At 48.2% G+C, this 121896-nt stretch overlaps 1 protein-coding gene across 1 annotated transcript; it reads right to left on the bottom strand.

Annotated features, from left to right (window-relative positions):
• Positions 1-2110: 2110 nt before the first annotated feature.
• On the bottom strand, positions 2111-111281 carry LOC140398864 (xenotropic and polytropic retrovirus receptor 1 homolog). The gene is made up of 14 exons (XM_072487806.1): positions 111212-111281; positions 95011-95112; positions 91183-91400; positions 89855-90004; positions 84626-84709; positions 35922-36003; positions 33232-33419; positions 32189-32368; positions 30270-30438; positions 28038-28232; positions 15553-15725; positions 11042-11178; positions 7885-8094; positions 2111-2525 (listed from the first exon to the last, which is right to left on the bottom strand). The coding sequence occupies exons 1-14, from the start codon at positions 111279-111281 to the stop codon at positions 2462-2464; spliced, it is 2022 nt and encodes a 673-aa protein (XP_072343907.1). The 3' UTR covers positions 2111-2461.
• Positions 111282-121896: the final 10615 nt, after the last annotated feature.

Here is a 121896-nt window from a genome sequence, read left to right as displayed (position 1 = left end):
CTGCCCTCCTACACACACAGCCAACACTACCGGGCAGCAGTTTACAATTCAGCTCCCATTGCCTGACCTCGCAGTCAAGCACTTGAACCTGTAAAATGAGACTTGAGGCCAAATAAGCATCGCATGCTCAGGCTTCCCAACATCAAACAATGCCAAACTGGGATTTTGACCACTTTGTTCTTTGAGTTTGAGACTTCAGCCTGGAATAGAACTGCTTCGATCAAACATCCAATAGAATATCAGAAACATTCCAAACATTTACCTTCCTCCCAATTGGGTTCAGATTCTGTTTACTGTCGTGCCTACTCTAGTCATGTGTTTCTGTAAGAGTGTCTGGTCACCCAGATTGTTAGCACTTCACAGCTTTTTCTTGAGCTGCGTAACCTCTAGTACTGCCTACTGGTTCTGTTGTGTCAAATTCTCTGACTCTAATATTTGCTTCTCTGCGGCAGTCTGAGCCCGTCACCTGCCTATAACAGTGTATTTGTGTGTGTGCGCGAGTGAGTGTGTGTGTGTGAGTGAGTGACTGTGTGTGTGTGTGTGTGCATGAGTGAGTGTGTGTGTGCGCGAGTGAGTGTGTGTGCGCAAGTGGTGACTATGTGTGTGCATGTGAGTGAGTGTGGGTGTGCACGAGTGAGTGACTGTGTGTGTGTGTACACAAGTGAGTGAGTGACTGTGTGTGTGTGCGAGTTACTATGTGTGTACGAGTGACTGTGTGCATGTGAGTGAGTGTGGGTGTGCACGAGTGTGTGACTGTGTGTGTACACAAGTGAGTGAGTGACTGTGTGTGTGAGTGACTGTGTGTGTGCACGAGTGAGTGAGTGACTGTGTGTGTAGTGCAAGTGAGTGGCTGTGTGTGTCTGAGTGTGAGTGATTGTGTGTGTGTGCACGAGTGAGTGACTGTGTGTGTGAGTGACTGTGTGTGGTGAGTGAGTGACTGTGTGTGTGCGCGAGTTAGTGACTGTGTGTGCGTGCTGAGTGAGTGACTGTGTGTACACGCGAGTTAGTGACTGTGTGTGTATGCACAAGTGAGTGTGTATGTATATTTGTGTGTATGTGCGAGTGAGTGACTGTGTTTGTGTGTATGTGCGAGTGAGTGAGTGACTGTGTGTGTGAGACAGAGAGAGAGAGAGAGAGAGACTGTGTGACTGAGTGACTGTGTGTATTATCCCGAACATGGACCGTCTCTCTGGCCTTTTCCTTTGCAGTTTTACTATCAAAATCATACGTAATTCTATTACTCGATTACGTTTTGTATAGTTAATTGTTCTGTCGATCGGGACCCTTTGATGCCGTTGACATTAATGGTCCAGATCGGCAATGTGGAAATACAGCGATGGTGTTAGTGCTCCAACATAATGACTGGACAAAGATTTACACTCAAAATTGCCCACTCCCAAAGAGGGAGAATGAATGGCTGGGGAGGAGGCAGGGGAACGGAGGGGGCAGGGGGAGTTGGGGAGGGGGCAAGGGGAGGAAGGGAGAGGTGGGGAGGAGGCAGGGGAGGGGGAGGTAGGGTGGGTGAGGGGGCAGGGGGAGGTAGGGTGGGTTAGGGGGCAGGGGAAGGTGGGTGTGGGGTGGGTTAGGGGGCAGGGGAAGGTGGGGGTGGGTTAGGGGGCAGGGGAAGGTGGAGGTGGGTTAGGGGGCAGGGGAAGATGGGGGTGGGTTAGGGGGCAGGGGAAGGTGGGGGTGGGTTAGGGGGCAGGGGAAGGTGGGGGTGGGTTAGGGGGCAGGGGAAGGTGGGGGTGGGTTAGGGGGCAGGGGAAGGTGGGGGTGGGTTAGGGGGCAGGGGAAGGTGGGGTGGGTTAGGGGGCAGGGGAAGGTGGGGGTGGGTTAGGGGGCAGGGGAAGGTGGAGGTGGTTAGGGGGCAGGGGAAGGTGGGGGTGGGTTAGGGGGCAGGGGAAGGTGGGGGTGGGTTAGGGGGCAGGGGAAGGTGGGGGTGGGTTAGGGGGCAGGGGAAGGTGGGGGTGGGTTAGAGGGCAGGGGAAGGTGAAGGTGGGTTAGGGGGCAGGGGAAGGTGGGGGTGGGTTAGGGGGCAGGGGAAGGTGGGGGTGGGTTAGGGGGCAGGGGAAGGTGGGGGTGGGTTAGGGGGCAGGGGAAGGTGGGGGTGGATGTGGTGTGTGAAGAGGCCGGATATTCTTCGCACAGAAAAGCACAATCAGAGAGTGAACCAGAGACAGATGCCTCAGACTAGAGCAAGTCTCTTACTGTTACACTCTGTGGGCAGACGTTGGGACCAAGGAGACAAACAGAACAAGGAGGAAACCTTTTACAAACGCAGGAACATTTGAAAGGCACTATCAAATTTTTTTTTAAGTACTTTGTTTTACCAAAGTGTGAAAATTTTCTGAAGCCAGTGGCTTCAGAACCTTTACGTCATTGAAAAGTTTACACCTCGGCCGGTTGGGGAGTGTGTGAAACCGCCCCCTGTCTTCTTTCGGCTATTAAAAGGAACCGTAGTTCAGCTCTTCGTAGCATCGCCCTCCTCCTCTTCGATGTGCACTTTCGTTTCCAGGTTCTTGGCTCTGAAAAACAAACAAGGTGCGTTTGTCTTCATTCGTTCTCTCGCGGGTGTGGGCTTCACTGGCCGGGCCAACATTTGTTTCCCATCCCTAATTGCCCTTGAGAAGGTGGTGGTGAGCTGCCTTCTTGAACCGCTGCAGTCCATGTGGTGTAGGTGCACCCACAGTGCTGTTAGGGAGGGAGTTCCAGGATTCTGCCCCAGCGACAGTGAAGGAACGGCTGCGGTGAGTGACTTGGAGGGGGAACCTCCAGGTGGTGGGGTTCCCAGATATCTGCTGCTCTTGTCCTTCTACATGGTAGAGGTCATGTGTTTGGAAGGTGCTAAGGAGCCTTGGTGAGTTACTACAGTGCACCTGTTAGATGGCACACACGGCTGTCACTGTGTCAGTGGTGGACGGAGGGAATGTTGAAGTTGGCGGATGGGATGCCGATTAGACTTTGTCCTGGACGGTGTCGAGTGTATTGAGTGTTGTTGGAGCTGCATTCATCCAGGCAAGCGGAAAGTATTTCAGCACACTCCATGGTGGAGTTAATGAATGCTTAAGATGAAATGTCTAAGTATTTACGATAAAGAAATACCTTCTCTTTAAGGGACTTGCTCTCATACAGCACTTGAGCACATCATTCCACAGCATCTCAAAGTGTTGCGCCATAGTGAATTTCCCTAAAGTGCGGTGACTGTTAAGAAGTTGCTCACAGTGAGTTGACACAAATAGGAATGAGGTGTATGGCCAGTTTAGCTGTCCTTCTGCCTTGGGATTGTCCACTTGAATATAAATACTGGGATAGAGGGGGGTAGAGTGGGGATGTTGAGATGTGAACAGGCCGGATTCTAGCCCAGTGCATACACTGACGTTGCTTCCAAGTCCCCGAACTCGGCATCCATCAGGGCTGTGGATGAACCTTCGGAACATGGACGCAGTGCACAGGGCCCCTCGCCGTGCCTGAATTGCCAGGCTGGTTACTGATGCCCACGTCACTGAGAGATGAAAAATGACAACTGTCTTGCCTGATTTATCAACATTGTGGTTTTAGAAGCCTGCGATGAACAGAAACTGAAACTCAGAAAGAATGTAAAGAAACCAAGGCATTTAATCTTTCGACGTTTAAAAAAATACTGGGCAGTATCTGATGAATTTACACGTTGGTCAATAAATATCAAAATGACAGGTGAGTCGGTAAGATCTCCCCGCTGTATTAAAATGTCCCAAGGTGCTGCGCTGGGGCGGCGGGGGGCTACATCCTCTGAAGTTTGGAAGAATATGAGGTGATCTCAATGAAGCAGATGTGGTTCTGAGAGGGTTTGACACAGTCGATGCCACGGAGATGCTTCCCCTGTGGAACTAGGAGGCGCCGTCTCACGTTAAAGCGCCACCCTGAGATGAGGATTACTGTCTTCAGTCAGAGGATCGTGCTGGGAATTCTCCACCTCAGGGGTCTCTGGGTGCACAGCCCTGGAATGTAATCGAGGCTGAGATCGATCGATGGATCTTTCGGAGTCTCCAGCAATTAGCCGACATGGGGACTGAGATGGGAAAAGGGAGCTGGGAGCGGCTGAGGTCAGAGCAGACTCGGGGGCAAGGTCTGCCTGCCCTGCTGCTTTTTCTTATGGTTTTGTGATGGTCACCAGGCAGGAGTGAAGAATATTCAGGGGAGTGAACTTTGCTTGCAGTTGGAGAGGTGGCAAGGTGGTTAGCACTGCTGCCTCACAGCGCCAGGGACCTGGGTTCAATTCAAGCCTTGGATGTCTGTGCGGAGTCTGCACTTTCTCCCCGTGTCTACGTGGATTTCCTCCGGGTGCTCCGGTTTCCTCCCCCAGATCAAACATGTGCAGGTTTGGTGGATTGGCCAGGTTAAATTGTCCCTTGATGTCCAAGGATGTGCAGATTAGGTGGGGATACTGGAGCTAGGGTGGCAGAGTGGGCCTAGGGTGCTCTTTCCGAGGGTCGGTGCAGGCCCGATGGGCCGAGTGGCCTCCTTCTGCACAGTGGGGATTCTATGGGGAGGTGGCTTTTGAGCCGTGGAGAGACGTGGCAAAACAATGGAAACGCCAGAGTGCAGGGAAACAATGCCAGAAATCTGCCATCATACCTGACTTCAAATCACTATTTGATGAGAGGAGAGGCAAACATTTTGGAGGAATGGTGCTCAAACTGGGACCCGTGGACCCCTGGGCGTCGAGCAAGCTTTTTCCAGAGAGTCTTCAAAGTAGTGGGGAATCAGGATTGACCACTACACAGAGTACGTCAGCAGCACAGAAACAATCATAAAAAGGCCACTGCGCATGCTGGCTCTCAACAAAAGCAATTTAGCAAGTGCCGCACCCCTGACCTTTCCCCATAGTCTGCAACTTTTTTCCCTTCAGGTGGTCACTTCCCTCCTGAAAGCATTGATAAAACAGTCTTCACATTCAACATTGATTGTCGAATAATTACCGGCGTTATAATTTAGATGGGGGTCGGGGGAGCGAAGGTTCCATGATTACTATTCCATTTGAAAAGGGGTCATTTCACAACAAGAAAATAGTTTGGGAAGTACTGTGAAGTCACTTTAAAATACTGATGCAAAATTATGAATAGGATTAACGAAGTGGGATGCATTTGCCAGATCAACAAAGCAACTTGCACACTAAGGTGCAGTCCCAGATTTCTGTCAATGGGTGGCAGCAGTTTGCAGGTTTGGGCGTTCGATGGACAATTACAAAGAGCAGCACTGCCACCTACTGTTCATGATGTGGAGATGCCGGCGTTGGACTGGGGTGAGCACAGTACGAAGTCTTACAACACCAGGTTAAAGTCCAACAGGTTTGTTTCGATGTCACTAGCTTTCGGAGCGCTGCTCCTTCCTCAGGTGAATGAAGAGGTCTGATCCAGAAACACATATATAGACAAATTCAAAGATGCCAAACAATGCTAGGAATGCGAGCATTAGCAGGTGATTAAATCTTTACAGATCCAGAGATGGGGTAATCCCAGGTTAAAGAGGTGTGAATTGTATCAAGCCAGGACAGTTGGTAGGATTTCGCAGGCCAGATGGTGGGGGATGAATGTAATGTGACATGAATCCCAGGTCCCGGTTGAGGCCGCACTCATGTGTGCGGAACTTGGCTATAAGTTTCTGCTCGGCGATTCTGCGTTGTCGCGGGTCCTGAAGGCCGCCTTGGAGAACGCTTACCCGGAGATCAGAGGCTGAATGCCCTTGACTGCTGAAGTGTTCCCCGACTGGAAGGGAACATTCCTGCCTGGTGATTGTTGCGCGATGTCCGTTCATTCGTTGTTGCAGCGTCTGCATGGTCTCGCCAATGTACCACGCTTCGGGACATCCTTTCCTGCAGCGTATGAGGTAGACAACGTTGGCCGAGTCGCACGAGTATGTACCGCATACCTGGTGGGTGGTGTTCTCACGTGTAATAGTGGTATCCATGTCAATGATCTGGCACGTCTTGCAGAGATTGCCATGGCAGGGTTGTGTGGTGTCGTGGTCACTGTTCTGAAGACTGGGTAGTTTGCTGCAAACAATGGTTCGTTTGAGGTTGCGCGGTTGTTTGAAGGCAAGTAGTGGGGGTGTGGGGATGACCTTGGCAAGATGTTCATCGTCATTGATGACGTGTTGAAATCTGTGAAGAAGATGACGTATTTTCTCCGCTCCGGGGAAATACTGGGCAACAATCACCAGGCAGGAATGTTCCCTTCCAGTCGGGGAACGCTTCAGCAGTCAAGGGCATTCAGCCTCTGATCTCTGGGTAAGCGTTCTCCAAGGCGGCCTTCAGGACCCGCGACAACGCAGAATCGCCGAGCAGAAACTTATAGCCAAGTTCCGCACACATGAGTGCGGCCTCAACCGGGACCTGGGATTCATGTCACATTACATTCATCCCCCACCATCTGGCCTGCAAAGTCCTACCAACTGTCCTGGCTTGATACAATTCACACCTCTTTAACCTGGGATTACCCCATCTCTGGATCTGTAAAGATTTAATCACCTGCTAATGCTCGCATTCCTAGCATTGTTTGACATCTTTGAATTTGTCTATATATGTGTTTCTGGAACAGACCTCTTCATTCACCTGAGGAAGGAGCAGCGCTCCGAAAGCTAGTGACATCGAAACAAACCTGTTGGACTTTAACCTGGTGTTGTAAGACTTCGTACTGTACCTACTGTTCACAAATGGCTCTGGCAAAAAACTTGCCTGGAAACTGGTGTTCAATTTCCCAATAAATCAGTCGTTCCCAAGAATGAGTTTTCCTCCCCTCTGCGCTTGAAGCAGCTGAATTAAGATAGGATAAGATTCCAGCTGTTTTTCCGGGGCCTTGCTTAGGTGGCCATTCTCTTCACTGGTGAATTTAGGCATGGAGTGTTGGAATAAGGTGGGGTGTGTAGCAGGCTTGGGTGAGGGGAGGGGGTTGGCGGCTGAAGGAAATTGCTCCAGAAGGGGGGGGGTCATTGGATGGTGACCGGGAGCAGGAACCTGAGCTGATGTTCCCCTTTTATCACTTGACCATAAGCTGGAGGACCAGAAGTAGGCCATTCAACCCATCGCGTCTGCTACGCCATTCAATGAGATTATGACTGATCTGACCTGATCTGATAATCCTTGACTCCACTTTCCCGCCTTATCCTCATGATCCTTGATTCCCCCGTCTTATCCCCATAACCCTTGATTCCGTCACTGATTAAAAATCTGTCTATTTCAGCCTTGAACATATCTAACGACCCAGCCCCTACTGCCCCTCTGCGGTAAAGAATTCCACAGATTCACTCCCCTCGGTGAGAAGAAATTCCTCCTCATCTCTGTCTTAAAAGGACAACCCCCTCACTCTGAGATTATGCGCTCTGGTCCCAGACTCTCCCACAAGAGAGACCTCTCAGCAGCTACCCTGTCAAATCCCCCAGAGAATTCTACATGCCTCAGTAAGGTCATCTCTGATTGTTCTAAACTCCATAGAGAACCAAAGTCTTGGCTATTATCAACTGGGTGTGGGGAAAGGGGATATTGTTTTTTTATGTCTCCATTTTACACGAGGAAGCAGCCCCAACTTTCGAGTTGTGAGGGAAGATGCAAACTTGGTGAAAGTTTTACAATTATTCGAGTTTTGTTTAAAAATAGACCTTGCCCGGCGTCCCCTGGTTTACAAAGCAGTGTATGATTATGATCTCTCTCTCTCTGTCTCACAGATATCTGTGCTCCTCAAATTCCCGCCTCTTGCACATCCTGGATTTTATTTGCTCCAGTAACGGTGGCCGTGTCCCTTTGTGACACTCCTCAAAACCTACGACTCTGACTCAGCATTTGGGTCACCCATCGTAATATTCCCTCCCGCTGATTGATAACGGGCCGCTTCGAAGGCGCGACATACTGACCTCGACCGCTTGAAGGAAAAGTTGGTTTTCCGCTTGTCGCCTTTGACCTTCCCGCGATTCCTGACCCCCTCTTGCTGGTCCATCATCAGCAGCAGAGACGCCTGTTTGACCCCGGTTGCGGGTGCTATGGAGATGTCTCTGACCGCGCGGAACTGGCCGCAGTTGTTCAAGTGCTCGTTTTCCAATCGGAAGAAGTTCCAGACAAATCGCCTGCGGAGGGAGGTTTGTAAAGTGACCAAAAAAAAAATGTAAATCGGCAACCAGGCTCTGCACAAACCCAGCAACGAGCCGCAGGACACACGGGCCACACTTCATCTGCACTTTACGAATTGCTCCTCCACTGCTAACTCTTGCCACTCCTGCCTCCAAATCATTGTTGGTTGCTTATCGTGTCCCCATTATTCCCGGCCAGAATGGAGATAGTTTAATCATTCCAATGTCAACCAGGCCTCGAGCACTCACCGCTCTTCATGACTGGGATTCATTTTAAGTAGAGAATTGGTGTATTTGTAACTATCGCAATGTAACTTTCCGAAGAAATCACCTGACTCCGGCTGCAGCTCTGCTCATGAGCTCCGGATGCTGTAGTTTGTACCAATTCTGTTTTTAATTTGTGGAATAGCTAAGCGGCCTCTGCTACAGAGTGGACTGTGCTCTGACCCCTACCCTGCCTCCTACCCATTGACTGACTCTCTGCCAACTGTCACAAGAATACGAACAGGAGGTGCTGGAAATACTCAGCAGGTCAGGCATCGTCTGTGGAGAGAGAAACACAGAGCTTTTTTAAAAGTAAATTTAGTGCACCCAATTAATTTTTTCACAATTAAGGGGCAGTTTAGCGTGGCCAAACCACCTAGCCTGCGCATCTTTGGGTTGTGGGGGCGAAACCCACGCAGACACGGGGAGAATGTGCAAACTCCACACGGACAGTGACCCAGAGCCGGGATCAAACCTGGGACCTCGGCGCCGTGAGGCTGCAGGGCTAACCACTGCACCACCGTGCCGCCAGAAACACAGAGCTAACGTTTCAGGCTGGTGACCTCTCATCACAGCTCAGAGGTCACAAGGCTGAAGCTTTGTAATAATAAGAATAATCATTATTGTCACAATTAGGCTTACATTAACACAACAATGAGGTTACTGTGAAATGCCCCTAGTCGCCACACTCCGGCGCCTGTTTGGGGACACAGAGGGAGAATTCAGAATGTCCAATTCACCTAACAAGCACGTCTTTCGGGACTTGTGGGAGGAAACCGGAGCACCCGGAGGAAACCCGCGCAGACACGGGGAGAACGTGCAGACTCCGCGCAGACAGTGACCCAAGCCGGGAATCAAACCTGGGACCCTGGCGCTCCCGGATTTCCTGATCAGCAGCAATAACCATCAGATTGCCAACAAAATCGGGAATTCCTCCGTTCTCCCCCCCCCCCGGCCCCCTGCTCCCAAACATGATACCCCTGCACATTTCTACCGGGGTTGAACAAGCTCAAATTCCGCAGAAATGCGCAGCACACACTCACAGTGTCCCTCAGGGAACTCTGTCAGAGCTGAGTAGAGTTGGGGGATTTCTTGATGGCTGTGGGGCAAGTTTAAACGACCGGTTTGAATGTTAGTCAATATGAGTCGTAAGTAGGTAGGTAGGTGGGTAGGGGGTGGGTGTACGAGGTGGTGGGTGGGTAGGTAAGTGGGTAGGGGTGTAGTCGGGTGAGGTGGGTGAGTGGATGGTCAGGTAGCCAGGTTGTTGTGGGGTTAGTGAAGTTGGGTCATGGGGTAGTTGCATCAGGCGGGTAGTTGGGTGATCTGGGAGTATTTGGGTTGGGATGGTTAATTGGGTCTGGTTGGGCCAAAGGGAGGTGGGGGGGGTAGTCAGTTTGGGAGGGTAGTTGGCCGAGATTGAGGTTTAGTGAGGAAGGTCAGAGGGGTGATGGGGGGGGGGGCCTGCTGTGAGTAACCATTCAGCGAAGTACCACGGAACTGACCCAAGTCCCCGACTCTAACTCAAAGTTGGGGACATTTGTGCAGCGTCCTGCGGGGCGGATCGAATGACCATCAGAAATCGAAACTTCCCCAATGCGTGTCAGGACGTCTACAGGGTCCCGATCTCAGACATAGATCCGGTCATGATCTGGAGCCCGGAAGCTTTGGCCCGTTAACTCTGTGTCAGATGCTGCTGACGACCTTCAACTTTTTTTATTTTTATTTCAGATTCCCAGAGTCTGCAGGTTTTGCACCAGCCCCATCCCTTTTCCTTCAAGGTTCTGGGCGCTGAGGCCCCCTCCTGGCTCGGCCGGTAATTGCACTTGCTGAGAGTCAGCACTGAGTCAGGTCAGAGGGCTGATGTGACCATTGCCGCGTTCCACAGTGCAGAGCTCCCTCGCTACTGCACTGATGCAGTGGCCTCAATGTCTGGCCCAAAGTCCCTGGGGGCAGAACATCAACCTACATCATCCTGACTCAGAGAGGGGAGGATATCACACGGTGAGCTTCAACGGTGAAAACCCAAATATTATCCTGCATCTCAGTGCCCTCTGAGACCGCCACATCAAAACAGAGACTCAATGCACAGTCTCTCACTTGACCGCAATCTGCCCAGGACCTAGAACCCCCCCCTTCAGTAATCCCTTCAATTTCTCCTTACTCCCTTTAAGAACCACAAAATTTGACGTGAACTCCCCATTATTTCTTCATTTTCGCCTCCTGCTGTATTTTGTAAACCTTGCCACTGCCCTGCGCAACGGAACTCGGACCTTCTCCCAGGTTTCTCACAGAGTGGGAAAAGAAAACAATTAAACATGAGCAGGAGCTTCCTGAGCAGCATGCTGGCACAGTGGTTAGCACTGCAACCGCACAGCACCAGGGACCCAGGTTCAATTCCAGCTTTGGGTGACTCTGTGGAGTTTGCACTCTCTCCCCGTGTCTGCGTGGGTTTCCTCCGGGTGCTCCGGTTTCCTCCCACAGTCCAAAGGTGTGTAGGTTAGGTGGATTGGCCGTGCTAAATTGCCCCTTAGTGTCCAAAAAGGTTATTTGGGATAGGACGGGGGTGTAAGTAGGGTGCTGCTTTGGAGGGCCGGTGCAGACTCGATGGGCTGAATGGCCTCCTTCTGCACTGTAGGGATTCTATGATTCTCGCTTCCTGTTGAGTTGCATCATCGCTCACCTGAAGACCTCCAAGGGAGCCAAGGTTGTTGAGATGATTTGTGCCATGGTGGATTGCTTATTCTGAACGAATAAGATATTGAGGGCCCAGGCAACACGCAGTATCACATCCTGAAATATGGCACAGTAATAGTAGACCTAAGGGTAGAGAGAGAGTGTCAAGGTCAGGACCAATCGTCAACGAGGAAATGACTGATAACAACACAGGTTCTATAAAAATGAAGGGCATTTGTTCCCATTTGATCATCCTTCCAGTTTGCCAACCTCATTATATTGCACGAAGATAAAAGCAAATTAGTGCGGATGCTGGAATCTGAAACAGAAACAGAAAGTTCTGGACGTCGCAGCCTGTCTGACAGCATCTGAGGAGAGAGAAGGGAGCTAATGTTTCGAGTCTGGATGACCTGAAGCTTTTGTCAAAGCTTTGACCAAGAGTTATCCAGACTCGAAACGTTCGCTCCCTTCTCTCTCCACAGATGCTGTCAGACAGGCTGTGATGCCCAGCACTTTCTGTTTTTATGTGTCATTATATTGCACATTCGGACTAGTGGGTCCCATGCTGGTATTTATGTCCGCCTCCTCCCACCCAGCTTCAGCCCATGCCAGCAATGTATCCTTCCATCCTCTCCTCTCTCATGTACTTACCTAGCTTCCCCTGGTACGACAGCATGGCGGTGATCGTTCTGCATTATAAGCCAGGGGTCTGGACGAATATATTTGGAGACATGGTGGGGGGGGGGGGGGGGGGGTGGAGAGGGTATTATCCAGCCTTGCCATTGGCTGAAATCGTTACAGGCGGGCCCGGAACATCAGGAGAGCGGATGAATGTTCCTGCCCCGCCCACGATGATGTCCGCCGGTGTTGGGACCTGAAAGCCCCGCCCACGGTTTCAAGCCTCACCATGACAGCTGACAAATTTAAATTCTGTTAGTTAAAACTAAAATAAAAAAACCCGCAATAAACATCTACGGTGACCATGAAAATTCTTGGTTTGTCATACGACCAGGAAAGCACGACAGCGCCCAGACTTCCTCAGGAAACTAAGGAAATTTGGCATGTCCACGCTGACTCTTACCAACTTTTACAGATGCACCATAGAAAGCATCCTATCTGGCTGCATCACAGCCTGGTATGGCAACTGCTCGGCCCAGGACCGCAAGAAACATCAGAGAGTCGTGAACACCGCCCAATCCATCACATGAACCTGCCTCCCATCCATTGACTCCATCTACACCTCCCGCTGCCTGGGGAAAGCGGGCAGTATAATCAAAGACCCCTCCCACCCGGCTTACTCACTCTTCCGACTTCTTCCATCGGGCAGGAGATACAGAAGTCTGAGAACACGCACAAACAGACTCAAAAACAGCTTCTTCCCCACTGTCACCAGACTCCTAAACGACCCTCTTATGAACTGATCTGATCTCTTTACTGATCTTCTCTACTGAGTAGCGCTACACTCCTGGATGCTTCACCTGATGCCTGTGTCTATGTATTTACATTGTGTATTTTATGTTTGCCCTATTAAGTATTTTCTTTTCATGTATGGAATGATCTGTCTGAACTGTACGCAGGCTTGGAGGGGTCATAATATGTCAGTAATCAATTAACTGCTGCTTCACCTTGGCAAAAGCTTTCTCCTGCGGCAATCCCCACACCCATTCTTGGTGCTTGTTCAGCAATTCGTGCAGTGGGCCAAGGATGGTCGTTAGGCCAGGAATGAATTTCCCATAGTAGTTTATGAGACCTAAGAACGACCGTACCACTGTCGCGTTTTCCGCAGTGGGGGCTTGGCTAATCGCCCACATCTTCTCCTCTACCGGGTGTAGTCCATCCCGATCCACACCCCACCCCAAGTATGTAACTTCCTTGGCATAGAAAACACATTTGACCCCTCTTAAAGCGGGCACCCATCTCAAAGAAACGGCGGAGGACTTCCTCCAGGTTACTCAGGTGCTCCCTTCCTGTGGGTCCGTTGACCAGGGCATCGCCCAAGTAGACCGCCACACGCGGAAACCCTCTCAGTATGTTTTCTATAACGCACTGAAAAAGTACGCAAGCCACACTCCGAGCGACAGTCTCATGTATTCAGACAGGCCCCCGTGGGTAGTAATGGTTACGTAACACCTGCAATCAGCGTCCAGCCCCAGCTGGAGATAGGCTTGGCTCACGTTGAGCTTGGGGAACGAATGACCCACCAGTTAACTTCGCATATAGGTCTTGTTGACGGTCAATTTCTAATCCACGCGTAGTTGCGCAGTTTTGTCAGGTTTTATAGATCACCAGCGCCACTCAATCAGCAAACCGTACCGGTCTGATGATCCAGAGACCTTCTAATTGGCTGAGTTCATCCTCAACTTTCTCCAGCAGCCTATAGGGAACTGGGCAGGCCTGAAAATAGTTAGACTGGGCCTCAGGGTCTACATATAGTTTTCCCAGACCTACCTGGGTACTTCCCCAAGACTTTGTAATGTCCACCGGTGCCCATCCAGAACATCTGTTGCCAGCCCAACCAGAGGGGTTGCAGCCAGTCACGGCCCAGCAGACTCGGTCCAGGGTCTGGCACTGCTATTAATGGAAGCCTAATGGATTGTTGCCCATAGGTTACCGGGGTCATTGTCGTGCCTGCTGTAGGCTGGGGGTCCCCCCCGTGTAGGTCCCTCGATGTCCCACAAACCCAACTGTTGAACTCCAGCCCTGATTCTCTCGAAGGTCTGCCTCCCAATTACTGACATTTCGAACCCCACATGTCCAACTCCCTCTCTAACTTGTGGCCACTCGACTTGGCGGTAATCCCGATGTGGGCAACTCATGGTGTGGCAATGCAATTCAATTGCACACACTCCTCCTCATCAGGTTGCTCTCCATCAATTGCAGCGAGGTGTCCTGCCTGCTTGTAGCGGCCCTTGACCAATGGCCTGGACCCGGCGGTGTTCAGGGCAGAGCGAGGGTCCGGCAGTCCCAGTCCCAGGGAGGGCTGCGCGCCTGAATGGGAGGGGGGGTGGAGAGGGGCATCCTACGCTGTTGACCTCTATCCCCGGCAACCCCTGGAGTTCCTGGGCCCCCTTTTCTGTGCTCTGCTGTGAGAGGGAGAGGGAGATCACGGTAGCATTGTGGATAGCACAATTGCTTCACAGCTCCAGGGTCCTAGGTTCGATTCCGGCTTGGGTCGCTGTCTGTGCGGAGTCTGGACGTTCTCCCCGTATATGCGTGGGTTTCCTCCGGGTGCTCCGGTTTCCTCCCACAGTCCAAAGATGTGCAGGTTAGGTGGATTGGCCATGATAAATTGCCCTTCGTGTCCAAAATTGCCCTTAGTGTTGGGTGGGGTTACTGGGTTATGGGGATAGGGTGTAGGTGTTGACCTTGGGTAGGATGCTCTTTCCAAGAGCCGGTGCAGACTCGATGGGCCGAATGGCCTCCTTCTGCACTGTAAATTCTATGATAATCAACAACCTTTTTTAGATCCAGCAATGGACAGCTCGGCCTGCAATTTCCAGTGGGTCGCCATATTGCCTACTCCGCATAAAAGGCAGTCCCACAGCACCTCGGATAGGGATGGTCATTAGTGGCAAACTCTGCCAATTTCCACAATCCCACCAAAAACTTGGTAACGGACTCCCCTACCTGAGCCGGCTTTTAAAGTCCTGAGTTAACTACCCTCCCCCCTCAGCGGAGTAGCTCGTGTTCCACGAGGCTCATGGTGGATTAATCAGGTCATCCCTGTGCGCCTCGTGGGGGGGGGGGGGGGGGGGGGGGGGGGGGGGGGAGATGCAGAAGTCTGAGAACACGCACGAACAGACTCAAAAACAGCTTCTTCCCCACTGTTACCAGACTCCTAAATGACCCTCTTATGGACTGACCTCATTAATACTACACCCTGTATGCTTCATCCGATGCCGGTGCTTACGTAGTTACATTGTATACCTTGTGTTGCCCTATTATGTATTTTCTTTTCTTCCCATGTACTTAATGATCTGTTGAGCTGCTCGCAGAAAAATACTTTTCACTGTACCTCGGTACACGTGACAATAAACAAATCCAATCCAATCCAATTGGCAAATGTAAGCGGCTGAATTTACGGTGAAAGAAATTGACACAAGTGTGGCAAAAGTATGGCAACTGGAAATGAGGTTATCGTAGGCCGGATGTTCACCCTGATGTGAGATTTGTAACTTGTTATCGGTAAATACAACGGGTGATTTATAAACAAGAATCCCACAATTACAAAATTGTTACGGTGCAGAAGGGGGCCATTCGTCCCATCCCGCCTGCACCAGCTCTCCGAATGAGCATCGTGACTTAGTGCCGTTCCCCTGCCTTTTCCCCAATCCCTGCGCATTGCTTCTATTCGAATGCCCCCTTCACACTTCACATTTTCTGGCAGAGCCCTGCTGCCAGCGTGAAAAGGCTTTTTCTCGCGTCACATTGTTCTGTGAGATGTGACATTCAGCTTTCCAGCGGACTCCACTGTTAATTGGTGACTGTGAATGTGTTTTGAGTTTGACCTGCACTTACTTTATTTTGATACACTGTCTCCTCTCTCAGGTATTTATGCTCTTTGGAATTCTTGTCTAACAGCCCCCAGTCCATCTTCAGGTCCCAGCCGATGGTGAAAATGGTGCTGACACAGGACGTCACAGCCCACAGGTAAAAGTAAACCTTCACGCCAATCGTCAGCTGCGGCCGTTCTGTGGTAGACAGAGAGAGAGAGAGCACATCGCAGGTGCTCGAGTGTTACAATTCATTCAGCTTCACCGGGGCAACATGTCACATTAACCACTCGAGTCTCCCTAACATTAGGGTGATCGAATCTTGAGGGGTGTGGGCCGGAGGGGGTGGGGGGGGAGGATTGTGAATGAACATTGGAACTCTACAACATGGTGTAACTGTGGTGATGAAAGCGTGATTAAACGTTTCCAGTTTTTTTCATGGCATATTTTTTGGTCAGAACACCATTGACGAGAGAAAAATGTTCGAGGTCTTATCTCAACATTCTTAATAGACCTGGCTTCATGTTTACCAGGCAACCTGAGAGACACGCTGCACCGCACTAACACTAGTTGCTGACAGTTAGATGATGGTCAGTGAGTTGGTGATGGGGTGAGGTGGTGGATGCTGGGTTGGGGCAATTAGTGGACCTCGGGGACAGTAATGTGAAGCAGGGCAGGCACAGGTTTCTGTATCGCTCTGATCTGAGCCACGCTGAGTGAGATGTCAAGGGGAGAATTGATGTTTTTCCCCTAGTGGACAGGAAGGGAATGGAAAATGAAGAAGTGGGGAATGTCCTCGATAGCTGAAGACACGGCTGCCAATCCAGGAGTGATTGGAACTGGCGATGCACAGGTTGTAAAGTTATTTTTCAAATGCTCCCCCATCCCTCCAGTGCATTTGTAACACATCATTCTCATTGTGACACATCATAGATTCAATGGGCCGTGTGGCCTAATTCTGCTCCTATGTCTTATGGTCTTATCATCCTCATTGTAACTCATCATCATCCTCATTGTAACACATCATCATCATCCCCATTGTAACACATCATCCTCATTGTAACACATCATCATCCTTATTGTAACACATCATCCTCATTGTAACACACCATCATCCCCATTGTAACACATCATCCTCACTGTAACACATCATCCTCATTGTAACACATCATCATGCTTATTGTAACACATCATCCTTATTGTAACACATCATCATCCTCATTGTAACACATCATCCTCACTGTAACACATCATCCTCATTGTAACACATCATCATGCTTATTGTAACACATCATCCTTATTGTAACACATCATCATCCTCATTGTAACACATCATCCTCACTGTAACACATCATCATCCTTATTGTAACACATCATCCTCATTGTAACACATCATCATGCTTATTGTAACACATCCTCATCCTCATTGTAACACATCATCCTCATTGTAACACATCATCCTCATTGTAACACATCATCCTCATTGTAACACATCATCCCCATTGTAACACAGCATCCTCATTGTAACATATCATCATCCTCACTGTAACACATCATCCTCATTGTAACACATCATCATCCCCATTGTAACACATCATCCTCACTGTAACACATCATCCTCATTGTAACACATCATCATGCTTATTGTAACACATCATCCTTATTGTAACACATCACCATCCTCATTGTAACACATCATCCTCACTGTAACACACCATCATCCTCATTGTAACACATCATCATCCTCATTGTAACACATCATCCTCATTTAACACATCATCCTCATTGTAACACATCATCATCCTCATTGTAACACATCATCATCCCCATTGTAACACATCATCATCCTTATTGTAACACATCATCCTTATTGTAACACATCATCCTCATTGTAATACATCATCCTCACTGTAATACATCATCATCCTCATTTAACACATCATCCTCATTTAACACATCATCCTCATTGTAACACATCATCATCCTCATTGTAACACATCATCCTCATTTAACACATCATCCTCATTGTAACACATCATCATCCTTATTGTAACACATCATCCTTATTGTAACACATCATCCTCATTGTAATACATCATCCTCACTGTAATACATCATCATCCTCATTGTAACACATCATCATGCTTATTGAAACACATCCTCATCCTCATTGTAACACATCATCATGCTTATTGTAACACATCCTCATCCTCATTGTAACACATCATCCCCATTGTAACATATCATCATCATCCTTATTGTAACACATCATCCTCATTGTAACATATCATCATCATTGTAACACATCATCATGCTTATTGTAACACATCCTCATCCTCATTGTAACACATCATCCTCATTGTAACATATCATCATCATTGTAACACACCATCATCCTTATTGTAACACATCATCCTCATTGTAACATATCATCATCATCCTTATTGTAACACATCATCCTCATTGTAACATATCATCATCATTGTAACACATCATCATGCTTATTGTAACACATCCTCATCCTCATTGTAACACATCATCCCCATTGTAACACACCATCATCCTTATTGTAACACATCATCCTCATTGTAACACACCATCATCCTTATTGTAACACACCATCATCCTTATTGTAACACATCATCCTCATTTAACACATCATCCTCATTTAACACATCATCCTCATTGTAACACATCATCATCCCCATTGTAACACATCATCCCCATTGTAACACATCATCATTCTCATTCTAACACATCATCATCCTCATTGTAACACATCCTCATTGTAACACATCATCCTCATTGTAACACATCATTCTCATTCTACCACATCCTCATCCTCATTGTAACACATCATCATCCTTATTGAACACATCATCCTCATTGTAACACATCATCATCCTCATTGTAACACACCATCATCCTCATTGTAACACATCATCATCCTCATTGTAACACACCATCATCCTCATTGTAACACATCATCATCCTCATTGTAACACATCATCCTCATTGCAACACATCATCATCCTCATTGTAACACATCATCCTCACTGTAACACATCATCATCCTCATTGTAACACGTCATCATTCTTATTGTAACACTTCATCATTCTCATTGTAACACATCATCATCCTCATTGTAACACATCATCATCCTCATTGTAACACATCATCATCCTCATTGTAACACATCATCATCCTCATTGTAACACATCATCATCCCCATTGTAACACACCATCATCCTCATTGTAACACATCATCATCCTTATTGTAACACATCATCATCCTTATTGTAACACATCATTCTCATTGTAACACATCATCCCCATTGTAACACATCATCCTCATTGGAACACATCATCCTCATTGGAACACATCATCATCCTCATTGTAACACATCATCATCATCCTCATTGTGACACATCATCCTCACTGTAACACATCATTCTCATTGTAACACATCATCTTCATTGTAACACATCATCATAGAACATAGAACATTGAAAAATACAGCACAGAACAGGCACTTCGGCCCACGATGCTGTGCCGAACCTTTGTCCTAGATTAATCACAGACTATCATAGAATTTACCGTGCAGAAGGAGGCGACTCGGCCCATCGAGTCTGCACCGGCTCCTGGAAAGAGCACCCTCCCCAAGGTCAACACCTCCACCCCATCCCCACAACCCAGTAACCCCACCCAACACTAAGGGCAATTTTGGACACCAAGGGCAATCCACTACGGCCAATCCACCTAACCTGCACATCTTTGGACTCTGGGAGGAAACCGGAGCACCCGGAGAAAACCCAGGTGACATACGGGGAGGACGTGCAGACTCCGCACAGACAGTGACCCAAGCCGGAATTGAACCCGGAGCTGTGAAGCAATTGTGCTATCCACAATTGTGCTACCGTGCTGCCCTTAAGAACAAATTAATCTACACTCCGTCACTCTACCATAATCCATGTACCTATCCAATAGCCACTTGAAGGTCCCTAATGTTTCTGACTCAACTACTTCCACAGGCAGCGCATTCCATGCCCCCACTACTCTGTGGGTAAAGAACCTACCTCTGACATCCCCCCTATATCTTCCACCATTCACCTTAAATTTATGTCCCCTTGTAATGGTTTGTTCCACCCGGGGAAAAAGTCTCTGACTGTCTACTCTATCTATTCCCCTGATCATCTTATAAACCTCTATCAAGTTGCCCCTCATCCTTCTCCGTTCTAAAGAGAAAAGGCCTGGCACCCTCAACCTTTCCTCGTAAGACCTACTCTCCATTCCAGGCAACATCCTGGTAAATCTTCTTTGCACCTTTTCCAAAGCTTCCACATCCTTCCTAAAATGAGGCGACCAGAACTGTACACAGTACTCCAACTGTGGCCTTACCAAGGTTTTGTACAGCTGCATCATCACCTAACGGCTCTTAAATTCAATTCCTCTGCTAATGAGCGCTAGCACACCATAGGCCTTCTTCACAGCTCTATCCACTTGAGTGGCAAATTTCAAAGATCGATGAACACCCCAAGATCTCTCTGCTCCTCCACATTGCCAAGAACTCTACCGTTAACCCTGTATTCCGCATTTATATTTGTCCTTCCAAAATGGACAACCTCACACTTTTCAGGGTTAAACTCCATCTGCCACTTCTCAGCCCAGCTCTGCATCCTATCTATGTCTCTTTGCAGCCGACAACAGCCCTCCTCACTATCCACAACTCCACCAATCTTCGTATCGTCTGCAAATTTACTGACCCACCCTTCAACTCCCTCATCCAAGTCATTAATGAAAATCACAAACAGCAGAGGACACAGAACTGATCCCTGCGGTACGCCACTGGTAACTGGGATCCAGGCTGAATATTTGCCATCCACCACCACTCTCTGACTTCTATCGGTTAGCCAGTTCGTTATCCAACTGGCCAAATTTCCCACTATCCCATGCCTCCTTACTTTCTGCAGAAGCCTACCATGGGGAACCTTATAAAATGCCTTACTAAAATCCATGTACAGTATATCCACTGCTTTACCTTCATCGACATGCTTGGTCACCTTCTCAAAGAATTCAATAAGACTTGTAAGGCAAGACCTACCCCTCACAAATCCGTGCTGACTATCCCTAATCAAGCAGTGTCTTTCCAGATACTCAGAAATCCTATCCCTCAGTACCCTTTCCATTACTTTGCCTACCACCGAAGTAAGAGTAACTGGCCTGTAATTCCCAGGGTTATCCCTATTCCCTTTTTTGAACAGGGGCACGACATTCGCCACTCTCCAATCCCCTGGTACCACCCCTGTTGTCAGTGAGGATGAAAAGATCATTGCCAACGGCTCTGCAATTTCATCTCTTGCTTCCCATAGAATCCTTGGATATATCCCGTCAGGCCCGGGGGACTTGTCTATCCTCAAGTTTTTCAAAATGCCCAACACATCTTCCTTCCTGACAAGTATCTCCTTGAGCTTACCAGTCTGTTTCACGCTGTCCTCTCCAAAAATATGGCCCCTCTCATTTGTAAATATTGAAGAAAAGGACTCGTTCAAGACCTCTCTTGTCTCTTCAGACTCAATACACAATCTCCCGCTACTGTCCTTGATCGCACCTACCCTCGCTCTAGTCATTCTCATATTTCTCACATATGTGTAAAAGGCCTTGGGGTTTTCCTTGATCCTACCTGCCAAAGATTGTTCATGCCCTCTCTTAGCTCTCCTAATCCCTTTCTTCAGTTCCCTCCTGCCTATCTTGTATCCCTCCAGGGCCCTGTCTGAACCGTGTTTCCTCAGCCTTACATAAGTCTCCTTCTTCCTCTTAACAAGACATTCAACCTCTCTTGTCAACCATGGTTCCCTCACTCGACCATCTCTTCCCTGCCTGACAGGGACACACATATCAAGGACACGTGGGACCTGTTCCTTGAACAAGTTCCACATTTCACTTGTGTCCTTCCCTGACAGCCTATGTTCCCAACTTATGCACTTCAATTCTTGTCTGACAGCATCGTATTTACCCTTCCCCCAATTGTAAACCTTGCTCTGTTGCACGCAGCTATCCCTCTCCATTACTAAAGTGAAAGTCACAGAATTGTGGTCACTACCTCCAAAATGCTCCCCCACTAACAAATCTATCACTTGCCCTGGTTCATTACCAAGTACCAAATCTAATATGGCCTCCCCTCTGGTCGGACAATCTACATACTGTGTTAGTAAAGCCCCCTGGACACACTGCACAAACACCACCCCATCCAAACCATTTGATCAAAAGAGTTTCCACTCAATGTTTGGGAAGTTGAAGTCACCCACCCATGACTACTACCCTGTGACTTCTGCACCTTTCCAAAATCTGTTTCCCAATCTGTTCCGCCACATCTCTGCTGCTATTGGGGGGCCTATAGAAAACTCCCAACAAGGTGACCGCTCCTTTCCTATTTCTGACTTCAACCCATACTACCTCAGTAGGCAGATCCTCCTCGAACTGCCTTTCTGCAGCTGTTATACTATCTCTAATTAACAATGCCACCCCGCCCACCTCTTTTACCACCCTCCCTAATCTTATTGAAACATCTCTAACCAGGAACCTCCAACAACCATTTCTGCCCCTCTTCTATCCAAGTTTCCGTGATGGCCACCACATCGTAGTCCCAAGTACCGATCCATTCCTTATGTTCACCCACCTTATTCCTGATGCTTCTTGCGTTGAAGTATACACACTTCAACCCATCTCCGTGCCTGCAAGTACTCTCCTTTGTCAGTGTTCCCTTCCCCACTGCCTCACTACACGCTTTGGCATCCTGAATATCGGCTACCTTAGTTGCTGGACTACAAATCCAGTTCCCATTCATTGTAATAAACTATCATCCTCATTGTATAACATTATCATCCTTATTGTAATGCCCCATCCTCATTGTAATACAATCATCCATCTCATTGTAACACATCATCATCCTCATTGTAACACATCATCCTCATTGTAACACATCATCATCCTCATTGTAACACATCATCCTCATTTAACACATCATCCTCATTGTAACACATCATCATCCTCATTGTAACACATCATCATCTCCATTGTAACACATCATCATCCTTATTGTAACACATCATCCTTATTGTAACACATCATCCTCATTGTAATACATCATCCTCACTGTAATACATCATCATCCTCATTTAACACATCATCCTCATTTAACACATCATCCTCATTGTAACACATCATCATCCTCATTGTAACACATCATCCTCATTTAACACATCATCCTCATTGTAACACATCATCATCCTTATTGTAACACATCATCCTCATTGTAATACATCATCCTCACTGTAATACATCATCATCCTCATTGTAACACATCATCATGCTTATTGTAACACATCCTCATCCTCATTGTAACACATCATCATGCTTATTGTAACACATCCTCATCCTCATTGTAACACATCATCCCCATTGTAACATATCATCATCATCCTTATTGTAACACATCATCCTCATTGTAACATAGCATCATCATTGTAACACATCATCATGCTTATTGTAACACATCCTCATCCTCATTGTAACACATCATCCTCATTGTAACATATCATCATCATTGTAACACACCATCATCCTTATTGTAACACATCAACCTCATTGTAACATATCATCATCATCCTTATTGTAACACATCATCCTAATTGTAACATATCATCATCATAGTAACACATCATCATGCTTATTGTAACACATCCTCATCCTCATTGTAACACATCATCCCCATTGTAACACACCATCATCCGCATTGTAACACATCATCCTCACTGTAACACATCATCATCCTCATTGTAACACATCATCATTCTTATTGTAACACTTCATCATTCTCATTGTAACACATCATCATCCTCATTGTAACACATCATCATCCTCATTGTAACACATCATCATCCTCATTGTAACACATCCTCATCCTCATTGTAACACATCATCCCCATTGTAACACATCATCATCCTCATTGTAACACATCATCATCCTCATTGTAACACATGATCCTCATTGTAACACATCATCATCCCCATTGTAACACATCATCATCCTCATTGTAACACATCATCCTCATTGTAACACATCATCCTCATTGTAACACATCATCCTCATTGTAACACACCATCATCCTCATTGTAACACATCATCATCCTCATTGTAACACATCATCCTCATTGTAACACATCATCCTCATTGTAACACATCATCATCCCCATTGTACCACATCATCATCTTCATTGTAACACATCATCCTCATTGTAACACATCATTCTCATTGTAACACATCATCGTCATTGTAACACATCATCCTCATTGTAACACATCATCATCCTCATTGTAACACATCATCATCCTCATTGTAACACATCATCCTCATTGTAACACATCATCCTCATTGTAACACATCATCATCCTCATTGTAACACATCCTCATCCTCATTGTAACACACCATCTTCCTCATTGTAACACATCATCCTCATTGTAACACATCATCATCCTCATTGTAACACATCATCATCCTCATTGTAACAAATCATTATCCTCATTGTAATACATTATCCTCTTTGGAACACATCCTCATTATAACACATCATCCTCATTGTAACACATCCTCATCCTCATTGTAATACACTATCATCCTCATTGTATAACATAATCATCCTTATTGTATTGCATCTTCCTCATTGTAACACAACATCATCCTCATTGTAACACACCACCATCCTCATTGTAACACACCATCATCCTCATTGTAGCACATCATCCTCATTCTAACAGATCATCATCCTCGTTGTAACACATCATCCTCATTGCAACACACCATCATCCTCACTGTAACACATCATCATCCTCATTGTAACACACCATCATCCTCATTGTAACACATCATCATCCTCATTGTAACACATCCTCATCCTCATTGTAACACATCATCCCCATTGTAACACATCATCATCCCCATTGTAACACATCATCCACATTGTAACACATCATCATCCTCATTGTAACACATCATCATCGTCATTGTAACACATCCTCATCCTCATTGTAACACATCATCCCCATCGTAACACATCATCATCCTCATTGTAACACATCATCATCCTCATTGTAACACATGATCCTCATTGTAACACATCATCATCCCCATTGTAACACATCATCATCCTCATTGTAACACATCATCCTCATTGTAACACATCATTCTCATTGTAACACATCATCCTCATTGTAACACATCATCCTCATTGTAACACACCATCATCCTCATTGTAACACATCATCATCCTCATTGTAACACATCATCCTCATTGTAACACATCATCCTCATTGTAACACATCATCATCCTCATTGTAACACATCATCCTCATTGTAACACATCATCATCCCCATTGTAACACATCATCATCTTCATTGTAACACATCATCCTCATTGTAACACATCATTCTCATTGTAACACATCATCCTCATTGTAACACATCATCCTCATTGTAACTCATCATCCTCATTGTAACACATCATCATCCTCATTGTAACACATCATCCTCATTGTAACACATCATCCTCATTGTAACACATCATCCTCATTGTAACACATCATCATCCTCATTGTAACACATCATCCTCATTGTAACACATCATCATCCCATTGTAACACATCATCATCCTCATTGTAACACATCCTCATCCTCATTGTAACACATCATCATCCCCAGTGTAACACATCCTCATCCTCATTGTAACACATCATCCCCATTGTAACACACCATCATCCTCATTGTAACACATCATCATCCTCATTGTAACACATCATCCTCATTGTAGCACATCATCATCCTCATTGTAACACATCATCCTCACTGTAACACATCATCCCCATTGTAACACATCATCATCCCCATTGTAACACATCATCATCCTCATTGTAACACATCCTCATCCTCATTGTAACACATCCTCATCCTCATTGTAACACATCATCCTCATTGTAATACATCATCATCATCATTGTAACACATCATCCTCACTGTAACACATCATCCCCATTGTAACACATCATCATCCCCCTTGTAACACACCATCATCCTCATTGTAACACATCCTCATCCTCATTGTAACACATACTATTCCTCATTGTAACACATCATCCTCACTGTAACACATCATCACCATTGTAACACACCATCATCCTCATTGTAACACATCCTCATCCTCATTGTAACAAATCATCATCATCATTGTAACACATCATCCTCACTTTAACACATCATCACCATTGTAACACACCATCATCCTCATTGTAACACATCATCCTCATTGTAACACACCATCATCCCCATTGTAACACATCATCATCCCATTGTAACACATCATCCTCATTGTAACACATCATCATCCCCATTGTAACACATCATCCTCATTTAACACATCATCATCATCATTGTAACACATCATCCTCACTGTAACACATCATCCCCATTGTAACACACCATCATCCTCATTGTAACACATCCTCAACCTCATTGTAACACATCATCCCCATTGTAACACATCATCCTCCCCATTGTAACACATCATCATCCCCATTGTAACACATCCTCATCCTCATTGTAACACATCATCCCCATTGTAACACATCATCATCCCCATTGTAACACATCATCCTCATTGTAACACATCCTCATCTTCATTGTAACACATCATCATCCTCATTGTAACACATCATCCTCACTGTAACACATCATCCCCATTGTAACACAACATCATCCTCATTGTAACACATCATCCTCATTGTAACACATCATCATCCTCATTGTCACACATCATCATCCTCATTGTAACACATCATCCTCATTGTAACACATCATCATCCTCATTGTAACACATCATCATCACTGTAACACATCATCCCCATTGTAACACATCATCATCCCCATTGTAACACATCATCATCCTCATTGTAACACATCCTCATCCTCATTGTAACACATCCTCATCCTCATTGTAACACATCATCCTCATTGTAACACATCATCATCCTCATTGTAACACATCGTCCTGATTGTAACACATCATCCTCATTGTAACACATCCTCATCCTCATTGTAACACATCATCCTCACTGTAAATCATCATCCCCATTGTAACACATCATCATCCCCATTGTAACACATCCTCATCCTCATTGTAACACATCCTCATCCTCATTGTAACACATCCTCCCCATTGTAACACACCATCATCCTCATTGTAACACATCCTCATCCTCATTGTAACACATCATCCTCATTGTAACACATCATCATCCTCATTGTAACACATCATCCCCATTGTAACACATCATCCCCATTGTAACACATCATCATCCCCATTGTAACACATCATCCTCATTGTAACACATCATCATCCCCATTGTAACACATCCTCATCCTCATTGTAACACATCATCTTCCTCATTGTAACACATCATCCTCATTGTAACACATCATCCTCCTCATTGTAACACATCATCCTCATTGTAACACATCATCCTCATTGTAACACATCATCCTCACTGTAACACATCATCATCCCCATTGTAACACATCCTCATTGTAACACATCATCATCCTCATTGTAACACATCATCATCCTCATTGTAACACATCATCCTCATTGTAACACATACTCATCCTCATTGTAACACATCATCCCCATTGTAACACATCCTCATTGTAAATCATAAATTCTCTGACTTTGTGCTTTGTGTTGGTTATCCTCTCAATGGAGACCGCTAGCTCTTGTTATAATCAGGGTGGTCTAGTGACTGACCACCCACATTATAGTTTTGAAATGCATTGATTTGAGATTGGCTTCAGAAAGGGTACAGTCTCCGGATTCAAAGGGATTTTTATTATTTTTAAAAAATATATGTGTGTGGTTTCAGAATCAGAGGGTGCAGAAACTCTCTGATGTTAGAGAACCATTGCACGAGCTATGCCTGTGTAGAGTTTACTGTTCGCTAGACCTGAACTGGGCAGCCTTGTAGCGCAATAGGTGCCATCTGCGCCTCTGAGACAGGAGCTCCAGGTTGGTGTCCCCAGGACCTGATGGCCAAGGAAGGTGGGTTCAGAATGTGGCCAAACAGGTTGTGTGTCAACCTGCAAAATCCTTCCAACAGGGCAATGGCTGGTGGTAAGAGCGAGAGAGACTCCTGGTCAACCATGCTTAATGTGGAGTGGCACCCCTCAAGCCAAAAGCCTTTGGCGACAGACGAGTGACTTGGTCCTGGAATGACTAGCTATGGAAACAGACACAAGTCTGCCTCATTGGGCCATTAAGTACGAGAAGAGAACGAAAAGAAATCTGAGCTGACAGCGTCTCCCATATTCTGATGGTTCACTCAGTCAGCTGATCGAAGATGCAGTGAAAACTCTTTCTCTGTGTAACCGGGTTTCTCTGGGTAGGTAGACGAGAGATTTAACTTGCCTTTTTCGGTTGTGTACAGAGCTGCAAAGGTCACCATGATGAAAACCGTGGAGTATTTTCCTGCATTTGCCAAATGTGGGAATGCATTCCTGCTGTCCCTGTATCGACGGAGACATTGAGCGAATCGGATCCAGGGCGGGATACACTGGATGATGCAGGCCACTCCATAGGAGTAACCATTACCTCCAAATTTTTCTGTGGCAGGCAAAAGGCATAAATGTTAGAATAAAGTGAATGAAATGTCACACAGAGGGTTCATAGTCAATAAATAAATTTGAATACATGAGTGAAGAAGGGGCTCAATACGCTTGAGTAATGACTGAAAGCTAATTGTCTTTACTAATGTACATCAGAAGACATAAGATGCTTAACTGAACTAAACTTTTTCTCTCCTCTTCTGAAGGTTCAAGAACTTTCTGAGTTGGGGCCCAATATTTATTTGTGTATAAAACAGAGGACTGGGAAATTTGGTTTTGCGATGGGAGGAAACCTTTAGGCAGGAGATAATCACGGTGCCATATAAATTCAGAGAAAGAGATCATGAAGCACCATTTGACACTCTTATGAAGAAGTGGACAAATTTCCGTTGTGGGGTGAGACATATGGTTGTTGGGATTCTTGACAATTACTTAATTTTTTTTCAGGGAATGAGGGAAAACCGGCTCCCCGATGCGGACCCACCATAGGGAGGGTTTTTTTGCATCTGTGGGACCCAAGACGTTACTTGCCCCAAAGAGGTGGAGACTGGTTTGCATCGTCAAAGACCAACGCATGGGCCATTTTACGGTGCTGGTGGCATTTTGCTGACACTGTCTCTGCTGGTGGTGCTGCTGAGGATTCGGGGCTGCTGGTGCTGTCACTGAGCCAGCCCCACGGACAACCTGCTCGCCAGGCCCACAGGAGGCCAATTAGGAGGCTGCCTGCGGTAAACTTGCCGACCCTGTCTCGCTGCTGGCAAGTGTGAGCTTGCGCCCGATGTCGGGAATCCCATTCACATTGCAACATTCAGCCCAGTGTCACCCAGAGACCGCTGAAACACAGCTTATAGCCTGAGCAACACTGAGGTCTTGGCTGATAAGTTGCAGGTAATATTTGTACCCGTAAATTTCAGGAAGTGACCATTTAAAATTTTTTAAATTTAGTGTACCCAATTCTTTTTTTCCAATTAAGGGGCAATTTAGTGTGGCCGATCCATCTAGCCTGCACATCTTTGGGTTGTGGGGGCGAAACCCACGCAGACACAGGAAGAATGTGCAAACTCCACATGGACAGTGACCCGGGTCCTCAGCGCCGTGAGGCAGCAGTGCTAACAACTGCGCCACCGTGCAACCCTGGAAGTGACCGTTTCCAACAGGAAATGATCCTATTACCTTTGCCTTGGTCTTCAGAAGGGGCACCATTGCTTGAGACCCTACCATCAAGATCTCTGGGTCATCACTGACTCGAATCTTAACCGAGATTGCCATATCATCACCGTGGCGACAATGGCAGGGCAGAGGCTGTAAACCATGCAGTGACGCGGGTCGCCTCCTGACCCCCTCAGAGCCCCACCATAATCCACTAGGCCCAGGCTGGGAGTGTCACGGCACACTGACCACCCCACTGGGTGGGAGCACTTACAACAACACACAAAAAACTCAACACCATTCAGGATGTAGAATTCTGCTTGGTCAGCGCTCTTGCTATCAGACTCTGGATCCAATCACTTTGCCAAAGTGCACGATCATCATCCCCAAGTGGTCAAAGATTCCTCACCTGTTTCCAGAGAAGTAAAGTCAAGGGAATGTCATTGTCTCCAAATGTGTACCTACACCACATGGACTGCAGTGCCTCAAGAAGGGAGCTCACCACCACCTTCTCAAGGGCAATTAGGGATGGGCCATAAATGTTGACATGGCCAACGGCATCCACATCCCGTGAAAGAATAAAAACAATTCTCCGATTCAAGCACCATCGTGGCTTGTACCTGTATCAGCTGGTTCCCCGATTCGAGAAAATGGTTTACCACCACCCTCTCAAGGAAAACCAGGAATGGGCAATGAATGCCCGCGTTGCCAGTTTCGTCGGCCCAGTGAGCAAATAGAAAATGTGCAGACCAAAACCCACCAGGCAGTGCGCAATGCCAATCATTTCACTTCTACCTACTTCTAGTATTTGACGCACACAGAGCTTTGTTCCGCCGCACGGTTATATTATCGCTGGCGATAAGTTATTTTGAAAATTGTGTTGCACCTGCTGGGGGGCTGAGGAGGCCCTGGTTGTTTTCCCAGTTCACTTCAAAGGCGTAGAAGCAGATCATGGACCAGAGGTCGAGGAAGACGGTTCCCATGCTGTTGAGTTGATCCGCCAGCCAGAATTCAGCAAAGCTGACCTTGTGGAAGGGAGCAGTCACCGACCGACACTGTTCAGAGGGAATCGAAGACAGCGAATTAGCCGTGTCACCGAACCTTGCAGTGCAGAAACATCGGCCCACTTTGCCTAGGGTAACTCTTTCAAAGGTTTTATCAAATGAGGCGCTCACTGCCTCGCTCGCTCTTTCCCCTATTAAGTATTTAACCTATTTCTCTTTGAAAGTTTGGATCGGGTCTGGCTCCGCCTCCCTTTCAGCCAGTTTGCTTCCTGATCCATAACAACTCGCAGCATTAAAAGAAATGTATATTTTATAGAATTTACAGTGCAGAAGGAGGTCATTCGGCCCATCGAGTCTGCACCGGCTCTTGGAAAGAGCACCCTACCCAAGGTCAACACCTCCACCCTATCCCCATAACCCTGTAACTCCACCCAACACTAAGGGCAATTTTGGACACTAAGGGCAAGTTAGCACGGCCAATCCACCTAACCTGCACATCTTCGGACTGTGGGAGGAAACCGGAGCACCCGGAGGAAACCCACGCACACACGGAGAGGATGTGCAGACTCCGCACAGACAGTGACCCAAGCCGGGAATCGAACCTGGGACCCTGGAGCTGTGAAGCAATTGTGCTATCCACTGTGCTACCGTGCTGCCCACCATGGTATTCTCAACTCCTCCTCGGATCTTTTGCAAGTTAACATGAAAGTGCGCCATCTAGTGATTAGAGTCCAGGGCACACCCAGGACTGATGTTACTCATCTGGAGTAGCAGAAACTAGGGCCCAAAATGGTCAGTTAAAGTCTCACATTCGCTGCATTTGCCTCTAGACCTGACACCTTCAACATGACCATTCCATTGCTCAGCAATCTCCATTAGCATGATGATATTGAAAGTAAGAGTTTCCAATTGGTACAGTCCGTTCCCTTTATAAATCCGTTGATTGCTGAAAGGGTTTTGTTTATGGTGGGGAAGTTGGGGCAGGGCGGGGGGCTATTCCATCCTGAGAGGCCATGCCATTCCCTGGTACGAATGGCAACAGGCATACGTCTACTAACCCTCTGCAGCTGCTATGGGCACCACACATGGTCAATGGGCAAGTATCGTGCCAGGAATTTCTCTTAACCTCCAGTGAGAGAGAGGGGGTTGGGAGGGGGGGGGGGTGGATTGTAACCTCCACATGGCCATTGAGCCGGCTGCATGGATTCTCACTATTCCCTAATGATTAGGTTATCAGGGAGTTTGCGAACCCTGAGTCACAACAACGGGACCCCCCCCCCATTCAAAGGGATCCACAGCTGGAAAATGGGACCTTTATCCCCATCCGAGTACTGTTCCTCCTGCCGAATCACAGAAGCGTTACCGCACAGGGAAAGGCCATTCGGCCCATCGCATCTGCGTCGGCTCTCGGAATGAGGAACTCACCTCGTTCCATTCCCCGGCCTCCTCTCCGTTAACCCTGCGCATTTGTTCTTTCCAGATAAATCCCTTTTGAATGTTTCATTTGAACCTGCCACCACCACACTCTCAGGCAGCGGATTCCAAACCCTAACCACCCACTGTGTGAAAAAATATTTACCCTGTCACCTTTTTGTTTATTTTCCACTCACGGCTTAAAATCTCCTGGCTACAAGCCTTTCGCAAGCGGGAACAGTTTCTCCCTATCTTCTCTGCCCAGACCTCTCAGGATTTTAAATATCTCTCGCAAATCTCCTCTCAGCCTTCTTTTCTTTGGGATAACCAGAGACGATAAAAGGCGCTACGTAAATGCAAGTTCTTTCTTCCTCGGCCGAGTACTTACCAGGACCTTCAGTAGCCAGACCCGGGACTTGTAGTAGAAGGTCTTTGTGGGGTTCAGAAGCAGCAACAAAAAGAATCCGTACAGGGCCAAGGGATTGACTGGCATTGGGGTGTGGATGTAAGTACTGAAGAGGCAAGCGAGGAGGCTTAAACACCAGAGGACCCCAAGGAAACCTGCCAACTGGAAGAGAAAGATGCCCGTGAGAAACTCTCAAATGTTTGGACCTGTCCCGTACAGGATCGGCTGACACATTGCCCACACTGTCATAAATCATGAAAAAAGTGTCCACTTTTACATTCTTTCTTGGGCATGGGTGGCAAGGCCAGCATTTGGTGCCCATCCTGAGAAGGAGGTGGTGGCTGGCCGGATGTGAATGCATGGCCTGTCTGGCTACTTCAGAGGCATTCAGGATCAACCACAATGATACGGGCCTCGAGTCTCAAGCAAGCCAGACCAAACATGGTTGGCAGATTTCCCTGCCTAAAGGGGAATTTTAAGAGATCGAACATCTTCAGGGTCTCAGTTACTGTGGGCAGCTTCTTATTTACATATTTTTAAACACTGAATTGAAATTCTCAAACAGCCACGGTGGAATTTAGAAACATGGAACTAAGTGCAGAAGGAGGCCATTCGGCCCATCGAGTCTGCACCGACCCTCTGAAAGAGCACCCTACCTATGCCCACTTCCCCGCCCTATCCCTGTAACCCCCACCTAACCTGCACATCTTTGGACACCAAAGGGCAATTTATCGTAGCCAATCCAGCTAACTTGCACATCTGTGGACTGTGGAAGGAAACCGGAGCACCCGGAGGAAATGTACTCTCATATTCTCTGGACAGCTTTAGTTCAGTGACACAATGACTTCACCACAGTATCCCTGCATGCAGAATATGGCATTGGGCCCTCAACAGTGATTAAAACCGGGGCCCGGTGGAATACTGGTGTCTGACCTCATTCCAATTACCCAGTGTTAGGTTACCTTCTTCTACCAACCCCACTATTTGGCAGCACTGTCGTTTTGGAAAGAGGTCGGTGGACTCACCTCAAAGAATTGATGGTGGGAAAGGTGGTTCCTGGGGTCAAGTTCAAAGATCAGAGTGTGGTTCACCCCAGACTTTCTCCAGCCATAGGTGTTAATCCCCAACAGGAAGACAAACTCAATCACGATGAAGCCTCCTCGATAGGCCCTCAGTAGGGGCCACACACTGGCTTCCTGGGACACATAGATACCTGGGGAAAAATCAGATCTAGTGAGGAACATGTTCTGGCCATGGGTAGGTGGATGTGAGGCAATAGGTTTGTCATTTGATCAATGGCCTGTAATCAAAACTGTATTTGGACAGCGAGTTTAACTAGAGCAGTATATAAAGGCACTGGAGGAAGTTCAATATTTACAATTCGCCCGGATTTATCTTGAGATGCTGGATTCTCCCAAAATGGGGCGATGTCCCCAGGCCGACGTAAAAATGCTGGCGTTTCTCTCCCAAGTTTCCAATAAACAAGAACAGTCGATTCACTCACCTTCAGAGGGCTAGCTGGGACCCAGGGTGATTCATGCAGCTGGCTGCAGGTACGGGCCCCTGCTCTTCCGTGCTCGGACCGCGGAGGCAGCTGCAGAACGTAGCGCCCCCCCCCGCCAGTGCCCGATAATTCCCCCCCCCCTCCTCCTCTCACCAGGGCGGCCGTGGACTGAGTCCACAGCTGCCATGCGAGCATCCTGACCGTCCATAGCATGTTAGTTCCACGCCGTCAGGAACTCGGCCAGTCGGGAGTGGAGGATGGCTGGGTGGGCCTCTGGCAAGGCACCCCAGCCGCGCGGAGTACTACGCGCACAGGTCGATTTTCGGGGCCCAGAGAAATGCCAGACCGGCGCTGGGCCCGATTTGGGCGCCAAATTGGATTCTCCGCCCTCGCGCTGAACGGGATTTCGGCGCGGGTCTGCGGAGAATCCAGGAAAATGTCAGGAGTTTGTGATAGAATTCTAAAACGCATGATTTCTTTTCTCCCATGTTAATTGGTCCATTCAAACGTCAATCTTTGTCACACCTCCTGTGATTGGCTGCTGCTGCGGGTTAGGATGTGCCCAGGATTCCGAAGGCCCGGATTAGGGGGCTGAGCATTCAGGACTGAAATGAGGAGGAATGTGAATCCAGTTCAGGGGTTTCGGATGCTCGATTGTTCAATATATTCAAGGCCGGGATAAATAGGTAATGCATGGAGCAGGAGGGAAAGTGGAATTGGCGGAGAAGATCAGCCTGGACTTGATGACCAAGGAAGGCATATTCATAACCTGGACCAACAGGTTGCAAAGTTCTTTCAACTAATGGCAGGGAGTAAGAACAGGAGAGATTCCTTGTCCTCCATGTGTTGGGAGCCTCTACCATCACTAACCAATAATCCAGACTACAACATGCATGTCAAAGTGTATTTTGCCAGAGCAATTCAGACTCCTTGGAAGGGGTGAATGAGGGTTGGTTGAAATTGGCTGGACGGCTAGTGTGGATCAAAAATTGGTGCTAACAGCGCGGGTCTCGATTCCCATTTCTGCTGAGGCGGATTCGGGACCTGCCTCCTTGCCCTACCCACAGTGGAATTTGTGGGCCCGTGTGTGGGGCCTGCCTTCCTGCAGAGAACTGAAGAGGATGTCATAGAATTTACAGTGCAGAAGGAGGCCATTCGGCCCATCGGCTCTTGGAAAGAGCATCCCACCCAAGGTCAACACCTCCACCCTATCCCCATAAAGCAGCAACCCCACCCAACACTAAGGGCAATTTTGGACACTAAGGGCAATTGAGCACGGCCAATCCACCTGACCTGCACATCTTTAGACTGTGGGAGGAAACCGGAGCACCCGGAGGAAACCCACGCACACACGGGGAGGATGTGCAGACTCCGCACAGACAGTGACCCAGCCGGACTCGTACCTGGGACCCTGGAGATGTTAAGAAATTGTGCTACCCACAATGCTACTGTGCTGTCCTAAAGTTAGGATCTGTGGCAAGAGAGAGTTTGATAGGTCATCGAGGGCTGGATAAATGTTGAACATCAGGCTGCTTGACTGACAGTCAAGAATCATCCAATTAGATAACGGGGATGTCTCTTAATTACTGATTGGCTGTGGTATGTGGGGACATGTTGGGCAAGGTGGACAGGGGCAGTAGCTCCACATTATGTCTCCGGCAATGTACATCCAACTCGAGTTGACAACGTTACCAATAAGCCTTTGCAGTGCCTGTGCTTCCTTACATGTTTAATTACAGTCTGAAAAAGTGACAAGGCACAAGCCCCGTGAAATATGTAAGACATCCCATGCCACTTTTCTTATGAATAATTCATTCCCTGAAAGTGTTACCTCAGGGAACTTCAGACAGGGGTAAAAATCGAACGTCCTCCCTTTCTAAACTGATAAGGTCGAGCCGCAGCAAGTAACACAATCTGTGCCCTGGTCCTGTAGATCTTGGGAGAGTGAGGCTACATGGGAGGCTGTAAAGTAGGACTGCAAGTGTCTCACGCTGCAGTCTGGGGGGTAGGCCGCACTCGACTCATTACCGTCTTGTCAGTGGATGTCGCGCTGACCTGGGTTACTGGAGCTGCTTGTCTGCTGCTGTCACCCGACCTGCACAAGTCGTTGAATTATTCATGCCAACCTGTCAGTAGTGATGTTTACAAATAACTTGAGAATACACAATGAGACATCCGCCTCTTCCCAATTGGCCGGGTCCCCAAGCTTACCTTTGATAATTATCAGCACCATAAGAGCCAAGATGATTCCACACTGCAGGCCCACCCGAAAGGTGATCCACACTGGAGCAGTCTGAGGGGGGTCACAGGATATAACAATTTAATGTTGGTGATTAGCAGTCAGGAAAACCTTGAAACCAGTCATCGTACCCTCAAAGCATCTCCATTAAACACATACACACGCACACACACGCACATGAACTAGGAGTAGGCCATCTCACACCTCGGGCCTGCTCCGCCATTCAACAAGATCATGGCTGGTCTTTTTGTGGACTCAGCTCCACTTACCCGCCCGCTCATCGTAACCCTCAACTCCTTTACCTTTGCCAAAAATACATTGAACGAGGTCGCCTCAACTGCTTCACTGGGCAGGGAATTCCACAGATTCACAACCCTTTGGGTGAAGAAGTTCCTCCTCAACTCGGTCCTAAATCTGCTCCCCCTTATTTTGAGGCTATGCCCCCTAGTTCTAGTTTCACCCGCCTGTGGAAACAACCTCCCTGCTTCTATCCTGTCTATTCCTATCATAATTGTATATGTTTCTATAAGACCCCCCTCATTCTTCTAAATTCCAATGAGTATAGTCCCAGTCTGCTCAGTCTCTCCTTATAAGTTGATGCTCTGAACTCCGGAATCAACCTAGTGAACATCCTCTGCACACCCTCCAGTGCCAGTACATCCTTTCTCATGTAAGGACACACACACACACACACACATACCAATCTCACACTGGCAAACACACTGTCAGGAAACTGAATCATTATAATACTTTTCTGTTGGTTTTATCACTGCAATTTTTCTCATGTACTGGAGAACAGGTTTGAGGGGGTGTATTTGTTGCAATTGGATTATGAGACAGTGGCTAGGATTTTCCAAGTCTCCTACGCCATGTTTTCCCACAGCAGCGACACCTTGCCGTTGGCTGCTGGCGGGATCTTTCGATCATGCCAAAGTCTATGGTGCTTTGTATGTCTCACCCACCTTGCCACCAGGGAACCTGCTGTAGGGGTTTGCCTTCAGTGGGGCCAAAACATCCCCCCAGCAGGAAAACCCAGGAAATCCCACCCAGAGTGACTGCAACGGTCTAAGCCAAGAATAAGAAGTGGTTATGATACGTTAATGCACCAAGAGGAAATGCAATCAGAATTTACATAAGGCAATAAAAGAAATGGTTTTGAAGTGGGTTTCTTTATTTCAAAGGAGGACATGAAAAAGTTGTAAACGTTGTGAGTGAGACAAAGATAGGGTAAGTTTACATTTTAAAATATAGGAGCTTGTGGTAAACCACTGTAGTATATAATATGTGTATTGTGGTAAATGGCTACTGTATTACATGTAATGTGGTAAACCACTGCCCGATGGCTCCGCCTCCCCTCGGGCTCAGTATAAAGGTGGCTGGTCTCCGCCTCTGACCCAGTTCGGGATCAGAGGCCAGGAGGCTTTCTGTTTAGTTTTATTAAAGCCTCAGTTACGTTCACCACTCGTCTTGTGTTCATTGATGGCACATCAGAGCTGAAGCAAAGAAAGGAGCTTGATCAGTTCTGGGAGAAAAGGCACTTGTGAGTGACTGATTGAAACACTAGAGGATAAAGAGCTCGAAGGGAAGGAACCCATTTAAGAAAACTCTGAAGCCTGTGTGAGGGAGTAGCTGGCCGGATCTCCCAGAAGATATAGTAAATAAGGTCAAAACCATTTTCTGTCAGCCTCAGAGGACATCCTAAGAGCAATCTATAGATTTTAAAAACTGTAAAGATTGTTGCCAAGCGGAAAAGGGAAGATTAGCTCTGAATGCAGTTTAAATTAAGATCTTTCTGGAATGGTATTAAAGTACTGTTATCTGTGTGGAGCCTTCTTGTGTTTAAGTGTATTTTTTTCTTATTTTAAAGAAAGTTTACTTATTATAAAAACATCACAATTGGTCAGAGAAATCATTTCCTGATTTCAGAAAACCTCCTCATAATACACAAATTGCAAAACCCGTTTTGGCAGCTGTTTCAAATTTCCCTGGGGCAGCTTGGGATTTACCATCAGCCATGTCTCAACAAAATTGGGGGTTCTTTGCAGGATATTAAAAGAATAATTCCTTGATTGGCTTGGAATTGCTGCATTTAAAGGCAACGAGAGTGAGGAAAATTCTGAACCAGGGTAACTTGAGATTTTGAAGTGGAAGTCTGCAAAATAGCTTTGACAATTGCTGAGACCTTTCTGGAACTAGATCATACAACCTTGGGTGGCTTAAAAAAGGTAACTAAAGTTAAGTTAACAGAATTGGCAGCAAAGTTACAAATAGGATTATCTGCAAGGTTAATAAAATCAATCAAGTGAAGGGATGACACAGCATTTGAAATAGAGAGGGATAGCAGAGAGACCAAGTTTCCCAATGAGAAAGTCGCTTGAAGTGGCTAAAATTCAGTTGCAAATTAAAAATTCTGAATTGGACGGTATAAAGGGGAAAGACAAGAAAGAGAAAGGGAGGAAAAGGAAAGAGAATAAGTGTTTCATAGGGAATAGGCAGAAAGGCAGGAGAGAGAAAAGGCAAGAGAATGAGACCAAAGAAGACATGAAAGGGAATTGGATATGGAGAGCTTAGAAAAGGAGGAAGAAGAAAAAGGAAAGAGCAAGAGAAAGAATTCCAGCTTAAAAAGCTGGCAGTTAAAAAAAAAGACTCCAGAAGATCAAGAGGAAAGACTTATTTCCAGACAGGAAACCCATGGGGAGATGTTTAAATTCATACAAACTCTTCCAAAGTTTGAGGAAAGAGATTTTGAAGCATTCTTTATCTCATTTGAGAAAACAGATAAACACATGAAATAGCCAAAAGAAATTTGAACATTACTATTATAGAGCAGGCGATTATCTGGGCAATATGATACAGTGAAGAAAGCTATTCTAAATCCATATGAGTTGGTTCCAGAGGTAAGCAAGCAGAAATTTTGAAATGTAAGAAAATAGCCTGGACATACTTATATTGAATTTAAAAGAATCAAACAAAGTAATTTTGACTGGTGGATAAGGGTACTAAAAATAGAGGTAACCTTTGAAGCTCTCAGAGAAGTAAATCTTTTGGAAGAACTTAAAAATTAAAGAATCAATGTAGAGGAACAATGGGCGAAATTCTCCCCAAACGGCGCGATGTCCGCCGACTGGTGCCCAAAACGGCGCCAATCAGACGGGCATCGCGCCGCTCCAAAGGTGCAGAATGCTCCGCATCTTTGGGGGCCGAGCCCCAACATTGAGGGGCTAGGAGGGATTTCCGCCCCGCCAGCTGGCGGAAACGGCCTTTGTTGCCCCGCCAGCTGGCGCGGAAATGACATATCGGGGCGGCGCATGCGTGGGAGCGTCAGCGGCCACTGAAAGTTTCCCACGCATGCGCAGTGGAGGGAGTCTCTTCCGCCTCCGCCATGGTGGAGACCGTGGCGGAGGCGGAAGGGAAAGAGTGCCCCCACGGCACAGGCCCACCTGCGGATCGGTGGGCCCCGATCGCGGGCCAGGCCACCGTAAGGGCACCCCCGGGGTCAGATCGCCCCGCGCCCCCCCCCCCAGGACCCCGGAGCCCGCCCATGCCACCTTGTCCCGCCGGTAAATAGGTACTTTAATTTACGCCGGCGGGACAGGCAATTTATCGGCGGGACTTCGGCCCATCCGGGCCAGAGAATCGAGCGGGGGAGCCCGCCAACCGGCGCGGCGCGATTCCCGCCCCCGCCCAATCTCCGGTGCCGGAGACTTCGGCAACCGGCGGGGGCGGGATTCACGGCAGCCTCCGGCGATTCTCCGACCCGGCGGGGGGTCGGAGAATGACGCCCAATAGGTTAAGACTGCCAGACAGTCAGCAGAAATAGCTGGTCCATAGATCAAAACCGTTTTTTCAACACCCTTTTAAATTGGAGTACGATAGAAAATGGGGAGGTGAGAGGAAGGCATTTAGACAAGGAAGAGATGGAGCTGCTGAAGATTCTCAGGAAATGTTACCTTCAGACTAGGGAGGAAGATGCCGAGAGTAGAAGTGATGTAAAGGAGTGTAAATGTTTGGATTGTAATAAGGTTGGGCACACAAAATCAAGGTGCTGGAGGCTACATAGTAAAACTATGGAGACTAAGAAAGGTGCTGCAAGTTAAAGGCTTTAGGATAAGACAAACCGATAGGTTGTGTTCAAGTAGAAAAGAGAGAGTGTCAGCTGAAGGGTGAAAATGTGGTTTCAGTCTACTCAAAGGAATGTTGAACAGGCAGGTTGAAGAAATGTTTGAAGATTTCTGATGGAATCTTACCAGAATTTGGCAAAGTGTCCGGCTCAGACAGAAAACTGGCTTGGAATGCTTCAGTAGCGCAGACCAATTTTCTCATGGAATGTTGAGTCTCTTCGCCAAAGAAAAGTCATGATGTGGCGATGCCGGCGTTGGACTGGGGTGGGCACAGTAAGAAGTCTTACAACACCAGGTTAAAGTCCAACAGGTTTGTTTCAAATCACTAGCTTTCGGAAGGAGGAAGGAGCAGCGCTCCGACAGCTAGTGATTTGAAACAAACCTGTTGGACTTTAACCTGGTGTTGTAAGACTTCTTACGAAAGAAAAAAGTGAGCGTGCTTTATGCCATCACTCTGGCGGGGCAGGGCCTCATAGAGCTGGCAATCGGCTCTAAATAGAAAGATGGCACCCCAACCAGCGCTGCAGCCAAGTGGCCCCCAGTCTACGTCACGGAGGTCTCGGGGCTCTCCTCCCCCCCCAACCCACCCCACTCCAACATTCAGCGCCGACAACCAACCCTTCACCCGACATTCATCGTCGGCAACCTCCCCTCCTAGCATTCATTGCCGGCAAACACCCCCTCCCCTCTCAATCTCCGCTATCCCCCCCCCCCCCCGCACACCACATATCAATGCACAACCTGTGCCAGGGGGCAGTGGCAGGCCTCCCCCCCTCACCCCCCCCCCCCCCCCAGGGGGGCAGGGGGGGGGGCTATACTTACCTCTGTGCTCTGGATGGATTCTCTCCAGGCTTCATGCCTGGCCCAACCTGTTGTAAAACCTCGCTGACATGAATATTTAGCGAGGGGAGATAATGTGGCAGGGGGAGGGGGTGCTGATAATATTAAAATGAATTCAAATTTATTAGTACGAGGTTCACGCCCTTTGTGGGCACGATTCCCGTGACGTCACCGGCGAGTAGTGGGGAAAATCAGGAAACACGATCTCACCAGCGAGAATCGAGTTTCCCGATTCTCACGCGATTTTCCACTCTCACCGCTGATCCCGTGGGCAACGAGTGTGGGCTAAAGATTCCGCCGTTTATCTGTGAGGGAAAAGTCCTTTTATGTGTACAAGGTGGAAGTGGAAGAGATATCAAAATTACAAGAGATATGGGGTTAGTCAGTCCTTAATGTTCTGGAATAATGATATTGTTGTTCAGAGGGAAGATTGCAGGAAAATGAGCGAGTAAGAGGAATGCATGGAGAAACATAAAATATTTCATTGTGTAAGATGAGTTTTAAAAGTAGCTTGAAAACCCCGATTATAGGAACAGTGAAGAAATTGCCTATTTCAGGGGTTTAATTTAACTTTGAAAATAATATAGCTGGGTCCCAGATGTTGGAAATGCCTACAGTAGTTGAACAGCCTGTGGAAATGCAATCAACAGAAGCCTTGCAGGAAGAACGTCCTGGATTGTTTCCAGAATGTGCGGAACACGATCACAGACTCATACGTTGAGCCAGAAGGAGGAGTTTAGAAGACGGCGCAAAGGGATGAAGGGCAAATAGCTGAGGTTATCTTTGATAAGACTGTTCCATAGGATCACTACAGTGCAGAAGGAGGCCATTCGGCCCATCAGGTCTGCATCGACCCTACCGAGGCCCACACCCCTGCCCTATCCCTGTAACCCTGTAACCCCACCTAACGTACACATCTTTGGACACTATGGGGCAACCTAAGCACGGCCAATCCATCTAACCCGCACATCTTTGGACTGTGGGAGGAAACCGGAGCACCCGGAGGAAACCCACGCAAACATGGGGAGAACACGCAAACTCCACACAGACAGTCACCCAAGGCCGGAAGAGAACCAGGGTCCCTGGCACTGTGAGGCAGCAGTGCTAACCACTGTGCCGCCGTGCCAGGAGGAGAGAATTGAGAAGAATGAAACTGAAGTATTCAGCTCAGGGAAAATGGTAGCGTGACAGCAAAAAGATCTGAAAAAAAGTTATCCCAGGCAACATACTAAGAAACAGAGGCAGTGTATTCCAGAATTCCTGTAATCCTTAAGGATTTTTTAAAAAAATGTTAATGGGAAATGGGCACCACTGGCTGGGCCAACATTTATTGCCTATCCCTAATTGCCCTGCTGGGCCATTTAATAGTTAGCACATTGCTTTGGGTCTGGAGTCATTTGTAGGCCAGACCAGGTAAGGAGGCAGATTTCCTTCCCTAAAGAAAAAAACAGATGGGGTTTTACAATGACTGACAATAGTTTCATGGTCACCATTAGACTTTTAATACCAGAATTTTATTGAATTCAAATTTCAACATCTGCCATGGTGAGATTACGAATCTGGGTCCCCAGACCATTACTGGTCACTGCATTATTAGTCCAGTTATAATTCCACTACTGCATTGCCTCCCCCTCAGGATAACGTATTAATGAGTGAGTGAAGACCTTCTCATATTCTGGCAAATGAGAAATTAGCAGAAATACATCAGGTAGCAATACCATCTGGATACAGAAAAGACATTATTGAGTTGAGTTGCAGTAATTGGAGTTCACCTATTGTGTCGGTACCAAAACTGGATGGAAACAAAAGGGTGTGAAAGCGAATTTACACCCCATTTCACATTTGGTAGACTGCATTGAAAAAATGGGGCAATCAACGTTCATTACAAAGACTAACTTGTTGAACATTTATTGGCAAATGTCTCCATCGGAAATGGGCGGACGAGGTTCAGCTTTTGTAACACTAGATGGACTTTATCAGTTCAAAGCCATGCCGTTTGGTATGAAAAATGCCCCAGCCACTTTCCAGAGACTGACGAATAAGGTTATTACTGGACCGAGTCACTATGCTGTGGACATTGACGATTTGGTGGTATTCAGTGAAACATGGAAGGAGCACTTCCAACATTAGGGAGAACTATTTGATCGTCTACAACCTCTCATTCCTGCCTACCCTCATAACCTTTCACCCCCTTGTTAATCTAGAATCCATCAAGCTCTGCCGTAAAAATATTTCAAACATTCTGCTTCCACTGCCTTTTGTGGAAGAGAGTTCCAGAGACTCACGGCCCTCAGAGAAAGGGTTCGCCTCTGAAATGAGCGACCCCTTATTGTTAAACAGTGACCCCGAGCCCCAATGCAAAAGGTCACTGCAAGGTAAAATTACTGGAGCGATCTGAAGATAGCGGTTCTGAAATGGAGTGGCGCTTGAACAGAGTGGCTTAATTGGGAATTTGGAGATGGCGGAATGTTCTGGTAAATCTTGGTCAGTGTAATCTGTAGAAACTGAAGCCTAGTTTAGAAGCTTGACTTAAACTTTAGAAATTCCAGTTGAAAGAACTTGCCTGCCAGTGGCAGTTAACCATCAATCAGTTCTAATAATAGGTGCCCATCACCAGGTTTAGGGCAGTTGAGTCATCACTAGGACCGTGGGAATAGTTATAAATAGTCTGAATAGAGCGGTGGGCAGAGCAGTTCTGAAACCCTATCCCCATAAGACATAGGAGGAAAAGTAGCCCACTCGGCCCATCCAGTCCGCTCCTCTATTTAATGAGATCAAGATGTGGAGATGCCGGCGTTGGACTGGGGGGAGCACAGTTAGAAGTCTTACAACACCAGGTTAAAGTCCAACAGGTTTGCTTTCGAATCTCCTTTACCTGAAGAAGGTAAAAAGAGTGATTCGAAACAAACCTGTTGGACTTTAACCTGGTGTTGTAAGACTTCTCACTGCAATGAGATTATGGTTGATCTGATATAATCCTGAACTACATTTTCATGCTTTATCCTCATAACCCTTGATTCCCTTACGGATTACAAATCTCAGCCTTGATCATACTTAATGACCCAGCCTCCACAGCTCTCTGCGGTAAGAATTCCACCGATTCACTCCCCTCTGAGAGAAGAAATTCCTCCCCATCTCTGTTTTAAATGGGTGACTCCATCCTCTGAGATTGTGCCCTCTGGCCCTAGACTCTATCAAAAAGGGAAACAACCTCTCAGCATCTACCCTGTCAAACCCCCTGAGAATCCGATATGTCTCAATGGGGTCACCTCTCATTCTTCGAAACTCAATGAGTACAGGCCCAACCTACGCAACCTCTCCTCATAGGAAAATCCCTCCATTCCTGGGATCAACCTCGTGAACCCTCTCTGCACTGCCTCCAATGCCAGTATATCTTTCCTTAGATAAAGGGGACCAAACTGTTCACAGTATTCCAGGTGTGGTCTAACTACTGCCTTGTATAATTTTAGCAGGACCTCCCTGTTTTTATACTCCATTCCCTTTGAAATAATGACATGAACACTGCTCCCAGCCAGTTCCGATGTAGGCAATCCCAACGGTGATGTGTTGGGTGCTCTGGATCCGTGGAACACATAGAGGCCACCAACACTTAAAATAGTGCAACACGAGACTTCCGGGTGCGGCGATGACCAGCTGAGTCGCACGTTTCGGCAGCTCCCGGTGGAACGGCAATTTTAACGGCTAAAAGTACTGTGCGGTGAACCAGAAGGGAATCCCCCCTGGATACGGATGAAAAAAGGAGAGGAAGGTGGCCGGATTGCGGTGGATCCTTTAGAGCAGCGGCAAGGAAGGCAAGCAAAAACCAAGATGGCGTCGGAAGGTGGCAGTTTAATATGGGGCCCTGAACAACACGGGTTTTTGAAACGCTGCGTGGAAGAACTCAAAAAGGAATTGAAGAAGGAGCTGTTGGCCCCGATATTACAGGCGATCGAAGGGCTAAAGGAGGAGCAAAAGACCCAGGAGCGGGAGCTTCGGGTCGTGAAGGCAAAGGCTGCCGAGAATGAGGACGACATACAGGGCCTGGTGGTGAAGACGGAGATGCACGAGGCACACCATAAACGATGTGTGGAAAGGCTGGAGGCACTGGAGAACAACGCGAGGAGGAACAACCTAAGGATTCTTGGTCTTCCTGAAGGTGCGGAGGGAGCGGACGTCGGGGCATATGTGAGCATGATGCTGCACTCGTTAATGGGAGCGGAGGCCCCGGCGGGTCCGCTGGAGGTGGAGGGAGCATACCGAGTGATGGCGCGAGGACCGAGAGCAGGAGAAATTCCTAGAGCCATAGTGGTGAGATTCCTCCGTTTTAAGGACAGAGAGATGGTCCTTAGATGGGCAAAGAAAACTCGGAGCAGTAAGTGGGAGAACGCGGTGATCCGCGTATACCAAGACTGGAGTGCGGAGGTGGCGAGAAGGAGGGCAAGCTTTAATCGGGCCAAGGCGGTGCTTCACAAAAAGAAGATAAAATTCGGAATGCTGCAGCTGGCAAGACTGTGGGTCACATATCAAGGGAGGCACCACTACTTTGAGACGGCGGATGAGGCGTGGACTTTTATCGTGGAAGAAAAATTGGAATGAGCGGGTTATTAAAAAAAGAACGTTTGAAACAAAGTGGTGGGGCGAGTATGGGGGGGCGAAGAGGGGGGTAAAAAGGGGGGAAAGAGGAGTTTTATGTTATTAATCCTGCAATGTGGTAACTTTTCTCTCTTCCACAGGAGGTGGTGGGGGGAGGAAAGGAGGTGGAAGAGATGGGGCATTGGCCATTGGGGGCGGGGCCAAGGGGGAAGCGCGGGCTCGGTTCCCGCGCTATGATAATCATGGCGGGAATAGGGAAGCAGGAAGGAGGGGCCGTCGCACGGTGCGAGCCGAGGTCACGGGGGGAAGCAGAGGTCGGCCAGAGTTTGCTGACTTCTGGGAGCAACATGGGGGGTGTAACTACGCTAGTGGGGGATCTAGCGGGGGGGGGTGGGAGGGGGGAATTATTGGGCTGCTGCTGCTGGGGAGAGGGGGGAGCTGGTATGGGGTGGGATGGGCGGGGGGGCACCGCCTGGGGGGGGACACAGCTGCGTGGGAACCGGGTGAGGAGCTGGAAAAAGGGGATGGCTAATTGACAAGGGGGGGGTAAAAAGCCCCCCAACCCGGCTGATCACGTGGAACATGAGAGGGCTGAACGGGCCGATAAAGAGGGCACGGGTACTCGCACACCTTAAGAAACTTAAGGCAGACGTGGTTGTGTTACAGGAAACGCACTTGAAACTGATAGACAAGGTGAGACTACGCAAAGGTTGGGTGGGGCAGGTGTTCCATTCGGGGTTAGGTGCGAAAAACAGGGGGGTGGCTATATTAGTGGGGAAGCGGGTAATGTTTGAGGCAAAGACTATAGTGGCGGATAGCGGGGGCAGATACGTGATGGTGAGTGGCAAACTACAGGGGGAGACGGTGGTTTTGGTAAACGTATATGCCCCGAACTGGGATGATGCCAATTTTATGAGGCGTATGCTAGGACGCATCCCGGACCTAGAGGTGGGAAAGTTGGTAATGGGGGGAGATTTCAATATGGTGTTGGAACCAGGGCTGGACAGGTCGAGGTCCAGGACTGGAAGGAGGCCGGCAGCAGCCAAGGTGCTTAAAGATTTTATGGAGCAGATGGGAGGAGTAGACCCGTGGAGATTTAGCAGACCTAGGAGTAAGGAGTTTTCGTTTTTCTCCTATGTCCACAAAGTCTATTCGCGAATCGACTTTTTTGTTTTGGGAAGGGCGTTGATCCCGAAGGTGAGGGGAACGGAGTATACGGCTATAGCCATTTCGGATCACGCTCCACATTGGGTGGACTTGGAGATAGGGGAGGAAACAGAAGGGCGCCCACCCTGGAGAATGGACATGGGACTAATGGCAGATGAGGGGGTGTGTCTAAGGGTGAGGGGGTGCATTGAAAAGTACTTGGAACTCAATGATAATGGGGAGGTCTAGGTGGGAGTGGTCTGGGAGGCGCTGAAGGCAGTGGTTAGAGGGGAGCTGATATCAATAAGGGCACATAAAGGAAAGCAGGAGAGTAGGGAACGGGAGCGGTTGCTGCAAGAACTTCTGAGGGTGGACAGGCAATATGCAGAGGCACTGGAGGAGGGACTGTAAAGGGAAAGGCAAAGGCTACACGTAGAATTTGACTTGCTGACAACGGGTACTGCAGAGGCACAGTGGAGGAAGGCACAGGGTGTACAGTACGAATATGGGGAGAAGGCGAGCAGGTTGCTGGCCCACCAATTGAGGAAAAGGGGAGCAGCGAGGGAAATAGGGGGAGTGAGGGATGAGGAAGGAGAGATGGAGCGGGGAGCGGAGAGAGTGAATGGAGTGTTCAAGGCATTTTATAAAAAATTATACGAAGCTCAACCCCCGGATGAGAGGGAGAGAATGATGGGCTTTATGGACCGGCTGGAATTTCCCAAGGTGGAGGAGCAGGAAAGGGTGGGACTGGGAGCACAGATTGAAATAGAGGAAGTAGTGAAAGGAATTAGGAGCATGCAGGTGGGGAAGGCTCCGGGACCGGATGGATTCCCAGTTGAATTTTACAGGAAATATGTGGACTTGCTCGCCCCACTACTGATGAGGACCTTTAATGAGGCAAAGGAAAGGGGACAGCTGCCCCCGACTATGTCTGAGGCAACGATATCGCTTCTCCTAAAGAAGGAAAAGGACCCGCATTGACCTATTTCCCTCCTAAATGTAGACGCTAAGATTCTGGCCAAGGTAATGGCAATGAGGATAGAGGATTGTGTCCCGAGGGTGGTCCATGAGGACCAAACTGGGTTTGTGAAGGGGAGACAGCTGAATACGAATATACGGAGGCTGCTAGGGGTAATGATGATGCCCCCACCAGAGGGGGAAGCGGAGATAGTGGTGGCGATGGATGCCGTTACTTGGGGATCCAGATAGCCAAGAATTGGGGTACATTTAACGCGATTGGTGGAACAAATGGAGGAGGACTTCAAGAGATGGGACATGGTATCCCTGTCACTGGCAGGGAGGGTGCAGGCGGTTAAAATGGTAGTCCTCCCGAGATTCCTCTTTGTGTTTCAGTGCCTCCCGGTGGTGATCACGAAGGCTTTTTTCAAAAGGATCGAAAAGAGTATCATGAGTTTTGTGTGGGCCGGGAAGACCCCGAGAGTGAGGAAGGGATTCTTACAGCGTAGTAGGGATAGGGGGGGCTGGCACTACCGAGCCTAAGTGAGTACTACTGGGCCGCCAATATCTCAATGGTGAGTAAGTGGATGGGAGAAGAGGAGGGAGCGGCGTGGAAGAGATTGGAGAGGGCGTCCTGTAGGGGGACTAGCCTACAAGCTATGGTGACGGCCCCATTGCTGTTCTCACCGAAGAAATACACCACAAGCCCGGTGGTGGTGGCGACTTTGAAAATTTGGGGACAGTGGAGACGGCATAGGGGGAAGACGGGAGCCTTGGTGGGGTCCCCGATAAGAAATACCCATAGGTTTGCCCCGGGGAGAATGGATGGGGGATTTGGAATATGGCAAAGAGCAGGAGTAATGCAACTGAAAGATCTGTTTGTAGATGGGAAGTTCGCAAGTCTGGGAGCGCTGACCAAGAAATATGGGTTGCCCCAAGGGAATGCATTCCGGTATATGCAACTGAGGGCTTTTGCGAGGCAGCAGGTGAGGGAATTCCCGCAGCTCCCGACGCATGAGGTGCAGGACAGAGTAATCTCAAAGACATGGGTGGGGGACGGTAAGGTGTCAGATATATATAGGGAAATGAGGGACGAGGGGGAGATAATGGTAGATGAGCTGAAAGGGAAATGGGAAGAAGAGCTGGGGGAGGAGATTGAGGAGGGGCTGTGGGCGGATGCCCTAAGTAGGGTAAACTCATCGTCCTCGTGTGCCAGGCTAAGCCTGATTCAATTTAAGGTGTTACACAGGGCGCATATGACTGGAGCACGGCTCAGTAAATTTTATGGGGTAGAGGTTAGGTGTGCGAGATGCTCGAGAAGCCCAGCGAATCACACCCACCTGTTCTGGTCATGTCCGGCACTACAGGGGTTCTGGGTGGGGGTGACAAAGGTGCTTTCGAAAGTAGTGGGGGTCCAGGTCGAACCAAGCTGGGGGTTGGCTATATTTGGGGTTGCACAAGAGCCGGGAGTGCAGGAGGCGAGAGAGGCCGATGTTTTGGCCTTTGCGTCCCTAGTAGCCCGGCGCAGGATACTGTTGATGTGGAAGGAAGCCAAGCCCCCGGGGTTGGAGACCTGGATAAATGACATGGCAGGGTTTATAAAGCTGGAACGGATTAAGTTCGTCCTAAGGGGATCGGCTCAAGGGTTCACCAGGCGGTGGCAACCGTTCGTCGAATACCTCACAGAAAGATAGGGGGAATGGAAAAGAAGAAGGCAGCAGCAGCAGCCCGGGGGGGGGGGGGGGGGGGAACCAGAAGGAGTCTCAGGGTTATTAATATATATGTATAATATGTATAGGTCGTTGCTATAAATAATTGCATATTGGACTGTTAAATCATATTTTTGGAGAGTGTTTATCTGAGACAAGGCAGTTGCCATTTAGTTTTAGTTTTCGTTTTTGTTATATATTATTTATTCTTTGTTTATAAAACAGGTCATTGTTATTTATACTGTTATATTACTGTGTAAAGGATACACAATGTACTGTCATGGTTGACCAAAAATTTTCAATAAAATATTTTTTAAAAAAAATAGTGCAACACTATTTTATTAAGTTAGAAACTGTTGAACATACTTTCACTGTGGGTCAACACGATGTTAGATTAAACTAAAGACCTATGCCTGTCCTAACCAGTCTATGCACTCAGCACATGGTGAAGATCTGTGCTGTAAGCTGTAAGCTCTGTCCTTCTGAGAGGCTGCATCCCGAATAAGCGGGAACTCTGATGCCCTCTGTCTATATAGTGACTGTGCTCTAACTGGTGATTGGCTGCGGTGTTGTGTGTGTTGATTGGTCTTGCTGTGTGTCCATCAGTGTGTGTGTGTGCACCGTGATATACTGGTGTATATTATGACAAACGGTACAGTCCCAATTTCTCCAGAACGGATGCCAGTGCCCCACGGGCCAAAAACCACTTCACCCACACCAATTTTCCAGCCATGTATTCATCTCTCCAATTTTATGTACACTACGCCAATTTTCACCCGGCTCAGGAAATAATCCAGAGATTATAACCTTGGAGGTTCTGTTGCTCAATTGAGTGCCGACCTCCTCAAACTCTATGCAGAACCTCGTTCCTTGTTCTACCTTTGTCCTTGGTGCCTACATGGAACCACGGCAATGGGGTAGCATTTGAACAGAGTGGCTTAATTTGCAGACAGTGGGAAATTCGGTTAAGTATTAGTAAGCGGAAAGCTGAAGCCTAGTTTGGCAGCTTGGACTTGGAACTTTAGAAATTCTAGTGAACAGAACTTGCCTGCCAGTGGCAGTTGAAGTATTTGTTTTTGAATAGGTGCTGATCAATGCTTCTTAATTGCTGATCATGCAGCCTGAACGGAGCGGTTCTGAAACAGAGTGACATTTGGACACAGAGGCATCATTGCGAATTTGGAGAAGAGGGGGAAGAACCTAATATATAAAATCAATATATATAAATGAATGGGTAGAGGGAATCCTGAAGGGGGAGGGCAAACAGGTAGAGGTCGTTGTACATATTGGTACTAACGACATAGGCAGGAAGGGGCATGAGGTCCTGCAGCAGGAGTTCAGGGAGCTAGGCAGAAAGTTAAAAGACAGGACCTCGAGGGTTGTAATCTCGGGATTACTCCCTGTGCCACGTGCCAGTGAGGCTAGAAATAGGAAGATAGAGCAGACAAACACGTGGCTAAACAGCTGGTGTAGGAGGGAGGGTTTCTGTTATCTGGACCACTGGGAGCTCTTCCGGGGCAGGTGTGACCTGTATAAGATGGACGGGTTGCATCTAAACCGGAGAGGCATAAATATCCTGGCCGCGAGATTTGCTAGTGTCACACGGGAGGGTTTAAACTAGTATGGCAGGGGGGTGGGCACGGGAGCAATAGGTCAGAAGGTGAGAGCGTTGAGGGAGAACTAGGGAATAGGGACAGTGTGGCTCTGAGGCAGAGCAGACGGGGAGAAGTTGCTGAACACAGCGGGTCTGGTGGCCTGAAGTGCATATGTTTTAATGCAAGGAGCATTACGGGTAAGGCAGATGAACTTAGAGCTTGGATTACTACTTGGAACTATGATGTTGTTGCCATTACAGAGACCTGGTTGAGGGAAGGGCAGGATTGGCAGCTAAACGTTCCAGGATTTAGATGTTTCAGGCGGGATAGAGGGGGATGTAAAAGGGGAGGCGGAGTTGCGCTACTTGTTCAGGAGAGTATCACAGCTATACAGCGAGAGGACACCTCAGAGGGCAGTGAGGCTATATGGGTAGAGATCAGGAATAAGAAGGGTGCAGTCACAATGTTGGGGGTATACTACAGGCCTCCCAACAGCCAGCGGGAGATAGAGGAGCAGATAGGTAGACAGATTTTGGAAAAGAGTAAAAACAACAGGGTTGTGGTGATGGGAGACTTCAACTTCCCCAATATTGACTGGGACTCACTTAGTGCCAGGGGCTTAGACGGGGCAGAGTTTGTAAGGAGCATCCAGGAGGGCTTCTTAAAACAATATGTAAACAGTCCAACTAGGGAAGAGGCGGTACTGGACCTGGTATTGGGGAATGAGCCCGGCCAGGTGGTAGATGTTTCAGTAGGGGAGCATTTCGGTAACAGTGACCACAATTCAGTAAGTTTTAAAGTACTGGTGGACAAGGATAAGAGTGGTCCGAGGATGAATGTGCTAAATTGGGGGAAGGCTAATTATAACAATATTAGGCGGGAACTGAAGAACATAGATTGGGGGCGGATGTTTGAGGGCAAATCAACATCTGACATGTGGGAGGCTTTCAAGTGTCAGTTGATAGGAATACAGGACAGGCATGTTCCTGTGAGGAAGAAAGATAAATACGGCAATTTTCGGGAACCTTGGATGACGAATGATATTGTAGGCCTCGTCAAAAAGAAAAAGGAGGCATTTGTCAGGGCTAAAAGGCTGGGAACAGACGAAGCCTGTGTGGCATATAAGGAAAGTAGGAAGGAACTTAAGCAGGGAGTCAGGAGGGCTAGAAGGGGTCATGAAAAGTCATTGGCAAATAGGGTTAAGGAAAATCCCAAGGCTTTTTACACTTACATAAAAAGCAAGAGGGTAGCCAGGGAAAGGGTTGGCCCACTGAAGGATAGGCAAGGGAATCTATGTGTGGAGCCAGAGGAAATGGGCGAGGTACTAAATGAATACTTTGCATCAGTATTCACCAAAGAGAAGGAATTGGTAGATGTTGAGTCTGGAGAAGGGGGTGTAGATAGCCTGGGTCACATTGTGATCCAAAAAGACGAGGTGTTGGGTGTCTTAAAAAATATTAAGGTAGATAAGTCCCCAGGGCCGGATGGGATCTACCCCAGAATACTGAAGGAGGCTGGAGAGGAAATTGCTGAGGCCTTGACAGAAATCTTTGGATCCTCGCTGTCTTCAGGGGATGTCCCGGAGGACTGGAGAATAGCCAATGTTGTTCCTCTGTTTAAGAAGGGTGGCAGGGATAATCCCGGGAACTACAGGCCGGTGAGCCTTACTTCAGTGGTAGGGAAATTACTGGAGAGAATTCTTCGAGACAGGATCTACTCCCATTTGGAAGCAAATGGACGTATTAGTGAGAGGCAGCACGGTTTTGTGAAGGGGAGGTCGTGTCTCACTAACTTGATAGAGTTTTTCGAGGAGGTCACTAAGATGATTGATGCAGGTAGGGCAGTAGATGTTGTCTATATGGACTTCAGTAAGGCCTTTGACAAGGTCCCTCATGGTAGACTAGTACAAAAGGTGAAGTCACACGGGATCAGGGGTGAACTGGCAAGGTGGATACAGAACTGGCTAGGCCATAGAAGGCAGAGGGTAGCAATGGAGGGATGCTTTTCTAATTGGAGGGCTGTGACCAGTGGTGTTCCACAGGGATCAGTGCTGGGACCTTTGCTCTTTGTAGTATATATAAATGATTTGGAGGAAAATGTAACTGGTCTGATTAGTAAGTTTGCAGACGACACAAAGGTTGGTGGAATTGCGGATAGCGATGAGGACTGTCTGAGGATACAGCAGGATTTAGATTGTCTGGAGACTTGGGCGGAGAGATGGCAGATGGAGTTTAACCTGGACAAATGTGAGGTAATGCATTTTGGAAGGGCTAATGCAGGTAGGGAATATACAGTGAATGGTAGAACCCTCAAGAGTATTGAAAGTCAAAGAGATCTAGGAGTACAGGTCCACAGATCACTGAAAGGGGCTACACAGGTGGAGAAGGTAGTCAAGAAGGCATACGGCATGCTTGCCTTCATTGGCCGGGGCATTGAGTATAAGAATTGGCAAGTCATGTTGCAGCTGTATAGAACCTTAGTTAGGCCACACTTGGAGTATAGTGTTCAATTCTGGTCGCCACACTACCAGAAGGATGTGGAGGCTTTAGAGAGGGTGCAGAAGAGATTTACCACAATGTTGCCTGGTATGGAGGGCATAAGCTATGAGGAGCGATTGAATAAACTCGGTTTGTTCTCACTGAAACGAAGGAGGTTGAGGGGCGACCTGATAGAGGTATACAAAATTATGAGGGGCATAGACAGAGTGGATAGTCAGAGGCTTTTCCCCAGGGTAGAGGGGTCAATTACTAGGGGGCATAGGTTTAAGGTGAGAGGGGCAAAGTTTAGAGTAGATGTACGAGGCAAGTTTTTTACGCAGAGGGTAGTGGGTGCCTGGAACTCACTACCGGAGGAGGTAGTGGAGGCAGGGACGATAGGGACATTTAAGGGGCATCTTGACAAATATATGAATAGGATGGGAATAGAAGGATACGGACCCAGGAAGTGTAGAAGATTGTAGTTTAGTCGGGCAGTATGGTCGGCACGGGCTTGGAGGGCCGAAGGGCCTGTTCCTGTGCTGTACATTTCTTTGTTCTTTGTTGTTGTTTTGTTGAATGAGGAATATGGATAATAAGAGTTAGGTTTCAGTTACAGGAGCTGTGAAGGAGCAGTGGGGCGGAGCGGCGAAGTGGGGCAGCGAGGTGGTGCAGAGTGCTCCCTATACTAAGAAGAGTTGACGCCAATTCCTGAAATGTGAGTTGAGCAGAAGGAAGAGAGCTGACTGGTAGGTAGTGGGTAAGTTGTTTTCAATTTTAAAAATTGTTTTCCATTAAATACTAACAGGACTAGATGGGATAATAATAGTAAGGGGTTTCAACTTTTCCAATATTAACTGGGATAGTCAAAGTGTGAAAGACTTAGAGGGGGCGGAATTCTTAAAACGCAGCCAGGAGAATTTTAATGCCAGTACATAGGAAGTCCTACAAGGGAGGGGGTGGTGCTGGACCTAGTTTTAGGGAATGAAGCCGGGCAAGTGATAGAAGTTTCAGTGGGGGAGCATTTTGGTGACACTGATCATAACTCAGTAGGATTTAAGGTAGTCATGGGAATGCAAAGATGAACTAGAAATAAAGGTTCTGAATTGGGGAAAGATGAATTTTAATAGGATAAGACAGGATCTGGCCAAAGTCAACTGGGAGCAGCTAATGGTAGGAAAATCTACTTCAGAGCAGTGGGATTCATTCAAAAAGGAAGTAGAGAGAATACAGGGCCGACATGTTCCCAGAAAGGTGAAGGGTGTGAGCAACAGGTCCAGAGAAACCTGGATGTCAGGGAATATCCAGGGTTGGATGAGGAAAAATAGGGATGCTTATAGCAGATACTGAGGGCTCAAACAGCAGAAGCCCTAGAGGAATGCAGAAAGTGTAGGGGTATACTTTAAAAAGAAATCAGGACAGCCAAGATGGGGCATGGAAAAACACTGGCAGGGTAAAATAAAGGAAAATCCAAAGGTATTTTCTAAGTACATAAATGGCAAGAGAATGACCAGGGAAAAACTAGGGCTCATTATTGTGAGTAGTTTTGGGCCCCATACCTAAGGAAGGATGTGCTGGCCTTGGAAAGGGTCCAGAGGAGGTTCACAAAAGGATCCCTGGAATGAAGAACTTGTCGTATGAGGAACGTTTGAGGACTCTGGGTCTGTACTTGTTGGAGTTTAGAAGGCTGAGAGGGGATCTTATTGAAACTTACAAGATACTGCGAGGCCTGGATAGAGTGGACGTGGAGAGGATGTTTCCACTTGTAGGAAAAACTAGAACCAGAGGACACCATCTCAGATTAAAGGGACGATTCTTTAAAGGAGAGATGAGGAGGAATTTCTTCAGCCAGAGGGTGGTGAATCTGTGGAACTCTTTGCCACGGAAGGCTGTAGAGGCCAAATCACTGAGTGTCTTTAAAACAGAGATAGATAGGTTCTTGATTAATAAGGGGATCAGGGGTTATGGGGAGAAGGCAGGAGAATGGGGATGAGAAAATATAAGCCATGATTGAATGGCGGAGCAGACTCGATGGGCCAAGTGGCCTAATTCTGCTCCTATGTCTTATGGTCTTATTAGGGACCAATGTGACAATTTGTGTGGAGCTGGGAGATGTAGGTGAGGTTTTAAATGAGTACTTTGCATCTGTGTTCACTATGGAGAAGGACAATGTAGGTATGGAAATCAGGGAGGGGGATTGTGATGTACTCGAACAAATTAACATTGAGAGGGAGGAGGTATTAACCGTTTTGGCGGGTTTGAATGTGCATGAATACCCAGGCACAGGTGAGACATATCCCAGGCTGCTGTGGGAGGCAAGGAACAAAATTGCAGAGGCTCTGACAATAATTTTCAAATCTTCTACAGGAGAGGTGCCAGAGGACTGGAGGACAGCTAATGTAGTACCATTATTCAAGAAGGGTGGTAGGGATAAATCAGGAAATTACAAGTCAGTGGGTCTAACTTCAGGGCAGGGAAACTATTGGAAAAAAAATCTGAGGGACATAACTACTCTCCACTTGGTGAGACAAGGATTAATCAAGGATAGTTAGCACAACTTTGTCAAAGGAAGATCATATTTTACAAATTTGATTGAATTTTTCGAGGAGGTGGCTAGGTTTATAGATGGGGGTAGCGCTGTTGATGTAGTAATTCAGTAAGGCTTTTGACAGGGAGACTGGTCAAGAAGGTAAGAGCCCATTGGATCCAGGGCAATATGGCAAATTCCATCCAAAATTGGCTTGATGACAAAACAATTAGTGGTGTGGTAAATAGTGAGGAGGAAAGCCTTAGATTACAGGATGGTATAGACGGGCAGAACAGTGGCAAATGGAACTTAACCCTGAAACCTGTGAGCTGATGCATTCTGGGAGGACTAACAAGGTAAGGGAATATACAATGAATATTGAAATGAAAAAATGAAATGAAAATTGCTTATTGTCACAAGTAGGCTTCAAATGAAGTTACTGTGAAAAGCCCCTAGTCGCCACATTCTGGCACCTGTTCGGGGAGGCTGGTACGGGAATTGAACCATGCTGCTGGCCTGCCATGGTCTGCTTTAAAAGCCAGCGATTTAGCCCTGTGCTAAACCAGCCCCTCTGGAATGTTGGATCCTAGAATGTACAAAAGATCAGAGGGACCTTTGGTGCGCATTTCCATAGATCCCTGAAGACAGCAGGGCAGGTAGATAAGGCGGTTAAGAAGGCCGATGGGATACTTGCCTTTATTAGCCGAGGCATAGAATCAGGGCGGTTATGATGGAACTGTATAAAAAGCTGGTTAGGCCACAGCTAGAGTATTGTGCTCAGTTCTGGTTGCCACACTATAGGAAGGAAGTTATTGCTCTAGATACGGTGCTGAGGAAATTCGCCAGGATGTTGTCTGGGTTGGGGCGTTTCAGCTATCAGGAGAGGCTGGTTAAACTGGGGTTGTTTTTCTTGGAGCAGAGAAGCCTGAGGGGGGAACTGACTGAGGGGCATACAATTATGAGGGACATAGATAGGAAGGAACTTTTCCCCTCAGGAGAGGGATTAATAACCAGGGGGAAGAGATTTGAGGTAAGGAGCAGGAGACTTAGAGGGGATGAGAGGAAAAACATTTTCACCCAGAGGGTGGTGGGAGTCTGGAACTCACGGCCTGAAAGGGTGGTAGAAGCGGGGACCCTCACAACATTTAAAAAGCATTTAGATCAACACTCGAAATGCCGTAGCACACAAGGCTACGGACCAAGTCCTGGAAAATGAGATTAGAGTAGATAAGTGCTTGATGGCCAAAGAACAAAGAACAATACTGCACAGGAACAGGCCCTACGGCCCTCCATGCTGCGCCGATCCCGTGTCCTATCTAGACGAACCGCCTGTATCCTTCTATACCCCGTCTGTTCAAGAGCCTATCCAGATAAGTCTTAAAGGTCGCTAACGTAGCTGCCTCAACCACCTCACTTGGCAGTGCATTCCAGGCCGCCACCACCCTCTGTGTAAAAAGCTTCCCCCGCACGGCTCCACTGAACCTTTCCCCCCTCACCTTGAACTTGCGCCCCCTTGTAATTGTCATTTCCGCCCTGGGAAAAAACCTTCAACTGTTCACCCTATCTATACCCCTAATAATTTTATAAACTTCTATAAACGCGCCCCTCCGTCTCTCTAGGGAGAACAATCCCAGTTTATTCAATCTCTCCTCATAGCTAATACACTCCATACCAGGCAACATCCTGGTAAACCTTGTCTGTATTCTCTCCAAAGCCTCGACATCCTTCTGGTAGTGTGGTGACCAGAGTTGGACACAGTATTCCAAATGTGGCCTAACCAACGTTCGATATAATTGTAACATAATTTTTGAGCTTTTATACTCAATACCCCATCCTATGAAGGCAAGCATGCCATATGCTTTCTTTACCACCATTTCCACCTGTGCTGCCACTTTTAAGGATCTGTGGACCTGCACCCCCAGATCTCTCTGTGCCTCTGTGCTCCTGATGATTCTGCCATTTATTTTACAGCTCTCACCTGAATTGCATCTACCAAAATGCATCACCTCGCATTTGTCCGGGTTAAATTCCATCTGCCATTTCTCTGCCCCATTTTGCAGCCTTGTTGTATTCTCTGACAATCTTCATCACTATCCGCAACTCCTGCAATCTTAGTATCATCCGCAAACTTGCTAATCAGACCCGCTACATTTTCTTCCAAGTCATTTATATATATTACAAAGGGCAGAGGTCCCAGAACTGATCCCTGCGGAACACCACTTGTTACAGGCCTCCATTCGTAAAAGCACCCTTCCACTGCTGCCTTCTGTCTGCTACGACCAAGCCAGTTCTGGATCCATCCAGCTAGTTCACCCCTGATCTCATGTGATCTAATCCTTTACACCAGCCTGCCATGAGGGACCTTATCAAATGCTTCACTAAAGTCCAAGTAGACAACATCCACAGACCTTCCCTCGTCAATCATTTTTGTCACCTCCTCAAAAACTTCAATCAAATTAATGAGACATGCCCTCCCTCATACAAAACCATGCTGTCTGTTGCAAATAAGGCCATTCACTTCCAAATGTGCATAGATCCTGGGTGGAATTCTCTGATAATGTCCCCACGCCCGGGAGAAAATGGACGCGAATCACTCTGGACTTTCCTGGAGAAAGTCCCGAGTGATTCTCCGTTTTGAAGGGGGCCAACAGGGCCACGGAGTAGTCCAAGCAGCTCCGGCTGCCGATACGGGGCCTTGCACATCCGGCCGCGGGTCCGCGCATGCGCGCGCTGGTGGCCCGCACAACATGGCGGACCCAGACAGCGGGCCGACCCCGACAATATTGGCCCCCCCCACCTGAGATCCGCGTCGACCGCGCACGCGCGATTGCCGGCGATTCTCTGGTCGCCGGAGAATCGCGGGAAGACGTCAGACCCCCCATTCCCCGCCCCCGCGCCGAGCACGATTGCGGCACGGAGGCTCGGAGATTCCCAGCCCCTATCTCTGAGAATCTTTTCCAACAATTTCACTATCACTGACGACGAGCTCACTACCCGGATTATCCTTGCAGACCTTCTTAAATAACGGTACAATATTGGCTATCCACCAATCCTCTGGGATCTCACCTGTGGGCAATGAGGACACAAAGATTTCTGTCAGAGGCCCAGCGATTTTATCTCTTGTCTCCCTCAGTATTCTGGGATAGATGCCATCTGGCCCTGGGGATTTGTCTATATTAATGCTTTTTAACACACCGAACACTTCCTCCCTCGTAATAACAACCTGTTCTAAAGTGTTTACACATCCCTCTGAGACACCACCAATCAACATGTCCCTCTCCTTTGTGAATACCGATGCAAAATACTCATTAAGGATCTCACCTACCTCCTCTGGTTCTATACATAATTTCCCTCCTTTGTACTTGAGTGGGCCAACTCTTTTTGTTCCTAATATACATATAAAATGCCTTGGGATTCTCCTTAATCCTGTCTGCAAGGACACTTGCAACCCTTTTTGCCCTCCTAGCTCCCTGCTTGAGCTCTTTTCTACTTTCCATCTATTCCTCAAGTGCTTTATCTGTTTTTAGTTGCCTGTACCTCACGTATGTATCTTTTTTATTTTTGACAATATTCTCAATTTCCCTGGTCATCCATGGTTCGCCTGAATCCTGCCTTTCCTGTCCTTCCTTTTTACCGGCACATGCCTGTCCTGCACTCCCATCAACTGCTCCTTAAAAGACTCCCACACGCCAAATGTGGATTTACCCTCAAACAGCCTCTTCCAAACACCAGCCTCCAAATCCGGCCTAATCTGGTTGTAGTTAGCCTTCCCCCTATTTAGCACCTTAATCCTAGGACAACATTCATCCTTTTCCATGAGTATCCGAAAACGTACGGAATTTTGGTCACTGTTCGCCACTTCCTCTCCCACTGCAACTTTGATGACCTGGCCGGGCTCGTTCCCTAGTACTAGGTCCAATATAGCCCCCTCTCTAGTCGGACTATCCACATATTGTTCCAAAAAACCTACTTGGACAAACTTAACAAATTCCTCACCATGCAGAGCTCTAGCCCTAAGGGATTTCCAGTCAATATGAGGAAAATTAAAGTCTCCCATTACAACAACCCTATTATTTCTACATCTATCCAGAATCTGCTTACATATCTGGTCTTCAACTTCCCGCGGGCTGTTGGGAGGCCTGTAGTACACCCCCACCATAGTGACTGCCACATTCCTGTTTCTGAGCTCTACCCAAAATGCGGATACGATGGGCTGACGAGCCTCTTTACGTGCTGGAAAACTCTATGACTTTCTATAGATTTAAAAGTCTATAAGGATTGTCACCAAGCTCAGAGTGTGGTTTAAGTTAAGGTTTAAGGAATTGTGTTAAAGTACTGTTAACTGTGTGAAGCTATTCTTGTATCTAAGTATATTTTTTTCTTATTTTCCTTATTTAAAAATAAAACATTTACTTTAATATAAAATCATCACAATTGGCCAGAGACATCATTCCCTGATTTCAGAAAATCTCCTCTGGGAGCGGGAGAGAGAGAGAGGGAGCCGGAGCGCAGCGAGTGCAGCTTGGGATTCAGGTAGGTGTTTAAACTGCCCCCAGGTTCCAGCGGCCTCCATTTCCGGGAGCGGGAGAGAGAGAGGGAGCCGGAGCGCAGCGAGTGCATCTTGGGATTCAGGTAGGTGTTTAAACTTGCCCCCAGGTTCCAGCGGCCTTCATTTCCGGGAACGGGAGAGAGAGAGGGAGCCGGAGTGCAGCTTGGGAATCAGGTCGGTGCTTAAGTGTTTGATTTTTACCTCTATTTAAGTTGGGCGGTTGCTAAACCAGAGACACTACACTTGTAGTGTCTCCCACCCTTTCACCTCCTCTCACCTAAGGGGGTGAGTGAATATCAGGTAAGCTCTCTCTTTTCTTTTTCTTTTATCTGCAAGTTATATCTTCAGATTTTCGGCGGGCGCAGTGGCCAGGGGTCTGTCGGGAAGGTAAGTTTACCCTTTAAAAACTTACCTGAGGAGGTCGTGGATAGCACGTTCAGTGAGTTGGTCACACCGCAGATTAGGATTGGTGAGGGATCAGGGAATGGGTGACCAAAATGCAGAGAAAGAGCAGGAAGGCAGTGCAGGTGTCCCCTGCGGTCATCTCCCTCCAAAACAGGTATACCGTTTTGGATACTGTTGGGGGAGATGACTCACCAGGGGAAGGCAGTAGTCACCAGGCTCTTGGCACCATGGGTGGCTCTGCTGCACAGAAGGGCGGGAAAAAGACTGGCAGGGCTATAGTCATAGGGGATTCAATCGTAAGGGGAGTAGACAGGCGTTTCTGTGGTTGAAAACGAGACTCCCGAATGGTATGTTGCCTCCCGGGTGCACGGGTCAGGGATGTCTCAGATCGGCTGCAGGACATACTGAAGGGGAGGGTGAACAGCCAGTTGTCGTGGTGCATATAGGCACCAACGATATAGGTAAAAAAACGGGATGAGGTCCTACAATCAGAATTTAGGGAGTTAGGAGATAAGTTAAAAAGTAGGACCTCAAAGGTAGCAATCTCAGGATTGCTACCAGTGCCATGAGACAGTCAGAGCAGAAATTCAAGAATAGTCTGAATGAATAAGTGGCTTGAGAGATGGTGCAGGAGGGAGGGGTTCAGATTTTTGGGACATTGGAACCGGTTCTGGGGGCGGTGGGACCATTACAAATCAGATGGTCTACACCTGGGCAGGACTGGACCCAATGTCCTTTTGCTAACACTGTTGGGGAGGTTTTAAACTAATGTGGCAGGGGGATGGGAACCAGATTAGGAAGTTAGAGGTCAGTAAAGAGGCAGCAACTAAAGCCAGTAAGGTACTAGATAATAAACTCAATGTGACTAAGGAGAAGAGTAGACAGGGAAGAGATGATGAACGCAAAGGGACAGGTGGTCTGAGGTGCATTTGTTTCAATGTGAGAAGTGTAGCAGGTAAGGCAGATGAACTTAGGGCTTGGATTAGTACCTGGGAATATGATGTTATTGGTATTACGGAGACTTGGTTGAGGGAAGGGCAAGACTGGCAACTGAATATCCCAGGGTATAGATGCTTCAGGAGGGATAGAGAGGGAGGTAAAAGGGCTGGAGGAGTTGCATTACTGGTCAGAGATGATATCACAGCTATGATTAAGGAGGGCACGATGGAGGATTCGAGCACTGAGGCAATGTGGGTAGAGCTAAGAAATAGGAAGGGTGCACTAACATTGTTGGGACTTTATTACAGACCTCCCAAAAGCGAGCGTGAAGTAGAGGTACAAATATGTAGACAGCTTATAGAAAAATGTAGGAGCAATAGGGTGGTCGTGATGGGAGATTTTAACTTCCCCAACATTGAATGGGACTCATGTAGTGTTGGAGGCGTAGATGGAGCAGAATTTGTAATGAGCATCCAGGAGAGTTTTTTAGAGCAGTATGTAAATAGTTCGACTCGGGAAGGGGCCATACTGAACCTGGTATTGGGGAATGATCCCAGCCAGGTGGTTGAAGTTTCAGTCGGTGATTACTTTGGGAATAGCGATTACAATTCCGTATGTTTTAGAATACTCATGGACAAAGACGAGAGTGTCCTAAAGAAAGGGTGCTATATTGGGGAAAGGCCAAGTATAACAAAATTCGGCAGGAGCTAGGGAATGTGGATTGGGAGCAGCTCTTTAAGGGTAAATCCACATTTGAAATGTGGGAGTCTTTTAAGGAAAGGTTGATTAGAGTGCAGGACAGACATGTCCCTGTGAAAATGAGGGATAGAAATGGCAAGATTAGGGAACCATGGATGACGGGTGGAATTGTGAGACTAGCTAAGATGAAAAAGGAAGCATACATAAGCTCTAGGCGACTTAAATCTGATGAAGCTTTGGAGGAATATCGGGAAAGTAGGACGAATCTCAAACGCGCAATAAAGAGGGCTAAAAGGGGTCATGAAATAACTTTGGCTAACAGGGTTAAGGAAAATCCCAAAGCCTTTTATTCGAATATAAGGAGCAAGAGGATAACTAGAGAAAGGATTGGCCCACTCAAAGATCAAAGAGGGAATTTATGCATGGAGTCAGAGGAAATGGGTGAGATTCTTAATGAGTACTTTGCATCGGTATTCACCAAGGAGAGGGACATGACGGATGTTGAGGCTAAGGATGGATATTTAAATACTGTAGGTCAAGTCGGCATAAGGAAGGGGGAAGTTTTGGGTATTCTAAAAGGCATTAAGGTGGACAAGTCCCCAGGTCCGGATGGGATCTATCCCAGGTTTCTGAGGGAAGCTAGATGGATAAAGAACTGGCTGGGCAACAGGAGACAGAGTAGTAGCGGAAGGGAGTTTCTCAAAATGGAGAAAGGTGACTAGTGGTGTTCCACAGGGATCCGTGCTCAGACCACTGTTGTTTGTGATATACATAAATGATCTGGACGAAGGTATAGGTGGTCTGATTAGCAAGTTTGCAGATGATACTAAGATTGGTGGAGTTGCAGATAGTGAGGAGGACTGTCAGAGAATACAGCAAAATATAAATAGATTGGCGTGTTGGGCAGAGAAATGGCAGATGGAGTTCAATCCAGGCAAATGCGAGGTGATGCATTTTGGAAGATCTAATTCAAGAGCGGACTGTACGGTCAATGGAAGAGTCCTGGGGAAAAATGATATATAGAGAGATTTGGGAGTTCAGGTCCATTGTACTCTGAAGGTGGCAATGCAGGTCGATAGAGTGGTCAAGAAGGCATACAGCTTGCCTTCATCGGACGGGGTATTGAGTACAAGAGTCGGCAGGTCATGTTACAGTTGTATAGGATTTTGGTTAGGCCACATTTGGAATACTGCGTGCAGTTCTGGTCACCATATTACCAGAAGGATGTGGATGCTTTAGAGAGGGTGCAGAGGAGGTTCACCAGGATGTTGCCTGGTATGGAGGGTGCTAGCTATGAAGAAAGGTTGAGTAGATTAGGATTGTTTTCGTTGGAAAGACGGAGGTTGACGGGGGACCTGATTGAGGTCTACAAGATTATGAGAGGTATGGACAGGGTGGATAGCAACAAGCTTTTTCCAAGAGTGGGGGTGTCAATTACAAGGGGTCACGATTTCAAGGTGAGAGGGGGAATGTTTAAGGGAGATGTGCGTGGAAAGTTTTTTACGCAGAGGGTGGTGGGTGCCTGGAACGCTTTGCCAGCGGAGGTGGTAGGGGCGGGCACAATAGCATCATTTAAGATGCATCTAGACAGATATATGAACGGGCGGGGAACAGAGGGAAGTAGATCCTTGGAAAATAGGTGACAGGTTTAAATAAAGGATCTGGATCGGCGCAGGCTGGGAGGGCCGAAGGGCCTGTTCCTGTAAAATTTCTTTGTTCTTTGTTCTATATACAGATTGCAAAGATCGTTTTGGCAGCAGTTTTAAGATTCCCTTTGGGTATTGGACACTTTGGCCTTTGCCATCAAGCATGTCTTAAGAAAATACATACTCCAATATTACACTGACACACACACACACACACTCCAGTATCATCCTGACACACACACACTCTAATATCACACTGACACACACACTCCAATAGAACACAGAACATTACAGCGCAGTACAGGCCCTTCGGCCCTCGATGTTGCGCCGACCTGTGAAACCACTCTAAAGCCCATCTACACTATTCCCTTATCGTCCATATGTCTATCCAATGACCATTTGAATGCCCTTCGTGTTGGCGAGTCCACTACTGTTGCAGGCAGGGCATTCCACGCCCTTACTACTCTCTGAGTAAAGAACCTACCCCTGACATCTGTCTTATATCTATCTCCCCTCGATTTAAAGCTATGTCCCCTCGTGCTAGACATCATCATCTGAGGAAAAACGCTCTCACTGTCCACCCTATCCAATCCTCTGATCATCTTGTATGCCTCAATTAAGTCACCTCTTAACCTTCTTCTCTCTAACTAAAACAGCCTCACGTCCCTCAGCATTTCCTCATACGATCTTCCCTCCATACCAGGCAACATTCTGGTAAATCTCCTCTGCATCCTTTCCAATGCTTCCACATCCTTCCTATCATGCGGCGACCAGAATTGAACGCACTCCAAATGCGGCCGCACCAGAGTTTTGTACAGCTGCAACATGACATCATGACTCCGAAACTCAATCCCTCTACCAATAAAAGCTAACACACCGTATGCCTTCTTAACAACCCTCTCAACCTGGGTGGCAACTTTCAGGGATCTATGTACATGGACACCGAGATCTCTCTGCTCATCCACATGGCCAAGAATCTTACCATTAGCCCAGTACTCTGTCTTCCTGTTATTCCTTCCAAAATGAATCACCTCACACTTTTCTGCATGAAACTCCATTTGCCACCTCTCAGCCCAGCGCTGCAGCTCATCTATGTCCATCTGTAACTTGTAACATCCTTCCGCACTGTCCACAACTCCACCGACTTTCGTGTCATCTGCAAATTTATTCACCCATCCTTCTACGCCCTCCTCCAGATCATTTATAAAAATGACAAACAGCAGTGGCCCCAAAACAGATCCTTGTGGTACACCACTAGTAACTGGACTCCAGTCTGAACACTTCCCATCAACCACTACTCTTTGTCTTCTTCCAGCTAGCCAATTTCTGATCCAAACTGTTAAATCTCCCTGAATTCCATGCCTCCGTATTTTCTGCAGTAGCCTACTGTGGGGAACTTTATCAAATGCTTTACTGAAATCCATATACACCACATCAACATTTACCCTCATCCACCTGTTTGGTCACCTTCTCAAAAAACTCAATAAGGTTTGTGAGTCACGACCGACCCTTCACAAAACCGTGTTGACTATCTCTAATTAAATTATTCCTTTCCAGATGATTATACACCCTATCTCTTATAAACCTTTCCAAGACTTAGCCCACAACAGAAGTAAGGCTCACTGGTCTATAGTTACCGGGGTTGTCTCTACTTCCCTTCTTGAACAAGGGGACAACATTTTCTATCCTCCAGTCTTCTGGCACTATTCCCGGAGACAAAGATGACTTAAAGATCAAAGCCAAAGGCTCAGCAATCTCCTCCCTAGCTTCCCAGAGAATCCCAGGATAAATCCCATCCAGCCCAGGGGACTTATCTATTTTCACCCTTTCCAGAATTGTTAACACCTCCTCCTTATGAACCTCAAGCCCTTCTAGTCTAGTAGCCTGAATGTCAGTATTCTCCTCGACTACATTGTCTTTTTCCTGTGTGAATACGAACAAAAAATATTCATTTAGCACCTCTCCTATCTCCTCGGACTCCACGCACAACTTCCCACTACTGTCCTTGACTGGCCCTACTCTTACCCTAGTCATTCTTTTATTCGTGACATATTTATAGAAAGCTTTAGGGTTATCCTTGATCCTACCTGCCAAAGACTTCTCATGTCCCCTCCTGGCTTTTCTTAGCTCTCTCTTTAGGTGCTTCCGAGCTAACTTGTAACTCTCGAGCGCCCTAACTGAACCTTCATGTCTCATCTTTACATAAGCCTCCTTCTTCCTCTTGACAAGTGTTTTGACTGCTTTAGTAAACCACGGTTCCCTTGCTCGACCACTTCCTCCCTGCCTGACAGGTACATACTTATCAAGGACACGCAATAGCTGTTCCTTGAACAAGCTCCACTTTTCCATTGTGCCCATCCGCTGCAGTTTTCCTCTCCATCAGATGCATCCTAAGTCTTGCCTCATCGCATCATAATTGCCTTTCCCCCAGATATAACTCTTGCCCTGCGGTATATACCTATCCCTTTCCATCATTGAAGTAAACGTAAGCGAATTGTGGTCACTATCACCAAAATGCTCACCTACCTCCAAATCTAACACCTGTCCTGGTTCATTACCCAGTACCAAATCCAATATGGCTTCGCCTCTTGTTGGCCTATCTACATACTGTGTCAGGAAACCCTCCTGCACACATTGGACAAAAACAGACCCATCTAAAGTACTCGAACTATAGCGTTTAAAGTCCCCCATAACAACTACCCTGTTGCTTTCGCTCCTATCCAGAATCATCTTTGCAAAATCACACTGACACAGACACACAACCCAATATCATCCTGACAGACACACATACTCCAATATCACACTGACACACACACACACTCCAATATCATCCTGACACACACACACACTCCGATATCACCCTGACACACACACGCTCCAATATCATCCTGACACACACTCCAATATCACACCAACACATACACACACACTCCAATGTCACGCTGACACACACACAGACTCCTATATCACACTGGCACACACACACACACTCCAATATCCTCCTGACACACACACACACTCCAATATCACACCGACGCACACACACTCCAATATCACACCGACACACACACACACTCCAATATCATCCTGACACACACACACACATACTCCAATATCACACTGACACACACACACTCCAATGTCACCCTGACACACACACACACTCCAATATCACACTGACACACACACACACACTCCAATATCATCCTGACACACACACATACTCCAATATCACACTGACACACACACACACTCCAATATCACACCAACACACACGCACTCCAATATGTTCACACACACACACACATACTCCAATATCACACTGACACATGCACACATACTCCAATATCACACTGACACACACACACTCCAATATCACACTGACACACACACACACTCCAATATCACATGACACACACACACACACCAATATCACACTGACACACACACACACTCCAATATCACACTGACACACACACACACTCCAATATCACATGACACACACACACACCAATATAACACTGACACACACACACACTCCAATATCATCCTGAAACACACACATACTCCAATATCACACCGACACACACACACTCCAATATCAGACTGACACACACACACTCCAATATCACACTGACACACACACACACACTCCAAAATCACACTGACACACACACACACTCCAATATCATCCTGACATACACAAACACACTCCAATATCACACCGACACACACACGCATACTCCAATATCAATTTGACACACAGACACACTCCAATATCACACTGACACACACTCCAATATCACACTGACACACATACACCAATATCACACTGACACACACACACTCCAATATCACACTGACACACACTCCAATATCACACTGACACACATACACCAATATCACACTGACACACATACACACACTCCAATATCACACTGACACACACACACACTCCAATATCACACTGACACAGACTCCAATATCACACTGACACACATACACCAATATCACACTGACACACATACTCCAATATCACACTGACACACATACTCTCCAATATCACCCTGACACACACACACATACTCCAATATCACACTGACACACACACACTCCAATATCACACTGACACACACTCCAATATCACACTGACACACATACACCAATATCACACTGACACACATACACACACTCCAATATCACACTGACACACACACACACTCCAATATCACACTGACACAGACTCCAATATCACACTGACACACATACACCAATATCACACTGACACACATACTCCAATATCACACTGACACACATACTCTCCAATATCACCCTGACACACACACACATACTCCAATATCACACTGACACACACACACTCCAATATCACCCTGACACACACACACTCCAATATCACCCTGACACACACATACTCCAGTATCACACTGACATACACACACACTCCAATATCACACTGACACACACACATACTCCAATATCACACTGACACACATAATCCAGTATCACACTGACACACACACACACTCCAATATCACACTGACATACACTCACACTCCAATATCACACTGACACACACACACACATTCAAATATCACACTGACACACACACACACACTCCAATATCACACTGACACACACACTCTAATATCACACTGACACACACACACACACTCCAATATGACGCTGACCACTTGGCGGGGGCGAGGTTGAGTAGGTTCTTTGGGGTAGAGGACAGATGTGGAAGGTGCTCAGGGAGCCCGGCGAACCATGTCCATATGTTTTGGTCATGCCCGGCATTGGAGGGGTTCTGGAGAGGAGTGGCGGGAGCAATATCTCAGGTGGTGAAAGTCCGGGTCACGCCAAGCTGGGGGCTAGCAATATTTGGAGTAGTGGACGAACCGGGAGTGCAGGAGGCAAAAGAGGCCGGCATTCTGGCCTTTGTGTCCCTAGTAGCCCAGCGAAGGATCTTGCTAATGTGGAAGGAGGCGAAGCCCCCCAGCCTGGAGGCCTGGATAAATGATATGGCTGGGTTTATAAAGTTGGAGAGGATTAAGTTTGCCTTGAGAGGGTCTGCGCAGGGGTTTTACAGGCGGTGGCAACCGTTCCTAGACTATCTCGCAGAGCGTTAGAGGAAGGTCGGTCAGCAGCAGCAGCAACCCTGGGGGGGGGGGGGGGGGGACACGTCTTGGGAGGGGGGTGGGGAGAGGGGGGACTGCCTGGGAGGGTGGATGAGCAATAGATAGCATGAAGGGTTGGGGAAACTGGCACGTACGGGTGAGGGCCAGTGTACAAAGCCGTGTAAATATATCATTTTGTCATGTATATATCTTGCTCTGCGCGATTTCTCATTTTTTTTTGTTACGGGGGGGGGGGGTTATTGTTTGTAAGGGAGAAAAATTGTGTTAAAAAAACTTTAATAAATATATATTTTTTAAAACAATATGACACTGACACACACACATACTCCAATATCACACTGACACACACACATATACTCCAATATCACACTGACACACACACACACTCCAATATCACATTCCAATATCACACTGATACACATACTCCAATATCACACTGACACACACACACATACTCCAATATCACACTGACCCACACGGACACTCCAAATCATCCCGACACACACACTCCAATATCACCCTGACACACACACACATACTCCAATATCACACCGACAAACACTCCAATATCACATCAACACACACACTCCAATATCGCACTGACACACACTCCAATATCACACCGACACACACACACACACAAATATCACACTGACATACATGCACACTCCAATATCACACCGACATACACGCACACTCCAATGTCACACCGGTACACACTCCAATATCACACTGACACACACACTCCAATATCACCCTGACACACACATATACTCCAATATCACACTGACACACACACACTCCAATATCACACCGACACACACACATACTCCAATATCACACCGATACACACTCCAATATCACACTGACACACACACTCCAATATCACCCTGACACACACACATACTCCAATACCACACTGACACACACACACTCCAATATCACACCGACACACACACATACTCCAATATCACACTGACACACACACACTCCAATATCACACCGACACACACACATAATCCAATATCACACCGACACACACACGTACTCCAATATCACCCTGACACACACACACACACACTCCAATATCACACCGACACACACACTCCAATATCACACTGACACACACACATACACCAATATCACACCGACACACACACACACACTCCAATATCACACTGACACACACTCCAATATCATCCTGACACACACACACTCCAATATCACACTGACACACACACACTCCAATATCACCCTGACATACACACACATACTCCAATATCACAGTGACACACACACACTCCAATATAACCCTGACATACACACACACACTCCAATATCACACTGACACTCACACACTCCAATATCACCCTGACACACACACACATACTCCAATATCACAGTGACACACACACACTCCAATATTATACCGACACACACACTCCAATATCACCCTGACACACACACATACTCCAATATCACACCGACACACACATACTCCAATATCACCCTGACACACACACACATACTCCAATATCACATCGAGACACACACACACTCCAATATCACACCGACATACACACATGCTCCAATATTGCACCGACATACACACACACTCCAATATCATACCGACACACACACTCCAATATCACCCTGACACACACACATACTCCAATATCACACCGAGACACACACACACTCCAATATCACACCGACATACACACATGCTCCAATATCGCACCGACACACACACACACTCCAATATCACACCGACACACACACACACACTCAAATATCACACTGACATACATGCACACTCCAATATCACACCGACACACACACATACTCCAATATCACACCAACACACACACTCCAATATCACACTGACACACATACACACACCAATATCACACCGACATACACGCACACTCCAATGTCACACCGATACACACTCCAATATCACACTGACACACACACTCCAATATCACCCTGACACACACACATACTCCAATATCACACTGACACACACACACTCCAATATCACACCGACACACACACATACTCCAATATCACACAGACACACACACTCCAATATCACCCTGACACACACACATACTCCAATATCACACTGACACACACACACTCCAATATCACACCGACGCACACACATACTCCAATATCACACTGACACACACACTCCAATATCACACCGACACACACACATACTCCATTATCACACCGACACACACACGTACTCCAATATCACCCTGACACACACACATACTCCAATATCACAGTGACACACACACACTCCAATATCGCACTGACACACACACACTCAAATTTCACACTGACATACATACACACTCCAATATCACACCGACACACACATACGCCAATATCACACCAACACACATACACCAATATCACACCAACACACACACATACTCCAATATCACACCGATACACGCTACAATATCACACTGACACACACACTCCAATATCACACTGACACACACACACATTCCAATATCACACATACACACTCCAATATCACACTTGCACACACACATACTTGAATATCACACTGGCACTCACACACATTCCAATATCACACCGACAGAGACACACACACTCCAAGTCATCCTGACAGACACACACACTCCAATATCACACCGACACACACACACACACTCCAATATCACACCGACACACACACATACTCCAATATCACACCGATACACACTCCAATATCACACTGACACACACACTCCAATATCACACTGACACACACACACATTCCAATATCACACATACACACTCCAATATCACACTGACACACACACATACTCCAATATCACACTGACACTCACACACACTCCAATATCACACCGACACACACACACATACTCCAATATCACACTGACACACACACACACACTTCAATATCACCCTGACACACACACATACTCCAATATCACTCTGACACACACTCCAATATCACACTGAAACACACACATACTCCAATATCACCCTGACACACACACACACTCCAATATCACACCGACACACACACACATACTCCAATATCACACTGACACACACACACACACTTCAATATCACCCTGACACACTCACATACTCCAATATCACTCTGACACACACTCCAATATCACACTGAAACACACACATACTCCAATATCACCCTGACACACACACATACTCCAATATCACACCGACACACACACTCCAATATCACACTGACACACACACATACTCCAATATCACTGACACTCACACACACTCCAATATCACACCGACACACACACCCATACTCCAATATCACACTGACACACACACACACACTCCAATATCACCCTGACACACACATACTCCAATATCACTCTGAGACACACTCCAATATCACACTGACACGCACACATACTCCAATATCACACTGACACTCACACACATTCCAATATCACACCGACAGAGACACACACACTCCAAGTCAATCTGACACACACACATACGTACTCCAATATCACACCGACACACACACACTCCAATATCACACCGACACACACACATTCTCCAATATCACCGTGACACACACACACTCCAATATCACACCGACACACACACACTCCAATATCACACTGACACACACACACACACACTCCAATATCACCCTGACACACACATACTCCAATATCACTCTGAGACACACTCCAATATCACACTGACACGCACACATACTCCAATATCACACTGACACTCACACACATTCCAATATCACACCGACAGAGACACACACACTCCAAGTCAATCTGACACACACACACACGTACTCCAATATCACACCGACACACACACACTCCAATATCACACCGACACACACACATTCTCCAATATCACCGTGACACACACATACACCAATATCACACCGACACACACACACTCCAATATGACACCGACACACACACACTCCAATATCACACCGACACACACACACACTCCAATATCACACTGACATACACACATACTCCAATGTCACCCTGACACACACACAATCTCCAAAAACACACTGACACACACACACACACTCCAATGTCACCCTGACACACACACATACTCCAATATCACACTGACACACACACGCATACTCCAATGTCACCCTGACACACACACATTCTCCAATATCACACTGACACACACACACACACTCCAATGTCACCCTGACACACACACATACTCCAATATCACTCTGACACACAAACTTACTCCAATATCACACCGACACACACACACACACTCCAATATCACACCGACACAAACACACACTCCAATGTCACCCTGACACACACACATACTCCAATATCACACCGAGACACACACACACACTCCAATATCACACCGACACAAACACACACTCCAATGTCACCCTGACACACACACATTCTCCAATATCACCCTGACACACACATACACCAATATCACACTGACACACACACACTCCAATATCACACCGACACACACATACTCCAATCTCACTCTGACACACACACTTACTCCAATATCACACCGATACACACACACTCCAATATCACACCGACACAAACACACACTCCAATGTCACCCTGACACACACACATTCTCCAATATCACCCTGACACACACATACACCAATATCACACTGACACACACACACTCCAATATCACACCGACACACACACATACTCCAATATCACACCGACACACACACTCCAATATCACCCTGACACACACACACATACTCCAATATCACACTGACAGACACACTCCAATATCACACTGACACACACACACACTCCAATATCACACTGACACGCACACATACTCCAATATCACACTGACACTCACACACATTCCAATATCACACCGACAGAGACACACACACTCCAAGTCAATCTGACACACACACACACGTACTCCAATATCACACCGACACACACACACTCCAATATCACACCGACACACACACATTCTCCAATATCACCGTGACACACACATACACCAATATCACACCGACACACACACACTCCAATATCACACTGACACACACACTCCAATATCACACTGACACACACACACATTCCAATATCACACATACACACTCCAATATCACACTGACACACACACATACTCCAATATCACACTGACACTCACACACACTCCAATATCACACCGACACACACACACATACTCCAATATCACACTGACACACACACACACACTTCAATATCACCCTGACACACTCACATACTCCAATATCACTCTGACACACACTCCAATATCACACTGAAACACACACATACTCCAATATCACCCTGACACACACACATACTCCAATATCACACCGACACACACACACTCCAATATCACACTGACACACACACATACTCCAATATCACTGACACTCACACACACTCCAATATCACACCGACACACACACCCATACTCCAATATCACACTGACACACACACACACACACTCCAATATCACCCTGACACACACATACTCCAATATCACTCTGAGACACACTCCAATATCACACTGACACGCACACATACTCCAATATCACACTGACACTCACACACATTCCAATATCACACCGACAGAGACACACACACTCCAAGTCAATCTGACACACACACACACACGTACTCCAATATCACACTGACACACACACACTCCAATATCACACCGACACACACACATTCTCCAATATCACCGTGACACACACACACTCCAATATCACACCGACACACACACACTCCAATATCACACTGACACACACACACACACTCCAATATCACCCTGACACACACATACTCCAATATCACTCTGAGACACACTCCAATATCACACTGACACGCACACATACTCCAATATCACACTGACACTCACACACATTCCAATATCACACCGACAGAGACACACACACTCCAAGTCAATCTGACACACACACACACGTACTCCAATATCACACCGACACACACACACTCCAATATCACACCGACACACACACATTCTCCAATATCACCGTGACACACACATACACCAATATCACACCGACACACACACACTCCAATATGACACCGACACACACACACTCCAATATCACACCGACACACACACACACTCCAATATCACACTGACATACACACATACTCCAATGTCACCCTGACACACACACAATCTCCAAAAACACACTGACACACACACACACACTCCAATGTCGCCCTGACACACACACATACTCCAATATCACACTGACACACACACGCATACTCCAATGTCACCCTGACACACACATTCTCCAATATCACACTGACACACACACACACACTCCAATGTCACCCTGACACACACACATACTCCAATATCACTCTGACACACAAACTTACTCCAATATCACACCGACACACACACACACACTCCAATATCACACCGACACAAACACACACTCCAATGTCACCCTGACACACACACATACTCCAATATCACACCGAGACACACACACACACTCCAATATCACACCGACACAAACACACACTCCAATGTCACCCTGACACACACACATTCTCCAATATCACCCTGACACACACATACACCAATATCACACTGACACGCACACACTCCAATATCACACCGACACACACATACTCCAATCTCACTCTGACACACACACTTACTCCAATATCACACCGATACACACACACTCCAATATCACACCGACACAAACACACACTCCAATGTCACCCTGACACACACACATTCTCCAATATCACCCTGTCACACACATACACCAATATCGCACTGACACACTCCCACTTCAATATCACACCGACACACACACATACTCCAATATCACTCTGACACACACACTTACTCCAATATCACACCGACACACACACACACACTCCAATATCACACCGACACAAACACACACTCCAATGTCACCCTGACACACACACATTCTCCAATATCACCCTGACACACACATACACCAATATCACACTGACACACACACACTCCAATATCACACCGACACACACACATACTCCAATATCACACCGACACACACACTCCAATATCACCCTGACACACACACACATACTCCAATATCACACTGACAGACACACACACTTCAATATCACACTGACACACACACACACTCCAATATCACACCGACACACACACATACTACAATATCACACCGACACACACACGTACTCCAATATCGCACCGACACACACACTCCAATATCACCCTGACACACACACACGTACTCCAATATCACACCGACACACACACTCCAATATCACACTGACAGAGACACACACACACTCCAATATCACACCGACACACACACATTCTCCAATATCACCCTGACACACACACACTCCAATATCACGCTGACACACACAAAAACTCCAATATCACACCGACACACACACACACATACTCCAACATCACACTGACACAGACACACACACACACACACAATCCAATATCACACCGACACACACACATTCTCCAATATCACCCTGACACACACATACACCAATATCACACTGACACACACACACTCCAATATCATACCGACACACACACATGCTCCAATATCGCACCGACACACACACATGCTCCAATATCACACCGACACACACACATACTCCAATATCGCACCGACACACACACACACTCCAATGTCACCCTGACATACGCACACTCCAATATCACACCGACACACACACACACTCCAATATCACACCGACACACACACACTCCAATATCACACCGACACACACACTCCAATATCACCCTGACACACACACACATACTCCAATATCACACTGACACACACACACTCCACTATCACACCGACACACACACACACTCCAATATCACACTGACACACACACATACTCCAATATCACTGACACTCACACACACTCCAATATCACACCGACACACACACCCATACTCCAATATCACACTGACACACACACACACACACTCCAATATCACCCTGACACACACATACTCCAATATCACTCTGAGACACACTCCAATATCACACTGACACGCACACATACTCCAATATCACACTGACACTCACACACATTCCAATATCACACCGACAGAGACACACACACTCCAAGTCAATCTGACACACACACATACGTACTCCAATATCACACCGACACACACACACTCCAATATCACACCGACACACACACATTCTCCAATATCACCGTGACACACACACACTCCAATATCACACCGACACACACACACTCCAATATCACACTGACACACACACACACACACTCCAATATCACCCTGACACACACATACTCCAATATCACTCTGAGACACACTCCAATATCACACTGACACGCACACATACTCCAATATCACACTGACACTCACACACATTCCAATATCACACCGACAGAGACACACACACTCCAAGTCAATCTGACACACACACACACGTACTCCAATATCACACCGACACACACACACTCCAATATCACACCGACACACACACATTCTCCAATATCACCGTGACACACACATACACCAATATCACACCGACACACACACACTCCAATATGACACCGACACACACACACTCCAATATCACACCGACACACACACACACTCCAATATCACACTGACATACACACATACTCCAATGTCACCCTGACACACACACAATCTCCAAAAACACACTGACACACACACACACACTCCAATGTCACCCTGACACACACACATACTCCAATATCACACTGACACACACACGCATACTCCAATGTCACCCTGACACACACACATTCTCCAATATCACACTGACACACACACACACACTCCAATGTCACCCTGACACACACACATACTCCAATATCACTCTGACACACAAACTTACTCCAATATCACACCGACACACACACACACACTCCAATATCACACCGACACAAACACACACTCCAATGTCACCCTGACACACACACATACTCCAATATCACACCGAGACACACACACACACTCCAATATCACACCGACACAAACACACACTCCAATGTCACCCTGACACACACACATTCTCCAATATCACCCTGACACACACATACACCAATATCACACTGACACACACACACTCCAATATCACACCGACACACACATACTCCAATCTCACTCTGACACACACACTTACTCCAATATCACACCGATACACACACACTCCAATATCACACCGACACAAACACACACTCCAATGTCACCCTGACACACACACATTCTCCAATATCACCCTGACACACACATACACCAATATCACACTGACACACACACACTCCAATATCACACCGACACACACACATACTCCAATATCACACCGACACACACACTCCAATATCACCCTGACACACACACACATACTCCAATATCACACTGACAGACACACACTCCAATATCACACTGACACACACACACACTCCAATATCACACTGACACGCACACATACTCCAATATCACACTGACACTCACACACATTCCAATATCACACCGACAGAGACACACACACTCCAAGTCAATCTGACACACACACACACGTACTCCAATATCACACCGACACACACACACTCCAATATCACACCGACACACACACATTCTCCAATATCACCGTGACACACACATACACCAATATCACACCGACACACACACACTCCAATATCACACTGACACACACACTCCAATATCACACTGACACACACACACATTCCAATATCACACATACACACTCCAATATCACACTGACACACACACATACTCCAATATCACACTGACACTCACACACACTCCAATATCACACCGACACACACACACATACTCCAATATCACACTGACACACACACACACACTTCAATATCACCCTGACACACTCACATACTCCAATATCACTCTGACACACACTCCAATATCACACTGAAACACACACATACTCCAATATCACCCTGACACACACACATACTCCAATATCACACCGACACACACACACTCCAATATCACACTGACACACACACATACTCCAATATCACTGACACTCACACACACTCCAATATCACACCGACACACACACCCATACTCCAATATCACACTGACACACACACACACACACTCCAATATCACCCTGACACACACATACTCCAATATCACTCTGAGACACACTCCAATATCACACTGACACGCACACATACTCCAATATCACACTGACACTCACACACATTCCAATATCACACCGACAGAGACACACACACTCCAAGTCAATCTGACACACACACACACGTACTCCAATATCACACCGACACACACACACTCCAATATCACACCGACACACACACATTCTCCAATATCACCGTGACACACACACACTCCAATATCACACCGACACACACACACTCCAATATCACACTGACACACACACACACACACACTCCAATATCACCCTGACACACACATACTCCAATATCACTCTGAGACACACTCCAATATCACACTGACACGCACACATACTCCAATATCACACTGACACTCACACACATTCCAATATCACACCGACAGAGACACACACACTCCAAGTCAATCTGACACACACGTACTCCAATATCACACCGACACACACACACTCCAATATCACACCGACACACACACATTCTCCAATATCACCGTGACACACACATACACCAATATCACACCGACACACACACACTCCAATATGACACCGACACACACACACTCCAATATCACACCGACACACACACACACTCCAATATCACACTGACATACACACATACTCCAATGTCACCCTGACACACACACAATCTCCAAAAACACACTGACACACACACACACACTCCAATGTCGCCCTGACACACACACATACTCCAATATCACACTGACACACACACGCATACTCCAATGTCACCCTGACACACACATTCTCCAATATCACAATGACACACACACACACACTCCAATGTCACCCTGACACACACACATACTCCAATATCACTCTGACACACAAACTTACTCCAATATCACACCGACACACACACACACACTCCAATATCACACCGACACAAACACACACTCCAATGTCACCCTGACACACACACATACTCCAATATCACACCGAGACACACACACACACTCCAATATCACACCGACACAAACACACACTCCAATGTCACCCTGACACACACACATTCTCCAATATCACCCTGACACACACATACACCAATATCACACTGACACACACACACTCCAATATCACACCGACACACACATACTCCAATCTCACTCTGACACACACACTTACTCCAATATCACACCGATACACACACACTCCAATATCACACCGACACAAACACACACTCCAATGTCACCCTGACACACACACATTCTCCAATATCACCCTGACACACACATACACCAATATCGCACTGACACACTCCCACTTCAATATCACACCGACACACACACATACTCCAATATCACTCTGACACACACACTTACTCCAATATCACACCGACACACACACACACACTCCAATATCACACCGACACAAACACACACTCCAATGTCACCCTGACACACACACATTCTCCAATATCACCCTGACACACACATACACCAATATCACACTGACACACACACACTCCAATATCACACCGACACACACATACTCCAATATCACACCGACACACACACTCCAATATCACCCTGACACACACACACATACTCCAATATCACACTGACAGACACACACACTTCAATATCACACTGACACACACACACACTCCAATATCACACCGACACACACACATACTACAATATCACACCGACACACACACGTACTCCAATATCGCACCGACACACACACTCCAATATCACCCTGACACACACACACGTACTCCAATATCACACCGACACACACACTCCAATATCACACTGACAGAGACACACACACACTCCAATATCACACCGACACACACACATTCTCCAATATCACCCTGACACACACACACTCCAATATCACGCTGACACACACAAAAACTCCAATATCACACCGACACACACACACACATACTCCAACATCACACTGACACAGACACACACACACACACACAATCCAATATCACACCGACACACACACATTCTCCAATATCACCCTGACACACACATACACCAATATCACACTGACACACACACACTCCAATATCATACCGACACACACACATGCTCCAATATCGCACCGACACACACACATGCTCCAATATCACACCGACACACACACATACTCCAATATCGCACCGACACACACACACACTCCAATGTCACCCTGACATACGCACACTCCAATATCACACCGACACACACACACACTCCAATATCACACCGACACACACACACTCCAATATCACACCGACACACACACTCCAATATCACCCTGACACACACACACATACTCCAATATCACACTGACACACACACACTCCACTATCACACCGACACACACACACACTCCAATATCACACCGACACACACACACACTCCAATATCACACCGACACACACACTCCAACATCACACTGACACACACACACTCCAATATCACACCGACACACACACATACTCCAATATCGCACCGACACACACACTCCAATATCACCCTGACACACACACACATACTCCAATATCACACTGACACACACATACTCCAATATCACACTGACACACACACGTACTCCAATATCGCACCGACACACACACTCCAATATCACACCGACACACATACATGCTCCAATATCACACCGACACACACACATACTCCAATATCACACCGACACACACACTCCAATATCACCCTGACACACACACACACACACTCCAATATCACACTGACACACACACACTCCAATATCACACCGACACACACACGTACTCCAATATCACACCGACACACACGTACTCCAATATCACACCGACACACATACTCCAATATCACACTGACAGAGACACACACACACTCCAATATCACACCAACACACACACATTCTCCAATATCACCCTGACACACACACACTCCGATATCACCCTGACACACACAAAAACTCCAATATCACACCGAAACACACACACACACATACTCCAACATCACACTGACACAGACACACACACACAATCCAATATCACACCGATACACACACATTCTCCAATATCACCCTGACACACACATACACCAATATCACACTGACACACACACACTCCAATATCACCCTGATACACACACACACTCCAATGTCACACTGACACACACACACTCCAATATCATCCTGACACACACACACACTCCAATGTCACCCTGACACACACACACATACTCCAATATCACACTGACACACACACACTCCAATATCACACCGACACACACACGTACTCCAATATCACACCGACACACACGTACTCCAATATCACACCGACACACACACTCCAATATCACACCGACACACACACATTCTCCAATATCACCCTGACACACACACTCCAATATCACCCTGACACACACAAAAACTCCAATATCACACCGACACACACACATACTCCAACATCACACTGACACCGACACACAAACACACAATCCAATATCACACCGACACACACACATTCTCCAATATCACCCTGACACACACATACACCAATATCACACCGACACACACACATACTCCAATATCACACTGACACAGACACACACTCCAATATCACACCGACACACACACATGCTCCAATATCACACCTACACACACACGTACTCCAATATCACCCTGACACACACACACTCCAATATCACACCGACACACACACGTACTCCAATATCACCCTGACACACACACATGCTCCAATATCACACCGACACACACACGTACTCCAATATCACCCTGACACACACACATTCTCCAATATCCCCGTGACACACACATACACCAATATCGCACCGACACACACACACTCCAATATCACACTGACACACACACAAGCAAGTAACGTTTGCACCACACAAGTGACAGGGAATGGCAATCTCCAACAAGGGGGAATCTAACTATCGCCCCCTTGGCACTCAATGGCATTATCATCACTCAATCCTACACTATGAACATCCTTGGGTTACCATTGAGTAGAAACTCAACTGAACTAGCTATCTAAATACTGTGGCACGTCAGAGAGTGGGAATCCTGCAGCAAATAATTCAATGCCTGACCGCGCCCCCCCCTCCCCCACCCGCCCCCCCAAAAGCCTGTTCACCATCTACAAGGCACAAGTCAGGAGTGTAATGGAATACTCTCCACTTGCCTCGATGTGTACAGCTCCAACAACACTCCAGAAGTTTGACACCCTCCAGGAAATAGCAGCCCAGCTTGATTGCCATCCCTTCTACAAACATTCACTCCCTCCACCACCTGCGCACAGCGACAGCCGTGTGTACCATCTACAAGATGCACTGCAGAAACTCACTGAGACTCCTCAGGCAGCACCTCCCAAGCCCACAACCATCTAGAAGGCCAAGGGCAGCAGGTGCAAGGGAGCCCCACCACCTGCAAGTCCCTCTCCAAGTCACTCACCACCCTGACTTGAAATGAAAATCCCTTATTGTCACAAGTAGGCTTCAAATGAAGTTCCAGTGAAAAGCCCCTAGTCGCCACATTCCGCCGCCTGCTCGGGGAGGCTGGTACGGGAATTGAACCGTGCTGCTGGCCTGCCTTGGTCTGCTTTAAAAGCCAGCTCTTGAGCCCTGTGCTAAACCAGCCCTTGGAACTATATCACCGTTTCTTCACTGACGCTGGACCACAACCCTGGAGCATCCTCTGTACCAGCACTGTGGGTGGTACCTACACCGCATGAGCTGCAGCGATCCAAGAAGGCAGCTCACCCCCCCACCCTCTCGAGGGCAAATAGAGACGGGCAATGAATGCTGACCTTGCCAGCGAAGGCTACATCCCTTGCATGAATAAAAGAAAACTCCAATCTCACACTGACACACGTTCAAATCCCACACTCACAATGAACGTACTCCAATCACACAAGTGTCCCGCACACAGCCACTCATAACACATTCACGCCCACGCGCCTGACACACGTTATTTTCAAACACATTTACTCCAACTCAGCATTTCCTCGTGAGATAAACTTTGAGAGCTGACTGACCTGCGTTACTCCCAGGGGTGGGACGCGAAGTCGCTTCATCGCCCGTGCTCTGTCCCCTCCTTCCAGCTGGTTGGTGCACAGTGACTGAAAAAAACATGGGTGTTCAGTGATGTCGAAATAATAATGCAGACCTCTTCACCACGGCAGGAGGAATGGTCATTTCTACACCTGTTGAGTCTACTCCTGCTCTCTGGTGTCTCGCTAATTCTGTGTGGAGGCAGCAGTGATGCTCCTTTTCTTTTTAATCTGTTTATTCAAAATTTCCAACCAAACACTCCAGAAAGAAAGAAAGGAAAAGAAAATTGTACATAGGAAATCAAACAAAGCTACATTAACCCCATTTAACAAATAAATACAAAAGTGGGGGAAACGCCCCCCCCCCCCGCTTTAACAAAAACCTAAACCAAACCCACCCCCCCACCCCCGGTTTGCTGCTGTTTCGACCTCCACCTAGCACTCCGCGAGATAGTCTAGGAACGGTTGCCACCGCCTGGAGAACCCCTGCACAGACCCTCGCAGGGCAAACGTTATCCTCTCCAACTTAATGAACCCTGCCATGTCATTGATCCAAGCTGCCACGCTCGGGGGCTTTGCATCTCTCCACATTAGTAGGATCCTCCGCTGGGCTACCAGGGATCTAAAGGCCAGAACTCCGGCCTCTTTCGGCTCCTGCATTCCCGGCTCGTCCGATACCCCAAATAGTGCTGTCCCCCAGCTCGGCTTGACCCGGGTGTTCACAACTTTGGACATAGTCCTCGCAAAGCCCCTCCAGAACCCCTCCAGCGCCGGGCACGTCCAGAACATATGGGCGTGATTTGCTGGGCTCCACGAACATCTCACACATCTGTCCTCCACCCCAAAAGACCTACTCATCCTCGCCCCTGTCATTTGCGCCCTATGTACTACTTTGAACTGTATTAGACTGAGCCTGGCGCACATGAGGAGGAGGAATTGACCCTGCCCAGGGCATCAGCCCACAGACCCTCATCCAGCTCCTCCCCGAGCTCCTCCTCCCACTTGCCCTTCAACTCCTCCACCGAGGCCTCCTCCGCTTCCTGCAGCTCCTGATAACTCGCCGAGACCTTGCCTTCTCCAACCCATACACCCGAAATCACCCTGTCCTGAATCCTTTGTGCTGGAAATTTCTTCACCTGCCGTCTCACAAACGCCCTGACCTGCATATACCTGAAGGCATTTCCCGGGGGTAACCCAAATTTCTCCTCCAGCGCCCTCAGACTGGCAAAAGTCCCATCAATGAATAGGTCCCCCATCCTTTTAATTCCTGCCCGATGCCAACTTAAGAACCCCCCATCCATCCTGCCCGGCACAAACCTATGATTATCCCGTATCGAGGATCAAATTGTGGCCCCCACCTCACCCCATGTCACCTCCACTGTCCCCAGATCTTCAATGTCGCCGCCACCACCGGGCTCGTGGTGTACCGCGTCGGCGGTAGCGGCAACGGTACCGTCACCAGCACCCCCAAGCTAGTACCCACACAAGACGCCGCCTCTAGCCTCTTCCACGCCGCCCCCTCTCCCTCCACTCCATTACCCATTTACGGATCATGGCCACATTAGCTGCCCAGTAATAACCACACAGATTCGGCAGCGCCAGCCCGCCCCTGTCCCGACTGTGCTCCAGAAACACCCTCTTCACCCTCGGGGTCTTGCTCGCCCATACAAACCCCATAATATTCCTGCTTACCCGTTTGGAAAAAGCCTTGGGGATTAGAATGGGCAGGCATTGGAACACGAACAAGAACCTCGGGAGGACTGTCATCTTGACCGACTGCACCCTACCCACCAGGGAAAGTAGCAACACATCCCATCTCCTAAAGTCTTCCTCCGGCTGTTCCACCAACCGTGTCAAATTAAGCTTATGCAGGGCCTCCCAGCTCCTAGCTACCTGGATACCCAGGTATCGAAAGCTCCTCTCCGCCCTCTTCAACGGCAGCTCATCTAGCCCCCTTTCCTGGCCACCCGCATGGACTACAAAGAGCTCACTCTTCCCCATGTTGAGCTTGTGGCCCGAGAAGTCCCCAAACTCCCTAAGGATCCGCATGACCTCCACCATCCCTTCCACTGGATCTACAATATATAACAGGTCATCAGCATACAACGACACCCGGTGTTCCTCCCCTCCACGGACCAACCCCCTCCAGTTCCTAGACACCCTTAATGCCATGGCCAGCGGCTCAATTGCCAGCGCGAACAGCAAAGGGGACAGGGGACACCCCTGTCTCGTCCCCCGGTACAGTCTGAAACATTCCGATCTCCGCCGGTTCGTAGACACGCTCGCCACCGGGGCCCTGTATAACAACCCGACCCACCCTATGAACCCTCCCCCGAACCCAAACCTGCTAAGCACTTCCCATAGGTACTCCCACTCCACCCGATCAAAGGCCTTCTCCGCGTCCATAGCCGCCACCACTTCCGCCACCCCCTCCCCTCCGAGGGCATCACAATCACGTTCAGGAGCCTCCGCACATTCGCATTTAACTGCCTGCCCTTCACGAACCCCATCTGGTCCACATGTATCACTCCCGGGACACAATCCTCGTAGCGAGGACCTTCGCCAGCAACTTGGCATCTACGTTAAGGCTCGAGATCGGCCTATACGAACCGCACTGCACTGGGTCCTTGTCCCGCTTGAGAATCAGCGAGATCAGCGCCCGAGACATTGTCGGGGGCAGAGTCCCTTCCTCCCGCGCCTCATTGAAGGTTCTCACCAGCAACGGGCCCAACAGATCCACATACTTCCTGTAAAATTCAACCGGGAACCCATCCGGTCCCGGGGCCTTGCCCGCCTGCATGCTCCCCAATCCCTTAACCAGCTCCTCCAGCCCCATCGGGGCCCTCAGCCCAGCCACCTGCTCTTCCTCCACCCTCGGGAACCTCCGTTGATCTAAGAACCGCTGCATCCCCTCTCCCCTCTCCGGGGGCTCTGATTTGTACAGATCCCCATAGAAATCCCTAAATACCTCATTTATTTTAACCGCACTCCGCACCGTATTCCCCCCATCCCTGATTCCTCCAATCTCCCTCGCTGCCTCCCTCTTACATAGCTGATGTGCCAGCATCCGACTCGCCTTCTCCCCATACTCATACACTGCCCCCTGCGCTTTCCTCCTCTGTGCCTCTGCTTTCCCCGTGGACAATAAATCAAATTCCGTCTGGAGGTTCCGTCACTCCCTCAGCAGCCCCTCTTCGGGGGCCTCTGCATAGCTCCTATCCACCCTTACTATCTCCCCCACCAACCTCTCCCTCTCCATCCTCTCTCTCTTCTACCTGTGAGCCCTAATTGAAATTAGCTCTCCCCTAACCACTGCCTTCAGAGCCTCCCAAACCACACCCACCTGCACCTCCCCATTATCATTGGCCTCTATGTATCTCTGAATGCACCCCCGGACCCGCCCACAAACCTCCTCACCCGACAACAGTCCCACATCCAGGCGCCACAGCGGGCACTTGTCCCTCTCCTCCCCCAACTCCAGCTCCACCCAGTGCGGGGCGTGGTCCGAAATCGGTACAGCCGAATATTCCGTTCCCTCCACTCTTGGGATCAGTGCCCTACTCATCACAAAGACGTCTATCCGTGAATAGGCCTAAAGTACATGGGAGAAAAAAGAGAACTCTCTGGCCACCGGCCTGGCAAACCTCCACGGATCCACTCCCTCCATCTGGTCCATAAACCCCCCGAGCACTTGGCCACAGCTGGCCTCTTACCCGTCTTTGACCCGGATCGATCCAATGCTGGGTCCAGTACCATATTAAAGTCCCCCCCCCCAATTATCAAGCTCCCCGCTTCCAGATCCGGGATCCAACTCAACATGCGGTTCATAAACCCTGCATCGTCCCAATTCGGGGCATACACATTCACCAGTACCCCCCCCCCCCTCCCCCCCCCCCCCCGCCTCCCACCCCCCCGCCGACTAGCCATCCCCTTTCTTAGGCCAGCCACGTGCCCGCGCCCCCCGCACACTCCAGTCCCCCAGGCGGCGAACCCCCGCCCCGACTCTCCCTTTAACCTCCAGCTCCCCTTCGGTCAGTGCAGCAGCAACCCAGTGTGTGTCCGCCCCCCCCCCCGCCCCCCCAGCTAGACCACCGTCTAGCCTGCTTGCTCTCCCCATTGCACTCCCGTAAGTCAGCTGACTCCTGCTGACCCCGGCCGCTCCCACCTTTGCCAACGACCCCCCGTGTGGAATCCCCCTCCCATCCCCCCCTTCACCGATGTGAGCACCCCTCCAGCACCGCCCCTCCCCTCAGGCCCCACCCCCTCTTCAGCAGCGATGCTTCTTAACATGAGTTTGGACGGACCATCTCAATGAGTGCGAATGATTCGCACAACTGAAGTGCCGTTCTTTCACATTTCCTTGTGGACTATTTGTTTTTCTTCAGGAAAGTTGTCCCTTAATAAACATCCGCCCGCAAAGTGACGTGGCATCTGCCAACCCAGTAAACCATCAATCATAGAATCATAGAAGGAGGCCATTCAGCCCATAGGGTCTGCAGCAGCCCTTGGAAAGAGCACCCTGCTTAAGCCCACACCTCCACCCTATCCCCGCAACCAGAGGCAATTTAGCGTGGCCAATCCACCTAACCTGCACATCATTGGATTGCGGGAGGAAACCGGTGCACCCGGAGGAAACCCACGCAGACACGGGAGAAAGTGCAAACTCCACACAGTCACCCGAGGCTGGATTTAAACCTGAATCCCTGGAGCTGGGAGACAGCAGTGCTAACCACTGTGCCGCCCTAACCATCAATAAGGCTCTCCCTATGCCTGTGTATTGATGCCTCTGTAAATGTCACCCCCCCCCCGACTTTGCTCGTAATTTCACAGTCCAGTTCTGTTGAATAGAGCGCCTATATTGGGCCGTGCTGAATAGATTTAATGCCTCTTCTGACTCAGACACATGGGAGTAACTGTTGGGCGATTCCCTGTGGGTTGCAATTCAAGTGTGAAACGGTATGTTGGGGCGTACCCACATCTCCCAGAGACCCACACAGGGATGCGTAGTCTCCTGTGATAGCCTGCAGAAGCACTGAATCCTCCCTACAGGCTGGTCTGCCAATGTAACTTATTGTCCAGGCACTCCTGCTGGGAGGTGGGTGGCAGTTGGCAGTATAGCTCAGATCGGAGCATCGTGATGTTTCGCTGTTTCAGAACCCAATGAATGAGACAAAAGGAACCATTTTGCTATCCCTTCACCAAGCCCATGCTTACCTCCACCTCAGTTATCAGCTGGTCAATCTTTTTACTGGTATAAACTGGCGAGCCCTCCACCTGAGTGGCTTGCCATCCTGCCCCTTTTGTGGCATGAAACATCTTGTCATATTTCTTCAGGATTTTCGCGAATCCGGTGACGTTGAGGTTCTGGAACGGAACGAAACAGGGCTCAGTCCGGTCGTTCATCGCAATAAGGGGTGGGAGGAGAAGCAAAAGGAATATAATGTGCCAGAGGAAAAACGAGATGCTCACGTTGCACATTGTTGTTAATGCACAAATCAGCCAGATTATACAGAGAAAAGCGGTGAGTTACAAAGCTCCTGAACTTGTGGTCTATTTATTGTGGTCTATTGTCTCCCATACAAGTGATCCTCTTCCTCTGCCGCCTCGCTATTTTAAAGAACATGCACTAATTATCCACTAAACCTGTACTTGTAAGTTATGGTTGGTAACGCCCATTGTTCAAACAAAGGCCCAAGTTTTGTTGCCTGCGATGGTCCTTTGTCAGTTTAAATCTAGCAGCAGTGATGTCATCAGGCAGGGAAAGGAGCCAATCTCATTGAAGTATTCTCACAGAGAGCAAGCCAGGAAGTCAAAAACCAGCTAAAGGTCTTAGACCTTGAATTAAATTTGACAAAGAACAAAATAATCAATTGCCGCATGCGTATAGAATTAAGGTAGACGCAGAAATATCGCAAGTTAACTTTAAAAAATATATATTTTTAAAATACGTAAATGTTTTTCATAATGGAGAAATTTAGCATTACGCAAATATATGATTTGTTTTCTAGAGTCCGGGAAGCTTTTTTTCAAATCAGTATTAAACAACATAGTACACTATCAAAAACCCAGTTACACCACAGTCAGTAAGCTAGAATGAGAATTTTTACAGGGAGCTTAATAACCTAAAAAGGCTCATTTCCATCAGTTCAGTGATTTTTAAAGGATTGAAGTCTTAACTACAATAGTACATAGGACCCTGAACTTGGTTCAGATGAAGGATCAATGACCTGGAAAGTTAGCACTTTGTCTCTCTGTAAGTGATGCCTGGCCTGCTGAGTATTTGCGGTATTTTCTGATTCCATGTTAGATTTCCAGTATGTGTAGTATTTTGATTTTGTAACAGTTGTTCTTTGCTGTATTGTGTGTGTGAAATCCTCCTCCCCAAAACCACACCATGTGTAGCCCCTGAAAGGAATGGACCCGATGGGAAAATGGTCCATTTTTTTGGTCTCAATGTTTCATTAAGTTTCTTACAGTATAAAACTTGCTTGTCCTCTACCCAGCCCTAGTAGTCTCGGAGGTGGAAGTAGCTTTCTACATACCTGGTAATTCTGCAGTAGGACTAGACTGAGGTAGAATTCGCTGAAGGCCAGCTTCAGGTCACACATGGTCTTGTGCCGTGCTCGGTGTCTGTATGGTCTATGAAGAATTCTCCACCATTGCCCCGATGATTGCACACTGCCATTTCTCTGAGCATCTAGCACTGCTTCGAGTTCACTCTGTAGCGTTGCTAATCGTCTCTGTGCTTCTGCGAGTTTTTCTGGAATTGGGTCGGGTGGAAGGAAAGGGTTATTTCATCAGGGTGCGATGTTGCAAAATAACTGCCTCGTATGGAGTTGCGTCATCTAATGCGCCCATTCGTAATGAACGTATTTTACTTTGGCAATGGAAGGAGACATACAGGATCCATGAGACTGAATGGTGACCAGTAGGAAACCAAAACACAAGTGATTAATTTGATTAAGAAATAAGTAATAAGTCTACTTCACATGATGGTTTATTTCTAAAACTATTCACTGTTATGCAATGTATTCATGTGACATTCAAATTTGGTGTTGAGCTTGTAAACAATCGCTGTTACACAAATTGCAACTTTGGGCTGTGTGATTATGTCATAGAATTTACAGTGCAGAAGGAGGCCATTCAGCCCATCGAGTCTGCACTGGCTCTTGGAAAGAGCACCCCACCCAAGGTCAACACTATCCCCATAACCCAGTAACCCCACCTAACACTAAGGGCAATTTTGGACACTAAGGGCAATTTAGCATGGCCAATCCACCTAACCTGCACATCTTTGGGCTGTGGGAGGAAACCGGAGCACCCGGAGGAAACCCACGCACACACGGGAGGATGTGCAAGCTCCGCACAGACAGTGACCCAAGCCGGGAATCAAACCTGGGACCCTGGTGTGGTGATGTGCATCACTGTAAATACATGTAAGCTAGACAGACACTAGAGGGAGCACCAGAAACATCACACACACACTCAACCAATAGATAAGTTAGATGGGAGGCGGCCAATGGACATTCACGATACACAAGGAGGTGACACGACCACAGGGGGGCATTACACCAACTCATACATAAAGGACACCACACACATGATCAGCCCCCTTCGGCCAGTGGAGACAGTCAGTGAGGAGAGGCACAGGGTTGATTCATTATCACACCCACCACGTGGAAGACAGCAGCTGGTTAGTCAGTTTAGGTAGCTACAATAGGATTAGCAGTAGTGTTGAACTCAAGTTATAAAAGTGTACATAGTGTAAATAAATGAGTTGAAGTTATTTACACGTCTCGACCTTCCTTGACAAATGCAACACAAGGAAGCCGCTTATGTTACAAAGGAAACATAACAAAACACCTGGAGCTGTGAAGCAATTGTGCTATCCACAATGCTACCGTGCTGCCCGTTATGGAGCAGCAACCTGCAGGAAAGCTACTAGATGCCAAACAGGAAGGAAAAAAACATCATCCTGATGAATGTGGATGCCAAATTGCTGGCCATAATTTTGTACTCCAGGATTGAGGATTGTGTTCCGGACGTTATTGGGGAGGACCAGATGAGGTTTGTTAAGGGTAGACAGTTGGTGGCCAATGTAAGAAGGTTGTTAAACGTGATCATGATGCCCCCGGAAGATAGGGAGGTGGAGGTGGTGATCGCAATGGATGCAGAAAAGGCTTTTGATCGGGTGGAATGGGATTATCTGTGGGAGGTACTGGGACAGTTTGAATTTGGGCGGGGGCTTTATTGACTGGGTCAGGTTGCTGTATCAGGCTCCTGTGGCAAGCGTACGGACGAATAGGACAACATTGGACTATTTTAGACTGAACCGGTGGACGAACCAGGGATGCCCCCTCTCCCCACTGTTGTGCGCACTAGCTATGGAGCCGTTAGCAATTGCTCTGAGAGCCTCAAGGGGCTGGAAGGGGCTGGTCCGGGGGGGGGGGGGGGGGGGGGCGTGGAGCATCGAGTCTCGCTCTATGCAGATGACCTGCTTCTGTATGTATTGGACCCAATAGAGGGGATGGAAGAAATCATGAGGATTCTAGGGTAATTTGGCCGGTTTTCGGGGTATAAACTAAATATGGGGAAAAGTGAGATGTTTGCGGTCCAGGCGAGGGGATAGGAGAGGCGATTGGGGGAGCTGCTGTTTAGAGTGGTAGGGAGAAGCTTTAGGTACCGAGGCATTCAAGTGGCGCGGGAATGGGACCGGCTGCATAAATTAAATCTGGCCCGACTAGTAGACCAAATGAAGGATGATTTTCGGAGGTGGGACGCGCTGCCGTTGTCACTGGCTGGGAGGCTGCAGACGGTGAAGATGACGGTCCTCCCCAGATTCATGTTCGTGTTTCAATGTCACCCCGTCTTTATTCCGCGGTCCTTTTTTAAACGGGTGAACAAAGTGATCACTAGCTTTATTTGGGCAGGCAAGACCCCGCGAGTACTGAAGTTAATGCTTGAGCGGGGTCGGGGAGAGCGCAGCTGGCGCCGCCAATTTTAGTAACCATTACTGGGCAGCGAATATAGCCATGATCAGGAAGTGTTGGGGAGGCGGTCGGCATGGGAGTGTATGGAGGCGGCTTCATGCAAGGGCACCAGTCTGGGGGCGTTGGTAACTGCGTCTCTACCGTTCCCGCCGGCATGGTACTCCACCAGCCGCGCGGTGGTGGTAGCCCTGAGAGTCTGGGGGCAGTGGAGGAGACATGTGGGAGCAGAGGGAGCATCGGTCTGGTCCCCAATCTATAATAATGAACAGTTTGCCCCGGGAAGTATGCCGCGGGGGTTCCGGATATGGCGGAGAGCAGGGAATGAGAGGATGGGGGACATGTTTATAGAGGGGAGCTTTCCAAGTATGAGGGCGCTGGAGAAGTTTGGGTTGGCGAGGGGAAACAAATTCAGGTATCTGCAGGTGCGGGACTTCCTACGTAAACAGGTGACAACATTCCCGCTCCAACCGCTAAGGGGGATTCAGGACAGGGTAGTTTCCAGAGGGTGGGTAGGAGAAGGGAGCGTCTCTGACATTTACAAGGAACTTATGGGGTCAGAGGAGACGCAGACCGAGGAGCTGAAGCGCAAGTGGGAGGAGGAGCTGGGAGGAGAGATAGAGGATGGTCTATGGGTGGACATGTTGAGTAGAGTCAACCCGTCCGCAACATGTGCCAGGCTCAGCCTGATACAATTCAAGGTCGTTCACCGTGCTCATATGACAACGGCCCGGATGAGCAGATTCTTTGGGGTGGAAGACAGGTGTGCAAAATGTGCAGGAGGACCAGTGAACCATGTCCACATGTTCTGGACATGTCCGAAGCTTCGGGGATTTTGGCAGGGGTTTGCAGATGTCATGTCCACGGTGCTAAAAACACGGGTGGCACTGAGTCCAGAGGTGGCGATTTTTTGGGTGTCGGAAGACCCGGGAATCCAGGAGAAAGAGGCAGACGTTCTGGCCTTTGCTTCCCTGGTAGCCCGGAGACGGATATTATTAGCTTGGAGGGACTCAAAGCCCCCGAAGTCGGAGACCTGACTATCGGACATGGCTAGCTTTCTCTGTTTGGAGAAAATCAAGTTCGCCTTGAGAGGGTCACTGTTAGGGTTCGCCCGGGGGTGGCAACCGTTCGTCAACATCTTCGCGGAAAATTAATCGTCAGCCGAAGGGAGGGGGGGGGGTTAGTTTAGCTTCGAGTAGGGGGTTAATAAAGGTGGGACCTATAAGGGAGGGAGATGGCTTTATAGTTTATAGTTTCATGTACATTGTTTATTTTGTTGTTACCTCAATAAAATGTTAATTTAAAAAAAAAGAAAGTTAGCATCAGTAACCTTAAGAAGCTCCATAGATACGAAGAATGACAAAACAAAATCTCAAAATTTACCTGCGTAAAATGTGTTTATTTTGGTTAATTCCTTTTCACATATCTGGAAGAATCTCTCTTCAAATGATGTGCAGTATCGTTGAATGACTGCGGGTTCTGTGACTGCAGAGACAAATAGGGAAAATACATCAAAGAACTTGGTTAAAATCAACAAGGAACCAAAAGCATTTGACCCTCTTTATACGATGTCAGTAGATCTCCTTTGGAATTTGACAAGAGGTACACACATTGATTATGAATCAGATAAAATGGCTCCAAGTCCAGTATAATAATCCATCTTTGGACGTTTGAGCAACATGAGAGAGTAAGATTACAGTGCAGGTGATAATAACTAGATAAACGTACTTAATTCTCAGATTTAGTGTGGGAGGAATGCAATCCTCTGCTGTGTTTTTGTTCCTGGTTTAATAGCATTAGTTGAGAAACTAGTCCACTCGAATCTGAAGACCTGGGGCGGGATTCTCCGACCCCCCTCCGGGCCGGAGAATTGGCGGGGGGGGGGCGGCGTGAATCCCGCCCCGACGCCGGCTGCCGGATTCTCCAGCTCCGGTTTTTCGGCGGGGGCGGGAATCGCATCGCGCTGGTCGGGGGCCGTTGGCAGCGCCCCCCACACCCCGGCGATTCTCCGCCCCGCCATGGGCCGAGTGGCCTCCCGTTTTCGGCGGGTCCCGCCGGCGTATATTAAACCAAGTCCGTACCGGCGGGACCTGGCTCTGCAGGCGGTCTGCGGAGTCCTCGGGGGAAGGGGGGGCACGGGGGAATTCTGGTCCCGGCGGGGCCCCCACGGTGGCCTGGCCCGCGATCGGGGCCCACCAATCTGCGGGCGGGCCTGTGCCGTGGGGGCACTCTTTCCCTCCGCGCCGGCTGGTGTAACAGTCCGCCATGGCCGGCGGGGAGAAGAACCCCTCTGCCCATGCGCTGGGATGATGCCAGCACATGCTGGCGCTCCTGCGCATGCGCCAACTCGCGCCGGCCGGCGGAGGCCCTTCAGCGCCAGCTGCCGCCAGCCTAGCCCCTGAAGGTGCGGAGGATTCCGCAATTTCTGGGCGGCTGACGCTGAAGTGGTTCACGCCACTCCTGGGAGCCGGTACAGCCTGCATCACCGGTTAGGGGAGAATCCCACCCCTGTTTCTTTAATGACCTCGTAGCCAGTTTGCCTTCAATTGTTTTCTTGCTTTCTGAAGTCTCTCCCAATTTAAGGTATCTAAAAATTGTGCGTTGGGTTGGGCTTACTGTACCGAAGGATAATTAACACTCAGCCATTCCATTGGCTCAGAAAGAAGTCTTACAACACCCGGTTAAGGTTCGACAGGTTTGTTTCGAATCACTAGCTTTCAGAGCACTGCGCCTTCCTCAGGTGAGGAACCTGGTGTTGTAAGACTTCTTACTGTGCTCACCCCAGTCCAACGCCGACATCTCCACATCATGGCTTCCATTGACTGTAAGAGATTCCGTTTGGTAGAAGAGAGGACAATAGGGAAGGGAATATCATCTGCAGAACTGGCATAGGGAATGCTTCAACGTGTGAAAGTGAGTCAACACACATATTAACGGAGCGTTACCACAGACATACCACACCATGGGTAGTTATGAAACTGACTTCAGTTAATCAGGTCATTCGTGAGTTGCCAGCAGAAAGTTGATCACAAAAAGCTGCCGACTTGTTGTGCAAATCCATCTGCTTCACAAATGCCCTTCATGGAAGAGAATGTGCCCCTCCTACCCAGTCCAGCCAATGGGTGGTTTCACTCAATGCTCTCAGCTCCGAGTTAGAAGGCTGTGGTTCCACAATCGCACTCCAGAGACTTGTGCACAAAATCTAGGCTGACACTTCATTGCAGTACTGAGGGAGTGCCATAATGTGAGAGGTGCTGTCTTTCAAGTTATACATCAAACCAAGGTCCAATCAGTCTTCTGGGGTGAATTAAAAATTTCCCAGAGCACCATTATGAAGAATCCAAAGATTCATAGAATTCCTAAGTGCAGAAGGAGGCCACTCGGCCCATCGGGTTTGCACCGACCCTCCAAAAGAGCACCCTACCTCGGTCCATTCACCCGCCCTTCCCTGTCCTAGCCCCATAACCTAACCTACAAATCTTTGGACACTAAGGGGCAATTTAGCAACGCCAATCCACCTAACCTGCACATCTTTGGACTGTGGGGGGAAACCGGAGCACCCGGAGGAAACCCACGCAGAGACGGGGAGAACGTGCGGACTCCAGACAGACAGTCACCCAAGGCCGGAATTGAACCCGCGTCCCCGGTGCTGTGAGGCAGCAGTGGTAGCCACTGTGCCACCGTGCAAGAGAGTTCTTCCTGGTTTCCTGGCCAATATTTGGTCCTCGATCAACATCATTAACGTAGATTATCTGGTCATTATCCCATTGTTATTTGCGTGCTAATTTTCGGCTGCCATTCTTCCATGCAACAGTGACTACAGTTTAAAATAACTCCAATGTCTGCACACAAAAACAAACAGTTGTGAATGCGGGGAATCTGAAATAGAAAATGCCGGGAATACTCAGGCAGTCAGGCAGCATGTGTGGAGAGAGAAACAGCGTCGCCGTTTCGGGTTGAGAACAGATAATGCTGGAAAAGCTCAGCCAGTCTGGCTGCATCTACTGTCTGAATGGCCATAAATTAGGAGAGGGGAATGTGCGAGACCTGGGTGTCCTCGTACCCCAGTCACTGAAGGTAAGCATGCAGCTGCAGCAGGCGGTAAAGAAGGCAAAAGGTATGTTGGCCTTCATTGAGAGAGGATTTGTGTACAGGAGCAGGGATGTCAGACCATACCTGGAATGTTACGTGCAGATTTGGTCTCCTTATCTGGGGAAGGATGTTCTTGCATTAGAGGGAGTGCAGCAAAGTTTACCAGACTGATTCCTGGGATGACGGGACTGACGTTTGAGGGTAGATTGAATCAGTTGGGATTGTATTTGCTGGAGTTCAGGAGAATGAGGGGGAGGGGGGTTCTCACAGAAAGCTATAAAATTCTAACAGGACTAGACAGGGTGGATGCAAGACCGATGGTGGGATGTCCAGAACAGGGGTCACAGTCTGAGGATAGGGGGCAGGCCATTTAGGCCTGAGATGGGGAGAAATGTCTTCACCCAGAGAGTGGTCGGCCTTGGAATTCGTTACCACAGGAAGTAGTTGAGGCCAAAACACTGGCGGGATTCTCTCAGCCCGGGGCCAGGCCGGAGAATCCCCGTGACCGGCGCGAATCGCGTCACGCCGCCCTGACGGCGGCACACGAGTCTCCGCAAAGCGGAGAATCGGCGGCATGGGCGCCGGCGTGGTTGGCGCGTCGCCGGTCAGAGGCTGCTCTACGCGGCTGGCCCGCCGATTCTCGGCCTGGGGTGGGCCGAGCGGCCGCGTAAAAACGCCGAGTGCCGCCGGCGCCGGCCACACATGCTCTCAGCCAGCGGGAACTCAGCGTGGAAGGGTCGGGGGGCGGCGTGTGGAGGGGGCAGGGGGGAGGGGGGGGGGTCTGACCCCTGGGGGGGGGGGGGCCTCCGATGTGGCCTGGCCCGCGATCGGGGCTCACCGATCAGTGGGCCGGCCTCTCTGGCTGGGGGCCTCCTTTCCTATGCGCCGGCCCAGTTTAGCCCTGCGCCATGTTGCGTCGGGGCCGGCACGTTGAAGGAGGCCACTGCGCAAGTGCGCGTTGCGCATGCGCGGATCCCACAATGCCTAGTTCGCGCCAGGATCGGCAGCTGGAGCGGCGTGAACCCAACAGGGGGCCAGGATTTGTCCTCGGCTCGGCCTGTTCAAGCCATCGTAAAACGCAGCGGCGTTTACGGCTGCATGGACACTCCATGGATTAGAGAATCCTGCCCACTATGTTTTCAATAAGCAGTTAGACATAGCACTTAAGGTGAAGGGGGTCAAAGGATATGGGAGGAAAGTGAGATTAGGCTATTGAATTGGCTGATCGGCCATGACCATAATGAATGGCGGAGCAGGCTCGTAGGGCCGAATGGCCTCCTCCTGCTCCTATTTTCTACGTTTCTTAAGGAACGAGGAAGCAAAGCCAAAGTTTCCAGTCGTTTTAAGGAATCAAAACTTCAACCCTGTTTCTCTCTCCTTACAGATGCTGCCAGGCCTGCTGAGATTTTCCACCAAACTCCGTCCACGTGTCGGATTCCAGCATCCGCTATATTTTGCTTATTTTAACGTTTCCGATCAATGGCTGCAATTCTGGTCTTGCAATTGGAGATGTCGGTGATTTTAACTCAAAACCCACCCAGGGTTAAAATCGAGCCTATCCTCTCTGCATCTAACTTGCCAAACTCTCTAATAACCTTAAAAATCAGGTTATTCCCCAGTCATCTCTTTCTAGAAATAACACAAAAAGGCAACCGGCTTCTCCGCTGAGACATCCCTTTGGGAATGTTACATTTAATTATGCCCAGGGGGACGATTCGCATGTTTGTTTATGACAGTTTGGAAAGTGACTTGATTAATCTGCTTGCAATTTGCTCATTATCAGGCAAGGGTTTTTATTCTCTCGCAAAGCTAATTGATTGTAAACTGGAATGAAAACCTCCAGCGGGCATTCACAAAGGCCTCAGGATAATGGGAAGCAGGGGCTGCTGTTTGTCCTCAGTCCGTCTGCAGATTGTCTCCATTGATTTATTACCATCTGTCTGTCTCCTTTATACAAATACAGAGGCTGATAAAACACAAGTTATGGAACCTGGACAAAGAGGCAGCCGGATCGGAAAGAAATCAGTGCCTGTCACACCCAGAGAGAGCTGTTTTCGTGTAGTGTACGCACGTGAACAAAATATATCCTCATTTGTGAGTTTTTGATACACTTGGTCATGCTTGACGGGGGTGAATTTTGCATTGGTCCCAATTATTTTTTTCTTCTGGGTTACATTTTTAAAAGAGTTTAGAGTACCCAATTCTTTTCTCCAATTAAGGGGCAATTTAGCATGGCCAATCCACCTACACTGCACATCTTTGGGTTATGGGGATGAGACCCATGTAGACAAGGGGAGAATGAGCAAACTCCACACGAAGAGTGACCCAGAGCAGTGATCGAACCCAGGTCCTCGGCACCGTGAGGCGGCAGTGCTAACCACTGCGCCACCGTGCCCACTCCCTCCTGCCCCATCTTCTGGGTTACATCTGTGTGAGTTTGAACTCATCCCTTTCAGAGCTACTCAATATTTTAGAACTTTCTTATTTAGGGGAACAGGGCAGGTATTTTGCGGAGGTGCAGCACCCACTGAAACAGTCCCAGAACTGGCTCATGGACTCTTTCCTGGAGGAAGAGAGAAGGAGCTATCGTCAAACTATTGTCACTCTTAGAGGCTTCAAATGCCCTTATTCAAGGCAGCAGCCAGTGCCGTTGTCTATTGGTATCCTTTGAAGACAACAGTCCCCTTTTTAAGGTACTTTGTGCCCTGGATTGTGCTCTGATTCCAAATTTCCCACTTCCTGGTTGTTCGCTCACATTTCCCCAAAAGAGACTTCAGAAAGTCGTGAACACAGCCCAGTCCATCACACGAACCTGCCTCCCATCCATTGACTCCATCTACAGCTCCCGCTGCCTGAGGAAAGCGGGCAGTATAATCAAAGATCCCTCCCACCCGGCTTACTCACTCTTCCAACTTCTTCCATCGGGCAGGAGATACAGAAGTCTGAAAACATGCACAAACAGACTCAAAAACTCTTCTTCCACACTGTCACCAGACTCATAACCGACCCTCTTATGGACTCTCTTGATTGATACTACACCCCTGTATGCTTCACCCGATGCCAGTGTCTATGTATTTACATTGTGTACCTTGTGTTGCCCTTTTATGTATTTTTCTTTTTATTTTCTTTCTTTTCATGTACTAAATGATCTGTTTGAGCTGCTTGCAAAAAAATACTTTTCACTGTACCTCAGTACGCGTGACAATAAACAAATCCAATCCAATCCAAAACATCGAATCCTCCTGGTGTTCAGCTTGTTCCTGAGCTGGGTGTCAAATTCTAGATCCTAGCCATCATCAGGATCATTGTTCCACCTCCACAACGTGACTAAGAAATCAATCCGTTTGTCTAGGGCAGCACGGTAGCATGGTGGTTAGCACAATTGCTTCACAGCTCCAGAGTCCCAGGTTCAATTCCCGGCTTGGGTCACTGTCTGTGCAGAGTCTGCATGTTCTCCCCGTGTCTGCGTGGGTTTCCTCCGGTTTCCTCCCACAGTCCAAAGATGTGCAGGTTCGGTGGATTGGCCATGCTAAATTGCCCTTAGTGTCTAAAATTGCCCTTAGTGTTGGGTGGGGTTACTGGGTTATGGGGATAGGGTGGAGGTGTGTGCTTGGGTAGGGTGCTCTTTCCAAGAGCCGGTGCTGACTCGATGGGCTGAATGGCCTCCTTCTGCACTGTAAATTCTATGATTCTATTCTTCCCACATAACGGAAGTCGCTATTCCCCGATATAAATCCCATCGAGTCCGCTCCGCCATTCAATCATGGCTGATATTTTTCTCATCCCCATTCTCCTGCCTTCTCCCCTTATTAATCAAGAACCTATCTAACTCTGTCTTAAAACACTCCGTGATTTGGCCTCCACAGCCTTCTGCGGCAAAGAGTTCCACAGATTCACCACCCTCAGGCTGAAGAAATTCCTTCTCATCTCAGTTTTAAAGGATCGGCCCTTTAGTCTGAGATTGTGTCCTCTTATTCTACTTTTTCCTACAAGTGGAAACATCCTCTCCACGTCCACTCCTGCTCGAATCCTTCCATGGTCTCTCCCCTATCTCTAAACCCTTTTCCAGCCCCAGAATGCTCTGGAAGCTCCACGTTCCTTTAACTTGACCTTCTTGAGCATCCGTGCTGACCACACTCACCAGAGTTCTGCAATCCCTCCATGAGCCTATCGTCCTCTCTCCCGCCCTCGGTAAAACCTACCTCATTGGCCAAGCTTTTGTTCGCCTGTAATAATATCTTCTAATGTGGCTCGGTGTCTAATCGGTGTTCAAGACACACTCCTGTGAAGTGCTTTGGAATGTTTAATTGCATTCTAGGGGCTCGGCAGTAAGATGTTGTGGCTGTAATTGCCCCTGGAATTCAACAGCGGACCTTCAGACTGTCACTCTCTGGGAAAAGAAAGGAGACAGAGGCTCCGGTGACAGAGACGGTGTTCAGCAGCGGGTTCCAGATGAACGGATGAAGAGCTGCATTGTCTTTAACCAGACAGCATTTTTGTTTCATAATAAATAAATGCTGACGGCACAAATAAAACCTTCGCCTTCATCAATAATACAAAAAAGAAATCGATCCCCACTCCGCCATCAGTGCTGAGTTTGCAATCTTTCACATTAATCCTGGTCAGTGGATTGCACAGGCAAATCTTTAGCGAATAATCACACAAAACCAATGCCCGCTGCCGTCGCAATGAAACGCACTGGGTGGGGTTGGTGTACGGGGCAGTCAAACAGCTGGAGTCTCCAGCCTTTTCATAGCCGATGGGGACATCCGTGTTCCGCAGCAGCCATGTGCTGTCGGGTTTACAGTGGGAAATGGAGCTGGAGAAATAGAAGGTAAAATCCGAGATCTCACCAAAGCCTGCTCAGTGTTGGACAGTGTGTCCAATCAGCATTGTTAGGAAGACTGAGGACACATGTGGGCATTTGCCCCACTGGCACCCTTGTACAGTTAGGTAAAAGTATGGATATTGGGAAAGCGATTGTGCGGAACAAGGATCCTGTCACCTGGTAGAAAGGAGGTTCCGAGCCCCCTTAGGGCTCAGTGGGCAAATACCCAGTGAGAAATTGAGCCAAGCGAAAAGGAATTTGCCTGGTTTAATAACTTTACAGAACTCACACAGGGTTCAGGTACCCCACCTTCGCTGGTTTCATAGAATCATAGAATTTACAGTGCAGAAGGATACCATTCGGCCCATCGAGTCTGCACCGGCCCTTGGAAAGAGCACCCCACTTAAGCCCCACACCTCCACCCTATCCCCGTAACCCCACCTAACCATTTTTGGATACTAAGGGCAATTTAGCATGGCCAATCCACCTAACCTGCACATCTTTGGACTGTGGGAGGAAACCGGAGCGCCCGGAGGAAACCCACGCACACACGGGGAAAACGTGCAGACTCTGCACAGACAGTGACTCAAGCCGGGAATTGAACCTGGGACCCTCGTGCTGTGATGCAACCGTGCTAACCAGTGTGCTACCGTGCTGCCCATGACAGTGGTTCTCAACCTTTTTGATCCAAGGACCACTTGGGTGGGGCAAAAGACCCCCATGGACCACTGACTGGTCTCACTTACCAGTTCAGAATTGATGGGAAGCATAAATATTTTGCTGCTCCTTTGCTACTAGATACATCAAATTTATGTGTATTTTTGTTAAATATCATAAATTATTAACTCATGTCAAGAAACAAAGACGTACACATTTTCACATTCTGAAATGTTCTGAAGGGGCAGGACAGGATAGACACTAAGAGATTGTGTCCCCCTGTCTGGGGAAACTAGAACATGGGGGGAGGGGAGGGGGCACTGTCTCACGATAAGGGGCCAATCATTTAGGACTGAGATGAGGAGAAATTTCTTTCCTCAAAGGGCTGTGAAGTTTCGGAATTCTCTATCCCACAGCATTCTGGATGCTCCATCACTGAATATATCCGAGGCTGAGATCGAGTTTTGGAATCTCAGCGAATATGGGGTGTGGTTGGGAAAGTGGAGTTGAGCCTGAGCGTGATCGCATCGAATGGTGGAGCAGGCTCGAGGGGCCGAATGGTCTACACCTGATCCTATTTCTATTCTTCATATTGAATGCAAAAAAACACGTTCAATTGAAACATTGTGATATAAACCTCACAATAGTCTTCTAAGAATCTAAGACTTATCTCACAAAGATATTAATCAAACAAATCAACAGTCAGCTAAATCCTGCTCATAAAACTATATTGTTGTTGCCCGCACCAATGGTGTCTCATGCCAAGCATGCAGGCGCCAATCTGGTTGTGTGGCAACATGAGAGTGGTGAGCAAGAGGGTTCTGAACTGTTGTCTGGTATAGCCTCGACTGTGGCCTTGTACATCAGTGACACTTTGGACCAGCCCGTTGACTGCCTGACCACCAGTGGTCCATGCACCTTGAGAAACACTGGTCTAGGGAGAAAGAAGATCAGCCATGTTTACTGTTCCAGATAGCTATCTGGGAAACCCAACCAGATAGTCCACCCATAAAGAGATTGATTGGGGATGGGGATGGGGGGGGGGGGGGGGGGGGGTAGCCTGGATGAGCTGTCCCCTCTGGAAGAATAACGTTCCAGTTCTCACCATCCAGGTTCATAAATGAAAGATGTGCAGGTCAGATGGATGGACATGCTAAACAGGGTGAGGTTGCAGGGATTGGACCTCGGTAGGGTGTCATTCAAAGGCTCGGTGCATTCTCGATGGGCCGAATGGCCTCTTTCTGTACTGTAGGGATTCTCTTATCGCTCTCTGATTCTCTGATGAAGAATGACCTGTTGGTTGAGGTATTGGAGGGTCCCCTGTTCCTGTGGAACCATACCTCACAGTCAGGAGTAGGAAAGTTAGCGGACAAAATACTGGGAATTCTGACACTGGAGGGAGTAATGTTACAATTCGAATGAGAGAAGGCAATGGTACAATCAGTCTAGAGTTTTATGTAGGTGAGAATGTGAGAGAGGAAGACTGTAGGTTGCTGCATTGGTGGCATGAAAGGACTAATAGAAAAAGACTTGATGACCACCCAGATGACCTAAAGAATTTTACAGTCAATTGAAGTACTTTTGAAGTGTAGTCGTTGTTGTAGGAAACACCACAGCCACTATGTACACAGTAAGATCCCACAAACAGTAACGCGATTATAACCAAATAGCCTGTGATATTGATTGAGGGTTAAACACTGGGCAGGACCCCAGGGAGGTGCCCCCCCCCCCCCCCTTGCTCTGCTTCAACGTAGTTTCATGGGATTTTTCTGTCCATCAGAGGGGGCATCCAGGGTCTCATCCGAGAGACGGCACTTCTGACAGAGCAGCAATCCCTCAGCACTGCGGTTGAACATCGACATCGATTGTTGCGCTCACGACTTGAAACCAGAACATTTGGCGCAGACACGAGAGTTGCCAGCTGAGCCATCGCTGGCATTATCCAGAGTGACACAGATAAGAGAGGGACTTGAGGAAAGGTGATTGGACAGAGTAACAAGAGGGGCAATGGGGTACAGAAGAGTGATGAAAGGTGACTGTAGAGGGAACAGGAGTAACTGGGGAAGCAATGAGAGGGGATGGCAATGAGAGGGCAGCTACAGATGAGAGCAGGGTCGTTTCCCAAACAAGCTTTTCCTTGTGTTGCCATCTCACAAATTGCTCTGCTTTGCTCCAGGAGATTTTGTGTGTAGGATTTACAGTGCAGAAGGAGGCCATTCGGCCCGTTGAGTCTGCACCGGCCCTTGGAAAGAGCACCCTACCCAAGCCTACCTCCACGCTATCCCCGTAACCCAGGAAACCCCACACAACCTTTTTGGACACGAAGGGCAATTTTAGCATGGCCAATCCACCTAGCCTGCACATCTTTGGACTGTGGGAGGAAACCGGAGCACCCGTAAGAAACCCATACAGACATACGGAGAACGTGCATTATCCGCACAGACATAGACCCAAGCCAGGAATTGAACCAGGGACCATGGAGCTGTGAAGCAACAGTGCTAACCACTGTGCTACCGCACCGCCCATAGGGTAGGATCGTGCGTAGCTTGAGTGGCTTGGCACCTGGACTTTCTTGGGCAAGAAGAGGCCTAGGCGCTGGGAAACCACATAGCTTACTTGGCTGGGGAGCAGTTGAGAGGTAAGGGCATCTGAAACGCTGAAATGCACTGTGCCAGTTGTTCAATATTTCCTCATGCAAAAATAAATATTGATCTTTCCAAGATCCACATTACATTTGACATAAAGTAAATGGAGATTAAGTTGGACTGGATGTATATTCCTTTCTGATTAATGCACATTACACAAATTGTTCGATGAAAAAGCCTGCCACTTTGCAGGGCATTGCATCCTTGACACACGCAGGTCCCGGAATTGCCGGGAGATGTGGAGAGGCATTCCCAGCACCCAAATGGTTACCGTGATTAGTTGCCGTGTCAAAAATGTGGCAGCCATTTTCCACACAGCAACCGCAAACAATAATGTGATAATGACCGGTTATTCTGCTTTTTTTTAGTGATCTTAATTGAGCAACACCAGGGCGAATTCCCTTTGCTCTTGTTCAAAATAGTGGCCTGGGATGCAGTTGAGAGGCCCCCTGCTTAATGGCTCATCCACAAGCCAGCACCTGTGACAGTATGTCATTCCAGTGGTACTGCACTCAAGTGCCAAATGTGTTCAGGTTTCTCGAGTGTGGATTGAACCTATAACCTTGTGGCTTAAAGGTGTAAGTGGGAAAACTGAGACACACCATTCACCTGGCTGACAGCAGTGGATATAGGAGTGGGCTTCACAATGACTTCCACCAGCCTGTGTTACTCAGAGAACTGGAGGGTACCGTTAGCAATCAGCACCAAGATTTATTAAAGCAATCCACCTGGTACAATGAAACAATTTGTTTATAACACCCGTTGTATAATCTGGAATTAAATGTTGGAATTAATAGATTACAGAAGCAGCACGGTGACACAGTGGCTAGCACTGCTGCCTCACAGCTCCAGGGACCCGGGTTTACACATTCTCCCCGTGTCTGCGTGGGTTTCCTCCGGGTGCTCTGGTTTCCTCCCACAGTCCAAAGATGTGCAGGTGAGGTGGATTGGCCATGCTAGATTGCCCCAAGGGGTTACAAGGATGGATGTGGCCCTAGCTAGGGTATTCTTTCAGAGCGTCGGTGCGGACTCAATGGGCCGATTGGCCTCCTTCCGCACTGTATGGCCTGGGGGTGCCCTGCCTATGTGAGGTGGTTTGCGGGGTTTCCCGAGGACCCCCTTATAGGTGGGGCTTTGGGGGAGACTGGGGTTCGCGTTGGGAGGTCGCGATATCGGGATGCCATTTAAAAATGGTGTCCCAATCGCCTCCTACACTGACGAATTCCGGCGAGCGGAGCTCCCTGGTGCAGAAAACGGGATTAAGTGCGGCTTGGCAGAGCATTCTCTCTGAGGCCCCTGAATGCAACAATATTCAGTTAGATAGTGCGGCATATCTCAGCGCTGTGAGAGCTGGGAAACACCCGGCTAAATGTACTCGACACAGGACTCTGTTGCAATTTGGTTAGATTGCGTCCATGGTCAATGTTGAGGTTATATACAAGGTTAACAGAAAATGCTAGAAATATTCAGAACGTCGGGCAACATCTGTAGAGAAACAAAGGTAGCCTTTCAAATCGATGATCCTTCTTCAGAGTCCGATGCCCCGTCCTGGGTCGAGTGCCGTGCAGGCCCAGGCCTTTGGCCAAACACCAAGTCATCCCAATGGAATACCTCCCAGTGTCGATGTAAGTACAAGTCACAGTGGGTCAGAAGTCCCGGAGCCCCGGTAGAGATAGACGCCTGGGGCCCGTACTCTCCGTCTGGATGAACCAGAGGAGGAGGATTGCATGCAGCTCAATTCTGCGGTTGGGCGGCACGGATGCAGGGTCATTTTATTGGCCGCCTACAAATACTTGCTTGATCTTAAGCCGTGCACTCAAATTGCGCTCACTGATGCGTTGAGCCGGCTACCCTTGCCGACTAGCCCCCCACCATCTCCTCCCATGGTGGATAAGATTTTCACCACCACGGACATCACAGACTCGTTGCCAGTCACTGCATCTAGGATCCGTGAGTGGAACCAAACAGACCCAGTTTTCTCCAAGGTTCGACATCTCATGTTATATGCTGGGCAGCATCGACATCCCCCAGGTGAATCACAGGCTTACTCATCAAAGATGTCCGAATTTAGTGTGGAGGGTGGTGTCCTGTTTTGGGGTATGTGTGTCGTTATCCTGGAAAGGGGCCACAGTTTGATCCTGCAGGATCTCCACAACAGGCACCCGGGGATGCCAAAAAATGAAAATGTGAGCGCTTATCTACATTTGGTGGTCGGGCCTGGGTGTTGACATTGAATGATTGGCCCAACAATGTTCCGTCTGTCAGGAGGACCAAAATCTCCCACCGGCCGCGTCCCTCCACCCTTGAGAATGGCCAGTGCGGACATGGGCACTGTTGCATGCCGATTTTGTTGCGTTGTTTCAGGAGTTAATGTTCCTCCTGATTGATGCCCATTCCAAATGGCTGGAAGTCCACAAGATGGGGGCAACCACCTCCAGGACTACAATTGAAAAGTTGCATTGGTCTTTTTGCACCCATGGCATCCCCGAGCTGTACGTCACGGACAATGGCACACCTTTTACAAATCTGGTCTCGGGGTTTCTGAAGGTCAACAGGGTAAGACACATTCGGACTCTCCCGTAGCACCCAGCTTCGAATGGGCCAACGCATAGGTCCAGATGTACAAACACGATTTTGAAAACAGTCTTTGGGGTCAATTGACACTAGGCTGATCTGGTTCCTGTTTTGTTTCAGGACCACCCCGCACGCCATGACTGGGGTGGCCCCCGGCTGAGATGCCGATGGACAGAGACTTTGGGCCTGCCTTAACGTGGGCTTCCCTGATATTGGCGGGAAGTTGCGCCACAACCAAGACCTGCAAGGGTGTCGCCCCATTCGATGTCGACTGCCCAGACTCTGTACCAGGTGACTCAGTGAATGTCCGCAAGTTTATAGACATCGCGCAGTGGATCTCCAGGACTGTAATCCGCCAGGCAGAGCCGGTTTCCTACCAAATACAAGTCCAGGGTTGAGTAATGCGTAAGCACCTGGATCACGTTAGGTCCAGCTGACCACCTCTTTGTGAAATTCCTCATGAACGTACTTTCTTGTCCAGCCGAGCCTGATTCCTGAGTGGGCCAGGACAGAACTCCAAGGGGGTCAAGACACCGACATGAGAGAGGTCATCAACACAGATTCAAAGATGCAGACCTGACCTTTGGAGATCTCCGACGGAGGGTCCACAGTGCGGCTGTCTCCAGCAGAGAATCCTATTCTGCCTTCCAGTCAGAAGCAACCTTTGCCCTCCTGGTATACTCCAGCTGATCCTGGTGCACGGCGCACAGCCGGATGGGAAGCGAGTCCGGCGCCCTCCATCGTCACAGTCATCGGAGAATTCTCTGGACTTTGGAGGGGGAGGGTTGCCATAACCTTCATGGGAATTACGAAGTGGCAATGATTACATTTCCCATGAGTCTCACTGAGCATGAGCTCCCCTGTCAAAGGGGCAGGGAACTCTAAACCACGTACAGCTAAAGGTCTGTATAATGTCGGCCAGTTTGGGTACCGACATCGAGGAGAGTCCCAGCTGGGATCTCTCATGCCGTGTAATTAATAGCCATGATGTGGAGATGCCGGCGTTGGACTGGGGTGAGCACAGTACGAAGTCTTACAACACCAGGTTAAAGTCCAACAGGTTTGTTTCCATGTCACTAGCTTTCGGAGCGCTGCTCCTTCCTCAGGTGAATGAAGAGGTCTGTTCCAGAAACACATATATAGACAAATTCAAAGATGCCAGACAATGCTTGGAATGCGAGCATTAGCAGGTGATTAAATCTTTACAGATCCAGAGATGGGGTAACCCCAGGTTAAAGAGGTGTGAATTGTACCAAGCCAGGACAGTTGGTAGGATTTCGCAGGCCAGATGGTGGGGGATGAATGTAATGCAACATGAATCCCAGGTCCCGGTTGAGGCCGCACTCATGTGTGCGGAACTTGGCTATAAGTTTCTGCTCGGCGATTCTGCGTTGTCGCAGGTCCTGAAGGCCGCCTTGGAGAACACCTACCCGGAGATCAGAGGCTGAATGCCCTTGACTGCTGAAGTGTTCCCCGACTGGAAGGGAACATTCCTGCCTGGTGATTGTTGCGCGATGTCCGTTACGTAAGCGTTCTCCCATCTCTGGATCTGTAAAGATTTAATCACCTGCTAATGCTCGCATTCCAAGCATTGTTTGGCATCTTTGAATTTGTCTATATATGTGTTTCTGGAACAGACCTCTTCATTCACCTGAGGAAGGAGCAGCGCTCCGAAAGCTAGTGACATGGAAACAAACCTGTTGGACTTTAACCTGGTGTTGTAAGACTTCGTACTGTGTAATTAATAGTTGTTGTAATAACATTTTATTTCTTTCTCCAGCTCTGTGTGGACTCCCTTTGTGGCCTACTAAACTACTATATAAACAGAGCAACAGTTCACCCTTTGAACTGAACGTAACCTTTCCGATTTCCTTCTATCTTTCCTTATGATCTGACAACATTTATACTGTCTACAGGCTGGTGCGTCAGTTTGAAGATCTTTGAATCCATAAACCTTCAGCCGTATTTCCAACATAATGTGACCTTGACCTGTGCAATATTTATTCCTATTCTGGCGCCTTACGGTCTTGAAAGGTACAGAGAAACATTGGAGTTTAGGGCAGGTGTTGTATATTTTATATGTCTTGTATCTATGCAGAGAGTCCACACCCAGGCTTAACGATTCAAGCACAGTGAGCATCAATAGTCAACAAATTCGCAGAGTCAAGCACAGAAAAATTGAACGCAACAGTTAGCAGGACACAAAAGGAGACATTTATAGCAACAACAATTAAGTCTCCATTTTGAAGCAATCAAGGGCTCGATTCAACTAATTCGGCACAAAGTCCCACAGCGAGCGCGTTTAGCCACATGTTTCCCAGTGTTCGCAGCACCGAGGAACACATGGCTATAAAATGCGACTCGCATTGGAAGGAGCCTCAGTGAGGAACGCACAGCTGAGGCTGCACACAGCCTCGTTTTGTATACTGGGGAGCTCTGCTTGCTGGAACTCCCCAGTGTAGAGAGAGATTGGGACGCAACTCAATCTCTGATTGCACCTGATAAATTTTTTTAATACTTTCCATTGCAGTTGATTTTTTTCCTTTATTGTTTTATTTGTGATGGCATCAAATGAAATGTTTCAAATGAAAGACACAAGGCCGGATTCTCCGTCCCACCTCACCCATTTTCTGGTGCGACCCGGCCCCGCCGGCAGCGGGACCCTCCATCCCAGCAGCCGGCCAATGGGGCTTCCCATTGTGGGCACCCTCACACCGTCGGGAAATCCACGGGCGTGAGCGCGCTGCCGGCGAAACGGAGGATTCCGCCGACGGAGAATCCAGCTCACTTTCCTTCCTCATTTCCCACATCTGGAAGCACATGAGGAAGATAACGCATGTGCTCACATCTGTTTCCATGCTAGTGTTTCCCATAATGGGTCACCAGCCTGAGACTATAGCTTGAGTATATGACCATAAGACATAGGAGAAGAATTAGGCCACTCGGCCCATCGAGTCTGCTCTGCCATTCAATCATGGCTGATATGTTCCTCATCCCCATTCTCCTGCCTTCTGCCCATAAACCCTGGTTATTAATCAAGAACCTATCTATCTCTGTCTTAAAGACACTCAGTGATTTGGCCTCTGCTCCAAAGAGTTCCACAGATTCATCACCCTCTAGCTGAAGAAATTCCTCCTCATCTCAGTTTTAAAGGATCTTCCCTTCACTCTGAGGCTGTGGCCTTGGGTTCTAGTTTCTCCTACTGGTGGAAACATCCTCTCCATGTGCACCCTATTCAGGCCTCTCAATATCCTCTAAGTGTCAAAAAGATCCCCCCCTCATCCTTCTAAACTCCAACGAGTACAGACCCAGTGTCCCCAGTCCCAGCATAGCTGACCAGGAGTCTCTCCTTCTCACTGTAGGCATGTTGGAAGGGTTTGCAGATTGAGAATCAACCTGTTTGAGAATTATCTGAATATATCTCCGTTGGCCATCAATAGCTGTGGAGTGGGACTCTCTCAGAGCCTCTCTCACTCAGAAACTATCATTGCTATCCCTTATGCCACAAGTCCTCCTGAAAGACACTGGCAGTAAAATATTCAACAGATCTAATAATTAGTGATCGCCAAGGAAGTCAATTTGCAAGTTATGGCAATGTCACAACTGTGGTGATAAGCCAACCATAGTTGGATGGTGTGCAACCTCCAACCAGCAGGTGGCGGTACAGATACACCATGCAGTCTCCAGACCAAGGTCATATGACCTGTGACTCCGATATAAAGGGAGACACATCCGGGCATCTTCAGAAGAAGATTGAGAGGGTAATAAGACACACATATGAATGGTCAGTGGTGGGTGCATGTTCCAGAGGAGTGGTTCGCAGACTCCATGATAACGTGCTCTGTATCAGATTGCTATCTTACCACACGAGACTCAATAAAATATTCTGGTATCAACAGCTGCATTCATAGTTTTATTTTACATTGAATGGATAGCAGCAAACTTAATAACTCCACAGAATGTACGATATCACCCAAAAATGCACTCAGGGATTTGAAAAAAATTAAAGGATAGTTTCGGAGAATTCTAAAGCTACTTTTATAGAATGTTGCCTTGTTTTAACTTGCTCAAACACATTTGAATCACTTCTTCTTTACATATATGCACAGCAAGTTTAAAACTGGTAACCTCACCCATCCTGCACCCTCTTTGCCCCACCATATATTTGTTTCAAAGTTTACACCGACAGGAAGTAATTAACTCCTTCCTTCTATTCGACAAGTTGAAATTCTGAATGTTATGACACAGTGCTGCATTATAATTCACAAATGCATGCTTTGTAAATCAACCCATTCAAGCATTCTCCTAAGGATCAACAAAGGATTTTTGCTTCCCATTTCTAGGTGATCCCGGTTTTTGTGTTCGCATCTGTTCTGGTGATACAGATTATCAAGAGTATTTATTTTACGGACTTTCGGTGGATGTGTAAAGGGGGAAGACGTGGACAATGTGGGTCCCGCTAGGGTATGGTGTTTCTTTTTAGCCATTTTCGCCCAGTTTCTGGGAGTATTTCTGTTCAAAAACCCGCTTGTTTAAGGCAGTAAAGTGCCTACATCGAGGATATGCCCAGGCAGACCAGGAGAGGAGAGCCTGACAGCGCTAAATCGTCGACTGAATCGGAGGCTTCTCGGGGCTCGTCGGTGCAGAAAATGGCGGAGGCGGCCTCTGTGACTCCGGCCACTCCATTAACAGCTGAGGTGCTTACCGGCATCTTGGCGGTGGTATTTGAGAAGCGAAGGTGGGTTGTGTCGGGGACCTCCGCAAGTCGATGAAAGAGGTCCTGGCTCCCTATCGGTTGACATTGGAGAAGACCAACGAGACAGTAAAAGTGCATGGGGCGGGATTCTCCACTCCCACGCCGAAGTGGCCGCGCCGTCGTGAACGCCGTTGAGGTTCACGACGGCGCATAACGGCCCCGGTCCCGACCGATTCAGGCCCTGACAATGGGCCAGGATCGGAGCCGCGTCATCTACACGCGCCAGGCCTTGTCGCCCGCTAAGGCCAATTTAGCATGGCCAATCCACCTAACCTGCACATCTTTGGACTGTGGGAGGAAACCAGAGCACCCGGAGGAAACCCACGCAGACACGGGGAGAACATGCAGACTCCGCACAGACAGTGACCCAAGCCGGGAATCGAACCTGGGACCCTGGAGCTGTGAAGCAATTGTGCTAAGCACTGTGCTACCGTGCTGCCCACTATCTGTTAGCATTTTTCTTCACTCTGGGTGGGAGCTGTCCTGTTAGTTGAAGAGTTAGCTAACGGAAGCATTGTGGGTGACTGCAGCTCATTATATTAGTCTGGTTTTAGATATGAGCTTAGTGTTTTTGTTCTGTTGGGGGTGAGGTTTATTAGAAGTAGGTTTTAGTGGTTTCTGTTCACCTTACTGTTTTTTAATGCACATTTAGGTGTAGTAGTGTCTGAAGAGGAAGAGCGGGTGGGGGCAGGGGTAATTTGCTGATGGCGACTTCTGGGGCGTAATTCTCCCGAAACGGCGCGATGTCCGCCGACTGGCGCCCAAAACGGTGCCAATCAGACGGGCATCGCGCCGCCCCAAAGGTGCGGAATGCTCCGCATCTTTGGGGGCCGAGCCCCAACCTTGAGGGGCTAGGCCGACGCCGGAGGAATTTCCGCCCCGCCAGCTGGCGGAAACGGCCTTTGGTGCCCCGCCAGCTGGCGCGGAAATGACATCTCCGGGCGGCGCATGCGCAGGAGCGTCAGCGGCCGCTGACAGTTTCCCACGCATGTGCAGTGGAGGGAGTCTCTTCCGCCTCCGCCATGGTGGAGACCGTGGCGGAGGCGGAAGGGAAAGAGTGCCCCCACGGCACAGGTCCGCCCGCGGATCGGTGGGCCCCGATCGCGGGCCAGGCCACCGTGGGGGCACCCCCCCGGGGCCAGATCGCCCCGCACCCCACCCCCAGGACCCCGGAGCCCGCCCACGCCGTCTTGTCCCGCCGGTAAGGTAGGTGATTTAATTTACGCCGGCGGGACAGGCAATTTATCAGCGGGACTTCGGCCCATCCGGGCCGGAGAATCAAGCGGGGGGGCCCGCCAACCGGCGCCGCGCGATTCCCGCCCCCGCCGAATATCCGGTGCCGGAGACTTAGGCAACCGGCGGGGGCGGGATTCACGCCAGCCCCTGGCGATTCTCCGACCTGGCGGGGGGTCGGAGAATGTCGCCCCAGATTCTTCTTTGTTTAATCGTGTTAGTGGGTTTGGCGGCCATCTTGGTGTGCTGGTTCCCAGAGTGGATCGTTCCATGCCCAAATCTCTGACTCCATCAGGGGTGGCAAAGGCATTGTTGGTTTTTATGTAACATATGGGAAGGAGGCAGATCCGTGGCATTTTTTACACCTGAGTAATAAAGACTTATTTTATTTCCATGTCCACCATGTTGTTTCATGAGAAACTGAATAAAAGTGTTTTAAGGTGTAAATTGTACGCTGTTCTTTTCAATTGTGAAGTTAACAAAGTTTATTGTTTTAAAAATAACCCAGCCCTATTTCTTCACGCAATCACTCCTGATGTGAATCATTCTTTCCGCACAGCCTTTCACATAAACTAAAATATTGGGATTTTGCTCCAGTATCCTAGCCACTGTTGGAATCTGGGCTGGGATCGTAATAGGGGAGAAGGCCTTTGGGCTCATCAGCTGAGGTGGCAGGAGGCTTTCCGGGAGAATGTGCAGATAAGGGACTCGAGTGGCAGTCTGGTTTCTGCACCACTTAAGGTCAATGCAGCTTTTGCAACGGGTATTTTATAGATTGGAGCCCCCGGTGGAGAGTTGGGCCATGACAGATTTGTAGAATGCGATATCCATCCCAGTGGTGGAGATGGAAAGGCGGAAAGAGTTGGGCCTGGAGATGCATTGGTTGATGCAGTCGTTGAATGAGGTGAAGGTGAAGGTGGTGCGGTAGCACAGTGGGTAGCACTGCTGCTTCATAGCTCCAGGGTCCCTGGTTCGATTCCCAACCTGGATCACTGTCTGTGCGGAGCCTGCACATTCTCCCAAAGTCTACCTGGGTTTTATGGGTTTCCTCCGGGTGCTCCGATTTCCTCCCACAGTCCAAAGATGTGCAGGTTAGGTGGAATGGCCATGCTAAATTGCTCTTAGTGTCCAAAAAAAAAGGTTAGGTGGGATTACTGGGATGGGGTTACTAGGTTACGGGGATAGGGTGGAGATGTGGACTTAAGTAGGTTGGTCTTTCCAAGGGTCGGTGCAGACACGATGGACCAAATGGCCTCCTTCTGCACTGTAAATTCTATGGTCTATGGGTGAGTGAATTGGGTTCTATTCTGGATGAGGATGTGTGGAGCGCGGATCTTCATAGGATCAACTCCTCGTCCTCCTGTGCCCGGCTTAGTTTGATCCAGTTCAAGGTGGTGCACAGGGCTCATCTGACTAAGGTGAAGATGAGTGGATCTTTTTAGGGGATGGACGACAGGTGTGAGCGGTGTTCCCGGGGGCCGGCTAACCACACTCGTATGTTCTGGTTGTGTCCCAAGTTGTTAAGCTTTTGGGTCTCCTTCTTCAACACCATATCAGAGATTCTTAATGTTGAACTGAACCTTGTTCTTTTGGTCATTTTTGGGATGTTGGACTCGCCGGTGCTGCAGACGGGGGTGAAGGCAGATGTCCTCACCTTTGCCTCTTAATAACCCAGAGTTTGGCTTGGGTGGAGGTCTCCTACTCCGCCCAGTGCCTCGGCCTAGTTGGGTGACCTCATTGAGTTCCTACATTTGGAGACAGTCAAGTGCACCATTAGAGTCACCGTCGGCTGTTAGGGGGGTTTTAGTTTTATGTTGGGGGTTAAGATTAAATGTGTTCTTGATTGTTGATTGTGCTCTTTTTACTTTGTAACTTGAAGCATCTGTTTTATATTTTGTTATGATGAAGAGGTTTTCAATAAAAATGTTCTTTAAAAAAAAGTAGAATTATTGATTGACATTTCATAAGGGCTGTTGTTACAGCTAAGGTCATTGTGGGACTAAGTAACAAAAACTAAAAAAAGCACTTAGCTCAACAGGAGTGCTGAGTTCACACTTTGATTGACAGTTTAAAGAGCCCATTAAAGGATTAGATTTCTTTGATCTGGCTAGTGAATAGAACTTTGTTTTTATAACAGATCAAACACTTGAGGGGATTTAATCCTTTGATTGGGTTTCATGAACGGGAGCTTTTTCAGTATTAAATGTGTATAAGTGAGAGCTGTATTTGATTGTTAGAAGATTTTTAAAATCTCCACATGGTTCCTGACTTCTTCCCTAGTGGACACTGGGTGAGTGGCTATGAAGTTGGCATGATTACATGGGGCAGCGTGGGTACAAGTTGGCATGTAGGTGGTATGGGGGACATAAGGGGAATGGGGTGGGTGAAGGCTACAGGTCCTAACAGATTTTTATACAATTGGGCTGAAGCCTCAGAAATCCAAGGTGGGACATTCTCATAATAATAATAATCTTGTATTGTCGCAAGTATGAAGTTACTGTGAAAAGCCCCTAGTCGCCACATTCCGGCGCTTGTTCGGGTAAGCTGGTACGGGAATTGAACCTGCGCTGCTGGTCTTGTTCTGCATTACAAACCAGCTGTCTAGCCCACTGAGCTAAACCAGCCCATTAGACATCGCCACCAGTATAGTATTACGCAATGCAGAAATGAAAGTTTTGTCAGAGACAAGGGATTGTACAGTGTCGTTTATCATATCCCATAAATAGGAGAAGTAATGAATTCCAGTGATACAAATTAACATCTACCCCGTATTATACATATGAGAAGCAATGGAATCTCAGATGAACAGAATTAGTGCAGGGATAGAAAATAGAGAGTAGTGGTGCACAGTTGTTTTTCACAGTGAAACATATACTATGGTGCTCACAGGTGTCAATATTAGTACCCCCTCAGTACTTCACTGGGGCATCGGCCTTGATTTTACGCATTGACTTAATGTGCTGGAGTGGGACTTGAACCTGGTGATCTAGGGGTGAGGGTGCTACCAACTGAGCCACAGCTGATACCTGGACTTGTGTTTACGGGCCTCAATTTGTAAACTGCACATGATGTAAGACCCTGAAACATTATAAGCAGTGGGTTTAGTCTTCAGGAGGACAAAGATATGCTTGTAGGGGCGGCACGGTAGCACAGTGGTTAGCACTGTTGCTTCACAGCGTCAGGGACCCAGGTTCGATTCCCGGCTTGGGTCACTGTCTGTGCGGAGTCTGCATGTTCTCCCCGTGTCTGCGTGGGTTTCCTCCGGGTGCTCCGGAGTTCCCTCCCACAGCCCAAAAGACGTGCTGTTAGGTGAATTGGACATTCTGAATTCTCCCTCAGTGTACCCGAACAGGCGCCGGAATGTGGCGACTAGGGGATTTTCACAGTAACTTCATTGCAGTGTTAATGTAAGCCTACTTGTGGCACTGATAAAGATTATTATTATTGTAAAATGAGTAGACATTCGACATATGGGCAGCACGGTGCCACAGTGGTTAGCATTGTTGCCCCACGGCGCTGAGATCCCAGGTTCGATCCCGGCTCTGGGTCACTGACCGTGTGGAGTTTGCACATTCTCCCCGTGTCTACGTGGGTTTCACCCCAACAACCCAAGTGTGCAGGGTAGGTGGATTGGCTATGCTAAATTGCCCCTTAATTGGAAAAGATGAATTGGGTACTCTAAATTTTTTAAAAAAGACATGCAACAGATGATGTTTAAGACAGAGGGCGAGATTCTCCGACCCCCCGCCGGGTCGGAGAATCGCCGGGGGCTGGCGTGAATCCCGCCCCCGCCGGTTGCCAAATTCTCCACCAACGGATATTCGGCGGGGGCGGGAATCGCGCCGCGCCGGTTGGCGCGCCCCCCCCCGCGATTCTCCCGCCGGATGGGCCGAAGTCCCGCCGCTAAAATGCCTGTCCCGTCGGCATAGATTAAACCACCTCTCTTACCGGTGGGACAAGGTGGCGCGGGCGGGCTCCGGGGTCCTGGGGGGGGGGGGGGGGGCGCGGGGTGATCTGGCCCCGGGGGGTGCCCCCACGGTGGCCTGGCCCACGATCGGGGCCCACCGATCCGCGGGCGGGCCTGTGCCGTGGGGGCACTCTTTTCCTTCCGCCTTCGCCACGGTCTCCACCATGGCGGAGGCGGAAGAGACTCCCTCCACTGCGCATGCGCGGGAATGCCATCAGCGGCCGCTGACGCTCCCGCGCGTGCGCCGCCCGGAGATGTCATTTCCGCGCCAGCTGGCGGGGAACCAAAGGCCTTTTCCGCCAGCTGGCGGGGCGGAAATTCCTCCGGCCCCGGCCTAGCCCCTCAATGTTGGGGCTCGGCCCCCAAAGATGCAGAGTATTCCGCACCTTTGGGACGGCGCGATGCCCGACTGATTTGCGCCCTTTTGGGCGCCAGTCGGCGGACATCGCGCCGTTTCCGGAGAATTTCGCCCTGAGTGTGTGAATGTTGACCTTGCCAGAGATATACGCATCCTATTAATGTACCAAAAAATGGCGATACAATTAGGTAGGAAGAATGAGGAGAAGCAATATGAATGGAATGGTACAATTTGAATAGGGTTATGGGGATGGTGAGACTTTGGGATGTAGGTACTTAGAAAGTGGCAGGACAAGTAGCACAGGTTATAATATAAACATACAACATCCTCGATAATATAAACAGATGAAGGGCACGGAAGTTGTGCTAAATCATTATACAACACTGGGTAGGCCACAGCTGGAGGACTGTATCCCATTCCGAATGCCACTCTTTTGGACGGATGTCTTGGCCGTGGCGATGCTTCGGAGGTGATTTACCGGATGGTACCAGGGATGAGGGGCTGCTGATGCACAAAGGGACTAGAGAAGCTGATGCGGTTCATTAGAGCAGAGAAGACAACGCAGAGATGTGATAGAGGTGTTTAAAACATTCTTGATGGAGTAAGTAAGGAGAAAGAGTTTCAGGTGGCAGAATGTTTAGTAACCAGAGTGCACAGATTCACGGCGATTGGCAAAGGAACCAGAGGTGAGATAAGAACATGTCTTCCTAAACACGGAAAATTGTTATGATCTAGAGCGCGCTGCCCGAAAAATTGATGGAAGTAGATTCAATAGTGACTTTCAAGTACATGAAAGGAAAAGACGGGGACGATCAATGGAGAGGGGTTAATTGGATACCTCTACCAGAGAGCCAGCATGATGTACAGAATGACCTCCGCTTTGTTGTCCATTTATGATTCAACGAGTGCCAGAGCTACACACTGACATTAGCTGTACTATAAATAGGAAACCTAATGTGTATCAAAATTTCAAACTAAAAAAAGTTTAAAGAGCAGTGGTGATGTGTTTCAGTAATCCTGACATTGATCACATCAACCACTTATGGGCGGCACGGTAGCACAGTGGTTAGCATTGTTGCTTCACAGCACCAGGGACCCAGGTTCAATTCCTGGCGTGGGTCACTTTAACTGATGGATATCAGAAATAAAATAAATGATTTGTACTACCATAATGTCACATTGTATGGGGTTCAAGTATCACGGACCCATATTTAGCACACTGGGCTAAATCGCTGGCTTTTAAAGCAGACCAAGGCAGGCCAGCAGCACGGTTCAATTCCGGTACCAGCCTCCCCGAACAGGCGCCGGAATGTGGCGACTAGGGGCTTTTCACAGTAACTTCATTGAAGCCTACTTGTGACAATAAGCGATTTTCATTTCATTTCATCACTCTCTATTTTGGGGACGGCGACTCAGTTCCAGTGTTATACACTGACATTTATCACACTATCGAAGTAGGCATCTTGATGGGCACCCATGCTGTACACTGAGATTCATTCCAGTGAATAAGCAAGAGTGCTGATATCCTCTTGTGTGACAAAATGACATTCAGCACATGCTGTAAATTGGAGAGCTGAAGGGTGCAAGTGTAACGTACTGATATTTATCACACTATCAATTGCACAGCTGATGAGTAACCGTGTTACATGACAACATTCAGCAAGCAATATCAATAGTCCAGCTGATGACTACCAGTGTTACACACCGACATTCAACACACTCCATTTTAGGAGAACCTATATGTGTTCTGGTGTTACACAGTGACATTCCCCCCGAACTGTATCACTTCCAGCATGATGCCACCATCAAATGCATCTTCCCCTCACCTTGCAGCTTTCCATGGGGTCTCTTCCCCCCATAACATCCTGGTCAATTTCTTCAACTGCCCCCACACGCCTTGGGGCGAATTCACCCTTTGCGAGACTAAGTGCTGATGCTGGGACTGAATCGCGAGTGTTCTACATGGACGAAAGCGATGCCAGTCCCGGAGTGCTTCAGATTCTGTGAATGAGCTAGCACCAGGGCCATGTAGAACCCGCGACCCTCATCCTAGCTGAGTTGATGGCACTGGCTGCGCTGGAGCACGCCTGTGTTGTTGATGGATTGGGTGGGGCCAGAGGGTATCTAGGGAGGTGGCCTGAAGTGGCACCCAATAGACCAGTGGTGCTAAGTTCTCAGTAGGCAGTCAGCGGTGTGCAGGTTGCGGCAATGCCATCCATGCCTGGACACCCCGACCCCACGGCCCACCTCTTAGCCCCCTCCCGCTACTACCCCCGGTCTTGACAGGCACCCCCCTGGCCACCGGCACAACTATCACCACAGTATAGCGATGTTGGCCACTGTTTATACCCCCTCCTGCACCCTCAGCCGCCATGGTACCCGTGTCCCGATTTGAAATACCCCAAGTGAACCGTGCTGTCAGTAATTGCTCCTGGCGGAGGCGAAGGCCCAGAAACTGCCAGGTCAGGCTGATTAATAATATGCCAATGGCCTTTACTGTACAATTTACATGCCCACTCCAGCGTAGAATGCATTAACGCCGCTGTCGAGGGACTGGAGCATGGCATTCCGTTTGCCGCCCGGCACCAACCTCGATTTTCGGCTAACGCCGAATTCTCCATCCATTTGTGTTTCCCGATCCCGGCATTGGCCGATGGAGAATCCCACCCTTGTGCCTTTCCTAAAGCACCTTTCCATGCAAGCACAGAAGATACATCTCCTTCCTTCCACAGTATTTTGTTTTTGTGAGTTGGAGAGTTGCTGGGTATGAGTCTAACACACGGACATACATCACAAACTATGGGCGAGGTTTTCCAGCCCCCACCGCCACCAGGGTTGTCCAGTCCTGCCGACAGTCAATGTAATTTTGGCTGGTTTGCCGAATCTCCCACCGGCGGGTCCCGCCACAATGGGCCAGGAAATCCCGGCCACTGGCACTCATCACGAACTGTGGAATTCTGCAGCCCGGCCGTGGCCTAAATCTTCCGATCCTGCCCGCTGCGGGAATCGTCACGGGCGGGACAGAGTTCGACGGACAAGCTCAGGTCTGTGGATCCCTGTCAGGAATTTCCGATCCCAGGGTGGGCGGGACTGGAACACCCTGTCCATGGAAACATAGAAAATACGTCATTCGGTCTGCTCCGCCTTTCAATATGACAA

This window comes from Scyliorhinus torazame, chromosome 22 (genome assembly GCF_047496885.1).
Source record: "Scyliorhinus torazame isolate Kashiwa2021f chromosome 22, sScyTor2.1, whole genome shotgun sequence".
In the NCBI taxonomy this organism is placed as follows: domain Eukaryota; kingdom Metazoa; phylum Chordata; class Chondrichthyes; order Carcharhiniformes; family Scyliorhinidae; genus Scyliorhinus; species Scyliorhinus torazame.
Note: the sequence above shows the minus strand (reverse complement) of the source record. Positions and strands in the feature narration are given on the sequence as shown.

Excerpts from the sequence above, each read along its gene's own strand:
- LOC140398864 (XM_072487806.1), bottom strand. The coding sequence starts at position 111,281 with ATGGAAACAGATGTGAGCACATGCGTTATCTTCCTCATGTGCTTCCAG. Across the intron at positions 84,710-89,854 it reads AGCTGATAACTGAGGTGGAG|TCACTGTGCACCAACCAGCT; the intron begins GTAAGCATGGGC and ends TGTTTTTTTCAG. Across the intron at positions 36,004-84,625 it reads CACCCCTGGGAGTAACGCAG|ACTGCTCCAGTGTGGATCAC; the intron begins GTCAGTCAGCTC and ends GACCCCCCTCAG.